Source organism: Dama dama, chromosome 11 (genome assembly GCF_033118175.1).
Source record: "Dama dama isolate Ldn47 chromosome 11, ASM3311817v1, whole genome shotgun sequence".
Lineage (NCBI taxonomy): Eukaryota > Metazoa > Chordata > Mammalia > Artiodactyla > Cervidae > Dama > Dama dama.
The window spans coordinates 26,991,539-27,135,717 of NC_083691.1; the positions used below are offsets into that span (position 1 = coordinate 26,991,539).

The following is a 144,179-nucleotide window of genomic DNA, read 5'->3' on the forward strand; positions in this document are numbered from 1 at the left end:
CTTATCTGCCATAGACTAGATCCCTTCCTGGAAGCAAGCTCTGATGAGGTTAGAGGCAGAAAATCAGGTATTTACGATGCAGAAACACAGGGCTGCAGGTTGGTTGGCTGTATGCCGTCACTACGGTCAGGTCGTGCCCTGCTACCACCTGCAGCACAGAGGTGGGGTCAAAGCCAGTGCCCCCCCTAAGCCCTCAGCCCTGAGGATGTCTCAGGAGAATTCAGGTCCCTCAGTTCAGTTCAGTTCAGTTCAGTCTCTCAGTCATGTCCGACTCTTTGCAACCCCATGAATCACAGCATTCCAGGTCTCCCTGTCCATCACCAACTCCCGGAGTTTACTCAAACCCATGTCCATCGAGCTGGTGATGCCCTCCAACCATCTCATTCTCTGTCGTCCCCTTCTCCTCCTGCCCCCAATCCCTCCCAGCATCAGGGCTTTTTCCAATGAGTCAACTGTTCGCATGAGGTGGCCAAAATACTGGAGTTTCAGCTTCAGCATCAGTCCTTCCAATGAACACCCAGGACTGATCTCCTTTAGGATGGACTGGTTGGATCTCCTTGCAGTCCAAGGGACTCTCAAGAGTCTTCTCCAACACCATAGTTCAAAAGCATCAATTTTTCGGCTCTCAGCTTTCTTCACAATCCAACTCTCATATCCATACCTGACCACTGGAAAAACCATAGCCTTGACCAGCCTATGCCCCAACCAGTAATGCTGAAGAAGCTGAAGTTGAATGGTTCAGGTCCCTAGGAGGGAACTATGGGCTTTCCTGGTGGCTCAGACGGTAAAGAATCCACCTGCAATGCTGGAGACCTGAATTCAATCCTTGGGTTGAGAAGATCCCCTGGAGAAAGGAATGGCTATCCACTCCAGTATTCTTGTTTGGAGAATTCCATGGACAGAGGAGCCTGGTAGTCTACAGTCCATGGGATTGCAAAGAGTCAGACATGACTGGGCGACTAACACACACGTACACCAGAGGGACCTATAACTTTGGGCAGATTCCCTGCTCTGCAGACGTAACTGGGTGTGGGTGTTGGCTGGACCAGGTCCTGGGAATGTGTGTGGCCCATGGAGCCCCCGCAGAGGAGGTGGCATATGACTGTGGGCCTGGGGGGTCCATGAGAAGCTGGGGAGCTTCTCTGAACCTTGCACCCCCTGTGTTTACCTGCCACATAAGAAGCCTATGACAGGTGTCCATGAAGACGATATATCCTGTAAGGCCACCTCACAAGCCAGAGGGAGGCCCCTAACATGGGGCACCCAATCTCCCAGTGGATCTTCATGTCACCTGAGCCCACCTGCAGAATTTTCCAGCCCCTCTGTGCAGTTTCTCAGTCAGGATCTCCCCCCAACTTCCAAGAAGTTTCCTCCAGCCCCACACCAGCTTCCTCATGTACAAGAACGGTCCAGAATGGGCTGCAGGTGTTTACTGACAGATGCAAGCTTTCTCCAGAGTGCCTCACGCCTTGTTTGTCTCCAGATTCTTCCTGGCAGCTGCAGAAAAGAGAACAACCTATTGGAGGAAGACTTTTACCCTGTATCCCAGAGTGAGGGAGTCATAAATGTCCTCCCTCATTGGTCAAGAGGCTGACAGGGAAGCATGTGGTATCCATACCGGAAGAGGTGAGCTCGTCAAGAACCAGAAAGGGCCAAACACGACTCCCAGTTACAGGGACAGCTTGGGGACACTGAGCAAAGACCCTAGGAACCCCAGGCCCGAGTACTTTCTAGGTTCTTGAGAAAAGATCCAGGCTGACACATACGGCTTGGTGACTTGGCATCAATGTCCAGGCCAAATCTGACAAATGGTAGCTAGTAACTCAGATGAATCCTGGCAGGATGAAGCCTGGCTTAAGTTGCATCCTCTGATTAGCCGGTTGATAGCATGTGACCTTGAACCAGTCATTTGTCCTTTTTATACCTCACTACGTTCTCCTGTAAAATAAGGGCTTGAACTATGAAGTCACTGAAGACTTTCAAAGTGATGGTAAAGCCTCTAATTCATAGACGTCCTGTTAGGGAGTCTCCACTGTTCCTCACTTCTCTTCTCACATATGTCTACACTACCTGACATGAGTCTGTCTACACTTGGACCGTAATAGGCATTGCCCAGACCAGTGTCCTGCAGAAGAGAGCAGAGAAGGTGAGCGCCAACCCCTACCAAGTTGTAGAGCAATGACCCTAACAAGTTCTGCCATGAAGAGCTTCATCTTTCCCTTCTGTTACTCAAGATGAGCTCAACCTTCTGAGAGCTGCCTCAAGTCCTGACCAGCCTACAAAGTCGCCTTTCTGTTGAGTTCTCTGAACACTTCCCTGTGAATCACAGCACCATCTCAGCTGGGCCCATTTTGCTCACTCAGCCTGAGGAAGAGGCCTTGCCTGCAGATCTGGGTGAGTTCTAAAGACTTTGGCCCAAACCACCTGGCCCTCACCCATCAAGCTTGTCTAGTGTCTGGCTATGCTAATTTTCAGGCATTTTATGAGACATTTAACAAGAGTGGTTATCCTTGTAGAGGAAGGAAGCCCTGGAAGAAAGTCCACGTGAGCCAAGAAATCTTAGTCTTCCTGCCTCAGCGACTCCCCTTCTACATGCACCTTGAACTTGGGCCAGGAAAGTATACTTAACCATATGGCCTGAGTTCAGTGACGATGGGGGTTATGTGCCTGTTAGCCAGAAAGTCGAGATCTGAGAGGGAACTTCAGAACACATTTGTCACCTGAGGGCCCTGCCCACCCTGAGACCCTGCCGTCTTCCTCCTCAGAGGACAGCACCTAAAGGTCCTGGCCACTGTCCTGACCTGCTTTCTGCTTCCTTGTCACAGTGGTGGCCACTCTGTTAGCTCTCTCCAGGACCACCTGTAGGGCATCCATAAATATCAACAGATTTCACATTTCAAACACCTTTAACCCCAGGACATGTCAGTCCTACTGCCCTGTCAGTGGTGTTCCGACTCAGGGATTTTGACCCCTTCATTAAACAGGGAGCATTCTCACGGTTCCACGGCAAAGGTCCTCCAAGCCTGTTGCTTAGAGCTTATGACACGAGGCGAATGACCTCAGCCCTGTTGTCTAGTCTCCGGTCGGCAAAGAAGAAACATTGGCAACAAGGATATTCATCGCATCTGGAGTCCTTCCATGGAGGAAGACGCTGCTCAGGAACTAAGTTCTCCACAAGGACTTTCAACAGCTCCAGTCAAACTGTCCCTACTTTTTCCACATGTCCTAACCTGTCAGGAACAGTCATGGTCTCCATAACAACATGTACAAAGCCCACTTCTTCAGGTGACAGTGTTTTCCAGTGATGACCAGGTAACCATCTTCACTCCCATAGGGATCAATATTAACTCCTCTGTGGGAGCTGACAGAACACAGTCTGGCTTTAGAGGCCATCTTGGCATGGCCCTTTCTTCCTCCACGTGTGATCTAATGGCCTCAGATGTAGGCCTAGAGTTGTGGGGCCCTTCCTGGCCAGTCCTGCAGCGGTCTCTGAGGAAGGCAGTAAGAATGTTCCCCCCAGGCCCAATTATGGAGCTTGTCTCCTTTCCAGAACATGCTGTAATGGACTAAACCCTCCACTCGGGCCAGTCTTCCCTTCCTAGCCCATGTAACAGTCTCAGGGGGGCAATGTATCTCACCATAAAAATGGGTGGTCCATCCTGTTAACCTAGCTGAACATCATGGTTTGGTTAGCTGTAAGGGCCGGGGTGGGCTGAGTGAGGTGTAGTTCTTGGCCTTGGTGATGAAGAGTTCTGGCCACAGAGTCCCTGTTGGGGCTGGACCCCTATTGGGCCTCAGAGGCTGGTTCAAAATGCTGGCTTCTCCCATTGAGGACCTGCAGCCCCTAATTCATGATCAGGATTTTAGAAACACCAAGAACATCAAAGAAAAGGAAACACAAAGTTTAAGTGCAAGTATTGGCCCACATAGGAGATGTAGTTTCGATCCCTGGGTCGGGAAGATCCCCTGGAGGAGCAAATGGCAACCAACTCCGTTATTCTTGCCTGGAAAATCCCATGGACAGAGGAGCCTGGCAGGCTACACTCCGTGGGGTCACAAAGAGTCGGACACGACTGAGCAACTGAGCACGCATAAATACACATGCGTTGGCCCACGTAAAGGAGACCCTTAAAGGGCTCCTAAGAAAACAGGATTTGCTATAACCACTGATCAAAACTTGAATGGTTTTGAAAAGCATAAGGCCCTACGTAGTGAGTATAAGCTGATGAGAACACGTATTCGGAGAAGGGACAATAGCTCTGAGGAGAGTGAGAAAGACTTCAGGAGGGGTGTAGCAACTCAGAGCCTTCTTGAAAGGGGAGGGGGCTCTGAACGTAAAGAGCAGAGGCTGTAACATGCTGGTAGGGTGGATGGTGGCCTGAGTCAAGGCAATTGCAGCTAGACTATTGAGAGGAGAAGAAAGACTATTCCCCCCAGCCCATCCAAGCCTTCTTCCATGTGGGTGGAGCTCTAATAGCAAAGACATCTCTGCCCCCTGTACCCATCCCTCCCCAGCCTGGGTTAGAGGGACTCCCCTGATACGTGGAATGAAGAACTTACACTGCGTAGCTGGACCACTTCCTCTCCTTCCTCTCTGGGAGCAGCCCAGGTTTCAGAGTCTGTGCTCCTCTGGGTTCCTCCCGGGCAGCAGCAGCACCATGCCCCCATGACGTGGCAGAGCAGCAGTGGGCAGACAAACTGTCCTCATTCTAAGTCACTCTCTGTAAGCTCCTCCTCCAACCCAGTGTTCCCGAAGACGCCCGGCCTCCCCCTAGACACGCCTGGCTGCATTACCAGTCGGTTCAAACCCCAGTGCTCTGTCCTGGGCTCCTCAGGACACCTGTGGGCTTGGACTGGGGGCAGCTGGCAGGGAGCAGTGGCTTTCCCCTCCCCACCACCACCACCCCAAGCTCAATCTTGGATCCCATGAAACTTGTATCCTTAAAATAAAGTCCATTTTGACTCAAGTTGAATCTGAATAAGTTTTTGATCCTTACACCTAAATTTGTCCCAAGAACAAATTTCCCTGCAGAATTGGCAGGGATTGGGTTCCTGGTGGCTGAGGCACTTGTTTTTCTGTTTGTCATCCTCTCAATCTGGACTGAGGTAGAAGCAGGCTATAGCCCGCCAGGCTCCTCTGTCCTTGGAATTCTCCAGGCAAGAATATTGAGTAGCCATGCCCTCATCCAGAGGATCTTCCCAACCCAGGATCGAACCCAGGTCTCCCATAGTGCAGATAGGTTTTTTTACTGTCTGAGCCTCCAGGGAAGCCCCCATTAGGGTGGTATCAGCTGAGTATCTGAGACTGTTGATATTTCTCCCTACAATCTTGACTCCAGCTTGTGATTCATCCAGAGTATGATGTACTCTGCATACAAGTTAAATAAGCAGAGTGACCATATACAGCCTTGATGTACTCCTTTCCTAATTTTAAACCAGTCCATTGTTCCATGTCCGGTTCTAACTGTTGCTTTTTGTCCTGTATACAGGTTTCTCAGGAAGCAGGTAAGGTGGTCTGGTAGTCCCATATCTTTATTTTTACTGCCCTAAAAATTCCTCTGTGCTCCCTGCATTGCAGGCGGATTCTTTACCATCTGGGTGGTTTCCCACCAGGGAAACCCATATACTAGCATACATTTGTCTAAACTCATAGGATGTTCTACCAAGAATGAGCCCTAGGATCAACTATGGGCTTTGGCTGATTGAGATGCATCAATGTAGGTTTATCCTTGGTAAAAATGTACCATTCTAGTGAGTGATAGTACTAGCTGGGGAGGCTATGCATGTGTGAGGGTAGATGATATATAGGCAATCTCTGTTACTTTCTCTCTGTTTTGTTGTAAACCTAAAACTTCTCTTTAAAAAAAAATAACATCTTTCAGGGAACTCCCTGGCGATCCAGTGGTTAGGACTCGGACTTTCACTGCTGTGGGCCCAGGTTCCATCCCTGGTCAGGGAACTAAGATCCAGAAAGCTGACTGGCATGGCCAAAAAAAAAAACAAAAAACTTTTAAATAAATAATAAACAAAGGAGATGATTTTTTCCAGCTCAAGTGTCATATGACTCCAGTGAAAATTATATGCCCATTAAGCAATTCAAAAGGAATTATGTCTAGAAATCTGAAAGCTAGCAGCCGAGCTGAGGAGGAAGAGCACTTGAGGCCACGTTCTGGAACAGTCTGCTCCCAACGGGACTGCTGGCTGTGGGGGTGATTGGTGGTGACAGGACACAGTGGTGTCTGAAAATCCTTCTCGCTGACACCACGCGCCAGAAGAGCTAGCCACTTCCACTTGCCCAGATGAGGGGCTTATTCATCCAGGGAAAGGCACACTCAGCCAGCATTGTTTTCCTTGCTCGATGGCAGTGACTTTTTCCAGGGCGGAAAACCCACATAAAACTGTTGGAAACAGGATTCTGAATCAAATCAGGCCCTGATGAGCTATTGAGTCATTATGCCAAATTCCATGACACCCACTTGGTCTCCAAATTGAGAGGAGAAGCATAAAGTCTCCCCACCCCCAACGCGAGTCCTCAGGAAACTCAGAACAATGAGAAATCTCCCTGCAGAGTCCAAAAGACTGTTCTATACATCTGTGTCTCTTTTGCTGTCTCGCATATAGGGTTATCATTACCATCTTTCTAAATTCCATATATATGTATTAGTATACTCTATTGGTTTTTTTCTTTCTGGCTTACTTCACTCTGTATAATAGGCTCCAGTTTCATCCACCTCATTAGAACTGATTCAAATGTATTCTTTTTAATGGCGAGAGGGCGAGAGTGGGATGATTTGGGAGAATGGCATTGAAACATGTACATTATCATATGTGAAACGAATCGGCAGTCCAGGTTCGATGCATGAGACAGGGTGCTCGGGGCTGGTGCACTGGGATGACCCTGAGGGATGGGATGGGGAGGGAAGTGGGAGGGGGCTTCAGGATGGGGAACACAAGTACACCCGTGGCGGGTTCATGTCAATATATGGCAAAACCACTACAAAACTGTAAAGCAATTAGCCTCCAATTAAAATAAATAAATTTATATTTAAGAAAAAGAAATCTCCCTGCATCTCCCCTTTCATCGTCTCCTCTTCTCTTCAGCCACCACGTGCTTGAATAGAGACACTGGTCGGTTACTCTGGACACCAGGCGTCCCTTACCTAGACCTGGCCTTAGAGCCAGAGAGATGTACATAAACACTTGATCCTGTTCTCAGGGTCCCCAGCTTGAAAGGGTTAGACAAACACACTGGAGATGAGATAGCATCTTTAGACGCTGCACTGAATGATACAGACAAGTGGTTTGCAAATTTGAGTGTGCATTGAGTACCCTGGAGAAGGGTAGACCCCACCCCGACTCACTCCCAGGGAGTCAGATTCAGAGGGTCTAGGGTGGATCCAAATGTTACCTTCTGACAAGTTCCTGGGTGATTCTGGTACTGCAGGTCTAGAAACCACACTCTGAGAACCAGTGATACAGGCCAGCGCTGCCCACACCCTGGTGTGTAGATGAAGCATCTCGGAAGCTCATGAAGATATAAATTCTGGGTCAGTAAGTCTAGCTTAGGGCCTGGAGTCTGCACTTCTAACAACCTCCCAGGTGATGCCCACCCTGCTGGCCTGTGGACTACATTCAATGGCGAAGGTGCTCTTTCAAGGCCACAATGGAAACATGGAGAATAATGGGATGAGTTTGGGCTGGTTTGGCAGGGGAGGGTTTGACAGTAGTTGTTGGGACTTGAAGAATAAACAGGATTTAAACAAATGCGGGAAAGAGGGCTTTCCAGGAGAGAACACCAGAGCAGAAGCAGGGAGGTGGGGTAGAGACGTGGCCCCTGGCCATTGTCACGTGGGCATCAGTGACAGATGGTGGCTTGCAGCTCCATGCGCAGACGCCTTGCTCCATTCACCCAGCCCATGCTCCACATCCAAGAGGCTGTGGCTATTCCAAGAAGTCTCCCGGCAGCTGGTCTTCATAATGGAAACGATTATTATTCTGAGGGGCCCCACAGACGGCTCCCAATCCTGCCGGCTCCGCCAACTTGGATGGCGTCTCACCTGGCTTGTTGTAATGGCTTGTTGTTTGGCAGCCTGAAGGAACTCCCACTTTTCTTTTCCATTCTCCAGCCAGTGGAGCCTCTGTTCTCCAAGAGTGAGTCTCTCGAAGGCACATGGGTAGTTGTGAACTTCTCTGCAGGCAGCCAGGGCAAACCAGCCTGTTCTGTAGGGAGCATGGTCCTGGGCCCTTTAGGGTCATGACCATACAGGAGAACAAGAGCCCTCTCTTCCCTCCCCTTCCCTGTTCTAATGAAATGCTCACCCCTCTTCACACAGAGCTGGGTTTTGAGGATGCAAGAACACGAAGGCATATGTGTAAAAGGTTTAGAAATGGAACTGGATATATACTGCGTGCTCTTCTAGTTTCCCAGGGCTACCAAGCATAACAAAGTGCCACAAACTGGGTGGCTTATAAGAAACCTTTTCTCTTACAGTTCTGGACACTAAAAATCTGAAATCTAGATGTCAGTGGGGCTTCACTCCCTCCAGAGCCTCCTGGGGAGGTCCTTCCTTGACTCGTTCAGTTCTGGTGGTCCCTGATGACCCTTGGCTTGTGGCAGCATCACTCCAGTATCTGCCTTGTCTTCACGTGGCTTTTTCCTCTGCATCTGTCTGCATCCAAATCTCCTTCTTACAAGGACACCAAACATACTGGATCTTAAAGGAAATCAACCCAGAATATCCACTGGAAGGACTGATGCTGAAGCTCCAATAGTTTGGCCACCTGATTCGAAGGGCTGATTCATTGGAAAAGCCCCCTATGCTGGGAAAGATTGAGGGCAGAAAGAGAAGGGGGTAACAGAGGATGAGATGGTTGCATGGCATCACCAACTCAATGGACATGAGTCTGAGCAAACACTGGGAGATAGTGAAGGACAGGAAAGTCTGGTGTGCTACAGTCCATGGGGTCGCAAAGAGTTGGATAAGACTTAGCGATTGATCAACAACATACTGGATTAAGGGCCTACCCCTCTCCAATATGACCTCATATTAGTAACTAATTACATCACAACAACCCCAAATAGGGCCATATTCTCAAGCACCATGCGTAAGACTTCAGCATGTCTTCTGGGGAGATACAAGTCAGCCCATAACAGGTCCCTGTTATAAAGCCCTATTAAAACAGAAAGTCCTTGCAGAATTTAACCTTGTCTTTTAGAGATCTTTCTTTCTCTAAATTAAACTAGAACCATGAGCTGTTTTAAATAAAATGAAAACAACTGTAAATCAGGCCCTTTCTCAAGATCAGTGTTGAAATAAGACATCAAACACTTGCTCACTCCACACCTAAAGTGAGGTAAGAATCGGGATTTGCTTTTTCTTCAAGATTTTTTTTTTTCTTTCTTGATGCGGACCATTTTTAAAGTCTTTATTGAATTTGTTACAATATTGTTTCTGTTTTATGATTTGGCTTTTCAGCCCCAGTGCATGTGGAATCTTTGCTCCCTGACCAGGGGTGGGACCCGCATAACTACTGGACTGCCAGAGAAGTCCTGGGGTTTGTATTTTAAATGTGGTGGTCAGAGGAGGTGATAAGGAAGCAAAGATCTGAAGGTCGTGAGGGCCTGGCCTTGGGATGAGGGTGCAGAGGAAACAGCAAATACAAGTTTCCTCAAAGGAGCTTTTGTGAGAACTCCGCTTCTTCTGTGAGTGATGAGCCAGTGCATGCTTTCAAACCCTCACATGACAAGTGTTTATTTAATTCAAGAACCAGAGAACCACCAGGATGAAAGCCTTTGAGGCACTGAGTAGTGGTCCACGAGGAAGGTCCCAGCTTTACTCGGGAATACAGTTACTGGGTTAAAATCAAACCTAGGTAATGTCCTCCAAGCCAGAAAACCATAACTTTGAGGGTTATCATGTCTACCAGACTGAAATCATTTGCATCTTCTCTGGGGGAAAAAAAAAATCTTCAAGTTACATGTAACTTGACAGGGTCTGGGTCTTAATCAAGAGTAAACAGGGGACTTCCCTGGTGGCTCAGTGGCTGAGAATCTATCTGCCAATGCAGGGGACATGGATTCAATATCTGGTCCAGAAAGATTCCACATGCCATGGGGCAAGTAAGCCCGCGAGCTGCAACTTCTGAGTCTGTGTACTCTATGGACGGTGCTCTACAAGAAGAGACACTGCAATGAGAAGCCCGCTCATGGCAACAAAGAGTAGTTCCCACTAGAGAAAGCCTATGCACAGCAACGAAGACCCAGTGCAGCCAAAAGTAAATAAACAAAAAAATTTTTTTAAAAGAGTAAATAGGAAAGAAAAGACAGACACAGCCCTGGAGAATTTAGATACTCTGTGGGTGGGTTTGTTAGACTGTGCTCAGTATGATAGTGAAAAGCTACGCAAACTTCCTTTTGCTTTCTTTGCAAATGTTGGATACTTTTTCTTAACATAAGATACAAATTTACATATTGGCAGCTGTGGCTTTCAATTTTCCAAATGGAGTTTGCTTTTAATATTAATCTGCTTTTCACCATCTTGTGTGTCTGTTTTCAATCAGGCAGGAAAATTACCAACAAGCAATTCTAGAATCATAATAATGCTATATAAAACCTAACTATATTTTAATACTGTCTTGATACCCACCTTGATGGATATTAAAACATTTTATGAGCAATTTCAATTTTGCATCGGGACCAAAAAAAAAAGAAGACCAAATCCACATTATCTGTTTTGCGCTGAAACCAGCAACAAAAAACTAATTGATACTAACAGCAGTTTTGAATTTCCTACGTGTTTGGGACACAACTTTGGGCAAGTTACTGAATTTCTTAGCCTCAATTTCCTCCTGTGAAAAATGAGAGCTTCGTCACTTCGCCGACGTGTGTGTGTTTGTGCTGACAGACACAGAGCTGGCATTATACTGTAGTGCTCTTTTCACCCTGTTAAATGCATATTCACAGGTCATAACTTCTGCTTTTGCGGCTTCGTTGTAGGCTTCTTCTTTTTCATCATGTCTTTTGCAATGTGGACGTGTCCTTCCATCTTCTTGTTACTTTAATAACAATTAGGGGTTTTTTTTATCCTACCAATTGCTTTGTTTTTCAAAAAAAAAAAAAGGTAAGGTTGTATTTCTCATCCTTCTTTATTTTCATAAAGGATGAAATGATGTAGTGGTTTTTTTTTAAGTCCCCTTAACATTAAATGTGAAATTCAATAAGTCTCAATCTCTCTAGGTCTCCTCTGTCTCTCCTCAAACTCCATTTTAAACTGGAATCCCATTCCCATAATTTAATGTCATATTTTTGAGAAATACAGAAAACACGACAATGTGCATTTATCTGGAAGCTTTTAAAATTACACACTTAGCTCATGTACCAACTGTTTCATTACCTCTTCGCTTGGCTCTTGGAAAGTAACACCATATGTTTGTCAGTAATTTGTTTTTTAAAATAACAACCTGTTCACCAAAACACATTAAATAAATATGCCATGAGAAGTGAAAGTTCAACATCACCGCTTCAGGCAGAGACATACCTCCTGGTTACTCCACACAAGTTTCTAGTCGGAGGACATCACATGAGCCAAATTGGAATCATGCTACTTATTTGGATGGAATCAGAAGAGATAGAAGTTTTTAAGACTCTTCCATCTGTTTTGTGTGTGTCCTGTTAGGTGTTTTGAAACACTCTCAATGCTTCGCCTTTAATTTGCCCAAAAGTGTTTTTCTGAGTTATAACTTCATGAAATGCAGTTTGCCTGCCAGAATACCATAAGACCCAAAAAGCTTGAAAAATGTAAGAACAGTGCAGAAACTCCAAATATACTTAAAAACCATTGAAGTGTACACTTTGTATCTCAATAAAGTGAGTTTTTTTAATGACATGGGGGCCGGTGGGGGGGGCAGGGAATGAGTAAAGGAAACATTATAGTTTCTGTAACTGTTGTAAATGTAATTGTGTAATTTCAAATTAAAACTTATATAAACTTGTCTTTACCACTCAATGGATATATTTTTCTATCTGCAAAAAGCATTTAGGTATCTGGGCTAAAATGGCATTCATAATTTTTCCAACTAAAATTAACATTTTTTTTTTCATTTCATGATTTTTCATTTAAAAGAAGTATTTTTAAGGACAAATTAAAGTTGTTAAACAAGATGTGGGTTTAATTACTTGAAACACAGAGTTAAATGTTTAAGAGGGATTAGATTTGGCAGAGCTGGAAATACTGAGTGTCAGTGTAAATGTTGGATTGATTTTCACTGCATGACAGGGTTGAAATACAGTATGTCCACTGAAACAGGCTAATGTCTGCAACATGGGAGAAGGCTAAGACTATGTATAGTATGGTGGGTGGGGCAGGGAGAGGCCAGTGAAAGAGAAAAAAACAGGAAAAATCTGGAAATGGGCAAACAGAAAATGGCTAAAAGCTGACTTCGAAATTTTGTTTGCTCATCCAGCAGGTAGGCTATGGTTTGCTATCATAAAGGAAATTCACATGCTTCATTCAGTTCCAGATTTCAGGAAAGAAATAAATAGCTCCATGTTATTTTTTTTCATATTTATCTGTTTAATTGGGTCTTAGTTGCAACATGCAGGATCTTCTTAGTTGCAGCATATGGGGTCTAGGTCCCTAGACCTAGGGATCAAACCTGGTGCCCCTGCATTGGGAGAATGGAGTCTAAACCTTTGGACCACCAGGGAAGTCCCACAGCTCCATGCTTTGAGAGTTAAAAGTAATTTCCTAAGCTCAAGAGCAATATATATCCACTTAACTTCTCTCTTACCTTACTTTGTAAAGAACAAACTATAATAATCTACAATTTTCTGCCTTGTTTTCGAGGAGAAAAACTGGAAAACAGCATAGTTTGGGTACTTTTCTGGTTAAAAGAAAAAAAAAAAAAAAAGAGCTCAACAGATACTGAAATGTGGGAAATATAAATAACAGCAAACATAAAACAGAATCTTTTTTAAAAGGCACATAACAAAGGTATTATTCACTCAATCAGAAATTTAGAATCTGAATGTGTGAGGTCTAAAGTTTTAAAGAAAATAAACAAGGAAATAAATGAGAAAAATTTAAAGAAAATAACTGGAAATCAGTAATTTCCAGTAATCTGAGGAAAATAAGTGGTTGGGTTCCAAATAAGCAAGTGCTGATTCTGAACTTCAGTGACTTTTTTTCTGATAAATGATGAAGAAATGTCAAATAATAAAACCCTACAAACCAAATCAAATTTTTAACAAGTTTTTTTTTTTTTTTCATATCTAACTCCAGTCAAGAGAAAAGAGAATATAAGCCAAGAGAAAATAGCTACTGAAGCATTTTTCTAGTATTTGATTTTCTGGGTAGACTGGCTTTAAACTCTCCCAAGGTCTGTGGACTTTGCTTTTTTTTAAAATAAGTTTTAAAATACATTTATAAAACAAGTTTTCTTGAGAGGAATTTTTCTATATTTTAATGCAATTTTATAAATTCTTTAAAAGACATTTCCAACAAATAGAAAGATAAGTCATATTGGAAAATGTGAATCCTCCCAGAAAGGGACTTTTTGTTTACTTTCTAATTTCATTTCCGTTTAATATTCATTCACCTGCAGCCCAGATTCTTCAAGTATTTGGCCAGATAGTATTTATGAACTACAAATGAGGCAATTACGTCTTCTGCTTTATGAGATCACGTAAACTCAACAAAAAAAAAACCCACAAAAGATAAAACTCTTTGAAGGCTGACAATGGTGATGGCATCTGAGAAAGTCATAGTAGTTATGACTTAGTAGTTCTGACCCTCCTCTGGGGACACTGGGCACACATACTCTTTTCTCTCAATTAGGGCCATTTCCATCCCAGAACCATTTTTCCATAGCAATAATAAACTAGTTTGGGAGATCCCCAGATGCAGGATCTGAATTTTTGAAAGCCAAAACTTCAACAATAAGACACACACACACACACACACAAATGTAGGTGAGACATGGCTGACTCTGGCTTGTTTTCCCTTCAAATTCTTCCCAGTTCATGAAAGCTTCATCACAGCCTAATCGTTCCCTGGCAGCACCCAAATAAAACAGATTTTTTAAAAGTCTTCTATTTACTAAGTGCTTTTCGTCAGTTTTTCACCTCTCTAACCACCCCCATTCCACTCAGAATTTATTATTCAGAGTTTGAACAGTGCTTGGCTTATATTGAGTATTCAGTAAATGCTGATGATGGTGAACATTACTGTCATTATCCAGAGACAGAAAACTATGCTTGATATTTAAACCTTAACTACCTTATCGATGATTACTAGAGAAAAAAAAATGTAAGTTGAATTCTTTCAAATGGCTCTCATGAAAGATGTTTATTGTTAGGCCCAAATATTATGTCTCGCTAGCCTAGCTTTATAAAATAAAAGAGCTTTACTCTCAAAGTAAATGCCATGGGGAGAAAATGAGGAGGCAACTATTGTAGATTTAAAAACACAAACAACAGAACACAGTGTTAACTTGATTGACTCCAGATCCCAGAAATAAAAATCTACACAAGACATTTTGGAAACAATTGGGGAATTCAAATATGGGCTGGGCATGGATGGTATTATAGAATTATTAGTTTTATTAGGTATTATAACGGTGTTGTGGTTATAAAGAAGGCTGTCTCTATTCTTAGACAATGCACACTGAAATATTTAAGGGTAAAGTATGGTGATATCTGCAACTTATTTTCAAACAGTTCAGCAAAAAGTTATATATTTAAATACAGAGAATAAGCAAATGTGACACAATGCCAACAACTGGTGAATCTCAGTGAAAAGTTTAACAGTGTTTATTGTACCATACTTCCAATTTTCTGCGGAGGTAAAAATTTTTAAATAAAAAGTTGGGAATAAAAAATAGCAAAACAGTTTTCCTGAAGAAAATACCACGCATTTCTTCAGATATTTTACTGTAATAAGATACAATTGTACATTCTTATTAATTATTTACACTTTATAAAAGCATACCTACTCAACATAGTTACTCAACCTAAAATCAATTACGTCAAGTACAGCATGTAACTTTCAGTGCTGACGCATGAATCTCTTTATCTTAAATATAAATCAAAATAGTTTAACACCAGCTTTCAGTTAAGAGACAAGGAGATGCCAGCCATTAGGATCATGAGTTAAAATTTTCAATAATTTCTTCTTTGCTTTTCTTCTTTGTCTAGAATAGTCTGTTTTAAGCTCAAAACAGCATCTTGAAATCCAGGATTTAAGTCTAATACTTTCTTGAAATCCTCCAAAGCATCATCAAAGTATCCTGTACAAGAACCCACGGGGATGAGAGGCGAGGAATGAAAAAGAGAAAAAAAAGCTGAGTGTTTCTATATATTATTCACAGTAAAGTTTGGATACACATACTCCTGCTTTTATATTTACAAGCTCTCAACCACTCCTACTAAAGGAATTTTTTTTCCTCTTGATAACGATATACTGATGTGTGTATCATAGTAACTTTGCACACCCTTATAGAACAATATACCTAAAATTAGTTATGGGCTACCTACGAGGATTTAACAGGTAAACACCTTAAATCAACACAAACTTTCAATAAAATATTCCCTATTTAATGCAATTACAGTAATATTAAGAAACAGGAAATGAATATTCTTTTTAACGCTTTAAATGAGAAACAGTCCTCACAGTCCCCAGAGTCGCAAAATCTAAAATCCCTTTACTACATATTGTTCTCAAGTGGGCTTCCCTGGTAGCTCAGCTGGTAAAGAATCCACCTGCAATGCAGGAGACCCTGGTTCGATTCCTGGGTCGGGAAGAGCCCCTGGAGACGGGATAGGCTACCCACTCCAGTATTCTTGGGCTTCCCTGGTGGCTCAGCTGGTAAAGAATCTGCCTGCAATGAGGGAGAAACCTGGGTTCGATCCCTGGGTTGGGAAGATCCCCTGGAGGAGGGCATGGCAACCCACTCCAGTGTTCTTGCCTGGAGAATCCGATGGACAGAGGAGCCTGGCGGGCTGCAGTCCATGGGGGTCCCAAAGAGTTGGACACAAAGAGTCGGGACACGACTGGGCAACTCAGCACAGGCGCAGCATGAGTGCCTCCAAAGCTTTTAACTCAGAAGAGCTGCAGAGTGGCTCGGGAGCATTACCCTCATTTCACAGCTGGGCACGCACAGGCACCAAGTAAGGCGATGACTCTCACTCTGGTGCCCGGGTGCAATTCCCACCCCAGTGCCCCGCTGCGGTCTCTAATACCCATTGAAAGCCTAAAATAAATTCAGGTACACTGCCTTTGCTCCTGGCTCTAAAACTAAATTTCACCTAAGTTTCACACTGGATGATGACTACATCCATTTTACAACATTTGAGAGCTCTGAATTCACAGAATCCTGTCAAGGACAAAAGAGGGAAGAAAGAAATTCTTACCCAGCCTGTACAATATCAAGCCTCTGTTGTAATACGGAACTTCAAAACTGGGTTGGACTTCTATAGCAGATGTGTAGTCGTCCATGGCTTCGTAAAAATCAACCCTGAAGTACTTGATTTGCCCCCTGTTGTTAAATGCAGTAGCCAAATCCTCAGGGCTGCATTTGCTTTAAACAAAAAGTCCACATTAAAAACACAGTGTTACCCCTCGTTTCCACTCTCACTCTCTTTTGGGTATTGTCAAACTTCACAGCCTATAACATGCAGTGTCGGCACTGCAAAACCAAGCGGAAGAAACAGTGCAAGGAAATAAGTCACGGAGTCAGTTTCTGTTTAAACCCGCTGTCTACTTCTGCGGGGTTGTTTAGCACTACAATGTCAATCTAAAAAGCGCCTTCATTTTACTGTGTGGTCAAAGCTCCTGTTCATCGTCACCTTGTTTTGCTGAATGTAATATTAAAATGACTGTTTAAAGCACATGCCAGTGGGGCAACGAAGACAACTCAGAATCAAACCGAGCAAGGGGAGAAAGCCAGCCCAAAGTCCAAGTTCGCTATGGACATGTCGTAAAATGATATCCTCAAATTTTTAAACGATCTTCAAACAGTGAGATCTGAAATCATTTCCACCAGTAAAGAAAGAGAAGTCAGCCCTGAGTGAAAATCCAAGATACTGATCCCCAGGAGTGCTGTCTGAGGATGACCTGCCCTCCCTCCAGCCTCAGCAGACATCCTCCGGAGGCCAGACCGGCTTCCTGATAGAAAGACATCACGGCTCAGGTCCGCGCCGGGACTCCTGTGCGTAGAACTGGCTCTGCATCTGAGGGTTCCGGAGGCTGCCCCAGGAGCTGTGAGCAAGCAGCCGTTCCTGTGAGGGGTTAGACATCCCGGCAGCTCTGACCAACCACCAGCTCAACAGGACACATCCCCACACAGCCCCACACACTACTTGTAGAAGGGCAAACCAACTACACAGAGAACTTCAATGGGCTCTGCAGAAAAATTCTGTTTTCCTTTCTTTTTTGCAAAGGGGACTCTCAAGTTTGAACCAAACAGGGAAGGCGCAGGCTAAATTCATGTCAGTCTTCATTAAGCTCCACAGCATAAAATCTAGGTCTCAGAAAATATTTGTGACTGCAGTCAGTGTTACGAAAAGTTACTTCTCTCAACATCTTAATCCTTGCGATTTCAGGCACTGTAACTACTGCTGCCAGGAGGGGTACTCACAGCCTAGGGGGTCTTCTTCAAGTTGAAGTTTCCTACCAGTGGAGAGCAATCACTGCAGTTTAGAAAACACATGTTTCTGTGAACTAGGACTGACAGACTGGGTACACAGACACTTCAGGATGCCACAAGCACCACTGTGAAATCCTAGAGAACAAGGGGGCACTCCAGTCACCGAGCTCTGTTATGACACTAGCTGAACTGCTGCCCAGTAAAGAGTTTTAAGTAAAATGCAGCCTCGGGACTCAGTAAGGTTTTAGTCATTAAATTTCTAAGCTTCAAAACTTTGTTATAGATGTCTTATTATCAGAGGATCATCAGATATTTGATTTAGAATTAGACCTCATTATAACAAATTCTAAAAGCCTATTCTCCATATGGAAATTGTTTCATATTTGAAGACATGGGCTAACAGTTAAAGCCAAATTTTTTTAACATTGAGATTTTTGTAATGATAGTGTTTATTTTAATGGAATATAACCAAGTTACCTAATCCAAACGTAGATTTTTTTTTTTTTTTTTGCACTTGCTAACTTTAGCAAAGAAAAAATATTTGGAAATAAAGTTGATGGCTAAGGTTGCACTTTTGGATATTAAAAGAAAATGTTATAAACCATTCAGAGCGGCAGGCATGCAAAGATTGAGAATACTGTTTCAAAATGATTCAGTGACTCATTATTTAAAAATAAACGAACTCTAAAAAATATATTTTAAGAAGAAAGTTGAAAATGATAGAATTCTGTTTATCCAGGAGCTCCTAGAAGAATTTCAAAACTATAAGAAAATTTGAAGGTTCATGCAGGCATGCTGAGCAATCTTCTTCTAAACCATTGCAGATTTTCTTTCTTATGCTGGTACATTTGCCACACAACAAATCTGTGCTCTCAGGCTGAGATGCACCAGTAACGATAACAATAGAGCAGTAACAATACTATGCTTATTGCTGATAAATCCTTTTTGAAACTTACTAGATAAGTTTAAAAAATATAGCAAACTTTTAAATATAACAAAAAAAAGAAGCAGACTCATAGAGAACAAACTAGCGGTTACCGGTGGACAGACAGAAGGGGGAAGGGAAAACAAGGAGAGGGGACTAAGAGGTATAAAACATTGGGTATAAAATAAGCTACAAAGGTATACTGTACAACACAGGAATATAGACTGTATTTTATAATAACTATAAATGAAGTATAATCTTTAAAAACTGCAAATCACTATACTGTACACCTGTAACATATTATACTGGAGAAGGAACTGGCAACCCACTCCAGTATTCTTGCCTGGAGAATCCAAAGGACAGAGGACCTGGCGGCCTACGGTCCACGGGGTTACAAAGAGTCAAACATGACTAAAGCAACTTAGCACAGTCCAGCTAACATATTGTATAGCAGCAACTATACTTCAATGAAAATTTAAAAATAAAAAAGTGTTTTAACCTACTAGATAAGTCTATTCTTCCAGCTTGAAACAAGAATAGAAAACTAAATTTTCTGTTTATTAATTTTGGGGGGAAGGTGTGGTATCATCTTATTACTTGTTCAAAACTATTAACCATTATTCTGGTGTATTATTGAAATGAAAAAGCCACTTAATTTTTCTGATTTAGTTCCATGTGAGTTTAACAAACAGGAGAAGAATCTTGAGCCTCATACACAAAATACAAGCTGGCATCTGGTCAAAAAAAATCAAATCCCTGAAGGGAGAGGTGGGTGACAGGGCAGACAACTCAAACTGTCTAGAAAAACACTGCTCATTATCCCCTTTCTGTTCTTTCTTTTCTCCTTCTGGACCACTAACAACAAGAACTGTTAACAAGAACAACAAAGGCAATCTTGGAGTACAACAAATGCTTTGCATTCAGGAGTAAATATAAGATGCTTTAGGAGAGTAGGTATTAGCAGGTGAGGTTGAGACAAGCTGAGAGCTGGGACTTAGGACCATTTGCTGCAGTGTTTGCACCTGGACAAATGTCTTCTCCAGCAACAAAACACAAAAACTCTAAGGAATTAAAAAGAATTGAGTGCATTTGCAGTTGGAGCCAGTTATGGACAAGAAGATACAAACCAAACAAAATCCCAACTGCCACTTCTTAAGTGCTGGAATAAAAGCAGGGTGCCAGGAGCAGAAACAGGGTACTTCACATGTCCCCTGCATTCAAAACCTTAGTCCAAAGAGGTGGGCAAACCACCTGAGCCACCCCACCAGCCTTCGAGATCCCTGGACACAACCCCAACTTCACCCCTTGCTCCAAACAAGCAAGGGAAACTTACTTGTTTTCACTCTGCCCTGCTGCAGCAGAGACCTCAATAAAGCTTGCCTGAATTCCTTGTCTGGCCTCTCGTCAATTTCTCTTGTTTAGGGACGGCCAGGAACCCTGGTCAGTATCAGGGTTGCTAATATCACAAAAAGAAAGACATTACATGCTCTCTGACAGAAGTACACAACACCTATAACAGTATTCTCACTGTAATTTTGGATCTGAATTCGATCAAACCTCAAGACTTAACTACCAGCTCACAAGCGATGCACAAGAGAGAGGACTCTGTTAAATGACATGGGGGCGGGGGGCGGGTGGTGAATCAAGAAGATCCAAAATATGGGAAACTCTCAGGACACAGGACTGGATATCCTTTGGTGAGGATATCCTCCTCATCAAATAAACTGCAAGGGGAGAAAATGAAGGGGAGCCTTAAAGGCTGAGAGACTTGATGTGCATCCTAACTTGAACCAACCGCGAAAACACCAACCAGCCAAACAAAACAACTTCTATTGATCAAACAGGAAAATTCCAAATAATGACATTGGAATAATGATGTTAGGAATAATGATACTGTGGTTGCATCTTTTTAAATCCTTTAACGCCTAGAAATGTATTGAGACATCCCTGGGCGAATAACCTGATCCCCTAGGTGAAGTGACAATGCTTAAGCCCAGGGATGGTCACCTGGAGGTTCATCATACTATTTCCACATATTTAAATTTCTTTTCACACGTGAAAACCCAGAGCACGGTTGGAGTTGCGACGCTGTGCGCTCACGTGGCACCCGCGCGGCACCTCGCCCTCACCAGGTCTTGTTAAAACGACAGGTGGGAAAAGCCCTATCCGCTCTAAGACTCCTGGTCAGAGTTAACATGGAGTCGGGACACCGTTCTCGGAGTTCCGGAGCAACGTGCGGAGGCCTGCGCTCCGAGCACGCTCCCTAGCCACCTTTCCGTGAAGAACAAACGTCCGCCCGCTAGGCGGGTGAGCGCCAGATGCCGAGTAAAGCGGAGCCCTTGCCGCCCACCTTCCGGAGACCCCGCTGTCCCCACTTCTCGCGATAGTTACCTCCCGCGAGCTGCTCCCTCCGAGGCTGCACAGGCGCACTGGCGAATGTAAGCGGAGTACAGCGCCTCGGCCTCCGCGTATTCACCTTTCTTGAAATGAGCCTGGGCTAGTGCTAGGGCTGCGGGACTTTCCTGCCCTTGCTGCCCGTCCATGGCGGCCGGAGTCCTAGCTTTCCCTGTGGAACCGGGGATTGATTTCTGAGCGATTAGAGGCGACAACCCACAGCCACTTCTGCACCTTGGAATTTAACTTCGTAAAAATCCTCGGCCCTAGCAGCCGGGGAATTTTGTGTCCTCCGAGGAACCGTCGTCTCGCGAGATCGGTGACGCTCTTGGCGGAAGGCTCAGGTGCTTCAGGAAAGCTTGAGCAGACGGAGCCTTGGCAAGTGCGCTTCTGCTGTAGGTGCTGGTCCCACTTGCCTGATCTCCGGAAAAGCAGTAGCTCGGTAGTCCCAAACTGGTTTCTAAGGCCGTGGTCAGATGGTGGAATGAGCTTGCCCTTCATTACAGCGAATTGGGGGGCGGGGGTGTACATACACACACACTGTACATGTCCAGAATATACAGAGACTCTCTAAACTTCAGTTTTTCCAGAGTGGGTGTACTCCTTTGCATTTCCACCAGCAATGCATTGGCCTTTCACTTACTCCGTATCTTCACCAACATTTGTCAGTTTCGATCCTAGCTATTATAGTGTGTGTGTAGTGATACCTCCGTTTTCCTCTAAATTTTACTAAAATTGTGAATAGAATAACCAAATAAATGAGTAGATAAAGTAGTAACTCTTAAGTGTTTTAATGTCTTTTAATTTTAGAGAAATCTTAAGAACGAGATTATGAAAAAAATTTACAGAACACAGTTTGTTAGTTTCACCCCCGTTTTTTCTTATTCTAAATTCAATTAAAAGATAAATTAATGCCTTTTTTTAAAAAAAGTTATTAAAACTATTTTTACTTTCTAATCTATACTCTTTATGTACTTTTGAAGTTTTCTACCATGAACATGCTAGTTTTATACTCAAAAACCATTAAGTGTTCTTTTTTTTTAATGAACTGAGAAAATGGTAAGAATAAACAGTAGGGGGCAACATAATATTGCTATTTTCAGTTTAGAAGCACAGTAGTAATACTTTGGAGCTATAACATCAAATTAGGAACTTTTGATTTTTCATTAAAGGTCTGGTAACAATTTCTCCCCCATTTCTAAATGTGGACTCTAGATGACCTCTTAAGGAGTTATTCGCTGCAACCACCAGTCATCAGACATTTGCCTAAGTTGTTTTCCTCTTGGTAGCAAAGGTGATACTGTACACCTTTCTTTGTACCTCCTGTCTCTTTCTCCCTTTATCCACTCTGGAGCCCAATGCCCATCATCCCAACCCCCACCAAAATACTTAAGTCAAAAGAAGACAAATTATCATGTTATCATAAATGACAGGTAAAACAGAATAAATACAATTTTACCTCAGCATTTATTTTTATATTTTTCACTGAATGCCACATAAAAATCTAAGATCTCAGCTCTTAGAATACAAAAAGATAAGTGCAAATTATATATTAGCAGAAACGTGTGTATATATAATTAGCATTTGGGCATGGCAGCAGGCCATAGTGCTGTTACTTACTGTATAGCTCCGTCAGTCAGGCCCATTGTCTCAGTACCGTGGCCTACCCGGCTACTCTGAAGCTTAACCTAAGGTTCAGGCCAGATTTTGTGATAAAAAGAAGCACTACCAAAAGGGAGTCAGTTTGTGTTTATTACAAAAAGAAGACATTCATTATAATGCCTCATTCTGTCTATACAAATTCCCTCCACATATTTGTTATATATGACAATTTTGCTTCTCTTTGCCCCTTTCATCAGGGGAGAGTTATCTGGAATTTTCCTTTATGTTAAATATTTAAAACCAACTGAGTCAATTCATACTGGGAGTCTTTTTCTAGCACCATTTTCAAACAGGACAAAAATCTATCTGTCCCCAAGACATTATGACAGATCACTAAAACATTCACGGATATAAATCCCAAACAGTCCTAAGCTCTTAAAATAGGTATGTCTGTCAATATATATATGAATATGAGGCATGTGGGTATATGTATGTGTATAAGTATATATAAACACATACACACATATACATATGTGATAATTATGTGTACAAGGTAGGAGAGGTTCTTTTTAAAGGTTTTGGTTTCTGTGTTAAACAGACCAAGAAGTAGTGACAATAACTCAGAATCTGTCTGAAATAACTAGTTGGAGGGAAAATTTGAGGGCTCAGGTAGCAAGGAATTAGTGGTAAATGAGAAGGCTCCAAAAGAAACTTCCCAAAAGAAATGTTAGGAAAAGTCTGAGGAATCAACAGCTGATTTGGAATTGAAGCAAATGGGAATGTAATCAACAAGTCACAGGAAGGACTGGAGAACGACAATCTAACTTAAGAGTTCTCAGCCGATCTCTGGGATGAGAAAGGGAAAAAAGAAATATTCAGGCATTTGGACCAAGGACCAAAAATCACAACTCTGAACATGCAGTCCTGAAGGAATCCTTAAACCTACATCTCTGAAAATTTCTCTCATTAATGAAGTATACTTTCATTCTTGAAAACAGAAAATCTTGTGGGAAGATGTAGTTACCTTCAACAGAAGATATATCCTCTGGGGCCAATGTCTTTGTCAGGATGCTATTTTCTTTTTTTTTAAACCTAGGGAAGATTTGCTTTTTTAAAAAATTTTATTCTATATTATAGTTGATTAGCAATGTTGTGTTAGTTTCAGTTGTACAGCAAAGTGATCGGTTATACATATTACATTTGTTCTTTTTTTTCTTTTCTCCATTTAGGGCTTCCCTTGTGGCTCAGCTGGTAAAGAATCCGCCTGCAATGCAGGAGACCTGGGTTCGATCCCTGAGTTGGGTAGATCCCCTGGAGAAGGGAAAAGCTACCCACTCCAGTATTCTGGCCTGGAGAATTCCATGGTCTGTATAGACCATGGGGTCACAAAGAGATGGACCCAACTGAGTGACTTTCACTTTCACTTTTCCCCATTTAGATATAGAATATTAAGCAAGAGTTTCCTGTGCTATACATAGGTCCTTGTTGGTTATCTGTTTTAAATATAGCAGTGTGTACATATCAATCTCAAACTTCCAATCTCTCTCTCACCTATCCCACCCTTCCCCCAGATAACCATGTTTGTTCTCTAAGTCTATGAGTCTGTTTTATAAGTAAGTTCATTTGTTTCATTTTTCTAGATTCTACATATAAGCAATATCATATGATATTTGTCCTTCTAGGATGTTATTTTCTGATTTGAGGGGAATACTATATTCTGTCATAGAAGAAAACAAATGAGATTGATGAAACACACTATGTTAAAATCAGATAAGTTAGAAACTTATGGGACATATTATACAAAGTAAATACAGCATATTTGTGTGACTATACCTAATATTGGGCTTCCCAGGTGGCTCAGATGACAAAGAATCTGCCTGCAATGCGGGAGACATGGGTTCGATCCCTGGGTTGGGAAGATCCCCTGGAGGAAGACATGGCAACCCACTCCAGTATTCTTGCCTGGAGAATCCCCATGGACAGAAGAGCCTGGCGGGTTACAGTCCATGGGGTCACAAAGAGTCAGACGTGACTGAGCGACTAAGCACAGCACAGCACACCTAATATTGATGAAGATACAAAAGGTAACCAAGGCAGTAAGTATTCATGGCACAGTGGGTATGCATGAGGCTTAGAAGATGCTCAGTATGTGTGAGGTCTTGATTCAGTTACCCACTGATGACACTTGTCCTCTACCCAGGAAATACAACTGAATCCATGACTGCTCAGCAGTCTCAGAGGCACCTACAGCTGGGACCAGGGAAACCTGCCTCCTCCTTAGAGCAAGTGTGCCTCACTGGCCTCAGGCACATTCTACTTGACTGAGTCCCCCAGTCTCAACTGTGGTCCTCTTCCTGGCCACACCATCAGGGGGAAGCTGGTGAGGAAGAGACAGAGTGAGGACATAGAACAGTACATAACTCAGCAATCGGGAACTGGAATCTGTGTGCCTGACCAGCATCCTTCACTAACAGTGTTAATCTCTCCCATCACTCTCTCCTTGTTCCTTACTGTGTACGTTAAGTTGATTCAGTAAACCATGTGACTTAAGCATCGTTTTTTGGTGTGTAATCCTTTGTGTTCCATGACCTCTGGAATGACTTGCCTGGTAATGTATTTGGAGGCTACCATTTTATCAAGGTAACTTTCCACAAGGCACAGAGACTTAAAAGACTTCTGGTCTTCTCGTTTTAACTAGGCACAGCAACCCACTATCTACATGAACTCATTTAAGCTCCAAACCTCTCCTCATAGCTCACTATTCTCTATCTGCTACAGGCCTAACTTGTCTCTAAAGGACCAAAAACATAATACATTTGGATTAACTAACCTAAGTACGGAAGCTGCAACAACAATGTTGTATATTTCTCTTTATTGCCTCTACTAAATGTCAGTCAAACTTCAGCAAATAATCTTGATAAAATAGTGCTAAAGTCTGGTTTGCAGCCACATAATAAAAAGATGTAAGTTCATGGGAAATAGAGAACATTATTAGCTATATAAAATAGATAAGAAATTATGCATGACTGATTACAGTTTTTCTTTTTAAAATTAATGACTAAATCAAAACAGGTACTTACTGAGAATCACTCCCCAAACCCAAGAGTTGTTTAGATAAAAGGTCCAGCTTGGTGACAATGTTTCAACTAAAACTATAACTACAAACTGGATGTTTTCTATAAATTTACATCATCATTAATGGAGTCAAGTGTTCTGCACAATATTATGAAGAGTACATGCCAACTGTCATCTCTTATATGAAACTAAGAAAGTGGGTAAAAAGGAACAGATAGCAAAAATAAGCTATTAGGGTTTCCCTGATGGTCCAGTGGTTAAGAATCTGTCCTGCAATGCAGGGGACACCAGTTCAATCCCTGGTCCAGGAAGATCCCACATGCTGCGGAGCAACTAAACCTGTGTACCGAGCCTGCATTCTGGAGGCCGTGAGCCACAACTACTGAGCCCACATGCAGCAACCACTGAAGCCTGCGAGCCCTAGTGCCTGCGCTCTGCAACCAAAGAAGCTGCCGCAATGAGAAGCCTGCGCACCACAACTAGAGAGTAGCCCCCACTTTCCGTAACTAGAGAAAGCTTGGATGCAGCAATGATGACCCAGCGCAGCTTTGAAAATAAAAAATAAATTTGTAAAGAGCTATCGGAAACAATTTAAATTGAAAAAAAAAGTCTTTAAATGCTTTTTTATCACTTCTGAAAGTAAAACAGAGAACACTTTCAATGCTTATTTAATTAAACACAACTAGAACTAGAGCTCATTTCAGTATTACAATTGTTTAACCTCCCTCTGGGCTTTCCAGGTGCTGCTGGTGATAAAGAATCCGCCTGCCAGTGCAGGAGACATGGGTTCGATCCCTGGGTTGGGAAGATCCCTTAGAAGAGGGCATGGCAAGCCACTCCAGTATTCGTGCCTGGAGAATCCCATGGACAGAGGAGCCTGGCAGGCTACAGTCCATGGGGTCACAAACAGCCAGGCACAGCTGAGTGACTGAGCATGCACTCCCACAACCTCCTAAGACAGGTTATGTCAATTCCCTAAACTCAACTTTGCTCCACTCTCACGCTTCCCCATCCCTCTCCATCAAAAATGTTTAATGAATTAGTAACCTTGACACTGTGAGAAATTTTTTTTCTTATTTGGAATATTTCCATAGTATCATAAAAACCACCAACCATAATATAGTCAATTTCTATATCTTTTATATGAAAATCAGCATCGTTACTTCATAGTTGTGTTTTTACACAAAATTATATATATATGTACATAACATGTCTGTGTGTAGATGTTACTGGGTTTTGTTTCTCTTCCCTTCCTGATCTCTGTCTTGTACAGAGGTCAGCTGCAGTCCTTCCAGCTTCCAGAGCATCGCCTTATAAGACTACTGCTCTTCCAGACCCCTGTCTCACTTCCCATACCATTAGGGATACTAGAGTAGACGTCTGTGGTACACCCTGCCCTTCCTCGTGGACCCTGGGATTGTTCTAGGGATGGGCACTGATCTCAGCCTGGCCATTTAGCAATTTTTTCCCCCTTCATTTCAAACTTGAACTGAGAGTGGTAGTCCCTTCCTAATGGTGGAGATAGTAAGATGCTATATTTCCTGATATATGAAGAAAGCCAGTCTGGTTTTTTCACATCTCACAGCTTCATATTTATTTTACCCTTTATGAAAATCCAAAAGAACAGCCTAGCAGAGTTGCCCCACCACATGCAGGTGACCTTCTCTTTACTCATTCTGTCTCAATTGTGGATTTCTCAACAGCTGACCCAAAGTTCAGAAGACAGCGAGGCATAAGCAGTTTCCGTCATATATATATATATATACATATTTGTATAAAAATACAACTCTGAAATGATGCTGCTTTTTACATAAACTGTATGGAATCAACCTTATTATATAAACTCTCCCGGTATATGCAGTTGGTCAGTTCTTCATCCCACTGCACTATGGCATAAGGGACAGAAGTTGTAGTTATTTATTTCCTGAGCCAGGGCACAATGCTTACACACACTGCACATCCAGAATTGATATTCAGTAATTGGGCTTCCTGTGGCAACACACGTTGGCAGTTTCCCTTCCCCTCTGTAAAAATAAGAGGAGAAAGAATTACACTTTAAAATGTCTAATCACTTAAAACCTTATTTATTACACTAAAAAAAAAAAAACCTGAAGAATGGAAAACATTTCAAGGTAAATTTCAAATAAAAACTTTTCTTGCAATGAGAAATCATTAATATACTATTAAGACTAAAGAAAATAGGCTTTGAGTATAATGTTAAGGTGGCTTGTTGTTTAGTCGCTCAGTGGTGTCAGAATCTTTGTGACCCCATGATCTGTAGTCCACCAGGTTCCTCTGTTAGTGGGATTGTCCAAGCAAGAATACTAGAGTGCGTTGCCATTTCTTTTCTCCAGGGTATCTTCCCAGCCCAGGAATTAAACCCCCATTTCCTGCACTGCAGGTGGATTCTTTACTGCTGAGCCACCAGGGAGTTAAGGTATGAGAGTTTAAAATTTAGTGATTTCATCATTATACTATACTATTTAGATATAAAAATCTATATAAAAATGACATCTACTAATTACAACTGGCCCTACCCTTCAAGAAGGCCATCCAATTCGGATTTTCTGTTATCTTTCGGAGTATGTTTGGTGAAGATTTCTAGAGCAAGATCTTCATATTGCTGCTTCTGTTCCGAACTGAGGGTCTCTAAAGATTCGAGTTTAATAAAAGCTTTTGAACAAGTACCAAAAGCTCTACTGGCACACGCACAGAGTGCTAACAGAGAGTAGATATCAACTGCAGGGATGATGTCTTCATAGTCTCTCAGGTGAAGAGCTAGGAAAGAGAAGGCAGTTTGGATTGTGTAAAGCAATCACGCCATCATGAACATGCATGGGGAAGAATGTCAGGCTGGCTCAGTTTAACCTACATGAATGTTAGCAAAGTTAATGAAAACAATGGTAGGTGATCAGAGAACTAGTAGGGGAAGTAGACTACATGACCACCAAATTCTGTAACACCAGCCAACAGCTCAGGGCCTATAAAAATTACCACCACCAAATGATGCACATGGCTGCACCACTTAGAAATATACCAAAAATTATTGGTGTCAAAATACACTGCAGATATAAATATATATAAACATATTATTATTATTATTGTATAATTATAATTTTTATATGTTTTATATTTATAAAACTTTATATGTTCCATATAAATATGTTAGAGATTTCTGTGGATTCTCAAAACAGTATCATGTTTCTTTTTGTTTAAAAAAACAAAAGCGAAGTATGAAATCATATGTTTTCTCTTTGTGTTTCTTTGAACAGATTACTGCTTTTCAGTCTGTCTTATTGAAAAAATAGAACTTTGAGAAAAAAGGAAGTGAAACTGAGTCTATAAGTTATCAGCTCAGATAATTTATTTTGATTACCACATCTTATCTTCACAGGCTGCAGGGCATGGCCAAAAGCAAAAAGTGTTACTGAAGTTAATATAAGAGTAACTTGAAGGAGTTTGCCCTTCATTTTCAATTTATGACTTTTTAGACATGTTGCGTATATGAGTTACTACACCCACCTGTCTTCAGTGCAGTGTCAACATAGCCCGCATAGAGCTGTCTTTGCGCCAGTATAAAGAAGTGATAAGCCTCAGCCCCTCTCCAAGCATTATCAGTGAAACGACTACTTGTCGACAGAACTTCTTCTTCCAGCAAACCAGCCAAAGCAGAAGTGGCCTACAAATAAAGCAGACCCACATCTGCCCTCAGCACAAACCTAACAACAGTCCTTCCAATAGAGATGATTTCTGAAACTGTTATACATTAAAATATCTAGGGAAGGAGACTTCCCTGGTGGTCCAGGGGAAAACAGCCCGTGCTCCCAATGCAGGGGGCCCAGGTTTGATCCCTGGTAGAGGAACTAAGATCTCACATACCACAACTAAGTCCACAAATCCTAACTACTGAGCCTGTGCACTGCACCACAATGAGGACCCAGCACAGCCAAAGTAAATAATAATAATAAATTAGCATATTTCATCATTACAGAACTGTCACCACAGACTTCTCTATTATAATTCATACTTTATTAAACTGACATGATCAAATTTTTTCTTCAGTTTTACTGAAGTATAATCAACAAATCAAATTGTAAGAAATTTAAAGTGTAGATTGTGGTGATTTTATATATGAATATATTGTGAAAGGATTCTCCTCCCCAAGGAATAATCAAAATTTTAAATAGAATTGATTAAACTTTATGTTAATACAACGCTCACTTACAATTTAAAAAATACACATATTTCTATGGAAGCTTTTAAAACTCACTGATTAAAAAGGATTTACCAAGAAAGGAATTAAGCAAAGATTACAGATTAGTAAAAAAAAAAAATCATTTTCAGTATTTCCAAATTGAGCTGTCTAAATCTGAGTACTAATTCCAAATCATTTCTTCTTTTTCCTAATATCATTTAAGAAAATAAATGCAAACAAATAAGTACATTAAATGGTCTATCCATAAAGAGAAGTTTGATCATTTTGGGTTTTTTTTCCCTTAAATGCTTCACATGACTTAACATTACTTAATGTTCCACCTTACCTCTGAGCTCTTTCCTTTAGCTTTGCCTCGTTGGGCATTTTTCATTTGTTCGTGGTACTGCTCTATAAGTAAAGCTGACAGCACATAGAGCTTCTTCACACGTAAAGGTTTAGTTCTTTTCTTTGCCTCTTCATCTGCAATCTTTAAATATTTAAAGAGTTGGGGGAAGATATTTCTTAATCTATGTTTGTACAAATGTTCTCATTTCTGAAATCTGATTCTCTAAAATGAGGAGGAAAGTCAGTAGGGTGGAATATAAGTACCATCCGTTTATGACAAATATTTTAAAACACATTTTCTTTTCCTTAGTACTGATAAGTAATTAGTTATTTCCTTAGTATTTAACCATTGGAATTAGAATGCAAAACAATTTTAGAAAATAACAGATGCTGATAAATAATTCAGTGAAGAACGCTTTCATTGAAAGGCTAGTATTTTATGTAACAGATTTTTAAAATAATTTTCAAGTACCTAGAGATAAGATGGCTTTACCATGGTACATCTCCAGAAATTTAAGTCTGCTTAAATGATTCAAAGGAAATTTTTTCTTTGTCATTAAATCAAATGGTAAAAGAATAGAACAGAATGTAAAATTTGCTTACGTTAATTCCGTACTAGTCATGTTCCCTCCAAATGCCTACTATGAAACGTGTAACATCTTTAAAACTTGCACACTTAAAAGGACTTGAAAATTTATTAACAGGATTTAATTTCCAGTTACAGGAACTTATACTTTATAGTAGTTGAAAATTCTCTAATTGTTAACTTCAGTATTAAGTAAATATACAGTTTTTTAGGAATCAGTAAGAGTACATCATGAGAAACGCTGGGCTGGAAGAAGCACAAGTGGGAATCAAGATTGCCGGGAGAAATATCAACCTCAGATATGCAGATGACACCACCGTTATGGCAGAAAGTAAAGAGGAACTAAAAAGCCTCTTGATGAAAGTGAAAGAGGAAAGTGAAAAAGTTGGCTTAAAGCTTAGCATTCAGAAAACTAAGATCATGGCATCTGGTCCCATCACTTCATGGCAAATAGATGGGAAAACAGTGTCAGACTTTATTTTGGGCGGCTCCAAAATCACTGCAGATGGTGATTACAGCCATGAAATTAAAAGACACTTACTCCTTGGAAGGAAAGTTATGACCAACCTAGATAGCATATTAAAAAGCAGAGACATTACTTTGCCAACAAAGGTCCGTCTAGTCAAGGCTATGGTTTTTCCAGTGGTCATGTATGGATGTGAGAGTTGGACTGTGAAGAAAGCTGAGTGCTGAAAAATTGATGCTTTTGAACTGTGGTGTTGGAGAAGACTCTTGAGAGTCCCTTGGACTGCAAGGAGATCCAACCAGTCCATCCTGAAGGAGATCAGTCCTGGGTGTTCATTGGAAGGACTGATGCTGAAGCTGAAACTCCAATACTTTGGCCACCTGATGAGAAGAGCTGACTCACTGGAAAAGACCCTGATGCTGGGAGGGATTGGGGGCAGGAGGAGAAGGGGACGACAGAGGATGAGATGGCTGGATGGTATCACCGACTCGATGGAGATGAGTTTCAGTAAACTCCCAGAGTTGGTGATGGACAGGGAGGCCTGGCGTGCTGTGATTCATGGGGCCACAAAGAGTCGGACATGACTGAGCGACTGAACTGAACTGACTGAAGGTGCTAAAATTAATAAACAGCCTTTTTAGTAAACGGTAATACTACTAAGGTAACACATAGTTATACTATGATAGTAACAAAATGAGAGGGATTTTGCTATAACAAATATTTGTTTCCAAAGAATGGAAAATGTATTCTTTAGTATATAAGAAAACATTGGTAACTAAAACAAATCAAATACTCACCAAGATTATTACATTACCTTAAACATCAGCTTGGCAGCATCATAAAAGTAATTGGCTTTCCGATAGAGTTCTATGGCATCAAGAATTTTATTCTTTTCCAATAAATGAGATGCATACTTTGCTAACAGGGAACCAATTTCTTTCATATTATGACTTTTAGCCAATTCAACAGCTTTGTTCCACTTGGGGAAAATATATACAACATACAATTACCCAAGCATTTACAGTCAGATACGTCTAAAAATACATACAATAAAGCTTTAAGTTTATAATAATAAATAACACTATATCAAAATTAAAAACTGGTATATAAATTTTTTTAAATCAGAGGAATTATAAATTTAGAAGTCAAACATGTCAGAATAATCAAATGATCTAAGACTGATGTGTTTAAGGAGAACATCTGAAAAAGAAAGCATCAAAGTTTATAGTCATATTAATCTTACAATTCTAATTTTGCACGAACTATGAGGGAGAAAAAGATACATTTGTTTATAGTAAAAAAAATGGAATTTCAGTTAAGAAAAATCCTATCAGATTTAACATTTATTTTTATAAAGCAAATGGAACTTTATAAAATACTTCAAAAAATTCTTAAAAGAATACATTGATAGTGAACAATTTCAACAATTCTGCATTTTCATTTTAGTTAATTCCAGCTCTTGAAAATATCAAATATATGTTTTCTATAAGGAAAAGAAAATAGATTTGCCAAAATAAATATTGATAAAGTAACTCAATTCCTTCCTCTTGCAATGACCATTAACTGGTCCTTCTTTGGAAACAAAACACAACCCTAATAAAATGCAAAAAATTATGAAATGACTTCCAGACAAAAACTTGCCAGACTAAAAGCACAGGGTTTTTTCAGGTTCTCATACTGAGTTAGTTATGAAGGGGTCACCCTTAATGGTAGCACTTCAAGAGGTAAGTGCAAATTCTGACAATTTCTCAGTCCTCAACCAAGTAAACAAATATCTGGCTCCTTTCACAAAATCTGTCTCAAGCTTTCCAACCCTTGTCCTGGCAACAGTCTTTATAGCATCACTCTGGTGACTCTCAGCTCCTTACTTGGTTGAGATGTACACAGGTATCCACTGCTGCCTTCGGCTGATTACATTTCAAAAATGCAGTCACTGCTTGTTCACACATTCCAACTCTCACAAACATCTGTGCTATTTCCTGTGGACAAAACATTACCATCGGGTTTCACAGAACAAGGAAATCACTTACATTTTAACTTATAAAACTCCATAGGAATATTACAATTACTGGTAGCAACAGTAACTTTTCTTTTAAATGGACATAGGGGCAGAGGCTACAAACCAAAAAGGATAACTAAGGCATCTGCTCAGAAAGATCCCCTGGAGAAGGAAATGACAACCCATTCCAGTATTCTTGCCTGGGAAATCCCATGGACAGAGGCCCCTGGAGGGCTGCAGTCCATGGGGTCGCAAAGAGTAGAACACAACTTAGTGACTGTACAGCAAACAGCATAGAATATTCATTTTAACCGGACATAGAGGCAGAGGCTACAAACGAGAAAGGATGCTAAGGCATCACCTTTTATAAAATCTGTGCTTCACTGGCTCACCGCCCAGATCTGATTTTCAACCAGGTTCTGAAGATACTGAACTCTTGTCTTCTTTCACTTCAGTAGCAACTTTACAGAAATACCAGGCCCCAAAACAAATCCCAAGCTAGTGGGTAAAACTACCTTTAAAGGATTGACGTGACACTCAGTGTTAATCATTAACTAGAGGCTTAAGGGAAATCTCACACTCACAGGGCTCTCAAATACCTCTATTAAGCAATGTCCCAGACAAGTTGGCTATTCATCAGTTCAGGAAACTAGGCCAAAAATGGAAGAGGGGAACCACAATAAAAACTCCCATTGGGCTGTACTAGCCAATTTTCAGACCGTTTGTTTTGTTTTTTTTTTCCTTTCTTAATATCTAAATGGTCAGAGTGTTTCTCTCCCCATTAAGAAGGCAATGGCAACCCACTCCAGTACTCTTGCCTGGAAAATCCCATGGACGGAGGAGCCTGGTGGGCTGCAGTCCATGGGGTCATGAAGAGTCAGACACGACTGAGCAACTTCACTTTCACTTTTCACCTTCATGCATTGGAGAAGGAAATGGCATCCCACTCCAATGTTCTTGCCTAGAGAATCCCAGGGACGACGGAGCCTGGTAGGCTGCCGTCTATGGGGTCGCACAGAATCGGACACGACTGACGCAACTTAGCAGCAGCAGCGGCAGCATTAATTATGCAACAATTAATTTAAAGAGCCCAAAGAAGAAAATTTAGAACAAAGTTACAGAGAACTCCGCCTTTAGTTTCACTCTTTTTTTAAACGTTAAATCCTTTGTTGTTAATATAGCCTACTAAAGTCGAGCTATCTTTTTAAACTTTTCTTATAGTAAATTTCAAACATACACACACACGCACTACTCCCCACACCCACCTCAAATCACTCTGAAGAGAATCTCTGACAACCTATTAATTCATCTGTAAACATTTCATGTGTTCAGCTAATTTTTAAAGCAATGTTATAAAACTGGCAAGCCCCACACAAGACTGTAATCATGTTAAAATAGTAGGAATATGATTGATTTTTTTCCTTCTCCATTTTGAAGCATTCTGTAATACTGAAAATTATTTTAATGTCTAAAGCATCATTCCACGCCTTAGAAACTGTGAAGTTATAATTATTAGTTTTCCATATTGCAAAGTACATTTCCTCACTATAATAGAAAAGCTTTATAAAGTAACCTAACAACTCCCAAAACTGAAATGTATAATATCCTACTGGAAGCAACATGTGGTTTTCTGGAAGTGAATTTGCAAGATTCTCCAATCCCACATAATCTTCTAACATATAATAACATTCAGCTAAGCGTTCCTGGTTCCGGCCTTGTACATAATATTGTATAGCATTCAACCTACAGAAAGAAAAGAAAAACTTTTAAACTAATGTGAATCTCCTGATAAATAAGCACTTTCACCAAAAAAGTTCTTTCATTAGAATGGCGGCACTAGTATATTACTCTAATCATCATCTTTAGTTATAAAATATCTTTGAAGCACATAAATTGAAAAACCAAAAAAAGACTGCATAGCATATTTAAGTTACAATATTCTTTGAATATTCTTAAGAAATACTGCTTTACTCTGATACACAGTTTCCAAACACTGACATAAATAAGTAAGCATACTGATTAAAATGATAGCTTCAGAATAAACACCAATGATTTCTGAAAATAAGCTATTATAATAAAGCAAGCAAACAAACAGCAGAAAGCCACCTGGTGCTAAAGAATACGTCTTCAGAATTTTGAAACTCCAAAGTCTTACAATGCTAACCTGACAACTGGAAGGATCCCTTGCTCCTCCATGGTAACTAGGGCTATGTGAATTCTGGGATCTGGAAGGATAGTCTTCATTTCCCTGGCATTATTTCATAAGGAAGTACTCTACACAGGCAGCTACAATTTCAAGTGTGGAATGAATGGATGGGGGGGTGGTCCAGATAGGTGACCTACCTCTTTTGCCGATCAGCAAAGTAGTCTCCGATGGCATTGTGGGCTTGCTCAAGGAGACTGTCATCTGCGTCACCTGATCCAGTTTTCAGAAGCTGGAGTACTCTAAACCAATCTCCCAACTTCAGCCGGAGGCCAATAGCCAGATCTCTAGAAAAAAAAAAAAAAGAGATATTCATTCATTCAACAAGCATTTAGCAAGTGCCTGCTATGTGCTAGGTTCAATTCTCAGATACTGAGAATACACAGCAATGAAGAGACAGATAAGGTAACTCTCTAAACATTTTAGAAATCTAGCCTGACCGAGGAAGAGGCAATGGGAAGAACCTGCAACAGGAAAAAAGAAACACTTTTCTGCCTCTTATTCTCCTAGGCTTTCAATTTACTTGGCAAAATAATCCCTTAAATAATAATCATTTCTTTTCATCAGTTTCTTAGACATGATCAGGCTTATTTCATGTTTACATGTTTGGTTTTATACTTCTTTTCAAAGCTTGAGTTGTAATAGCAATCTCCTGATAGTACAAATAATAAAAACTAGATATAATGTTCACAGCTGAAATGAAGTTCATACAGTCATTTATATAAAGAAAATTGAAATATAAAGAATAAAACTCAACCCCTAAATACCTTGGAATTTCATTTCATGCTCCTTGACAACAGAAAATTAAATAATGACCTAAACCAAAACAGAGAACCTAAATAATGAGTGGTACAATAAATGATAAAGCCCCTAGTCTCTGTAGTTACATGGGTTTTTTCCCTACCAAATGAAAAAATCTCCCATGGCCAGTCATTAACATTACGTCAAGACAGAGAAGAAAGTTGCCCCTGAATTACAAAGCATAAATTAAGGTCATGTTGAATGTCTGGGTTGGAATCCAAACTGAAGTTATTTTTTTTTTTAAAGAAATGGTGTGATATATTTAGTCTATTTTACAATCATTTGTTTAAAAAAAAAAAAAAAGTGCAGATTCTGGGAGCAGTCCAGACGCCTGCACCTTCAGTACTTACCTTCTGTCCATATCCAGATACATCCTTTCCGCCTCCTCGAACCGGCCGAAGTAGGCAGCCACCTCTGCCTGTTTCATGGGCTCGCTCTGCAGGTTGCCCAGGCGCTTCACAAACTTAATGCCCTGGTAATCTTTGCAACGCACAAACGCTTGCTCTGCAGTGTGCAAATCCAGTTTCTGAAGAGCTGCTTCAGCTAGCAGGCGCCTATATTAAAAAGAGAAACAGTAAAAGCCTATGGTGAACTATAGATAAACCAGTCTTGAATCAGAATTCAATTACTATACCTATTGCTTCTAGTGAAACAGTGGGAAGTGATTATTTTAACAAATTTATAAACGTTTTCCTTTTTTTTTTTTTGCTGCACTGGGCTGCACGCAGAACTTCCCTGACCAAGAATCAAACCCATGGCCCTTGCAGTGGAAGTGTGGAGTCTTAACCACCGGACCACCAGGGAAGTCCTAATATTATGCTTATGTTGAATAGTTCCACCTCTAAATTTCTGTATTTTAAAAAGAAGAGCAAGAATGAAAGTTATTCCCACCAGAGGTCTAGTATCAGAGTAGTGGACAATGGCTGAGATTTTACACTTGATACTTCATGAGGTTTCATTTATTTATTTTTAAATACCAAAGTCGGGGGTGTGGATTATCCTCGATGAACTGAGAAGCATTCTCTATTCCAACCTTCTCGATCACTGCTCGACTATCTCGCAGGGACCTGATCTCAAAGTTAATGATATAATCCTTGTTTGGATATTCTGGATTCTAAAAGTAAAGATGAAAAGAGAGAAATCCAAATAGTTGCCTTTAGAGTATGTATTTCTTTCTTACAGTCTAAAAAAAAAAAAAAAAAGCAAACGAACAACTGCATCATATTATGAGCAAAACTTGGAAGAAAAGAAATTCCCATGTGTGGGTCTTTTGAATTTTCTGGAAAATACCCATAATCCAGCACTACAGTTACACACACCAACTCTGAAGCTAGAGAGCCTGGAGTCAAATCATGCTTGTGCCTACTGCTAACTGGGTATCACTGGCAAGCCAGCTGATCTCTCCAGGCCTCAAATTCTTCATCTAAAAAAAATGGGATGGTAATCAAATTTACCTTCTAGCACTGTGAGGATTAAATGAGATAATACCATATCGAACACTGAGCACAACGCCCGGCTGTGTTATTCACCTTATTCAGTCTCGGAACCAACCTAACACTCACTTGTTTCAGACCTTTGAAGAAAAACACCTGTTGACTGAACCACAGCACCCTTAACCCTCTTCTACTTGCTGAATTTCTTGTCCACCTCCCCAACTTCTCTACTGGAGGCCAGGAACTGTCTTTACTTGTTCCCAAACAATATTTGCTGAATCCATGAACAGATGAACTTTAGGTAAATAATTTTATCCACCAAGAACCTTCCTGATCTAAATATCTATCAAGTACAGTTGTAACAACAAATAAACACCTCATACAAAGGTGTTGCTGCTGCTGCTAAGTCACTTCAGTTGTGTCCGACTCTGTGCGACCCCATAGACGGCAGCCCACCAGGCTCCCCCGTTCCTGGGATGCTCCAGGCAAGAACACTGGAGTGGGTTGCCATTTCCTTCTCCAATGCATGAAAGTGAAAAGTGAAAGTGAAGTCGCTCAGTCGTGTCCGACTCTTAGCAACCCCATGGACTGCAACCTACCAGGCTCCTCTGTCCATGGGATTTTCCAGGCAAGAGTACTGGAGTGGGGTGCCATTGCCTTCTCCAACAAAGGTGTTAATGCATGTTAATTCCTTACCTTTTTCTTCTGCACTCCTTCCTCCAAGAAATTTCTCATGTTATTTCTTTTTCCTATCTTATTGACATACAATTGGCCTATAACATTCTATTATTTTTAGGTGTACAACACTCATGTTATTCCTTAAAATTGTATGCTTGAAGGAATCCACAGTTCAGATAAATATTTCCTGGGTCAACGAGGCCTCAGAGGGAACTAAGATATGACAATATTCTTTTCTTTATGGCTTTGCATGAAGTAAGTCAGGCAGAGAACCTGGTTTCCCTCAGTCTAACAGCCCCTACCAGTAAACCAGGCAATAGTACTGCAGTGATTCTTCAGCCCAGTACCAGATACACACAGACTGTGCCCAGTGTGTCAAGAGTTTTACAGTACATCTAACCAGTTTAAATATGTTTTAAAAATTCTTCATAAGTATCAATATAATCATGTCAATATCATCATTTTAAGCATTCCAGAATTCAAGGCAATCAGCAACTATGAGCCTGTCTTGAAAAAAGCTGTAATGATGAGATCCAGCCAACTACAAGATTAATCAAAATTAAGAACTCATGCACAGAGAAAATATAGAAAAAGGCTGATGGCAGCTTTCATTTAAATAAATATAAGACTAAACAACTGGAAAAATAGGGTTAGAAAACAAAATGTAAACATTCTAAATCTTGACAAAGTAAAAATAACAATATACTTAATGAAAAAAGGAGAGAAAGAGGGAGAAAATGTAAGAACATCATCTTTTAGAGTGCACAATCAATAATATCAAACATTTAAGATGTAGTTTAAAAGCAGTAATTTTTTTAATTTCACTAGTTTCTTTAGTTTTTTCATAGTTTTCCTTCTTAACCCAGAAAAACAGCAACATTTGTGGTGGGAAAAAAAAATTATCTGAAGTTCTACAATTCCTTCAGATTTACTGCCGCATTGTTAAAATTAAATTGAACACTAAAAAAGTAGATTATACAATGATGCCACTTTTATAAAATTATTCCTGTTTATCTAATCCATCATATCAAATCTATCTTTCCATATATTGGTTACAGTTTGCCAGTGCAGGAGACCTAAGAGAAACGGGTTCAATCCCTGAATCAGGAAGATCCCCTGGAGGAGAGCATGGCAACCCACTCCAATATTCTTGCCTAGAGAAACCCATGAACAGAGGAGCCTGGTAGGTTACAGTCCAAAGGGTCGCAAAGAGGCGGACACAGCTGAAGCAATTTAACATGCAATCGTTAAAATATCTAGATTGCAACAGAACTTCAGACCTTCCTTTTTGATGTTTGATTGCTGAGAGCTTTTAAGCCTCACCCCCACCCCTTCCCCTTCTGCCTCACATCTGGACAAGGTGCTAAGAAAGTGTTAAGTGTTCCATCCTTTGGTGCCACAGGAGTTTCAAACCACACATAACTCTACCTACTTATGGGAACCCTCACTCTAGCCCCACCCTCTAATTACCCAAAAAACCCTAGCCTGTCTCCTTTCCTTGCTCTCAAATCAATTTTGAACCAGCTTAGGAAAGCTGTCCTTTCTCCCAAAAAAACCTCACTATGTAGGTAAGATCTTTTTACACCCTTTTGGTATGTCTGTGGTGTTAATACTCTTGACATGCAAACAAAATTTGGGGTGGGGGCCATTTCTGCTGCTTTTGTGTGGTCATCAAATACAGAAAAGACTGGATCACAATAAAAGAGTTGCAATTTACATGATCAAACTTTAGCTTGATATTTATTTTAATATGAAAACATGTTATAAAATGGAACATTTCTGGAAATTTAAAATCTACTCTCCCAATTCCAAAAAACATACATAATACATAGGAAAATAAACACTTTGGGAAAATGAAAGTAAACTTGCAATATATTCTCAGAGTAAAAAATTCTCAAAGAATTTTCAATGAAGGTCAAAGTAGAAGTTCAAAAATTATCTGGAATTTAGAAACAAGATTACTTTATAAACCTGAAAATAAAAATGGAAGGAAGGTGGACCTCCAAACAAAAAGTTACTCAAATATTCTAGAACAAGAAAAAGACTAAAGAAAATTATCAAATATTTCTTCAGCATTCTCTGTTATTAACATAAAATAATGACAACTAACTACCCTTTTTGAGCTCTTGGTCCTAGCACTCCACTAACTTGCTTTCTACTCATTATCTTACAAAGTAACAATCCTGTAAGAAAGGTACTATTACTACCCACATTTTATAGAGATAAAAACAAGCTCATAAACAGGAAAGGAAAATGAAACTTTAAAAGAGGAAGGATGCTGTCTAAAGGTTGTGTGACGGACAGAGGAGAGCTGGAACTCTGTAACCCACACTCCTAACCAGTACCCCATACTGCCCAGGACAAAAACAAATTCCAGTCAAGCCAACAACAGAAATGTAACTGTTTCTTAATAAGAATTACCTTTAATATCTCATCCAAGAGAACAGATTTAATTTCTAAATCCTCAAAGTTACATATATATCCAGAAGTCTGAATGGGTTCCTTTAAAGACAAAAACAAATGTTATGTTTAAAAGTACAAAATTTTCCTTCTTTGACTTATCATAATTTTAAATTTTATTATCAAAATTCTCAAAACAAAAAAAGTAGAGAGAATGTCATTAACATTCACATACCTATCATCTAAATATTAACAGTTTGGAGATACACTTTAGTCAATTTTTTGGCTAAAGCATTTTAAAGTAAAGTAAATCTAGAGACATCATGACATTTCACTCCTATTTCAGTACGTATCTCTAAAACATAAGGATGTTCTCTTACATAGCCACATGATGATGATCACACTTCACATAATCAGTATTAATTCCCTAATGGGATCCAGCATCAGCTTCTGAATTAATCCAAAGATGGTTTATACAGTTTGATAATTCTCATTCATTCTATGTAACAGTAGATTTAATTCTTAATGAAATCTGTATCTAAGTGTGTGTGTATATATATATATATATTTATATATATGTATGTTGTATATATGTATGTGTATATATATATATTGATATATATATATATATCAAAGAAATCTCATACCATGAAAAGTATGTCCTCTGTAACATTAGCCAGAGGGTATTGTTGATAGATTCATTTTCTATATGAGATTTAATTTGCCAACATGGAAATACATGAGCCTGCTACATGTCTCTTTCTTGTCCTGGTGTTAGACAGGCTTGTAGAAATAAAGGAGAGCAAATGCATATTATAGTGTAAAGTAGCTGTCCTAAACCCCTAGTGGAAAAAATAGGTATAAATATTATATAAAAAAGAAATAAACTCCCAATATAATTACTACCTCCAAGAACACTGCAAAAAGAATAGGATAATGTCTGATAATGAAAATAACTCAAGAAAGCAATTTTTCAAAATATGTATAAAGTCATAAAAAAAATAGAAAGTAACCTAAAATCCAAATGCAATAATGTATCAGATTTATAACTCTGAAAGTTAGTGCTTCATATATAATAGAAACTTAAAAATTATAGTAATAGGAAGACACTAAAAAGATGAAAATAAGTAAATATTGAATGATGTTTAGTCTGCACTTAATATGTCTAAGTTTAATACTGAGGCTCTTGGAGGTGTATTATATATGTTCATTAGGTTTTAAAATATATATTTTCTTTACAAAGTAGAAATTGATTAAAATTATATGAGAAAACTTTATAAAATCCCTACACTACCTCAAAAAATCATATTACATAAAGGCAAATAGTATGCTTTTATGAACAGAAAGAATCAGAACAAAATTTAACTCACAAAAAAGTACACGTGGTAAAATATTTCCTATAAATTATAGGAGCCTCTTCGAGGCTTTCTTTTGGTACTACATGTAAACCAACTGTACCTGTATAAAAAGGTTCATCACTAGAAAATTTTTTGTTTCTAGCTAGATAATTGAACAAAGCAAGACAGACAAAAGATAAAGTCATAAAAGATGACCTGTGGATAAAAAATAATACCAAAAACAAAGAGGAAATGAGAAATAGAAAGGTAAGGTGAGTGATCAGACAGGATCAAGACGGCATAGGAAGACCCTCTGTCCCTTTAGGACAGAATACGATGTCCTAAAGGAGTTCAAGTCAGTCCAGTTTTGAAGAGTTATGTCCTCATGTGCTAGAGGCATGGCAAGCAGGGTAACTGACCAAACAGGGACCACAGCCAGACAGTGTTCTCATCTGAATGAAAAAAACAGCTTAGCATGGTTTATAAAGAAATTCAGTCAGTGGTTAAGTTTTTAAGAAATTCACCTACCTCTAAATCTAACAGAAAACTGAAGTACTTGCCAAGCCAGACAACAAACTCCAAAAATAAATAAATAAAAGGTTGTTCTTTTGAAACTACTTAAGAAACACTCTCTACTAAGCAAAGATTTGCCCTGGTCCTGGACTCCCCATGTGTGCTGCACACACATTACAAACAGCCAGGCACAATCCTCTCACTTCTCCAGGCACCTGATTTCAAAATCAGTGTGAGTAGAGCCAACAACGGATAATGGACCCTCACATTCAAAAAGTATTTCACTTCCATCCTCAAGTTTATCCCATGATTACCTGCCAAATTTTCACACTTGGTTCTTTGGAAAGGTCAAGTTTTCTTTAAACCTTTGAAAGAAAGCTGTGCTTATACAGTTAAAGGCAACACCCTGAATGCCCTTCCTTTGAGCCACTGGTGGTGGGAGCTGCTCAGCTGTGTCCGAGTCTTCATGAGCCTGCCTGGCTCCTCTGTCCTTGGAATTCTCCAGGCAAGAATACTGGAGTGGGTTGCCATTCCCTTCTCCAGGGATCTTCTGCACTCAGGGACTGAACCTGGGTCTCCTGCACTGCAGGCAATTCTTTACCGTCTGAGCCACCAGGGAAGCCCTTTGAGCGATTACTCAGGGTCTAAAAATACAAAGATCCACAAGACACCTGGCTTCCCTGGTGGCTCAGACGGTAAAGCATCTGCCTGCAATGTGGAAGACTCAGGTTCGATCCCTGGGTTGTGAAGATCCCCTGGAGAAGGAAACGGCAACCCACTCCAGTACTCTTGCCTGGAAAATCCCATGGACAGAGGAGGCTGGTAGGCTACAGTCCATGGGGTTGCAAAAAGTCGGTCATGACCGAGTGACTTCATAAGAAACCTAAAAGCTTTAACAAAGCCTTTGAGAGCAATTTACATCAGGTCACTGGCCAACCCAAAGGTCCTTAGTATATAATTTAGGATTAAAACTGAAAATAGTTTAAGATATTAAAAGGGCAAATAGTTTACCACTAAATAATTACAGAAGAACTTCAGTAGCACAGGGGCCCCAGCATGTAATTTTTTCCCAAGAAGGAAACTACAGGTCCAAACAAACATTAGTTACTGCCATAAAGCACGTTATCAAGTCACCTCTTATTATTTCCTCTAGTGGAGTACAATAGGAGTATTGAAAATTCCAAATTGAAAATCCACAGGTAATTCAAAAATTGTTTAAAAAGATTTATCTTCTTAATTATGTTTTGATTAGGCTACCACTCAAATTTTGAATTCCCAAACACAAAAGCTAAGAGTTACAGAGCAGACTGACAGGAAAGTTCAACATCTAAAAATCAGTTGATGTGAGTCACAAGTAGAAAATAGAAAATATAACTTTAAAAATCAAGTGAGAAAGGAGCATTCTGACACACCAGAGAGAGTAGATTATTAGTCATAGTCCACAAGATTATCAGGATGAGAAAGAACATGGATTACTGGCTGATAAAGTTCATGTAAATATAAATGAGACAAAGGTAAGCACAGACAGGCAAAATAAAATGAAAGGCCAAGGGAATTTCAAAACCACTTTTTGGTTAGGTTGCCTTAAAGAGCAACTTTGGTAAATAAGACTACAGATTCTCTTTTTTTAAAACTTTGACAAGGGAAGAAATAAAGACTCTACAGTTAGTGACCATGGTTCCATCTTTTAAACAGAACAGATAAATGCTTAGAAAGTACCTTTCAGTGAAAGGAGAGAATATTTAAAAGATAAATATTAACCCCACTTAAGACCAAATATTTTTGAGTTCCACAGAAATGTTCCTATTTATTTTCAGAATTCATGCAGCCAACACCAACAAATTTCTTAAAGAAACAAAAGAGAAATGGCCAGGTTTTGGTTTTTGGCTCATTATTTATGTACCATTAATGTTCATTTCTTGGTTTTACCTCAGGATCCAAGTTTCTGAAAACATACATTCTTGTCTTCTCCATGACTGCAAACAAATCAGGATTATCTTTGGCCCATTTCATATCCCAGACATCTCTTCGCTCCAATTTTAACAACTCGCCAATGACTTGCTGTCCTGTGCTGTCTGTCACTCGAGCATCCAAGTCAAAGAAGGTTAGAACTCCTAAGATGTCGATGACAGCGAGGCGGCTACAAGTAATGAAATTGGAGGAGGGGAAGAAACAGTACTCTAGCATTCATGAATATAATTACCTATCACCATTCTTCAAAATAAGTTCATCAGGACCCAGGAAGAAGGTAGAAATGGCTTTAAATAATTAACTTTAAGCAAACATTTATAAATTTGATAGAAGACATGGGGTGCTTTCCATTTTGCTTCCTTGAGAGAAAAAAGTATCCAAGGGACTAAAGCAACTGGTATGCAAATAACCTAAAATATTACAGTACAATTTCTATATTTTGCCCAATTAAAGAAAAACATCTTTGCCCAATTAGAGAAAAACATCTATATATATGTGTGTGTGTGTGTGTGTATATTCCTAATAAATATAATATTTAAATACAAATATAGTATAGTAAAACTACACTCAACTAGACAAGTTGAAAACAAACACACATCTTTGCATTTGTTACATAAATACAACAATCCCAGTGGATGACAGTCTACCTGTGGAAAGTTTTCAGACTTACCTAGAGTTGCAATTCAAGGATAATTGGTAGGCTTGACAATTAAGGGAGTATTTTTGAATCAAACCAACGTTAGGAAGACTGTATCTCTGAAAGGTGCCAGATTCACGACTCTACAGAAAATATTTTTGATTACTAAAGCCTATTTACCATAATAACATTAAATTACAACTACAGGTCTCTCTATATGTTCATACATTTGCTCCAAATCCAAAGTGGTAGTGTCACAGTGAATTCTCAATTCTGATACTCATAATGTTCTGAGTACATATTTGCCTCCTAACTTAATTAAAACCTTTTTTAAGTGGCTGAAGATGATCTAATTTTTTTCATGCAATATCCAAGGAAAAAAAGTCAGAAACCTAGAAAACTAGAAACCTAATTCTTTTTAATACACAAAGTCTTATATCACATGGAAGACATATCTAGGGTTATTTACAATTGTCTAGGTTAATATTCAGGGTACAATGAAAGCTAACATATACAGCACCTACTGAACTAAATTTCATATACATGAAAAATAAATATAAGACCACCATAGGAATACAGTTGTCACTGAAAGTCTATGTTGTCATCTTGCAGCCATCTCTTATGATAACAGTTTGTGGCAAAGGGCGAAGATCAGAAAGCAGTGGTACAGTGAGTACTATTTCAATGTGTTTAAACACAGAACAGAAGGTAAGTTTCCATGCAACTCTGTGCAAGCCTTAAGGCTGACAAATCAACAGAGCAACAGACAGCGAAATCCTGCTGTGCCTGGGGCCATGGCAATGGGAAAAAACAGGAGGCTACCCTCAGCCCACCATTCCCTCTCCCTTTCTACCAGGGGCAGCTCTCTCCTCTGAGCATGCTTCTGCAGAGGGCCTGTCAGGAAGACTAGGGAGGGCAAGGGACTGGTAACGAGGGCGGATATTTTTTTAATGTACAAAAGACAGGTACAGGCTTTAAAAGATTTAATATACTGAAGTATGCAATCAGATTTTGTTTTTGAAAAAGTAGGTCCTATGACTTTGAGTTTGAAAATGTCATGGTTTTAAAAGCTGTTTATATTTCAACAGTGGAAAGTTTTCAATGCATAAGGTATCTTTACCATTAAAATTTTTGCTAGTATTAAAACTGTCTGAGTGTTTCTTATAGGGAGACTCTCTCATTTAGGAATTAAGACCATTGTATGGTTGATCTAATTTGCATTTTCTTTTTATTTTTTCCTGCAAATGTCAGAAAAACAACTAATACAACCGAAAAATGTGCTGTGTAACAAAGAATATAAAAAGAAAAGACTCTCCACAGAGCTGATTGTAAGACAAACTGCTTAAAACATACACCAAATTCATTTGGTGAGAAAAATGAATACTAAGTTCTTAAGATTTTCCCCCATAAACTTAGCTAATGTCTAAAGAATGTAACTAGAACTGGAAATATACACACTCAAGGATCTATTTACATAATTCAAATTTAATGACTCTACCAGCTTTACTATATTCAGCATTTATTTCTAAAATCACTATTTTCAAATATCAGAGCTCAAGAAGAGACACTATAACATTGATACACTGATTTTATTTGAAAAATTCAGCAAAAATTTGCCACGGACTTCTTTATTTTCTTGGCTAGCAAACACACTACCTCTTCAGTCTAAGTCTTACGAAAACAGCTGAGCCAAAGCACTTTCTCCAGTATAAAACAAAGCAGGCTGCATAGAGAGGAAACTTTCCAAGACCTACTGCCACTGTCCAATCTATTCCACACGGGCCAATCTTTACAGGGCTCATTCAACCCAGTGACAGACTCTCCCCACCTGGCCATGAGTCTACTACTTTCACAGTTAGTTTTTGCAAATGATTAACAAATTATGAGGCAACCTTTAAAACTTTATTTCTTTTGTTGGACCTAGTAAAACTTGAGGTGCCCATAAGATGAGATTCAAATCCAAAATATATTCCTTTGCCCTATTTTCACCACGTAAAAGATTACTGTTCACAGAATAAGTTCTTTTTTTAACCACTTACCACAATCAAGGTCTTATCAGATGCAGTTATGGCACAAATCGGATCCCTTGTGCCCTAAAATAAATCAATGTTACTCTTTATCAAACATTTATTGAATGACTGATCTGGTATAAGGTGGTATGCAATTCACTAAGCAGTATACTTCAGCTATATATTTATTAACTTAACCACTATTTACTTACTGAGCACCTACTATGTGACAGACATTGAAGTGCTGGGGATTCTCGGATATAATCTTTGCCCTCAGGGATTACTCAAAAGTCTAGTGGGGAAGACAGTGGACCCGGCGCCTCACAACAGTACAGTGTGATCAGAGTAGAGGTAAACACAAGAGTTACAAGAACGCAGAGGGAGAAGCCTGAACTTACACCGAAATGGGAAGAGGGGCAAACCCGTGAGCTTGGTTGTAAAAGATGAACATTTAGCAAGAGGGCCAGATATGCCAAAATAAAGAAGGGGCAAATGGTATGGCACTGTTACAACCTGGGTGGATCTTTAAAAAGAAAAAAAAAGAAAAAGCCATTCTCAAAAGGTGACATGCTATATGATTCTCTTCGTAAGACATTCTCAGAGTGACAAAATTATAGAGATGGAAACAGATTAGTGATTGCCAGGGGACAAGGATAGGGGTGGAGAGTGAGTATAAAAATGAAGAAGTTGCATGAGGCAAGTTCCTTTATGGTGATAAAGTTACATAAAACTACATGTAAAAACTAGTGAAAACCGAATAAGGAATTGAGTTGTCGTCTAGTTCACAGAATCATTACCAATGTCAGTTTCCTGATTTTGATATTATACTACCATTACATAAGATGTCACCATGTGGGAAGCTGGGTAAAGCGGTTTTACGTGCTATTTTTGCAACTTCCTATGAGCCTAAGATTGTGTCAAAATAAAAAAAAAATTTTAAATCAAAAGAAGAAAACAGAGCAGATCTAGAACAAGTTGAATCAGAATAGAAATTTTTAAAAGAATTACTAGAATAATATGCTATTCACTGGAAACAAATTTTTTCATGTCTCAAAATAAAATTACAGTATTTCCAAATCTATGGATATTAACATATGCTGGCACTAATAAAATCACCTACTTGAATGGCTTTACTATAATCAAGCACACCATCCAATGATCCAGAAGGAGTATCATCAACATGATAAATTCTGGAAAAAAAAATTCAAATTTCAATGACAGTGTAAGTAAGGTTTATACTATTTCATGATCTCTGGAACAATTAAAGGACTGGATGACACCAATGAATACTGTTATTTAATATTAATGTCCTGATTATTTTAAAGAGTTTTTGACACAGCTCAACCTTATAAAAGCAGAAACTACCTACCACATGTTTACTAGGTATGCAAGTGCCATGTTCCTGAAAGCTGGGCCAAAACTATATCTGGACATTGAATCACAGATTTCCAATGAATTTCAATAAGCCACTAAAGATATTTCCCCTTACTCTCCCAATGAACATTGGGAGGAACAACTTCTAAAGCACCAAGTGTCTCTGTTATTTCTCCATAATTTCCTTTCTATTGATATGCTTAATAAAAGTAAAACTTATTAAGTGTAGTTGGGAAGCTCTAGTTAATGGGATTTTTGTTCTGAAGTAAAGAACCTTCCCCTAAGCTTCTGTGATAGAAAGAGGCACCACTTCAGGTGTACTGTCTCTCAGATACCTTTACTGTAACACTTATTCACACCACAATATCGCTGCGAGTTGACTTGCTTTTCCCCCTAGGCGGTGATTTTCCTAGAGGCAAAGACTACATCTTTAGTGCCTGCCACACACTGTCAGGCACTCTATAATGTCTGCTGAAAAAAACATTAAAATGAATGGAGGAACAGAGAAGACTCATCATTGAGTAGCTCTGAGGCCCTGTGCAAGTTACTTTTCTGAGCCTCAATTTGTTTATCTGTAAAAGAAGGCTAACAATTCGCCCTTTGCAGGACTTTTGAGAGGCGTAAATTAAATAATGTTTGTAAAGCACACATGTACAGAGCTTTTGAGACACTGTAGCTGTAATATAATCATAGGAAATTAAGCCATTTTCTACTTTTAAAATATCATTAAATTTTATCATTGTTAAATTGAAGTCACATTTGTATTTTCATCAATATAAGGAGATCGAATGTTAAATAAATACAGGTGACAGAACTGTATGAAACATAGAAAGGTATACCAATTTAGAGATAACCATATTTCTACTTAATACATTTCCATTAAGTACATACAGTTAATAATTCTACTTAGTTTTCACAAAGTAGAAGTCAAATATTAGAATAGGAGGTCTCTCAAGAGATCACCTGACCCAAATCCCTTTATTAAAACAAGTAGGGTGCTACGAGAAAGGCCAATCTTGAGTCAAGGGGCTCAGAGCTAGATAAACCTGGCAGTATGTCCCACCTCTGCTTACCAGCTGGGCACCTCTGTGTCTGTTTCCTGTGAAACAGGAATAATATGAGTACTGACGAGATGCACCAGTATCTGGCACGCAAGAAGTAATAAGAAGTACTCAATCAGTGCTGGCTCTTATCACCATCGCCGGCTGTGTTTTACAGATGACGAAACTGAAGTTCAGAGACAACCGGCCCAAAGTCATTAAAACCAGCAATTATATTCCAGACAGAAATATACGGAAATGATGCCTTCTTTATTTAAACAAAAACCGGAATCGCTTTAGCTCGTTCACGGGGGACACTCACTCCATGGAGAGGCTAGACTTTTCTTCCCCAACCTTGTCCTAAGATCTACCTTCTCCCCACAAACTCCAGGTCTCTTGTTATTACTGCTATGACTGCCACATGCTCTCTTCAAAGAGGCCAGAAGTTATTTGCACTGAATCTTTCACGAGTACCGAGAAGACAACATAGACTCTCTTTCAACTGTTAGACTCTCTTTCAACTGTTTTTTTTTTGCCTGCTTCCATATGAATTCATATATCCAAAATACTTTTACTGGGGTTATATCGCCTACCTTAGTACACAAGTGAGGCATAAAAGGAAGGGAAGACTGCATTAAGACCTCAAATATGTTTGAAGGGAAACGATTTGAAAAAGGCAACCTGAGATTTCTGAAAAGCCTGCTTGCTGCCCACAACCACCAACACAGGCCTGTGCCCTCATTAAGAATGATCAGGTTAAAATTACTCAACCAAATGCTTTGCTTAAAGGCTCAGGATAACAACAAAAGAGCAAGAAACATGGAATATCACTAACAGAGACAACATAACTTACAAAACACAGTAAGTGCACTGCAATACTTACTACAAAGAATCCCTCCATCAGGGCTCCTAATTTCTCCATGTAGTAGAGTCATCTTTACCCCCACTTATAAGAAATAGTTCCAACCCCCAAAGCCCCTGGAATCCAAGGCAAGAGAAAGAAGGTGAGGGACCAGTTCTGCCCACCTACAGACTTTCTCCATATCTGTGTCTAAGAACCTGCCTCTCCTGTGATGATTATGACAACAGAATCACCCCACTTTCATAGAAAAACCTCTACCACTAACCCATAGGAATGAAGTTTTGTTAGACATTTCGATTTCAATTGAATAATCACATTTCAGTGTAGCATTACAACTGTAACATGGCGAGAGCAGATGAGTGAGAACGGCCATTCCTTATAAAAACAGAGGCTTCCGGTCTTTATCGCTAAAGGCTTTTTTTATTATACCACATGCTACTTCTCTTTAAACACACAGGGCTTCCCTGGTGGTCCGTGGTTAAGAATCCACCTGCCAGTGCAGGGGACACTGGTTTGATCCCTGTTCCAGGAAGATCCCACATACCACGGGGCAACTAAGCCCGTGAGCCACAACTCCTGAGTCCGCACATCCTAGAGCCTGTGCTCCACAATGAGAGAAGCCACTGCAATGAGAAACCCATGCACTGCAATTAGAGAGTAGCCCCTGTTTGCCGCAAATAGAGAAAGCCCAAGTATAGCAACAAAGACCCAGTACAGCCAAACGTAAAACTAATTTAAAAAATTTAAACACACAAATCTGAAAGATATTCAAATTAATGGAAAAATATTATTTCTAATAATCAAAAGTATTTACGGTTCTCAAGCATGTCAATTTATAAATAGCTATGTCTGATTTAAATGTGATATGGTTGAGCCACTAAAATATGTGCATTAAAAGATATACCTTTCTCTCCCTTCTTTTCGAGGCCGGGTGATCTGATTAATTTCCAATGCTGTAAGCTTCTTTGCCACACGATATTGCCAGATATAAAATGCTTCTTTCGAAGCTGCTATCACATGGGTTTTGGTCATTGTAACAAATAATGGCACTATTAAAAAGAACAGAAAGACAATTTGGTTACAATTAGAATCACAAAAGGTTTGTGCCACAAAAGACTTCAGTGATCATGAGTCTAACCCCTTATTTTACAGATGGAATATTCCAAACACAGTCTAAGAAATCAGAAGAATCAAAAGCCTGTAGGACCATACAAAAATATCAACTCAAAAGGGATCAAAGACCTAACTACAAAACTCTTAGAAGAAAACTTATGTGTAAATCTTGGTGACATTGGATTAGGCAATGATTTCTTAAATATGTACCAAAAATGAAAGCAATAAAAGAAAAAAAGGAGATAAACCAGAGTTCATCAAAATTAAAACATCTGTTTGCTCCAAAGGACACCATCTAAAAAGTGAAAGACAATCCACAAAAGGAAGAAAATATTTGAAAATCAAATATACGATAGGGAATTAGATCTAGAATGTCCAAATAACACTTATAACAATAATATATCACAATAAATTGGATAATTTATTATTATCCAATTAAAAATTGAGCAAAACATCTGAATAGACATTTCTCCAATGAAGATATACAAATGGCCGCTAAGCAAATGAAAAGAGGCTCAACATCATTAGCCATGAGGCAAATGCAAATCAAAATCACAATAATACTTCACATCTACTAGCATGGCTAGAATCCAGATGTCAGACAATAATGAGTATTTGCAAAAATGTGAAGAAAAGGTAGGAATGTAAAATGGTGCATCCACTTTGAGAAACTGCTTGGTAGTTCTTCAGAATGGTAAATATAGAATTATCATATGCCCTAGCAATTCCACTCCTAGGTATATACCCATCATTAATTTAGAAAAAGATATTCTTCAAAGTTCCTTCTCACTAAGAATATATTATCTTAAACATCTTTTCATCTGTTCCATTTCCTAGTGAATAATTAAATTTCCACTGTGTACCCTTTGATGAAATAGACAGTGTCATCAAATCCATCGTAAACAGATAAAGAAACAGAGAATTAAAGATATAAAATAACTTGCCCAAGGTTATCCAGGCAAAAATAAACAAAATAAACAATATAAAACTAAATACATTCACAAAAAACACAGAAAAACAAAAAACTCATAAAAGATCATTTTAGTACCTAATTTCTAAATTCACAGTTAAAATGGTACAAAATACATTTTTCAATTCACAAATGCTATACAAAGTAATCATTAATAAAGTCAGGATAATAGGAAAGTGTTAATAACAGCTACCATTTATGGAGTTCTTATGCTGTGTACTAGTTTGGTCACTCAGTTGTGTCCAACTCTTTGTGACCCCATGGACTGCAGCCCACCAGGCTCCTCTGTACATCAGGGATTCTCCAGGCAAGAATACTGGAGAGGGTTGCCATGCCCTTCTCTAAGGGATCAAACCCATGTCTCCCACATTGCAGGCAGATTCTTCACTGTCTGCGCCACCAGGGAATTCTTGCCACAGTCCAAATAAAGGACATTTAAGGCAGTAAGAGAATAGGAACTGAACAAAAAATTAGAAACTAGACTGATGGTATTGTGTTAATTGAATAGATAAACAAGTTGAGATTCAAAAGCAAGAATTTTTATATGCTAAATACCTCAGTAAGTTGAATTATATTAAAAAAAATTTTTTTTTCATTACAATTGTCATTTCTCTATTCAAAATGTGTACCAACTGCTACCAAACTCTAGAGGGAGCAAGAAGCCTTCCTATAAAGAACAGCTGGTTGGAAGGCAGTCCTGAGGATGGTGGCAGAGCCCCAATTCAGGGGGAGCCCTGAGTGAGACGAAGGAGCAGACCAGGCCTAGGTTTTGCTCAGCTTTCGCTGATCCCGTCTGCACTAAATCATAAGATATCTGCTAAATATTCAGTAAATTCTACCATGGATACTCTGACACAAATAACTATTATGTCTTTAGTGTGATATGAAGTTCACAAACTTTAACTGCTTTCTAATAAAATACAGTGTTTCCTAAGCATATAAAAGCATTTTTAACCAGTGCTTTAGCTACAATTAAAAACTATAGTCATGTTTCCTTCTTTTGATACACCCTAAATAATCGCAAGTTTATTATTAGCTGAATTCAAAATTTAAATGTTAGTGGCTCACACAAGTCAAAATTTGGATTCAAATCACAGGCACCTGCTATAAGTTTGTGTACATGGTCAATCGCTCAGTCATGTCTGACTCTGCGACCCCATGGAGGCCTTAGATAAATTACTTATTCCAGCTGAACCTTGGTCTGTTTACTGTAAATTGAAGATAATAATATTACCAACCTTATAGAGCTACTTGAAGGATTAAGAGATAAATATAAGCATAATATAGTGTCTGGTATAGAATACATAATTAATAATTTTAAATGCCAGTATTTACTGAATTTTTAAAAATTATGTCAGGTATGTTATGTAATTACATTAGTATATAATTAATGTATCACATACATAATTCATACTTACCCTGTAAGGTGGGCACTATCATTATCCCCACTTAGCAGATGAAGAAACTGAAGGATGGAATGGTTAAATAACTCGCTGAAGTCACACGACTAGAAAAACAGTAGAAGCTAGGACACGAACACAGCCAATCTGGTTCCAGAGTCTGTGTTCTTAACCACTATGGCAGACTGCTTCTCCTTAAGGGTTAATAACTGTTCGATGTTGTTGCTATTATTTTCACTTTTTATAATAAAACTATATAAATTCACTAGTCAATACAACAAAAAACAAAAATATATATGAAATGTGTTCTTTGGAATCATTATGGCAGTAATTTTGGCAAATTCATATGCATAGATAATCCTATCTACATAAATTATGCTAGATCTTTATTTATTATCTATCTCATCCAGGTGGTTTAGTTCTTAAGTTTCCTGCAACTAAGCCTCTAGGAAAAAGTTAGAAGACCATATTATAATAGATAGAATATTTTAGGAAAAAAACACAGCCAGGATAAAAGCAGTCCATGTCCTTCTCAACTATTCAGTATCTCGAAAAAAAAAATTTGAAATCTCTGTAAAGATTACTAGAAAAAAATGTTAAAGAAAGTAATTCCGCTTCCATTAATTGAAACTTGTAACCCTAATAGGTAGTAGTTACTAGCCAAGCAACGATGTAAAATAAAACAATCTAGGAATTCACATATAAGTAAAACCTGCTTGTAACATTATATTTTAATGCCGAGACCTGAAATAAATGTCTGCATCGTAATGTTCCCCCACTTTCCTACCTATTCATTTCTCAGCCTTTTAAAGAGCTGGTAAAGTGAACCTGCACTGAACGACTTCCATCGTTACCTCTCGCTGGCACATACAGGAGACTTAGTGCATGAGCTGCAGGCCAAGATTAGAAAGCTCTTATGTGCTCTCCCCACTACGGCTGCAGCACAGGCAACTGGTACTTTTCAGGCACTTTTCATGCCTTCATTCCTCTGAAAATGCTGTTTCTTCTTCTTTACATGTCACTCGAAGAAATATCCATCCTTCAGAACTCAGCTCAAATGAAAGCTTCTCTCAGTAGAGAAGGTGTCCCTAATGTCCTTATGCACAGATATCCACTCAGCCAGCACCTTGCACAGTATCAAGGGCGCAGCAGGGAAGAGTCACTGCTCAATAGATGAGCTATATTTTAACTCTCTGTTTAGACATCCCACAGGAAATGTGAGAATTAACTTCTCATCACTCCTCGTACCCAGTACAGTACCTGAGACAGTATATGCTCATTGGCCGTTTGCTAAATAAATAGATTCTCTTTTAAATACGTTTATACATTCAATAAACATTTGTTACTGGGCAAGCACAGTTGGTAGGCAGTGGGGATACAGAAATGAAACAATGTAGACAGATCTTTAGGAAGCTCAAAATCTTGTAGGGAAAAGAGACAAGAAAATCAATAATCACAGTGCAGAGTAAGTACTTTAGACAGAAGCACACAGAAGGAATTGAGGGCTCAAAAGAAGAGGTCCCCCAAATGGTATCTGGCTCTTATATGTACAGTACAACAGAACTAAACTTTATATAATATATAATAATATACAACGTTCTTCTTCAAAGTTTCTACAGAGGCTTTCAGGAAGAATAGATGACAAAAATTATACTTTCTAGGACAATATCAGTTAAATACTTTTTTTTGCTTCAGCCTCCAGTCCTCAGGAAAATTTGGCATAAAAACTTTAAAAAGGAATTTTACAGGATATGTATGAAACAAAAATGTTGAGTCTTTGGCTGGGTTTACTGCAGACCAGTGAAAGAACTGCTTGTTAAAATTTCAGCCAGCAAGACCACAAGATAAAAAAGTTTCAAGACTCAAAAATACAAATAATCATGCCCTCAAGCATTTGCCATTTTTTGAAGGTAAAGGATTTACATCTGGCTCTATTAAAACACAGACTGCCTGTGATTAAAATTATTTTGAAGCTAACCCTATCATCCTTATAATTCTATATTAAAAAGAAAAAACATATAATCTGAAGATTGACATAATTTATCCTTTACATGTAAGACTCATATTTTTAATAAATAGAAGATATTCATGTGGTAGGAGTCTGCAACAATTTTAAGCTAAAGAATACTAACATTTACAAAGAATATTACCGTTAATGTACATATATAAATATAGAGAAACATATAAACAAACCTAACAGTGAACATAAGAAGTTGAAAGGTTTCAATGCTTAAAAATGAGCTACCAAGACCCTAAACATAGAGTATAAAATCTTTGAGACCAGCTAAGTATTTTTCACTGGTGGCTCAGTAAGTAAAGAATCCGCTTGCAATGCAGGAGACCCCAGTTCAATCCCTGGATCAGGAAGATCTTCTGGAAAAGGAAATGACAACCCACTCCAGTATTCTTGCCTGGAAAATTCCATGGACAGAGAACCCGGTGGGCTACAGTCCATGGGGTCACAAGAGTCGGACACGACTTAGCAACAAAACCACCAAGTATTTTTTACATTTGCTTGTATCACTCAAAGTCCTTAGCAAAATACTTAGAAGGCAGAGTTTAACATTTGATTGTTAAGGCTCAATGTGAAATCTAAAAAAAAAAAAAGACTAGTTCTCAGATTGAGAAAATAATTCAATAATTCAATGAGTTTTCAATTTTTGAAACCTACTATTTTTTTCTAACACCATATCCAATAAACTAGCATACTCTTAAAAAACATCATTTTGGAAGTTATAGTGAAACAGCAACAAAATATTTGTTAACCACTTTTGACAAAATACTAAGAATAAGATTTGGAAACTTTTATGGTTACTTTCAGAGCTATTAGAGGGAATGACAGATCTAAAGCAATAAATGTCTTAAAAAGTCAGGAATATTTTTTATGTTGTTCCTATTAATATACTGATTTCATCAGAAAAATCTGGACAGGGAAAACTCTCTTCCACAAGCAGCTAAAGTGTTCTTTATGGAAGAGAGGTATTTACAAGCAGTTTATTGGTAATAAGAGTGGTTTCATGGGCAAAATTCTTTCTATAATCCTCAGCTTATTACATACTAATCATCACATTGGATACCAATCCTCATACAATTATATTTCCCATTAAAAGAAAATAATGGCAGTATAGCAGTCATGAGATTATTGTGAATTCTAGAGTAAACTTATAATTATTGTACTAAGCAGGATCCTTCTGAGAGTGAAACTGGACATTACTAATGATTTTACTACAACAGGCATAGACTGGTACCGAACCTGAACCTGAACCGAGCACACCAGGAAGTATGCTCATCCTTGTTTTAGAGAATAACATCCTAGTTAATAATACCACTGTTACATTTTAAAATTCGTTTACAAATAAGACTTGAATAAAGATGGAGTAAATATTAACATTTCCTTACCAAGATCAATGTATTTGGGATCCATAGGTGTGCCAATAGAATTACACAGAACTAGCACAAACTGTGAACAAATAAAATAGAAAGTATCAAAACCCCTGCTTATGCACAATAAAAGAAATAATGCTTAACAAACCATGTTGATCTCTTTTTCAAGTATCACTAACATAGAAAGAATTGATAAAAATAAAATACAAAGAATAGCAAAGATAATCTATAGCACAAAAATAAAGAAATATAAACTAAAATTAAACAAAGGCTGATTTCTACATATAGTGGAACACTGATTTTTAAGAGACCATTTAAGAAACACAAGTACACTGACTACATTTCATTATTTGTATTTCTAAAATTGCTGATCAGCTATATTCAAAACTCATTTTTATCCTATAACCAGCTATATAAAGGCTAACTTAATTTGTTACCATTGCACCAAATGTTTCCATCTCGTTCTCCTCCTTTGAAGCAATATATAAATGACATGAGAAATTCAGAAAAATTCAGTTAATTCAGGAAAAAAAACATAATCCAACCCACTGAAAATAACTTAAAATGCTAATGATTAATATATACACAAATAATCATCAATGATTCCTATTAGGAAAAATAATCAAGCATAATGTATAATTTATATAAGATAATTCTAATGATAATTTCATTTTTTGCTGTTAGTCATCTTCTCCATATCTAGTACTAAGAATACTATTTTATACAGATGTTTTTCAGATTAGAATATTTTCAAACAAGCCCATTCTCAATGTTCTATTTATGCACAGATGTTTTCTTTTCTCAGTGTCTCAAAACTTGTTTAATTTCATAAACATAAACTAAACGGTAAAAATTATACTAAAATATTATGATTTACTCTTCTACTGCTTAAACTTATTTACTGCCACAAAATACAAGTATTTTACAAGCTTATCATTCACATGCTCAGCTCATAGTTTAAATAACCAAATAAGACTTCTTACAAAATGCCCCCAACTTCCCATTTCTTGCTCCAAAGAGTAATTACTGTCAGCTCCTGTAATTCATTCTTTCGATATTTACCTCCACAAGTGTAAGTGACGTGTTTACAGTGCTGCTTCTTGCTTCATTTTGTTTCAACTTGAGACATCATGCACCGCTACCCACTGAGAAAGCCAAGCACACGACCCTCTTTCACCCTTCTTGCCCAGCCTCCATCTCACATTCTCACCCCTCCATCTTTCCACTATAATTTTGTTATATCAGAACTTAAGGCTTACACTGGTATTATAGTTCAATTTTTAAATAACTTTAATTTTTTTTTAAATAACTTGAATTTTTAAAAAATTCAGTGACTACATTATTTTGACTCCAGAAATGCTGTTCACAGCTGAGTCAGGTACAACATGATTTATTTTCCTCTCAAGCATATTTTGCTTTTCCTGTTGTGGATAATTGCCTTTATTTTTTTTCTCTTTGCTTAGTTTTCTCTGTATTTAATACTAACTCAAGTCCCCCATTATCTCCCAGTCACATATGTCTCCCCTCAGGAGCTCAATCACATTAAATATTGTATTAATTTCATTTTGAGTTTCTTCTGGAGCCACGTGGCCTGCTCTCCTTTGGTGATCCACTCTCTCAGCACATGCAGAACTGTCACCTGGAACCACTCCTCCCCATGGTCATCAGGTGATCTTGTTTCTTCCTCTTTCCTGGTTTTTCATTTTGGTGAACCATATCCTGAAGTCCCTTCCAAAGTTAAGGAAGCTCAGAAGGTAAATTTTTGGTGATCTCATACATCTAAAAATGTCTTTATTCCACCCTCATATTTAATGAATTGTTTACCTAAGGTATGGAATTCAAGGTGGGAAAACATTTTCCTTCAGAATTTTGAAAGCAATTCTCCAAAGTATTTTAAGCTGACAAGTCAAATGCTAGTATGATTCCTGATCCCATGAAATCTGTTCTGGAACCAAGTGGGAACAGAAGATTGGGGTAGCATTCATTTAACTGCCCTGTTTTCAGCAAGAGTCCCTCTACCCTTCCCTATGCTTAGCGCCCCTCAATGCAGAGACTCTTTGTATCCTCTCTGGAGGGCAAACTAGTCTCCCTGGGAGTGAGAAGCGCAGCTGTTCAGGGGCTCAGAGAGGGAGGGAATCTAGAAATCTGCTTCTTTATACACCCTTTTTATTTTCCCCCAAAGTACTCTCCTGCGTACTCTCTTTCTCCTACCAGGTACCACCATCAAGTCCCATGTCTCTGGGATTCTGTGATACAAACTGGTTGCTTTTTTCCTTTCTCCACTGATGAAGACAGAATTCCACTTTCCTGGGTCTGCTAAGGTAATTACCACTAATCCCCCTACTCTCTAAACTCCAAAATTATGTTGCTGTTTCCTCATCCTTTCTGGACCCTATAGGCTTGTGGCTTTTTAAAAAATACCTTTTCCTTTGTTTCAGTGAGTTTCAAGAGAGAACAGAGCCAAGTGTGACTGTTCAAATGGCTGCCTTCAACTAAAAATTCTATGCTTTTTAGTGGGATACAATAATTTATCAAAGACACTGGTAGCCCTTTTTTGAAAAATTTGCATACTTCTGCAAATATTTAAACGACTAGCAGACTTTTTTTAAGGGCATTATTTATATTATTAATTTTTTGTTATGAGACATTAACTTTTAAAGCAATATAACTCCACATGAAAGTACATTTCTAAATGTTGAAACTACTCAAATTGTTACAAATGGCCATTGTTACATAATTTCTTGAGCCTTTGTACTAGACATCTGATTTTTCATTTTTACTTATGGAATTTTAAATTGGAAAAGGACTGTGGTATTTTAAATATATTTCAGAGACAAAAAGCTTCAGTACCAGTCAGTATAAACTGCCAATGGATTAACTGATTAGAGAAAAAAATCAGGGGACAGAGAACCGATGGAGTCATAGAACTCTCCAAACAGAGGCCTAGACAGACCTGGACAATAGACCCAATACTTTCTGTACCTGCCAGTAGAAAGGCTATGCTTGAGAAGATAGATAACTAGAGCCCAATTCAGCCAAGTAGTTAAACCCATCTAAGTTTTAAGATATCAAGGAACACCTACCTGAGGGTGATTTTCATCAGCTTTTGTTGCCAAAATGCAGAAGTCGCCACAGGTAGTAATAGAAATGAGACTCTTCACATACTTAACATACTTGTCATTGTTTTTTGTATCCCAAAAGGTAACACAGTACTCTGGACGATCAGGTCTGGTATAAGCATAAACTACGGTGTTTGAGCAATAACCCCACTAGGAAGAAGGGAAGGAAGAAAGGGAGGGAACAGAAGGAGGGAAGTTGGGAGGGAAGAGAAAGGATGAGAGAAATAGCAATTAACATTGGGAAAGTCACATCATTATATTTTTTTCCTCTAGAAATATTGCAGGTATGTGGTTTATCAGTGCTGACAAAAGTAATCCTTTAGAAATAGAAAAGAGAGGGACTGAATATTCAGCTTCATATCTCTTCTCAATAAAATAACAAGTCTAAAAGTAATAAAAAAAAAAAAAAAAAGCACTGCAAAAACAAATTGGGCTTAACTTTCCTCATTTTAATTTGTAAGATTTAAGCTTCAGTGGTGAAAATTTCAGATTTTTCAATAGTTAATAATAGCCGTGTGGGGGACAACAGCAAGAGTGATCCCTTCTGAAGTTCAATTCCAAATCCTGAAGCCAAAATTCAAAGACAGTTGCTTTGCCTTTTTTCTCTCATCCACACTTTTTATATTTGTTTTTTATCAGAGTAGCATATGCACATAGTTTATAGTCAAATAATTCTACATGGTTTATTTAACACAAAAACAAAATGCAGGACCCCCTCTGCCTAATTTCCTCCTCGGGGTAGCCATTTACAACTCTTTTAGCTGTAAACTGTCTTGGTTTTGCTTTCCATATCATTTATGTGTATTGACTACAGAACTTAGAGCTTTCCCTCTCCCAACAAATTTATACATAATTTTTGATAAATTGATATTCAGTGCCAACATTATTAACTTTGTCTTTACTATTGTTTTGAGGAGCACACGGCACACTTACCACGCTTGGTACTCTTTATATATAGTATTCCGGAAAAGTTTACTAGTTTACTAATTCTATGGTGTTCACACTGAAAAGCCTCCTTTCAGCTGCTTTCTAAAACAAAGTGGCTATGAATATATACAAAATACAGAGACTATACTTTCAACTATAATAAAATTATATAAGAAAAAACATCTTTTTTTTACAACTGCTCTTAATACTCACCTTATAATCAGGTCGAATATTTGCAAAATATATAAAAGAATCAACAGTCAGTGCAATTTTCAGTCCACCTCCTTCCCAAGATAGTGCAGACATGTGCTTTCCAGGAACCTTCAAAGTACCCAGATGCTGAAAAAAAAAATTATATTTAACCTAAAGTATCACAATTAAATAAAATACCACCTATCACTTCACAGAGATCAAAAGCAGTACAAAAATTATTTTATGAAAGGTTGTTACATACTTCAAATCATTTTCCTTCCATTTTTGTAATGAAAAACAAATGTATGATAGGAGAAATTAACAAACTATAGCCAAAGAATTCAGTATCAAATTTCATCAAATCTAAGATGCCAGAGATTTAAATATGCATCTTTATTTTTATGTCCAACTTAGAGGAAAGAAAAACACATTGCTGCAAGTTAAAATAGGACAACTTTGATTTTAACATGCATTCCAATTTAGGGTTGGAAAGAATTGTGCATCTTAGATTCAATGAAATACTGGAGTAGTAAACTCGGTCCTTAGGTCCTGCCTCTTATTCAGCCCCCACCCACCCTCAACAGCCAACCAGATGCCCAGCCTTTTGCTTTCGCTCCTTTCCTTCATCATAACTGCCTTCTTTCTTGACTGAACTAGCTAGTAGCCTCCTAACTACAAGTTTTACCTTTTATTTCTTTCCCACCCTTCCAATTCAATCCCTGCTACCATGATTATCATTCTGGAACACCAATCCAATTATATCCTAGTCTACTTTTAAAAATGTTTAATACTTTTTCAAAATCAGTAGCTACCCACCATCATGTTGTCTGGAATCGTATACAATGCCTTCCCCCCATTTGCCCAAAACTCTGTGGCTCAGTACCCTACAAGTTAACCATAGTTACCGTGTTCTCCTCACGAGGGAACTACTCTGCCTCCATTCCTTTGGCCCATATAATCTCTCTTCTGCCTGAAATCCTTTCCCCCAAGTCTCCCCCACCCAACTATTCCTTGTCCTCCTAGAGTGCTCCTATTCACCCTTTAAGATACATCTTAAATATTACTTCCTGCCTTCTTGCCGCCCTCTGTGGTTCCAGAGAATTTAGACAGTGAGCTACTTGACAACACTAACTTGCTCATATTCACTTTTATTTCCCTATCCCTTAATAGATTCTTTGGTAAACAAGTACAAAAAAAAAATCTATCAAGTAAATAAATGTATAATGTAATCAAATGAATTTCTTTGTATACTGACAGTATATTTAAAGGTTAAGTTAAAAAATGGAATAGATCAATACAAAGATCTTTTTAATGTGGCCATAGAAAGAAAACATTTTTAATCTATGTGTATTTCACAAAACAGTATACTCCCCAGAATTTTAATAAATTATACTGGTATCCCTTATTCTTACGCAGATATGCTCTAAAATCAAATTTAATATATTAAACTCCATTTTGCCATGGCATGCAATGGGGGGCAGGGGGGGAGTTTTAACCTAGGAGGGTGCACTCCATCTGTCCTGCTGCCTGTATGAAGCCAGAGGAAACAAACAGGCTCTCACAACAGGACTCCTGGCCCTGACACCCACGCTATGAGAAGAAGGCTGCCATCTCACTCTGCCAACATGGCAGGCGGTGGCAGCAGCAAGGACAACTGGCTTTTAGGGAGCACTCACTGAGCCCTGCGGTGGGCGTTTTCCCGCCGCTACCTCCTTTAGTGTTTACAGCAGAGTCTCGAGGAAGTAAGAAAGCTGAGTCTTAGAGGTTAACTGACTTCTCTGAGGGGAACAGCTCTGTAGAAACAGAGTTCAAAGCCAAAGCCAGGCCAGACTAAAAACCCCACGCTCTGTTAGCCCCTCCCATAGCTAAGTAAGACCACACTGAAAAGACCAGAAGAGCCTAGCCCTCAGAATCAAAAGTGAATTCTTCCCTGAGGTTTTCCTTAAGTTGACATCTCTAGTTAAGTTCCTTCCAAGTTCTTCCTAATAACATAGATCCAAAAATAAATACCTCATATATTCACTTATTCAAAAAATATTAAGTGACCAAATACCCCGAGGACTAGGCTAGATATTTTTAATTACAACTATACCAAAAGCCACTTACAGTTTTCAGTTTAACACATAACATGGTGATTTGCAAGATAAAGCATATGGGCCTTTGAATGCATGTTATCATACCTAGAGAAGACTGAACTAACAAAAATAAGCTGATAAAATACAGTGATAAATAAGCCAATGGCGACAGATAGAAATAACCAACAAAGAACGTGAATTTAAAAGAAAGCTATAAACACTGAGATAACTAGAACTCAGATTTTTAATTATTTAGGAACCTTGAGAACTGTGCTTCTGTTTTTCCTTAGCTTTTAGCATCTACCAGAAATATTATTAGCTGATAATGAACAGAGACCACCTACTCTCCAGAGAACATTCTACTAGGTAACTTTCAGCATCATCTGACACCACTGTTTACCCCAACAGAAGTTATTAAAATACAGGAAAAAAAAAAAAAACTAACATAGTAAAAACAACTGGTACAGACTTTGGTAAGCCAAAAATAGAAATTATTGAAGTTTGTGGTGAATTTATAAAAACCAACAGGATATCCAAAAGAAACTGAATATAGTCTAAGTTTAGAAAATAAAATACGTAAAAACTTATTAATATTAGTTACTAAGTTCTCACTTTCGAAATTATTTAAAGTGTATAACATATTAATTCTCCTAGTTGACATTTACTACTGCTTTAAGAAACCTCTCTTTGAAAATTAAATTAATAATAATACTGAGAAGGATAGTATTTATTTTTTAAAATATATTTATTTTTAATGTAGTAACACCTAAGATTCATTCTTAAGATAGATTTTCTTAAAATAAGCAATTATTTCACAACAAATTGAAACAGAAGTTTGGAAGAAGGACAGACTGATATGTATATTTAATACCTATTCACATTTAATATATCATATTAAAACCCCCTAAAATTAATCTGAAACTACTAAATTACACTAAAAACAACTCAAAAACCACCTGTGAAAAAGATGCATATGCATATTACAGAGAAAATATTCTCAATAACTATTCCCCAGTGATTTTACATGAAACATGTGGTTTTCTAAATGTAAAGACTATAAAATAAATTCCACGATAAAATGAAGGCTTATGATATGAGGATATTAATCAAAGAAATACACCTGATAGTTGATCATTTTTATTTAAAATGTCCGCTTCAAAAAAAAGTGACAAGTGTATACCCCTTCCTCCATTCTTTTTTTCCCCTATCTTATTCACTGCATATTTAAACGGAAAGAAAGAAAGACAAAATCGTTAATGAGACATTTACCTCACCAAATGGAGTATAAAATTGCACAATGTTTATATCTTTATCCTGAGTGATGACCTTCTGGGAGCCTGCCACTGCTAAGACGCTGCCAGTGTGGTTCCACTGGATACTTACTACATACATGCCAGTATCAATTAAAACAGGATCTAGTCCAAAAAAAAGGAATTAATGGTAAAATATTTAGCCAAGAGAACTTTTTACAATCTTAAGCACAATTTTTTAAAATATTTTTTTAATTCTGCACATTGAAAAAAAAAAGAGAAATTACATACTTTGGTCATTCTCATGTCTCATTATTTGGCATCTCCCATTGTCAAAGCAGATGGCAAGGCAGGGGCAATCTGGCTCCACGTAACCCTCTGCACCATGGTACCAATGAATCCCAGCAATGCTGACGGCTCCAGTGACATTCACTAAACAGTTCAGCTTCATTTTCATCTAAATAAAATCAGTGCGCTAGTATTTTATATTTGAAAACAGTAGTATCATTAGTGTGAATAGAGTATTATTATAGAAGGAACACTGAAATGTGAAAATCTGGTTTTGAATGCAAGCTCCATCACTTACTGATGCACCAACCATGGACGAATCACTTCACCTGAGTTTCAGTTTTCGTAATTTGTAAAATGAGGATTTAAAAAAAAAAAAAGTAAAAAAAAGTTCACAGAGTTTTGTGAGACTCAAATGATCAAAGGTATACAAAAGTGCTTTGAAAATAGCAAAGTGTCATGTAGATATTGGTTATTATCACTTCCACTGACTGGATTCATGTGATGTCTTGACCCTGACTAAAAACAAGTCGCTCCATAAGAAAGGTCAGAGATCTGCCATAGCTAGATCTCACAAAGCCAGAGCTTTCCTTGAGATTCTATCCTAGCCTATTCTATTTTGCCTTCCTTCCAGGACCTGATTTTTGTCCTTTACTGTATAAGCCTGCCATCCTTTTCACAAGCTTTAATACCTTGCTACAAAAAATATCTCATTGTAAACTTCAGCTTTGGGTATTAGAAGACACAAAGGTTAACTTCACATCATCCTACCCATCATTCCTCAGTTTCAACACACTGCAGTTTTATCCTTCCAGCTACCAGAAAATCAGAACTAAAAGCACTAATTTACCTTGAAGCAACACAATGTTTTCTTAATAAAACAAACTAAGGGGAAAAAAAACCTGAATTAAAGACTATCTTGATTACACAAATTATCATAATAAATAAATGTGTGTAAACATATAAAAATGATATATAAAATAAGCATACAAAGTTGTAAAAATAAAAGTATATATACACTTACAATAAAATTTCCTTGATTATCATAAATGTGTATCTCTCCATTAGCCATTCCAAAAAGTAAGACTTTACTATCTGCGGACCATGCTACATGGCATAACTGCACACCCTTCAGGTCTTTTCCCCAAATGCGATTCCCTAAAACAAACATAAAACATAATTATTTCGTTAAAATGTCAAGGTCACGATTCTCTAACAACTGCTCTAGAAATCTTTGTTTCCCTAAAGGGCTCTCACATTCTTCACAGCATTCAGTTGTTTAATTTATTCAGTCATTAGATACTCACTGAGCACCTACTATGTGCCAAACACTCTACTAAGCATTTGAAATAGCAGCTGTTTCCAACTCTCTCCCTTCTCTTCTAAATTCTGACTCAGGACCTTACTCCCAATTAGCAGAAGAATTCACCTTTTACTTTGGAAAGAAAATAAAAGCTTTCAAAAAAAAATCCCCCACCCGCACTTTCAAACATTCAGAAAATAAGTGAATCCACACTTATTCTTTCTGCTTTGCCCCCTAATACAAAGGAAGAGGTATGTCCCCAACCAGACACCAATCTAAAGTGAATCCCTCTACCTATTCTCTGATCTAGTCCCTCTGACGACCAATGCAGAAGACACAGGTTCAGTACCTGGGTCAGGAAGATCCCCTGGAGAAGGAAATGGCAACCCACTCCAGTGTTCTTGCCTGGGAAATCCCATGGACAAAGGAGCCTGGTGAGCTACAGTCCATGGAGTCACAAAAGAGACAGACACGACTCACTGACTAAACAATAAGACTTAAGTGATTCTTAAATGTCATCATATTGTACAGCAATTATTTTCTCTTTTCGTATTTATTTTTCTGTCAGAATGCTAATATATGATAACATTTAAACCTCTAAATATCAAAACTTCAGCTAAATCTTGACCTTAGCTCCAGGTACAAAATGCATTACCATCCACTGAACCAACGATCACAGCCCCATCCTCATATACAATGCAGATCTTCTGTCCATCAGCATTCCAGCTCATGCTTCGAACCACTGACTTATTTCTGTTGTTGATCATCTCCTCATACCAAGAGCCTGTATTCACAAAGGAAAACAAATGGCAAGTCAAAACTTTCACATCTGATAAATTGTACTTCAGAGTTGGAAACTTTCCATAAAACAGACTATGGGACAAATAACTGCAAAGTTTTCCACAACCTAAGACATTAAACTACAAAATTTTCAAATCCAACAGAACAAGATGAAAAAAATAACTCATGCCTTGACTAAAAATTGCTTCTGTGATAATTCACAGAAAACACAATAAATGCCTATCCTTTCTCTCTTTTTTCTATCAATTAAAAAATAAAACTTCATTTGCTTCCAAAGGGCCAAAATGAGTGATTTTTCTCAAAGACTGATTTTTCCCACTCTTGAGTGCACCTCACATAATAACCAAGAAAAAACAGAATAACCACAATTACTTCATACGTATGCCTAAACTCTCCAATGATTAATTGTAGGCATGTTAAATGTAAGCATATTGTGTAAAAACTAGAAGACTGAAAAAAATTTTAAGTTCACATCACATTAGTGATATAACATCACTAAACCTGAGTGACAAAACTGTTCTTGTATTTATCTACATAGGGTTGAGGTGAGATGTGACTTGTCTCAAGGTATAATCAAATGTAAGGCATATCACAAGGCTATTTTGTTTTCTTTTTGTTCTTTAAAAGGCTTTATTACATTCCCATACACACAATTCTGGCCTAAAGCCAAGCAAGTAATTAAGTAACATGGAAAAACTAGTCAGAACAGGGTATTACCCATCAAGACTGAGGCTCAGAGAAGACCTACTCTAATCTCGTGTACTTTCACGTTCTACTCCCCACACATATATACACAGACATAAACTTTAAAAATAAATAGATGAGTTTGTGTACTACAGCATATTTTAATTAAGAATTTTTTAAAGGTATATACCCTAAGCATTTTTAAAACCACACACGAGCTTTTCATTCAAAGATAATGCCTACAGGCCTCAAGAGAACATGTATTATGAGTTATTTTTCTGGTAACAGTGATACACCTAAATTAATCTTTCTCTGACTCTTTCAACTCTGGACAAAAGGCACAAATGGGGAGCCAGCAGTCAGAGCTGAGATAAAAATCTATATCCATGAAGGAAAAGGAAGCTAACTGACTCATTAAAGGAAATGAATTATTGCTTTTGACTTCATAAATGTTTTTATCTACTAAACTAACTCCAGTCACTGACCACAGAGAAACGAATTCTTATCGGAAACTTGAAAAAGAGAGCTATCTCAAGCAGAAACTATTCTGCCAAGAGTCTAAGCTCAGTTTGAAGATAACCAACAGTCACATAATTCACTTTCTTAATGCATGGTCACAGTTCAAAAGAAATAAGGTTAAAGGTAAAAGTAGGAATCCATAAATCTGGAAATATCACCCCCATGAACTCCTACTGCTAGGTAAAAAGGATCTATTTCAAAGATGTTATTTCTCTGTTCAACTACTGTAATCCAAACTCCAATCTGTGGAAGATTAAATAAGCTGTCCTAATATACCTTTATATAACATCCAAACAATAATAAGCCCATTTTCGTCACTGGTAGTCAACTTCTGATATTGTTCATTCCATATTACGACTTGAACAGAACCTAAAAATGTATAAAAACAGTTTAGAAACTAAAAAAAACAAAAAGAAGCTACAATTAATTTCAAATTTATATTTTTATAATACCAAGAGTATGTTAAAATCAGTACCGTTTCTGGGCAACTAACCAGTCTAATATTACTCAAAAATGTTCACAGAACACAGTTACTATTATCATCTGTTTCTACAACAATGCCTAATACTAATTTTCATGTTTATTCCTATTTTATGCCAGCTAAGGGACCAATTCAGTTCAGTTCAGTTCAGTTGCTCAGTCGTGTCCGACTCTTTGCAACCCCATGAATCACAGCACGCCAGGCCTCCCTGTCCATCACCAACTCCCGGAGTTTACTCAAACTCAAGTTCATCAAGTCGGTGATGCCATCCAGCCATCTCATCCTCTGTCGTCCCCTTCTCCTCCTGCCCCCAATCCCTCCCAGCATCAGGGTCTTTTCCAATGAGTCAACTCTTCACATGAGATGGCCAAAGTATTGGAGTTTCAGTTTCAGCATCAGTCCTTCCAATGAACACCCAGGAAGGATCTCCTTCACGATGGACTGGTTAGATCTCCTTGCAGTCCAAGGGACTCTCAAGAGTCTTCTCCAACACCACAGTTCAAAAGCATCAATTTTTCGGTGCTCAGCTTTCTTCACAGTCCAACTCTCACATCCATACATGACCACTGGAAAAACCATAGCCTTGACTAGACGGACCTTTGTTGGCAAAGTAATGTCTCTGCTTTTTAATATGCTATCTAGGTTGGTCATAACTTTCCTTCCAAGGGGCCAATTAGGATCAGCTATAAGAGCTGCCATAGATCTGGTGACAGAAACAAATATAAGTAAGATTTACCCAATTTGCCTGACTCCCAAGGACTATAATGCCCAAAGGACATCATACTAAGTACTTGTTTTTTTTTCTTTTGAGGGGGTGGTATTTGTCAAAGAGATGTCTCTGAATCTCTCCCCCTGCGCCTCACCTTGTTTTCTATTCTATTAGTAACACACTCTTGAGCATATCTTAAACCTCTGGGTTATATGAACAAATTTTTTTTTTTTTTTTTAGTTTTTTCATCCCTGAATACTTTATTGTATATTTCCTAAGAACAAGGGCATTCTCTTTCAAAACTGTTTTACAAATTAGAAATTTTAACACATACACTATTATCTCCAACCCACAGTCCACTTTTAAGTTTTATCAAATGTCCAAATAATGTCCTTGATAGATAGCTGTTTTTCTCATTTCAAGATCCAGTCTAGCATCATCCAGTACATTCAGGTGTCATGTCTCTTCAGTCTATATTAATCTGAGACCATAAAACAGACTCTTAAAAAGGAGGATATCATATCCATAGACAGATAGTATTTTTAATATATAAAATAATAGCTACTTTTTTCATACCTATTGAAGATGCTATTTAATCATGTGAAAGTTGTTGAATGACTCTAGGCCATGTAAATTATGACTAAACAGAAATGATTACTTTAAATAAGACCATTGTTTAAAACAATGACATTTTTGCATAATTATGGCTAAACAGAAATGATTATTTTAAATAAGACCATCATTTAAACAATGACATTTTTGCATTAAGTAAGTCATTTCTTGGAGAAGGGCATGGCAACCCACTCTAGTATTCTTGCCTGGAGAATCCCATGGACAGAGGAGCCTGGTGGGCTACAGTCCATGGGGTTGCAAAGAGTCGGACATGACTAAAGCGACTTAGCACGCATGCACAAGTCATTTCTAAGGCTTCCCCAATGGCTCAGTGGGTAAAGAAACCACCTGCAATGTGGATTGGACCCCTTGGCTCCAGGAGACTCTGGCTGGATCCCGAGGTCAGGAAGATTCCCTGGTGAAAAAAATGGCACCACTCTAGTATTCCTGCCTAAAAAATCACATGGACAGAGGAACCTGACAGGCTCCAATCCATGGGGCCACAAAGAGTCAGACACGGCTGAGCAACTAAGCATACACACACAAGTGGTTCTAAATACCTAAAAATACTATTCAAATATGATTTAAAAATTTACATGACTCACCACTATGACCTTCGAGAGTCTGATTCATAGAAAGGTTACTAGGGGCTGCAAGACCCCTCAATTTTGTATCATCTGAAAAAACAAAAACAAAACATACTATGGCAAATATACAAAAGTGACAGATTATAAGATTTTGACATTTCTTGCTTTTTTTCCTATTCCTAAATAATATGAGAATAATTTTTTAAAGAATGCCTTATTGTGACCTATTTTTCTCATGGGGGAAACATGGACAAACACGTACCACCTTGCAAGATATTATTCTGGTGAAATAAAGCAAAATGTATAAAAGAACACTTTACTTAGCATATTAAATATAATTAGTAATTATTATTGCTACTTATTCCTTCCCAAAAGACAACAAAAAAGGAGTATTTATAATTTTAGATTGAAAACTCTAAAAGCATAAGAGAGATCAAAAAGCAAAGATTTAGCATCAAAACATGTATATTGTCTATGGTGAAACAGATCACCAGCCCAGGTTGGATGCATGAGACAAGTGCTCGGGCCTGGTGCACTGGGAAGACCCAGAGGAATCGGGTGGAGAGGGAGGTGGGAGGGGGGATTGGGATGGGGAATACATGTAAATCCATGGCTGATTCATGTCAATGTATGACAAAAACCACTACAATATTGTAAAGTAATTAGCCTCCAACTAATAAAAATAAGTGAAAAAAAAAAACAAAAAAAAAAGCAAAGATTTGGGAAACTAGTTTTTATTCGACTTTGCAGAATCTTATATTCATTCATTCATTCACTCAACAAACATTTATTGAATGTCTACACTCTATGCACTGTGGAAGGTTCTGAATACAAAATGATGAAAAAAAGGCCTCTCCCCCTAGAAACCTTATAGTCTGCTGCTGCTGCTGCTGCTAAGTCACTTCAGTCGTGTTCGACTCTGTGTGACCCCATAGACGTCAGACCACCAGGCTCCGCCGTCCCTGGGATTCTCCAGGCAAGAACACTGGAGCAGGTTGCCATTTCCTTCTCCAATGCAGGGTAAGTGAAAAGTGAAAGTGAAGTCGCTTAGTCGAGTCTGACTCTTAGCGACCCCATGGACTGCAGCCCACCAGGCCTCTCCATCCACGGGATTTTCCAGGCAAGAGTACTGGAGTGGGGTGCCATTGCCTTCTCCATATAGTCTACTGAGGGGACAGATATTAAATAGACACTCACACACCCACATAAATATATATGCATATATATAAAATTGTGCTTCCTTTGTAGCTCAGTTGGTAAAGAATCTGCCTACAATGCAGGAGACTGAGGTTCGATTCCTGGGTCAGGAAGATCCCCTGGAGAAGGAAATGGCAACCCACTTCTGTATTCTTGCCTTGAGAATCCCATGGACAGAGGAGCTGGCAAGTTACAGTCCATAGGTTCGCAAGAGTCAGACACGATTTAGCAACTAAACCACCATCATATATAAAATAATAAACTGGGAAAAGTAAAAGCATAATAAGAGATAGGAAACAGAGGGGGAGTTAACTTAGATCGGAGGGAGGGAGAACCAGGGAAGGAGCTCTGAAGAAATGGTATCTAAACTGAGACCAAGGGATAAACTGGAAAAAGCCAAGCCAGTTACGGAAAGGGGGAAAGTATTTCAGGCTAGGATGTAGCAAATGCAATAGCCCCTGGGTAGAATTTTAGAGCCTTTAGCAAACTGAAAGAAGGCCTATATGGTTGAATAAGGGGAGAATGGCATAAGATGAGGCAGAAGTAATAGGCACAGGAAAAAATTTGAAGTCTTTGCATGAAGCAATGAAAAGTTTTTATGTTATCCAAAGTGCAATGTAAGCCTTTAAAGGCTGTTTATTATTTGAAGTGACTTTTTCTCTTGGATTATTAATCATAGTACAGAGAAGAATATAGTAATATAAAATGTCTTCTCAGTAAAATGAATCTTAGAAAATGTGATGTGTGTGTGTGTGTGTTTGTGTGTGTGTGTTAGTTGCTTAGTCGTGTCCGACTCTTTGCAACCCCATAGAGTGTAGCCCACCAGGCTCCTCCGTCCATGGAATTCTCCAGGCAAGAACACTGGAGTGGATTGCCATTTCCTCTTCCAAAAGGAACTATACAAAGAAAGAAAGCGAAGTTGCTCAGTCATGTCCGACTTGGCAACCCCATGGACTGTAGCCAACCAGGCTCCTCCATCCATGGAATTTTCCAAGCAAGAGTACTGGAGTGGGTTGCCATTTCCTTCTCCCAGAAAATCTGACAGTCACATGTAAAATACCCCATTTGAAACATTCATTTAAAAATACTAATTTATGAAAATCTATTGATTAGTATGAAAATACTAATTTATGAAAAAGAATTTGTAAGAGTGGGAATTTTTATAAGTTGATGCTGAAGAAAATTCTACTTTCAGATAACATGTATCTTAAAATTACTATGAACTATATTCTTTATTCTGAAAACAATCTCAGAGGGAAAAAATATCTGAGTTCCTCTAAAACCATTGGTTCTAACTATCTAACTATCTAGACAGTTCTAACTGTATTGGTAACATGAAGAAGAATACACATATATAACTTCACAATCATCTCTCAAACAATTAGGATAGAATAAATGTTGTTGACGTAAACATTAGGTTGAACCTTGTTTTTTTAACAGTGGGTTCTCTCACTCGTTGAATCTCTTTAAAAACGTACTACCCACTTAAGCCTTATTCTAGTTCTAAAAACATTTCATAAAAACATATTTCTTAACTTAAAGCACTGAAAATCCATTCTAATGCGTATAGTCACAGTCACTACAATCAAGTAAAATTAGTGATACATGAGTCTAAGGGTTTGCAGGACCCAACACATTTGAAAGTTTGATGAAGTAGTTCCATCCTTCCATTGGCTTATATGGTCTGAATTCAAAATTCTGCATAGCACACATGTTTTCTATTTGTTAAACCATGAAGTGTAGACTCTTCACAAAACATATTCTGACACACGAGAACAAGTTTTTTTAAATTCTCCTTTACACAGTGAACAAACAGCTTCCACATCTGAATACTGTCTTTTGCTAGCAGTAACTCCAGAACTTTATTATGCAGAAAATATTCACAAAATCTATCTGAAAGCTCAGATATCCAAAAGAAAAAAACTCAAAAGTTTTCAGTGAGGTCAAGTAAAGCCACCAAGATTTCAAGACTCCACTGAGTTACATAACTAAACTCCCCACAGCCAATAAACAAACCAAACTGGCAATGGGAACAAGCATCTGGTAATACTGACAGAATTCTTCTCAAAGCATCAATAACCCTTGGATTTGAAAAGCATGATGAAAGGAGGCATCAATAAAAGAAGGCATTTGAAACCCATGAAGGGAAATTTCGGAATGAAATCAGCAATTCCAACCATCCAAAGTATCTCCCACAAGCTCAAAAGATCCAAAGGATTTACAAAGATTAATGGTAATAAAGTCACTGAGAATGAGAGAGAGAACAGAGGAAAACAGAAGACCCTGCTCAGAACACGAGGAACCGAGCCCAGTAAGTCTCTGAGCACTTTCATCTTGGCAAAACCCAGCTGACGTTCATAAACATCAGTTTTTGCATGTTGCATTCATAAAAGTGGTCAGCAGCCCAACTGCAAGAGAAATTCGCGTTACATGTTACACAGTGAGTTTGACAAGCAGGATCGAAATGTGAAGGAGACGTTTTTGCAACGGCCGAAGAGATGGTGGGATTCCGAGAAAGAGTTGCTATAGGCTCTACAGACTCCCGGGCAGAATCACTCAGCTGCCTGGCTTCTCTGCATGACTGGCTACAAGTGACCGTGCACACATCCATGGGTGCAGCTATGGGTCCCCGCCCTGCTGTTTCTGGAACCTGGGTTCACAGCACATTCTTTAGGTATGGAGTTGGTCTGGATTATGAACACCCCCAGAACAAAGGCAGGAAGCTTCGCGTGTCAATCTCACTGCATGGGCACATGAAAAAGCTGATACTCACACCGCCTGCAGCTGAAGGGCTGTGCAGACGGCTACACAGGTGGTTTGGATGGTCTTGGAACACTTCTTCTCTGACCCAAATGCCTGCTTTCCGGCAATATTTCCTCTTGTGAAGATGAGTAGACTGTGCCGTCTGCAGCAGTGGCAGGAAAAGCAAGAGATGCCATCTCCAGTCAGGGCCCTTCTCCTCAAATTCCACCATAAGCAACTCTGGCCCAGGCTGGCGTCCCTTTAAAGATCATTAGAAAGGAAACGACATGACCTGGTTCTTTTTGGTTTGTTTTTTTTTTTTAGATCACACGAGAAAGAGGCAAGAAACCATGAAGCTGATTCTCAGCCAGTCAAGGTGAGAGATGCTAGTGGCTGGGACTAGAGCGGTGGAAGGGGACAAACGGGAAGGATGGATTCAATACTCTGGAGACAGAAGCAAAGGGTTGTTGAGGAAGGTGATGTGAAGGGGGGAAGAAATGGGCTTCTAGCTTGAGCAAATGGGTGAAATTTAAGATATTTACTGAAACAGAGACAAGCAAGAGAAGATATACAGGAGAAGGTCAAGAGTTCAGTATGAGATGCCTGTGGAAAGATTCTTGAGGAGATGTCCAAGTCTGATAAATCAGAACTGGGCTGGAGAGATATATTTAGGAATCGTCATTCCACAGAGGGCATTTAAAGCCATGGGAATGAAAGAATAAGTCTAAAGAGAATGTAAAATGAAAAGAGCCCAGAAGCAAGTTCTCAGGAATTCCAACAGTTAGAGGAGAATCTGGTAAAAGAGACTGAGAATGTATAAGTAAATAAAGGAGGGGATAGCAATATGTATAAATATAACAATAATTTAAAACATTGCAATTCTCTTTTTGTCTTGAAAAAATAACAGTTCAAGAACCAGTCAAATGTGCATAAGGACAAAAAAAAAAAAAGCTGCCCATTAGATTTGTAACATGAAACTGGCTGGCAAGGAAGAGAAAAGATGGGGAAAGGAGACTGATACTCAAAGGAGAGAGAGAGAGAGAGAATAAAAAAGAATAAGGGCCCTGAGGAGGTGAGAGGAGGTGGGCTCCAGCAAAACCTGTGGAAGGCAGTCTGTGAGAAAAGACTACCCACCTCCCCATCTTAACCTGAGGTGAAAAGCTGGGGGCAAACACTGGTTCTATCAGTTCTAATAGTTCCTTTCCTTCTAAAGTAAGAGAGTGAAAACTGGGAATACCATTACAGGGAATGCAAAGCAATGCAAGCTTTCTAGAAGGTAAACTGGCTAAACATGTGAATGACCTTTATAAATCTACATGAACTTTGATCCAGTAAATTCCACCTCTAGAACTGTATACTAGAAAGTAACTAAAGGTTCATGCAAAGAAACATCTTTAGCAAATATCTTTAGATATGAAGATACTGTTGGAAACAACCTATGTGGATACATCTAAACATCCCACACTGGAATTGGATACATAAACCATTATATATATCAACAAAATGGAATACTAAACAGCCATTAAAATAATGCTATAGTAGGTATTCTACTGATGTAGAGGACTGTTATACTATATGGAAGAATGATAATAATTTAGCTATCCTGTAACTAAACACCAAAATGGCACTCACAAAGCCACATCTTTAGCATATCACAGTGCTTTAAATGTACTCAGCAATCAATATCTGGTGATGATTACTGGAGTAATAGTAACTTTATTACTATCGTATTTAACAATAATAGTTGTGATACAATAGATTGACCTTTTAAGACTCATCCAGCCATATTTCTCATATTTCTCTCTTTCAACATGATTTATACTCATTATTAAATTTTAAAACAAATAATTAACTCCATATTTCAATCATTCAAGAATCTATTTTTCATATTTCTCACACATTTCAAAGAAAATTCTAACCACATTTCATCACAAGTGTAAAAAAGGAAAAGAAATAATTTTTCTTGACAAACTTTCAATATCAAGCATAATAAATCCATTTATTAATGTAACTAAAACTTCCTACATATTTTAGGCAAAATAAAAATATGTATAGGTACATGCACATATGTGCATATACTTATAAGTATTTGAGAAATGTAAGAGACAAAAGTTATTTTCCTTTAAGACAGTTAAGAAAGCTAAAGCATTGAGAGATTAAATCACTAAGCAACAGAAGACAAATTCAAATTGGTACATAAGTCTCTACCTTCCAAATCTGCTTTTTATTTCATATAATTAATCTAGCACATCAAAACAACTATTCTCTCTTTGCTTAGGCCATTAAAAATGAGGCTTGAAATTGAGACAAACTAAGTTTTGACAGAAGAAATTTTCACATACTGCAGTATGGGAAAGTCAAAATGGTTTATATATTATTTAACTTAAACTTCATGCTAACTAGAACAGTCTGTTTTTTAGGCTATCAAACTTATCTTGTATATCTGCTTTAACCATCAAAGAAAAGTATGCATTGTCCAGAAGTAAAGAATGTCCACTCTAAAGACAGAGATCCATGTCACCCTTCCTGGGACATCAATGCTGGTACTCCTTCAACGATGAGGCTCCCTTCCCAGGAGCCAAAGTCACACTGACTCACTGCGTAGGAAGCAAATAAATTCCTCAAAAGAAGGCACCCTCCCTGTTATGTTTGAGATTCTTTGCTCGGACAAGAGATAAAACCCTGCTAAAAACCATCTTCTTTGGAATAGTTTCTCAGAAACATCTGAGAGACTGCCTCCCCGGCTACAGTTCTCCATTTGGCTGAAGTAAAATTCTTTTCTATTCCTTTTATTAAAATCTCAGCTGTGTCGTTTGTTTCCCATGTGAGCTTGGGCAGGTTATTCATTGATCAGCACCTCAGTTGTCTCATCTGAAATATCTACCTCGCAAGATTACTGTGAGGTCAAATTAGACAGTGAAGTTTAAACACCCCAGACACAGAAAGTGCTCAATAATATTTACAACTATCACTTCAAAGCTGTAAAACAGTGTTACTCTAAGTGTGGTCTGAGAACCAGCAATACCAGTATCACTACAAATGCAAATTCTCAGACCCCATTCCAGTTCTACTCTAGGGCTAAGTCCAGAAATCCATTTTAACAACCTCTGCAGGTGATTCCTATACCTGGTAAAGCTTGAGAAGCAATGCTGGTAAGAAATCCAAAATGTTACTTAGTTCAACCCCTCATTTTACAAAAGACTGGTCTAAAATCAAAGATATTCAGAAACTTGCTGAAATATATTCAGAAGTCTTACAGCAGAGCCAAGGTTCCGATTCCAATCTCCTTATCCAGATATCCTATTTGGATCAGGGATTATCTAGCTCTCCAACTGAGAGCAACACTAGATAACAAAGAAATGTGAAACTGTGTGCTATGATTCCACAGAACTAGAAAAAGAGAAATCAAGCTGTAACACACAAGAGACTTCTTAATAAAACAACTTTTTTAAATCCCATGTTCTGTTCTTGAGAACTAGGTGCATAATTATTAACATCTGAAAAGCAGAAAGGACAACACAGGCCTGTAAATAAGCTGCCAAAATGTGAGATTTTTGTGACCTTACTGAAAAGGTGATTCATGTCATTTTTATTAGACTCTTAATAATACAGGACAATCAACACACATAGCACAAGACAATATAATGACTTAGTTTTCATTCTTCATTCATTTTCATTTGCCATTGATAATTTCAGCAAAAGCCACCTGAGGTTTACATTCGATATTTTCTGAACTTCCTTACAGAAATATTCTACAACACCCCAAAATGTTGGGGTTTTTTTTCCTTTTGAAAGAATTAGAATTGCATACTGACAAACACCATAAGCAAATCTCTCTGAAGAAATGATTTTTGCTTATGTTCAAACATCTGGGCTTGCATTCATTTACCTGTCTGTGTCTCCAATTTCAAAACTTTCAGTAATCCATCGTCACCACCACATGCTATGAATCCTTGGTCCTTGTTCCAAGATACACATTTCAGCTTCACGTTATTGGGTACGGCAACCTGAAAAGCAACCACTGCCACTCACAACTTTTCACGAAGGGGTTGGTAGTGAGTCTACGGGAGATGAAGGCAGCAGAAGAAACGGTCTTGCACAAATGTGAACCGTTACGAAAATGATTATAGTCCCTTGAACTGCCCGGGGCAGATTTGGGAAAGAGACAAAGAACTGCCCACAGAAGGGCAGTGACTGAAAAAAAAAAAAAAAATGAGGGTGACCCGATGGATTTTTAAAAGGCAGGGCAGGTAACGGAGGTATAAATCTCTACCTCCAATCCTTATTCCCTTTCCACACACACTTTGTCTACCTTTTTATTACTTTTCTCCTGCCCAGCAGCCCGTGATGATCCAAAGAGTTTAAATCATCTGATAAGCAACAGGTGAAGTAGGGAAAGAGGAATGCACACAGTGATCTGCCCTGCGGGCCTCCGCCAAAGGACCTAACCAGGGGCAGGAATGGGAAAATCTTGCGAGAGAGGGGCTGCCTCCGCCAAGGACTGTGTAGGCTCAGGGACCCGCAAGAGGAAGTCCCAGGCTGGACCGCGCCGGAAGGTGGAAGAAGGGATGGAGAAGCCTGGATCACTACGCATAGCCTCTCAGGCAGAATGCCGGAATCGCCTGCAGATTGAGAAACCGGAGGAGAACCGAGGGCGAACCCTGGGAAACTCACTTTCTTGCTCAAGTAAAAGAACATCCTGAAAACCCCGAGAGGACGAACCAGCAGTCAAAGCCCGTCACGGGAAACTTCTTCTAAGCTGACGATCGCGAGTACCAGCGGCTCTTGGAAGCTCTCGTCGCCCTGGCAACCGCCGCCTCCCGGTCGCATCCGGGGCGCCGAAGGGACACTTCCGGCGTCGCCCTCGCATCGCCGGGCGTCGTACGCCTGCGCGGACGTCGGGGTTGCTGGTAGAGCTGTTGTCGCGGGCCCTAACCTGGGTGGGACCTGGTGGATTTGCTTCTGGGCTTTCCTTCCCAGGGACCCAGCCGGCGCCGCGACTGTCAGTTCCTTGCCTCGTAGCCTCAGGTGTCCTCGGTCCGGACCGGTTCCGAGGACCGGCCACGACCTTGGACCGTCGCGGTGGAACTCGACCGAGGTTTCAGTACCAGCTCATTAAGGGCGCCCATTCAAATGAGGTCGTAAGGATGGGGTGTTGTGTAAGCCCCAAAGTCCCAACATTGTGAAAAGGAAAAGTACTTTACAGGATTTGGTAGGCTGGCGCCCGTTGGTCAAACGAAGGTACCGACAAATTTTTCAGACCTTGCAAACCTTCCTTTGTGCCTTTGGGGTTTGGAGACCCCTGGAGCAATTTCAGGGTAGGAGAGATTTTGTTAATTCTGTTTGTTTTAGAACTTTAAAACAACTCATTTAAGCGGTTTGCGACCCCATGGACTGTAGCCTGCCAGGCTCCTCTTTCCATGGAATTCTCCAGGTAAGAATACTGGAGTGGATAACTTTTCCCTTCTCCAGGGGATCTTCCCAACTCGGGGATCAAACCCAGGTCTCCCGCATTGCAGACGAATTCTTTACCGTAAGAGGCACCAGGGAAGCCCATTTAAGCTGTAATTGCAGCCTAAAGGTACTGATAAAAATAATATGTGTACACTTGAAACTAACACAACACTGTGAATTGCTATACTTCAATTAAAAAAAAAAAGAATTTGTGTGAGCTTTGGCTATTACAGCATAGAATCACCATTGAGTCATAGCCTCCCATTTTTGAGTAATTGAGGTGGTGTTATTTTCTTGCTAAGGGTCAACTGTTCTGTATTCTTTTTCTACCCTAATTCTTTCTTCAATTCTTGTCCTTTCTGAATGTTTGAAGAGTTACAGAACCACCACAATTTTAGACATAGGGCAGAAACTGCCATGGAATTACTTAGTCTTATCTATTTTTTATCTCTGGTTTTACCTTTTACCATATATGCAGAAACCACTGTTGATTTGTATAATATAGTGTGTACTTTTTACTTTGGGGCTTCCAGGTAGCCCAGTGCTAAAGAATCCGCCTGCCAGTGAAGAAGATGCAAGAGCCTCAGTTCAGTCCCTCCACTGGGAAGATACCCTGGAGTAGCAAATGGCAACCTGCTTCAGTATTCTTGCCTGGAACAAAACTCCATGGACAGAGGAACCTGGTGGGCTACAGTCCATGGGGTTGCAAAGTGGGCCCCAACTGAGCACACACACACACTGTGTACTTTCAGTTCAGTTCAATCACTCAGTCATATCCAAGTCTCTGCGACCCCATGGACTGCAGAACACCAAGCTTCCCTGTCCATCACCAACTCCCAGAGCTTGCTCAAACTCATGTCCATCAAGTCAGGATGCCATCCAGCCATCTCATCCTCTGTCATCCCCTTCTCTTGCCTCCAATCTTTCCCAGCATCAGGATCTTTTCCAGTGAGTCAGTTCTTCACACCAACTGGCCAAAGTATTGGAGCTTCAGCTTCAGCATCAGTCCTTCCAATTTATCTAATTTCCCCACCTGAATTCTTTCCCCATCCCCAGCAAATAATGTTCAGATCCTTTGACCTGAGTCTGTTGTCTCACTCAGCATACTGGGAAATTGACAATAAATCCTAGTACCTTTCCTGTCAGATCTAAACTGGAGCTAAAATCAGATCTTCTTTCAGTCTTAAATTGTTTTCCTTTGGTACCCACACTTTAAGCAAGCCAATATGCTTTTTCCATTCCAACATTCCTGTCTGCTTCCAAGGCCATTTTTATATATCCTGTGATGTTCCTTTTGGCCAATTGTGCCCAGCCAAATGCACAAAACAGGTCTCCCTGAGAAATCCTTATTAAACTTAATATATTTGGATAATACATACTTGTTTTCAAATGTATGTGTTATCTTTTTCAGCACCAGATAACATCCCTATATGTTTTCGGGCACCTGATCACAGGCTCCCTATACTGGACTCAGGAAACAAAAATCAGTTTTCTAAGCGGGGGAATTCTAATCAACTGGTTAAGTTTAAGGCATGTTTAGTTGAAGCTACTGATGGTGATATCCTTAAAAATTTGTGTCTAAATACCTTTCCATAGTTCTTGTACATGAGCTCTCATTTATTCCCCCGTAATACCATTTCTTTGTGATATATTAATATAACTGATTGTGTGCTCAAAGAAGTTTGGAAAATAGCACTTGCTGTATGTCAGGTCCTTTCAAAAATGTTGAGAAGTTATATGTTTCATATAATATTTATTGCCTTTGATGTGTTCGTTTTTCATTTCTTCCCTTGACAGTTCAGTTGTTTTTAATTGTTTCTGGGTTTCTTTTCAGGTGTTTATTTTAATGTACCCTCATCATTATTTAATCTGAATTTATGTAATTCTGTTTTATTCCCTCTCCCACAATATTCTTGATCAAAGCCTTTCTATTTAACCTGAACTTAAAATTTTAACTTTGAGAGCATGAGATTAAATTATAGGATGAGTCATAACACTGTTTTGACTGACACTGTTTCATTGACAAGAAAATGTTTCATTTTCAAAATAATTGTAATTCAGCTTAATTTAAGAAAATACATGAACAGACAAAGTTGATATAAGTCAAAAAAAATCATGACAATAATATATAGATATTGATGTTTTTATTATAGTAAAGACAACATAAACGAAAAAAGAATGAATCATCTATAATTTAAAGAACTACTTTCTTCTAAAAGTTATAAGCGTTAAAGCTGAAAAAAAATTTTTTTATCAAATATGTAAGTGGAAAAAACAGGCTTATCATGAACATTTTCAAAAATATTAGGTTATGTTGTTATAGCAATATTTATAAATATATAATTTTATTGACTGAATTCTAAAGTAAAGTAAATTTAGAATTTTTTGTTCTTGGTAAATAGTTTAACATTTAACTCACAGCTAAAGTCTGTAGTTGTGTGTCTCTAACATCAGAATGAATTAAAAATGGCATGTAACAACTCACTTAATCTGTGTTAACTATATTTAGATATATGTATTACAATCCCCTGATCACAGCTTCAACAATACCCTGGCAAAAATGAGAAAAAACAAAAAAAGTTAGTGATATAGTTCTAAATTATATTCATCTCAATTTAACTATATGAACTTTTATGTGTAAATACCCTCTACAAGTTACACTCTAAAGTAACAAGACTGGTTTATACTATATCAAGAAAAAAAAAAATAGATCAAAAGTTTCCATTTTAAGTATGATTATCTTACTAATACAAACATTTAAAAATTAAATGGCTCAATTAGTAAAGAAGTAAAAAAATTATGAAACCTTTCCTTCTATTTCCTACCAACTATTTCACAGTCATAGCTTAAAGACACTAAAATTTGCACTTAATCAGGGACATTTATTTCCTTAGAAAAACGATACTGGTTCACCAGAAGATCCAGTAGCATTCAAGCATTTGTAATGGCAGATTACTAGCAGGAACATTCGAGTATGCTGAAGTATTTACTACACCAAATGCTCGTTATTTCCAGGTAAAACATTTGAGTAGTTTAACGATGTACTTGTCCATATTCATTTGCTTGCAACTTCTCCAAAATGTCATCAAGTGACTAGCTGTTAAGGCCAAAACCACATATTTTTAAACATTAGAAAATGTAAACACACTTTCAGACACTTCAGTACAAGGTAAAAGAAAAATGTAAGTTCTCATTGGAACAGAAAGAGTGAAATTTTCTCACCAAAAATCTAATCTGACTAAAACTCAGATATTCTGTCCTTTAGAGAGCAGGATATAAAGTGGCGGTCTTCAAGCATTTTTGTTCATATGTCCCCTAAAATAATTTTGACAAGTAATACCTTGTGCATATTTAAATTATATGAAAATTTTCATAACTTTTATGTAACAAAGTATGCAATTTTGCTGTACTATAAATATTGATGCTTTAAAATAAAATTTAAACCAGTCTTTTAAATGTATCCTATGTAATATTAATAACATACTGAATTATTACTATTGTTCTTCTAAAATAAAATATCTCCTTAAATTTGTATTTCCTTTCTGCTGCTTCCACAGAATTTTATTCTACTTGAATCTTGAAAATCTGTTCTTAATCACTCTATTACACTTTCTGACGTAAACTTCATACAGACAACAAGCACATACACGTTTACATCTAGATTACCTTTGAATTAATTTTCTTTGACCAAAGGCTCTAAATTTTTTTAATCACCTTGGTTGAGTTATCATTACAACTATGATGGGCACACAGTTGATCCAAACAAGAAGTCAATCACAAATTTTGAGATAAAATCATTAAAAAAATAAAAGGTAAATTTTAATTAGAAAGCTATCTCTTAATGGAATGAATTGGGAGAGATGTGTTTATGAAACCTTAATTTAAAAAACTGTTGAGGGACTTCCCTGCTGGTACAGTGGTTGAGAATCCACCGCCAATGCAGGGGACATGGGTTTTGATCCCCAGTCTGGGCAGATTCCACATGCCGCAGAGCAACTAAGCCTGCCCACCACAACTACTGAGCCCGAACTCTAGATCCCCCCAGCCACAACTACTGAAGCCTGTGCACCGTAAAGCCCAGGCTCCCCAACAAGAGATGACACCGCAACGAGATGCCCGTGCACCACAAAGAAGAACAGCCCCCTCTCAATGCAACTAGAGAGCCTGTGCGCAGCAACAAAGACCCAGCATGGCCAAAAGTAAATAACTTCAAAAAAGAATTGTCCTTTTATTTGACTCTGGAGATTTTGCCTTTCCAAGAAATTCACCTTATTAAAATTCAAGGTAAGCAAGAGATATCCCTTTCTTATGTAAAGTTAGGAGATTGGTGGCACTGAAATGAGAGATGGGAAAAGAGACTGCCAACTGACCCCAAGTTGCATTGTAAGCAGATCAATTTAAGGAAGTGAAGGATTTGGAAACATTCCTTTAAAATGTTCTGTGTCCCCTCATATCCCTTGAATGTCTCTGCAAGCTCCGAGGTAAGCTCCTACTGAAACAAGAGCTGAACCCTAAGGTCCTTGCCCCCTTACCATGTCCTCTGCTTGCCTTTTGTCTGTGGAAAACTTTACTCAAAGAATAAGCTTAATCAGAGAAGTGAGAAATTTGGAAACAATCAAAGACTAAATAATATAGTCATCACGCATAGTCAGGGACCTTCAGTTTTTTCTCAAGAGCTATAGATAATATTCTGAGCCATATCCTGTGAACTGTCTCATCAATACTAAAATACTAGGTGGAAGAAGTTAGCTACCTAATGACCAGACTGTAGGCAAGACAGAAGCTGCCACAGTTCAGAGAACTGCCGCAAAGAAAAGAACAAATGAACCTCGGAAGAGAAGATTAAGTACACCTAAAACAACCAAGATGATGATGCTGGTCAAACCACTGAGGACCAATCTGAAGATGACTGTTCTGTTTCTGCATGTAGTCCTCCGCCCCCCGTCTATAAAAACTCTCACCCCTGACCATCCCCAGATGCCGGCATCTGAAATAAAGTAGTTGAGAATCCACCGCCAATGCAGGGGACATGGGTTTTGATCCCTAGTCTGGGAAGATTCCACATGCCGCAGAGCAACTAAGCCTGCCCACCACAACTACTGAGCCCGAACTCTAGATCCCCCCAGCCACAACTGTTGCCCACCACATCTGAAATAAAGCAAACTTTACTTTCCACCAACCTGGCCTGTTTACTGACCTTTGAGCAGCGAGCACACTCTTTCGGTAACTATCACAGTTTGTATACTCCTCGAAGATCCCTGGGAACAGTGTTGTTAACTTCAGCTGGGCTAAGAAAAAGTACTCTTCCTGAATAACTCCTTTGGCTAAAGAACTGCTTTTGAAAGTTTCTGAGGTGGTACCATGTTACATTTTGAAACCTGCTCTCTGACCACCTGGCTAAACAAAGTTATCATACTCCATTCATCAGCTGACTTGTCTGAGTAAAAAAGTCCTATTAAGGAATCAGGATGATAGCCCTGGTTAAATAGAGCTCAATTAGGAGCTTATACTGCTGTGGAAAAGCACTAGAAAAATAATTACACCGCTTTCACATGCAAATAAAAATGGGTGTAACAGTCTCCTAAAATTTTAAAAAGAACTCTTAAAAAATTAAGGCTGTGTGTTTCTACTGTTCATCTTAAAACTTAATGAATAAGGCCCTTATCCTGTGAAGTGTCCTCAAATGTCCATTGTAAGACCTAGGTTGGCTTCAAGCAGAAGCAGAAATCCTTCCAAAAAGGATATGTTTCGAGTTCAGTCTCTGCAGATATGAGTTGACCTTATCCTGGAATGCCAGTGTGGCTTCACACGCACAAGCATCTTCTGTGGAGATGAGTCTTCGTGCTTCTTCAATGGCTGGAGGCAATGACAGTACACAAAACGTTACAGCTAATCAGAAATCATAGGAAATCGGGAAATCGACGATTCAATACTTCTACTTTTAAGACTTAAGCTACATGCATTTTCGAGGAGATAAAAGGAAGTAAGAGCCACAGATAGAGGAGAAAATACTGTGGGATGTGTCAAAGAAGAAACAGAGATGTTGAGGAAAAGTTTACAATTGTCAAAGCTAGGTGATGGTTACATGAGAGTTCTACTGTTAATGCTTTTGTGATGATCAGAAATTCTCCATGATACAAAGTTAAAATGTTTTAACAGGATGTAGGGAGAAGCCAAGAATGCAGAGATAAAGACCATCTCCTTGTGATACTGTGTCTTCGTTAAGAAATGAAAATGTTCACTACGGAGAACAGGGTGGAGGTTCCTTTAAAAACCAATGGCGGGAAGGATGCCTGGTGGAAAAATAGAAACATTCCATCCTGAAGACATCTGGAAACCACTGGAGGATTCCGATGGTAAGAGGCAAGACTCAAAACTGTACTTCAGACTTGAAGACAGGAAAGCTCACTCCTGTCCAAGTGCACGGATGAGGCTTAAAGGGACCATCGTTACCTGAACATGTCTTCTTGTCTTCATTCAAAGTGTAGCCAGTGTCACAGTCGCAGTGATAAGAGGCATTGCCGTCATACACACAGATGTGTTGGCAACCATGAGAGCCCAGGGCACACTGGTTAAGAACTGGCCAGGATTGGGGCAGGAGAGAGAATATTCACAAATTACAATCGGAAGCAACACCGATTTCTGGGAGAAAGAAGCTTTGGTTTGGTCCCAACTTGGGCACATATGAATCCTTCAGTCATCAGTCTCCCATGTTTCAGAAGGAGGGAGCCTCTTCCTGATTCCTCCCCCACAGCCCTTTCCCTGCAATTTATTGCAAATATTTTGGGTTCTGCCTCTCTTTTTTTCACTGTCCACAGTCCTGGAGGGCTGTACTGCATCTTAATTCTATTCCAGAACTTACCTCTGGCCTTTCCCTAACACCTCCAAGCTCTCCAGCTATATATAGATCATCTTCACCATTACCAAAAATAAATTATTAGGGACCTACTCACACACGGAGTTAAATTTGATGCTGCACAAAAAAGACCGTATTGACATGTATTTTTTATCTGTCACAAATACATTACAAGGAGCAAAGGCTTCCTGGGGGACATAGGTCCTTCTCGGCCATTATAGGAGTCAAACTGTTTGTTCCCCTCTAAATCTCCTCTTAAGTGTCATTCCATGCTTCCAAGCTTTCCATGGCTCACTATTGTTGTTCAGTCACTCAGCTGTGTCTGACTCTTTCCAACTCCATGGACTGCAGCATACCAGGCTTTCCTCTTCTTCACCATCTCCCAAAGCTTGCTCAAACTCTTGTCCATTGAATCAGTGATGCCATCCAACCATCTCATCCTCTGTCGTCCCCTTTTCCTCCAGACTTGAGTCTTTCCCGGCATCAGGGTCTTTTCCAATGAGTCAGTTCTTTGCATCAGGTGGCCAAAGTACTGGAGCTTCAGCCTCGGCATCAATCCTTCCAATGTATATTTGGGGTTGATTTTCTTAAAGTCTGAATATTTTATCACTGTTTCCATTGTTTCCTTATCTATTTTCCATAAAGTGATGGGTCCAGATGCCATGATCTAAGCTTTTTGAATGTCGAGTTTAAGCCAGCTTTTTCACTCTCCTCTTTCACCTTCATCTGTAGCTCACTACTGCCTAGAAAAGAGCTTTTCATGGCACACAAGGCCCTAGATAATCTAACCACAACGTCTTTCCAACTTTCACACTGATATTCCCTTCACTACTACAATTCAGATGTTTCCAGTAAAATGCCTACTAGCAGAGCATTTCTTTTTCCCCTCAGCCCAGCTTAGCAGCGACTCCAGAGATAACAAGCAGACATGCCTCCAGCCCCCAGCCCCTGATCTGGGGCCCCACGGTTAATTTACTAGCTTTCCCACTGCCCAGTGAGGGGAAGGCAGGCCAGTAGAGGGGATCTGCCCCACGTTGTGTACCCCAGTTTTAGCATGGCATCCATTATTGCTGTAAAATATATAAATACTTATTTCCCACCATCGCATCTTTCTTTTTCGATCTCCTTTCGTTGTCATGTGCTTTGCACCATGAGCCAGTGTAGCTCAGTGTTTGAGAACATACGAACCACACAGATCAAGTGCCTGGGTTCAAATCCTGGCTCTGCTACTCACTAGCAAGTGACCACTTACTCAGTTGCTATGAGTAAATTTGCTGTGAGCAGTAAATGTGTGGCTGTCGCTAAAATGCCTGGAACAGCGCATGGCACCCAGCAGCCACTGAAGAATGTGGGTGAACTGTTACCCGGAAGTGCTGCCTTAACTGAAGTCTGTCTTAACTGAAAATCTCCTTTGATTTCTTCTTTTTAATAAAGTGGTTCATTTTATTCCATAATATCTGTTAGTTTACATGCAATTGCACTTTGTTTCCTTTTCGCAGGTCTTCAGTTTAAAGGACCCACTTAGAGTATCAACAGGGATACTAACCGTTTGAGAAGAGCAGCCTTGAATCCTCTCCACCAAGGGGACTTAGCCCCACCTTGTGACCTAGTCCCACCCACCTCAACAAATGGACACAAGCCCCTCCACTTGCCCGTGCCCCCTCCACTCCTCCAGTCCCAGCCCTCCGGCCACCCCCAGCCTCTCCTTAGTTATGGACTCTCGCTACCAGTGGCTGCTTTCTTAAGGTACTGGTTCGGGAGTAATCAAAACCGTAGCATTGGCATATATACCCCACCATGTGTAAAACATAGCTAGTGGGGAGCTGCTATATAATACAGGGAGCCCAGATCAGTGCTCTGTGATGACTTAAAGGGGGGGGGGGGGGATGGAGGTGAGTGGGAGGGAGGCTCAAGAGGGAGGTGATATATGTATCCTTATGGCCGATTCACATTGTCGTACAACAGAAAGTAACACAACATTGTAAAGCCATTATCCTCCAGTGTTTTTAAAAAAAAAAAAAAAATGACACTTTTTCGGTTTGCACCCCACCTGTCATAACTCAGAGGCAGAAGCTGATGCTTCCTTACATGCCCACACGGCTAAGCACAGTCCTGGGAACAAAATAGGGGCTCAGTACTATTTTATTGATCTCATTTTGTTTTTTAAAGGGCAAATTCGTGATGTGCCACTTCCTTTAATCTCTCTTGAAAAGGTCACATATTACACCTCCTCAAGAAGAGGAGAGTATACATAAAATCTAAAAAAAAAAAAAAAAAATACTGAATATGCCAAAATTAAACACCACCTTGAGAGCTAGGAATTTCTCAGAGGACTGCTTTTACATTATAAATGCCACTCTGTTCTCCCAGTGAGTTTAAATCAAATTAATGAGGATTAGCAGTTCTGGCACGGGCTCCCTCACCAAGTCATAAGCCTCAGATTCACCCAAGATTGATCATCTAGAAACTGTCAGTGAAGGACTTGCTTCAAACTTACTGGAAGATCTGTGTGGGTCTAATTCAGTCATTTACAAAGTCTCCTTTACTAAAAATGATCCAGCTTTAAGTTGAGCACTACAGAAAAGTTCCAGGCCTAGTTTTAATTGGAAAAAGATCAGTTCAGCCTATCACACCAAATAGTTACTGTCCCACGGACTTCCTCCAAAGTTTCCTATTTGCTTTTCAGAGATATAAAATTTTCCTGGACCGTACATCCAATTAGCTTTTCTTATATTCCCCCACTCCCTGCCCATTACCAGTAATTTTCTGAAGTGAGCTATGTCTGCAAAACCTAGTGAGCAAATTGTCCCCCTAGCAGTGTGTGCCTTGGCCTGAAAGCATGGTAGAACGTCTGAAGTCCAATTGCTTACCTTACCTTTAAGAATCTCCCTCATGGTGAATTGAAACTTGGTTTCACTGCAGTAGATAAGGTCCCGTATGAAAGAATTTACTGAGCGGACCTTACCTGAACACGTTTTTTTATCTTCATTCAGAGCGTAACCCTCGTAGCACTCACAGTGGTGGGACCCAGCTCTGTCATTCACACAAATGTGCTGACAGCCATGCGTGCCCAAAGCACACTGATCTTGAGCTGCCAAGCGGAAGTCCAGAAGAAAAGAAATTAAATGTGGAGAGGTCTTTTATTACCCATATGTAGAAATCTTCTTATTTGCAGCTAGCAATGCAAAAAAGGAGAATTTACTAGAAACCACTCAAAGCCATCAGTAATATTTACTCTTACTAGAAATTAGCTGAGTAAAACAAACCCGTACACACATAATACTTAGTCTTCTATCTTCCCCTACTCCTTTTCATAATCTATGCTGAGTTTATATTGTTGGTCTTTTCTTTCTTTCTTTTTTTTTTTTTTTTTGGTTTGTTTCTTTGTCTGGCCTCACCATGTGGCATATGGGGTCTTAGCTTCCTGACCAGGGATTGAACCCACAGCCACTGCATTGGAAGTATGGGGTCTTAACCACTGGACTGCCAGGGAAGTCCCCTATACTGAGCTTTTATCATCTAAGTATCTCACAAATGCTTTCTAAAGCATTCCTTTTAGATTTGCTGGGGTTTTTTTTTGCTGAATCAGAGGGATTCCAACCGTTGTGGAACTAATTATACTAGATTCAGAAAGACACAGAATCCGCATTTGAAGAAACTGTAGCTCGGTCCTCTCCTGTAATAAATGAGGAAACCAAGTCCAAAGGAGATCAACTGACTCAGAACAGCATCAGAACTCAAGACCCAAACTGCACTTTTGTACACTTCTCTCTCTACTGACATATTTTTAAACTATTGTTTATCTTTGTGAACTTTTCATCTTGAAAAGTCCTACACTTCATGCCATTTCCCCAAATGTAAACATCCTATACAAGCACAGTGTGATGACCAAAACCAGGAAACTAACCATGATACAATGCCCTTAACTAACCAAAGACCTTATTCAAAGTCTGCCAGTGTTTCTACCACGAATGCCCTTTTTGTGGCCCAGGATCCAATCCAGGCTCACACATTGCTTTAAGCTGTCACATCTCCTGAGTTTCCTCCAATCTGGGACATTTCCTCAGTCTTTCTTTGTCTTTCATGACTGTGACACTTTTGAAAATTACTGAAAAATTAGTTCATGGAATGTCTCTCATTTTGGAATGTCTCTCAGTTTGGGTTTGTCTGAGGTTTCCTCATGATCCTAAACTTTTAGCAAGAAAACCACAGAAGTGCTGTTGTGCCCTGAGAACATGACGACAGAAGAAGTATGACATCACTGTGTGTCACGTGATGACAGAAGAAGCATGATGTCACTGTGTCACTGCCAGTGACATCAACTCCGATGACTTAGTGGAAGTGGCGTCTGCCAGGTCTCTCCGCTGCAGAGTTACTGCTTTTCTTTTTTTAAGTAACAAGTGTCTGATGGGTTGTTATTTGATTTTAACTAAATTGTCTTCAGCATCTGGAGAGGACAATTAAGGCTGGGGACAGAGAAGGAAATGAACAACACACTCACACAGGTAAGTCATGAGACAACATACTGCCATTTTTAACTTTTCTCATAAGAAATGGGAAAAGCCCAAGATGGCAACAGACAAAAAGATATCAAGTTCCCCGTTGAGATGACCTCCCCAACACTGGCTTGGGGAGGTAGGTAGACAGAGAGGCAATAGTAAAGCCCCTGCCCCCACTTACCTGAACACGTTTTCCTGTCTTCATTTAAGGTGTAACCTTCGTAGCACTCACAATGGTAAGAGCCAGTTCTGTCATTCACACAGATGTGTTCACAGCCATGAGTGTTAAGAGCACACTTATCAATAGCTATCAAAAGACGACCAGGACAAATGTCAACACATGGAAAACATGGTAAGCAAATAACTATGGGCCATACCAGACACATCCACGCACACATACACACATATACATACACACACATACACAATGCTAATGAAATGGGTCAGTCTGACACAAGAGGATGCCTACTGGACGGGAGGGTTGGAACTCGCTTCCTGATCTTGGTTCTTTCACTAACAGATCCCATGACATGGGTAAGTCTTCTCCCTTCTTGGGGCAGTGGGGACGGATCTCAATTTCATTTTCTAGAAAATGATCAGGTTGAGTTAAATGATCTCTTAAGTTTTCTTCCTCTCAACAACTATTTTCTAGGATCTAACAAAATGGACCTAATTTGTACCCTTCATTGACAGTATGTGAGTATTCATACAGCAGACGAGTGAGAACCTCCCTAAGTTTTCTTCCACTTCTAGATTCCATGAGCACCTAGGGTAACAGAGAGGTAAAAGTAGCTTGTATTAAATTAAATAATATCCAGGAAAAATTCCAAAATCTCAAAAGACCAAGAGTTTTGTCCTTTTCCTCTACTAACCCTTCTCTCTAAAACAAGCCATAACTACTGTAATAGGCTGTTTTAGGTATTATCTCACTTTCCTCCTCATGTTCCTTTTCAAGGAAAGTTGTTGATAACAGTAAATCTGCCACAAGGCAGTTAGGAGAAAAGCATAAGGCCAGTCCAAAGTCTTGGGGAGTGAGTCCCCAAATATGTCCCTGTCAGCCAGTCCCTTAAGCAGGCCTCACCTGAACACGTCTTCTTATCAGCGTTCAAGGAATATCCTTGGCTGCATTCACAGTGGTGCCTGCCATCTCCATCACTGATACACACATGCTGGCACTGATGTGTGCCCAATGCACACAGATCCAGAGCTGTGCAAAGAAAATTTACATCAGTCAGTGTCAACACGTAAGAAGCATTTCAGATACTTCCTCTCTTGTCAAAAAAAAAAACAAAAAAATCACTCTGCACATTCCTCTCCAATTCCATCTTTCAGTTCAGTTCAGTTCAGTCGCTCAGTCATGTCCGACTCTTTGTGACCCCATGAATCGTAGCAGGCCAGGCCTCCCTGTCCAACACCAACTCTCGGAGTTTACTCAAACTCACGTCCATCGAGTCGGTGATGCCATCCAGCCATCTCATCCTCTGTCGTCCCCTTCTCCTCCTGCCCCTAATCCCTCCCAGATCAGGGTCTTTTCCAATGAGTCAACTCTTCGCATGAGGTGGCCAAAGTATTCCATCTTTAGTTCACTCTAAAAATTGACTATTTGTTTTCTGCCCCTGGCTTATTTCTGCCCCTTAGTAATGTTTAAATTAGTAACTAGGAATGTTACTAATTTAAAATCATAGATCTTGTGGTTGAGTTTCTCAAAGGAGAAAGGGATTTTTGAATTTGGAGCTGAAACCAAACAGTTACATGAATCAGGCAATTCAGTGTTTTATCCAGTGTATCTACCTGGACAGAGAAAAAGACTTTTGTTCTCCAACAGCAAGAGGAGAACAATATTGTACTTCCTGAAGTTCTACAAGCTAGTTGTCCCACTGCAACCAGAAGCCAGTTTTCAAGGGTTTTATGGTGTGAGTCTAAACAGAATTCATCCCCAGGCATTGCACTAGGCCTGAAACCCACTCACTCTTTGGGCAGCAATACATGTTTGAACATGCAAATGGTGGAGGGCAATGCAGGTAACTGCCTTTTAAATATATGGTACGGGTTCCTGAGCTCAAATGTATCTGCACGTGACTCTCATATCTGCAAGGAGTCTAAACTCACATGTTGTATGAAAAGTGAAAAAGAAAGTGACAGTGTTAGTCACTCAGTCATGTCTGACTCTTTGCGACCCCATGGACTATAGCCCGCCAGGCTCCTCTGTCCATGGGATTCTCCAGGCAAGAATACTGGAGTGGGTGTCCATTCTCTTCTCCAGGGGATCTTCCCAAACCAGGGATCAAACCCAGGTTTCCTGCACCGCAGGCAGATTCTTTACCATCTGTGCCACCAGGGAAGCCCCATCTGCTATATACGAATCAGTAAAAGAAAAAGAACACAACACATTAGCTAAATGGCATCCTCATCTTTTTGCTCCTGGAGCCATTTTTATGTCAGACTTTTTTCCCAAGTGACATGTTTTGATAAAAGAATCATATATTTGGTCATTTCTGAGAAACCAAGGAGGCCTGTAGGAGCAGGCTGGCACCCCTGTGGCAGTTCACCCAGCCCCCACAGTTCTGGCAACAGGACAAGGCTAATATTTTTCCAAGAAGGGCCTTTTCATGGAATAATCTTTCCAGTCGGTTGACTACAACAGCTGCCCCTCAGTCTTATTTCCAAAGACAGGACGTTTTTCCCCCAGAACAAGAAGGTCTCTTGTACCAGGATGAAAAGGTGGCCACTCACCACTTGTTACTTTATGTCCTTCAAGCCCAACCCCAGGTGCTAGCTTTGAGGCCCAACCTTGCCACAGAACAGCATCTTCATGGAAAAGTTCTCACCCACAAATACAGGGGGGGTTTCCTGGGAGAAAGAAAGCTATTTTCTTTTGGGAAACCAATGACTGCCGAGTTAATGCCACTAAAGCCAAGGACAGCTTGAGAAGACCCAGTGTCCTAAGGCAGGAAACACAAGAGGGCCCCTGCCAGGTCTGGCTGAGATGAGGTCAGAATTTGCTCCAGACCGAGACTTCATCTCCCATTTCCTGACAAACTGTTGATTACTGAGTTTCACTTTCATTTATGTATAAAGTCTTCTTGAAATTGACAACTGTAATTATTGGTTCACTTGCTTGTCTCAGGTCCAGCCCTAGACTTTTGCTTGATGGTAGGCAGGGATTACCTTTATCTTTGTATCATCAGTGATCAATAAACACATATTGAGAAAACAAATGCAGAATAAATTATACGGCAACAGTTATCTACACTTTAAAATTCACCTGAACTAGAAATTTGTCCACACCTGCTTGGATAATTCTACAGAGTTTTGAAAGATTATCTCCAGATGATTTTTAAAAAAATGAATATAGGTAGAAAGAGACAAAGGAAGATAGAGTTTTTTTAAAGAAAAACAAAAAATAAATTTAAAAGTAAAAATTAAAAAGTTTGAGTCCCACAAATTCATAATTTTGATCAGTGACTAAAGATAAACCTGAGCCTTGAATGGATTCATATTCATGGGTTTGGCTGATTCATGCTAAAAATTCTAATTAAATCAGCATGTTCAGATTTAAACTCCATCCTAAAGGAAGAAAGGAGAGGGAGGACAGTAGCAGAACAACTAAAAACTTAAAACATTAAAATAAAGAACCAAAAAATAGCCTACATCTTGCTATCTCAAAAGTGAGATGAAATCCTAGTCTCCCTGGTTCTTAATCTTGTCCCTCCACAAGGAATAATCAGAGAATGAGCTGAATCTGAAAACTAGAGTATTGCTAAGTATACACTCTGATGGACAGTTATGCTGGACAAGAAGCCAGCCAATCTTTCTAGGGACAGATGCAGTCCCTGTCTTCTGAGAAAAAAACAAGCAGAGTTCTGTTAAATCTAGAGATGGTAAAACTAAAGAAAATATCTGGAAAAAATGCGGTGGGCAGAGGGGAGAAGAGAGGTGTCTGGTTTTTTATTTGTATTTTTTTCTGACCCCATCAGGGAACAGCAGGATCATTTACCCTGGATATTTCCAGAACTTCACATTTCTAATGCAAACAGGAAGATTTTATGAGCAAACCAACTTATATATAAGGCAGCTCTATATTCCTAAGCCAACAAAGCATGCTTAAGTTTAGAAAAAAAAAAAATCACATACCAAAAAAAAAAAAAACGTTGCTTATATTTAAGTTTTCCATAAAATTTCCACCGAAAAAAAAAGAATAAATCTCTTTTTCTTCAGACACACGATGTCTGACTATAACATCTTTTCTAACTAGAAGCAAAGACTTACCACAAAAGGTCTCCTGGAATCTAGAGGAAAGTTTCTCAATGACCCCATAGGTCTCCACATAGAAAACGTGCTCATCCAGGGGTTCGCTGGCCATCATCTTGAGGGACTCCATGTCGGCCCGGTCCACGCCCACAGCGTACAGCTCAATACCGGACGCCCGGGCCCGCGCCGCCACCTCGTTCACCTGGTCCTGGGGCCGCCCGTCGGTCACGATGATCGCCACCTTGGGGATGTTGGAAGAGGGCCCTCGAGCTCCTGCCTCCACTGTGAAGGCTTCGTCCATCGCCGTCTGGATGGCCAGACCTGACATGGTGCCCGTAGACAAGGGCGTGATCCGCGCCACGGCTCGTTTCAGGGACTGCTTATCCGAGTGGGTCTGGAGATGGAACTCGATCTTCACGGTGCTGGCGTAGTTCACCACTGCCACCCGCGTGTCCGCCGGCCCGATGTCCAGAGTGTCAATTATTTTCGAGACAAACGTTTTCACTTTGGTGAACTCCAGGGGCCGTACACTACGAGAACTATCGATGATGAACACCAGGTCCAAGGGCCTGCTCTTGCAAACACCTGCAAAGAAGGGCATGGGCAACAGTACATGGCTAATCAGTGAGCGGACCACAGTCAGAAGGGGAATGTTGTGACCAGCATCCTTGGCCCCAGATACCCGACTCTGCTGTCTTCCTCAAGACCACCCTCCCTTTGGACATTGAAAGCACTGAGGCCTTTCAGGATTCCCCAGTGAGAATTCACACAGTGGTGTGACATTTCCTCAAAGAGCTCCCCTCTTTGAATGTCCTGAACTTTTCACCTGGAAAGTTTCATCCTTCTGCTTAAAGTTTTGTTCAAAGGTTCCTCTTTGATGCACAGGAATGGACTTCAGGCCTCTCTTGGGCACCTTGGCCATCCCTGAACCCTGTCTGAACTGAACTCAGGGCAGCCTCAATGCCCCCTCCATGGCCTGCTCAAGCCTCACAGCCCCTCAGACAACGGCAGAGTGTGAGGCGAGGCACGCAGGTGCTCTCCTGGTGACTTCCTTCTTTTTCTCCACTTTCAAGGTGGTGAAAACTGCTCCAGAGCAGCCCTAAATTCTCCCTCCATCTGGTCATTCACTCATGTTTAGTGAACTCTGAAGTCCAAATAGCCCTGAGTTTAAACCTCAAAAAGTGGAAAGAAGGGTAACCACTTCATCTAGTCCACGTTGAGGTCCGTCTTTGTCAGCATGTCTTGTTTCAAGAAGCAGAGAGTTTGACCTGGTATCTATCCCTACTGCCCCCACCAAATTCTTAGTCACCTCTCTTTCATTTTTTCATCCTCCAAATTTTATTTTTTACAGTAAAGCGTCTGCCTGCAATGCGGGAGACCCGGGTTCGAACCCTGGGTTGGGAAGATCCCCTGGAGAAGGAAATGGCAACCCACTCCAGTACTCTTGCCTGGAAAATTCCATGGACTGAGAAGCCTGATAGGCTACAGTCCATGAAGTCACAAAGAGTCAGACACAACTGAGCAACTTCACTTTCACCATGTATTAAGCCAAGGGGCTACAAAAATAATAATAATAATAAGCCAGATTACCTGCCCTCAAGGAACATGTATCATTCCCAAACAAAAGGACTTGGCACATTGTAGAGACACAATACAGTTTTGTTTTCAGCACATCCTTCTTATCCTTTCCGCCTCTAATCTCATTCTATACTCCTCCCTCTCCTAGCCACCCAAATCAAATCCAAGAGAGAAGCCATTCCTCCTTCTTTCCCAAAACACACATACACACACACACCCCCAAGCCCTGAATCAAAATGATATCCTTTGGCATGAAATGTCACTCAGGGTTCTTTCCTTTCCTAATAGGAGGCTGGCTGGAAATTGATAAAACTCTAAGAGAGCAATTTACTCAGTGTGTAAGGAGAAAAGGTGTAGGTATTTTATTTATTCAAAATTAAATTCCTAGCTAAGCAGTTGATGACAGAAAAAGCCCTGTCTGCAATAGGAATTATGCCTCTGTATAGGTAAAAAACAAACAAACAAACAACAACAACAAAAAAAAAAAACTGGTAAGTATCCTCTTGCTTTTAGCCTGATTCCTAGAGGTATTAATTAAGACAATAAATAAATTCTACCTTCAATAACACTTTAGATTATCACAGGATTTCAACCCAACAACCTTGTGAAGTTAGAGATGCAATCAGAGATGCAAGTTAGAGTTGCTTTTATACCCTTATACAGGTGAGGTACCTGAGACTCAGGGAGGTGTAGAGCTAGAAAGTGGTAGAATATAGATAGGGCTCCAGGTTTCCAGACTCCCAGCCCAGGCATGATTGCCTCTCTGAGGCAACATTTTCTGCCACCAAAATTAACATTATCTCAAGTACTTAGTAAACATCTTGCTTGGTGACTCTGAGCCATCAGTCTGAATATGCTGTACGTCATGTATTTAGCTAAGTCAAAAGGAATTAATTCTTTAAAAAAAAAATAAATAACTCCAGAATTTCATTTCATCCCTGATTACCATGCACTGAGAGCAAAGAAGAAGAAAATCTTTCCAGGAGATGGATCTGGCTGTGTTTGCATAATTTAAGTAAGAGGAAAACTACATATGATATGAACCCCATATCTGACAGTGTTGTCTCTAACACCCGAATGGTGTCCTTACTCATGTTGAGGTTATGTTCTTGCAAGTAAACGTGCAAGATTCATTTCCTTCTTCACTTGATTTTTCACAGGGAATCATCTATGGGAGGTTACAGGGGTGTAGTGGGCAGGATAAGATAATGCCCTCCCCTCATATGTCCATGACCTAATTCCCAGAACCTGTAAGTATGTTTATTTACAAGGTAAATGAGACTCTGCAAGTGTGATTAAGTTGAAGATTTGAGATGGGGCAGTTATCCTGGTGGATCCAATATAATTACAAAGACTCCTAAAAGTTGAATAGGGAGGCAGAAGAGGAGATCTGGGAGATGACATGTGAGGAATCATCCTGCCTTTGGTGGCTTTGAAAATGGAGGGAAAATGTCATGAGCCAAGGAATGAGGGTCACCTCTATATGGTGAAAAAGGTAGAGAAATGGATTCTCCTCTAAGATCTTTCCAAAAGGAAAGCAACCCTGCTGATACCTTAATTTTAGTTCAGGGAGACCAGTGTCAGACTTCTGATCTACAGAACTCTTAGACAGTAAATGTGTGCTGTTTTAAGCCACTAAATTCATGGTAATTTATTACAGCAGGAATAGAAAATTCAGGGGGCTTAGCAGGATGTTCTGTGAGCATCTGCTTACTTCCTGATTCAGACCCCCTTTACATTCATTGTTTTTGAATCTCACTTCCCTTTTCTAGATAACAACACTTTGATTCTTAGAAATCAAGAAAATGAGAATCTGAATTTCCGAAAATGTTTCCTTACTCACAATAATTGTCAATTTCTGAGATCTCCGCTAGAAATAAAAGTCCATAGCAAAGCCTAGCAATTTCTGGATGCAAAAAGGAGAGAATTTGAAAAAGAGTGGAATGCAGTGCTTATTAAAGAATTATCATTTAATGTTGGTTTTGATTTCAAGTAATAAAGGACCAGTGCTGCTCAGGGAACATTGACTACCCCATGAGAAATCCTTCCTTCTCTTTCTAGTCCCTTCTCCAAGGAATGTGGGTCAGGACCAGAGGTAAAATAACCTCTGGGAGAAAGACTTCTTCCCTATCCTCATTCTTGACCTGAAGCAACCCACTGGTTGGGCTGTATATAACCACTGTGAACCCTGGCACTCCCTGTCTCAATGACCGTGCTCTTGCCATAGCAAATCCAGTCCACTGGAGCTGATGCAGGAAAGAATCCTTTGTGTTTTTCCTCAACTTTACTCAAAAGGTGCAGTAGAGGTGGACAACACAAATCAACCTGGCGCGTAAAGCATCACTGGCCGGATGAGACTAGACATCCAGAAAATGGTTTGGTGCCGCCTCTCTTTAAAGCCAGACTTTAACAACTTCTGATGCTGGACTTTTTGGTAATGAAGATAAAAATGTTATGTAAACCATACTAAGAGCTTGGTAGCTTGAAGCAGTGGAAAGACCCGCGCTTGGGATATCCGAGCCCTGAGCTTTATTCCTGGCTCTGACCCTGATTTGCTGGATTCTCTCACCTTGACAAGGTTCAGCTCCCCTGTATGTGCTGTCAGGGGCTGTGCTGGATCACCTTCCAACTCTGCTCTCTAGGAGGTTTCCTCTGCCCCAAGAACCAACTACTGACCCAAAAGTGAATTGCTATTGTTCACCAAAGACCAAAAGTGTCCTGGGTGTTTGAGCATGTCAGAGAGCACAGGTTGGGGATGGGGCACAGTCAGCCAGAGAACTGAAAGCAGAATTTCGGGGAAAGTTTACTGAGCTGAGCAAGAGGTGGGGTCTGAGACAGAGAGCTGTGAGAAGCCCCCAGCTGTTCCCACAACTGCCCCATCCTCTCTGCCCAAGTCTCAGGCGGCAGTTGATGGAGTCTGAGCTTCAGGAGAAGGGAAGTCTAGCCCTGGCTAGGAGGGACCCTGGGCATCTCTCTTCCCTTCTCTGGACCTCAGTTTCCCCACAGGATTTGTCCCGCAGGGGAGGGGATCTTTCTCCTGCACCACATCTGGCTTGAGCTGGGGTGAAGGGAATACTTGGTGGGTGACCAAGGAGTTTCCTTTTTTGACTCCAGATTCGCCTGCCCACCCATCCAGCCCGCCAGGCCCTGGTCCAGGAGCTCCCTCGCTCCATGCGGGTGTACTTCCCTGGGACCCTCTCCTGTCCCTCTCGGTCTGGGATCCCTCTCCCGTTCCCGCCCAGGCCGTGTACCTGCGCCGCGGGCCCCGCCGGGCTGGCCGGCCCCGGAGTAGGGCACGCTGGCGGGGGCAGCCGGAGCGGGGCGCCGTCCGGGGCTGCCCCCTGGGCCGCGGGTCCCCAACCTGCGTAAGCCCGGGCGGGCCATGGGGCTGGGGGCGGCGGGGGGCGGTGGCAACAGCAGCAGCGGCCAGAGCAGGAGAAGCAGTCCCGGGAGGTGGCGCGGCATGGTGGGCTCCGCGCTGCTGCCCGTGTCCGTCGGCTGGTCGTCGCTCAGTGGCTGGGTCAGTGGCGGGCGGGTGCCGGGTTCCCGGGCGGCCAATTTAAAGGTCCCGCGGCCGCGGGCCCCGCCCCTGCAGCCTGGGGTCCCGCCCCTCGGCTTTAGGCCCCACCCCTCGGCCTAGGCCCCGCCCGCGAACCCGTCCAGGGCAGCGGGCCGCCGGGTCCAGTGCATTCCCGCAGCGGACCTGGAATGTGTGACGCCCGTCGGCCAGCGGCGCGGTGCCCGACCCCGGCCCGCCGCCGCTCCGGTCTCGTCTGGGTGGGCTCGGCCCTCTGCCTCCTGGCCGGGTTCTACCCCTCTCGAAATTTCTGCCTGGCCGTACACCTGGGGCCTGGTCGACCCCCAACTCGCCCTCCTGACCCCCAGGCTCCCAGTTCAGGAGGCCCAGGCTTTACGGTCCAGCTCCATCCAGGTTTGCCCACCTCAGAGTTTCCCCTCGCTCCTCACAACTACATTTTTTTCCCCAGCCAGGGAACCCAAGTTTTGCTGTGGGCTCTCCTAAAAAAAAACAAAGAAAACCCACCTCACAGATTCTAGCAGCGTGAATAGAAATACTTTCATCCTAACTTCAAACATCCTAAACATTTGAACTTAAATTACCAGGAATAGAAAGTCAAACATACGTTTCCCCAGAGAGCCCTCTGTGAGCTGGAAGGACAGCCTGTACCACAGGCTTCAAAGGCTCTCCCTCCATCCCACTTCCTCCCCCAGGGGTGATGGTGGTGGCAGTGCAGGGCTGGAGCCCACCCAGGGGACCCTCCAGGAACTCGTAGCCCATGGGTAGAGAGAGAAGCATCAATGGTGTACCTGTCTAAGGAAATATACTGAGGTCAAGGAGAGATTGGCTCTGCCTGCGGAAACCAGGAAGGCTTCCAAAAGCAGGTCACAGCTGAGCTGGATGGTGAAACACGGCAATGAACGTAAGTCCCAACAGAGCCTGTGTGGTCTTCCTACTTTCAGACTATTGCCTTTTAAATATCTACACTCCATATAGTAACCTTAAGATCACTTCTTAAACCCTGCAACTTTACTTCCAGTAAACTCCAAACTCCTTTGCGTGGCCACCTCCTCTGCCACACTGACCACATCTGAAACTGTACTCTTCTCTCCATGCATCAACCACACTAGGCTTTCCCCTTGTCCTGGAGGACGCCAAGCTTGTTCCCACCTTGTGGCCTTGGCACTGGGACATCCCTATATCTTAGTTTTTTCAAACTTATTTTTACCACTATCCACTGTGTTGGTGGTGGTTTAGTCACCACATTGTGTCTCACTCTTGCGACCCCATGGACTGCGGGTTGCCATTTCCTTCTCCAGAGGATCTTCCTGACCCAAGGGTCGAACCCCAGTCTCCTGCATTGCAGGAGGATTCTTTACCAACTGAGCCACCAGGGAAGCCCAGCTATCCACTGTAACAGCTACATTTTATATCATAAACTGAGAGCGACATAAATATCTAGTAGGGTTGTGTTCAACAGAAAATAGCAGTTTCCTGAAATAGTATTTACCCTTACCACATGTGACACACTCTAATTAATCTGCTTTATTCATGTTCATTCAGTTCTGTTTCATTTTTTTAAAAAAAGATCTGGTCATAAAACATTTAAACAGAGTTCATGATTCACTATTTCCCAGTCAGCAGTTTGAAAAACTGTTTTAATTAGATTCTTTCCTACTCTTTCTTCCTTTCCAATTTATTATGGTATCAATACCTGTGTTTCATGTATATATACATATATAAGTATCAATATCTGTGTGTTTCACATATATATAAAGTGTACTATATATATATGTACATGCTGCTGCTGTTGCTGCTAAGTCACTTCAGTCGTGTCCGACCCTGTGTGACCCCATAGACAGCAGCTCGCCAGGCTCCTCTGTCCCTGGGATTCTCCAAGCAAGAATACTGGAGTGGGTTGCCATGTCCTTCTCCAATGCATGAGAGTGAAAAGTGAAAGTGAAGTCACTCAGTCATGTCCGACTCTTAGCGACCCCATGGACTGTAGCCTTCCAGGCTCCTCTGTCCATGGGATTTTCCAGGCAAGAGGACTGGAGTGGGTTGCCATTTCCTTCTCCAATATATGTATATATATATTGTATTTATTTCTTTACCCCACTCAACTGTAGGCTCCAGGAGCATAGAGCTGATGCCTGCATTGTTCACTGCTGAATTTCTGTAAATTCTCCCTCACCGTGTGCAGGTTTACAGTCTACAGTGGGACCAGGATTTCAGGAAATATTAATCAAAGTTCACGAACAGAGCTGATATTTAGCCCTACCTTGGCACGATAGTAAATAGGCATGATAGATTATTTGTCAGAGAAGAAATAACCTGGCATTACTTTTTCCAAGAGTCGAAGGATGCTGAGGAAATGGCTTCGCTCCGTTTCACTCCACTGCCTGACAAGAGCCGCTCTGTGCTGGGCAAGGGCTCTGCAGACAGGCCCTTCCTCTGGCCTCCTCTAGCGGGGGAGTTGGTGTTCCTCCACCACAGGCTCCTTCTCTCAAGAAATGCAGGGGGAGAAGCAACATGAACTGTAATGGTCTGTTTCAGCACATTTGCAGGTAGGCATATGTAGAGAGTAAATCTATTTGGTTAGGTTAGGGAGTAAATTATGGGTAGCTTCCTTTAAAAACTCACTTTACTACTGCTCTCTTATTTTTACAGTTTTAAGAAACTGTTTCTTTATCACTCCACTCTAGCTCGGTTATGCTCTGGTAACAAATGACTCCAAAATTTCAGGGTCTTCTAGCAACAAAAATACTTCTTGCTCTGTTACGTGTCTTTCATAGATCTACATCTGCATTCAGGCACTCAGACTAAAGGGGCAGCCTAAATCTGGAATATGCTGGTCTTGAGAAAAAGGGGAAAAAGGAGAGATGGAAGAGCCAGATGACAGATCTGTGATGATTTATTGCTCTTTCCCTAGAATAAACTTCTGGGGTGGAAAGTCTGAATGAACAGGGCTTCTTTGGTTGTGTACCATCTATGTCAGAAATTTCGTCTGATGTGGTTTCAGCTACCACTCCTCTGGTGCTGTGCTTAGTCGTTCAGTCCTGTCCAACTCCTTGCGACTCCGTGGACTGTAGCCCGCCAGGCTCTTCTGTCCATTGGGATTCTCCAGGCAAGAATACTGGAATGAGTAGCCATGCCCTCCTCCAGGAGATCTTCCCAACCCAGAGATCGAACCCAGGTCTCCCAAATTTCAGGCAGATTCTTTACCATCTGAGCCACCAGGGAAGTTCCAAAATCTGGGTCTCTTGTCCTAATCCTGCTCCTGGGAAGTAGAACTCCATCAACTACCCTTCCTGTGGCACTCTATTCACAGATCACAAAAGTACCCCAAGGTCAAGCATTTCCAAGAGTGAACATATCCTCTCCTCTTCAATGAACTTCCTCTCCTTTATTCTCCTCATTTCTGCCAGTGACACTGCAATCCTTCCAGCCATACAGACATGAAGGTTTGGTGTCCACTTCCCCCTCTTGAGCTTTTGGTATTAAATAAGTTATCAAGTCATCTACCCCACATCTTCACCTGTTCATATCTGTCCAATTCTCAAGGCTTATCTCAAATCACATCACTATAGGAAGTCTATTCTTATCTTTCCAACCAGATATGATCCTCAAAGGAGAGGGAGGGGAAGACAAGAAGAAATATGTGAAGAAATAATGGCTGAAAAACTTTCCAAACTTGATGAAACCTATAAACCTACAGATCCAAGGTCAATGAACCCTAACCACAAGAAACACACACAAGGGATAGTTAGGGATTTGGAAAGGTCATGTATACACTGCTGTATTTAGAATGGATAACCAACAAAGACCTATTGTATAGCACATGGAATTCTGCTCAATGTTATGTGTCAGCTTGGATGGGAGTGGAGTTCAGGGGAGAATGGATACATGTATATCTATGTATATGTATTGCTGAGTCCCTTCACTGTTCACCTGAAACTACCACAACATTGCTGATTACCTATACTTCAATACAAAATAAAAAGTTAAAAAAAAAAAAAACACACACACAACATAAAAAATGTACATAATGTAAAAGAAAATGTACAATTGAGGAACATCATAAACAAATTGCTCAAAATCAGTGATAGAGAAAAACTTCTAATTACCTGAAGAAAAAAAAAAAGAGAGGCTTTCCATACAGAAGAACAAAGTTAAGGAAGACAACAATTTTCTCAGTGGAAACTATGTGTCCAGAAAGATAATGCAGCCACATCTTTAAAGTCCCAAGTGAAAAAAAACCTGACAACCTAGAATTCCATACCCTGGGAAAATAGCTTTTGAAAACATAAGTAAATCAAAGACATTTTTAGACATGCAAAAGCCAAAAGAATTCAGCAGCAGCAGAACCATGCTGGGGGAAAAAAAAAAAACACAGAAAAAAGTAATACATGTCCTCTGGCTGAAGAATGATAACAGATGAAAATGTGTACCTATGAATGGAATGAAGAGCACTAGAAATGATAACTGAATGGGTATATATCAAAGTTTTAAAATTATTTTTCTCTTTAAAAGATAATTAACTGTTTAACCAAAAAAAAAAAAAAAAAGAGTCATAGAAGATCAGAGGAAGAAGGAATCTGGGTAGTCACTTGTTTGCAGAGTTATTTACTAATTTCATTCAGCTGATGGGAGGGCCAGGAATATAAATCAGCTTTCCTGATGCCTTATTCAGATTTTGAGCTACCTAACTGAATGATGACAGATACAGAACTCCTTTCTAACAGACCAGAAAACAGTTACTCTTTTTCTGGTTTCCAGGTCAAATACTTCCTCATCAGGCCTTCCTTTACCCATTCCTTGCTCAACACAGCTCCTCATGATAATATTTGCACAGTGCTTTATAACTGCCAACCTTTCCATGTCTGTTACCTCATTTGATCCTAAGAACAACTCCAAGAAGCCCATAGGCCAGGAATTTGCATTTTCTTGATTTTACAGATGCAGAAACTGAAGCTCAGATCGCAGTTAAATTTCCCAAGATGAGAGAGTAATAGCTTGGTGACACGAGGAATTGAATTTCATCCTTCTGACTCCAGATCCCGTGCTCATTCCACCATTCTGCCTCTCACGTATCCTTATTCCATTAGGTGGCAACATTCTCTTGCTTGTAAATTATTTTCTCACACTTAAAAGTCGTGACTTTACTAAGGAAAAAAAAACAAAGCAACCTCAGAAAAGCAAAATTACAACTTTTTCTTTCAGTCAACCCTTGGGCTTATTTATAACATATTCCTCCTCTCAGCAAAAGGAGACCTGAAAATGGCACACTTAGCATTTGCCTACAAGGAACATTGGAACGAGTCCATGATGACCGAACAAATTAGTCACAGATTGGAAAACAGGGTGATTGGTACACCATCAAACAGAAGGAATAAAATGTACAGTTTATCAATGGGAAATTTCTTGGTCTCATTTTTAAGACCCTTTAAATGTAGGCATAGGGGCTTCCTTGGTGGTTCAGTGGTTAAGAATCTGCCTTGCAATGCAGGGAACAGGGGTTCAATCCCTGGTCAGAGAAGATCCACATGCCTTGGAACAGCTAAGCCCATGCGCCACAACTACTGAGCTCCAAGCTCTAGAGCATGCAAGTCGCAGCTGCTAGGCCTGTGGGCTGCAACTACTAAAGCCCTAGAGCCAGTGCTCTGCAAGAGAAGCCACTGCAATGAGAAACTTGAACACCAAAATGAAGAGTAGTCCCAGCTTGCCGAAACAAGAGAAAGCCTGTGGGCAGCAACAAAGACCCACCACAGCCCAAAATAAATAATCTTTTTAAAAAATTAACTAAATGTAAGTGTGGTGTGGCCCACATTTAGATACCAAATTTATAGCCATGAAATTAAAAGATGCTTGCTTCCTGGAAGAAAAGTTATGACCAACCTAGACAGCATATTAAAAATCAGAGACATTACTTTGCCAACAAAGGTCCATCTAGTCAAGGCTATGGTTTTTCCAGTGGTCATGTATGGATGTGAGAGTTGGACTATAAAGAAAGTTAAGCGCCAAAGAATTGGTACTTTTGAACTGTGGTGTTGGAGAAGACTCTTGAGAGTCACTTGGACTGCAAGGAGATCCAACCAGTCCATCCTAAAGGAAATTAGTCCTGGGTGTTCATTGGAAGGAATGATGCTGAAGCTGAAACTCCAATACTCTGGCCACCTGATGCGAAGAACTGACTCATTTGAAAAGACCCTGATGCTGGGAAAGATTGGAAGGTGGGAGGAGAAGGGGACAACAGAGGATGAGATGGTTGGATGGCATCACTGACTCAATGGACATGTGTTTGAGTATACTCCGGGAGTTGGTGATGGATAGGGAGGCCTGGCGTGCTGCAGTCCCCGGGGTCGCAAAGAGTTGGACACAACTGAGCAACTGAACTGACTGAAATTTATACTAAAAATAATCTATTACGAGTGAAAATTTTGTGGAGACAAATTGTTTCATTCAGTGAACATCCCGCTGCACCCCACCCTCCACACCTCCAGTTTGTGTAGGTCACTGAACTAAGTGTTATGCTGCTGCTGCTGATAAGTCGCTTAAGTCGTGTCTGACTCTGTGCAATCCCATAGACGGCAGCCCACCAGACTCCGTCATCCCTGGGATTCTCCAGGCAAGAACACTGGAGTGGGTTGCCGTTTTCTTCTCCAATGCATGAAAGTGAAAAGTGAAAGTGAAGTCGCTCAGTCGTGTCCGACTCTTAGCGACTCCATGGACTGCAGCCTACCAGGCTCCTTGGTCCATGGGATTTTCCAGGCAAGAGAACTGGATTGGGGTGCCATTGCCTTCGCTGAACTAAGTGCTATAGATGGAACAAAAAAAGAAAAGGCCTTATTGCCAAGTTGTTCACTAAGAGACTCAGATACACTTAACATGAGCTGTAATGGAGGTAAGTACTCCAGGAAAGGAGGCAGGCCAACTCAACAAGTCATTCTCCAAAGCCAGTTCACCGGAAGTTCATTTGTCAGACGATCAGAGAGAATGGGAGAAGGCCATGGCAACCCACTACAGTACTCTTGCCTGGAAAATCCCATGGACGGAGGAGCCTGGTAGGCTGCAGTTCATGGGGTCGCTAAGAGTCGGACACGACTGAGCAACTTCACTTTCACTTCTCACTTTCATGCACTGGAGAAGGAAATGGCAACCCACTCCAGTGTTCTTGCCTGGAGAATCCCAGGGACGGGGGAGCCTGGTAGGCTACAGTCCATGGGGTCACAAAGAGTCGGACACGACTGAGCGACTTCACTTTCTTTTAAAAATTTATTCAGTTTCCTTCTCTAGCTGTCTATATCTGCATTCCTCCATGCCACTGTTGTGGTTTTTGGCCATCTTGCTTCACTCTTCCAGTTTATCACTGTGAGTGTAGCTGCAAAAGCTCTGTGAAGTTTCAAGTGTTTCCAAGGTCTGTGAACTCGAGTCCTGTGAGATCCTTGTTCCAAAAATTGAGCTCACCGAACATACATTCTCTGTGCATTGTAAGCACATTTGCTGTAATGAAAAAGCATGGACTGTAGCACACCAGGCTCCTCTGCCCATGGAATTCTCTAGGCACTCCACTGGAGTGGATAGTCATTACCTTCTCCGAGGGGTCTTCCCAACCCAGGGATTGAACCCTGGTCTCCCGCATTGCAGGCAGATCCTTTACCATCTGAAAGAAGGTAAAGAAGCCCAGGGAAGCCCAGGCAAGGGTACTGGAGTGGGTTCCTATTTCCTTCTCCCCCACCCAGGAATCGAACCCGAGTTTCCCGAATTGCAGGCAGGCACTTTACCCTCTGAGACACCAAGTGAAGTCACTCAGTCGTGTCTGACTCTTTGTGACCCCATGGACTGTAGCCTACCAGGCTCCTCCATCCATGAGATTTTCCAGGCAAGAGTACTGGAGTGGGTTGCCATTTCCTTCTCCAAAAAAAAACAATACTGGAGTGGGTTGCCATTTCCTTCTCCAGGAGACCTTCCCAACCCAGGGATTGAACCCGGGTCTCCCGCACTATAGGCAGACGCTTTACCGTCTGAGCCACCAAGGTAGCCCTTAAAAAGGTAAGACAAACCTTAATAAAATATTTTGAAGGTCAAACAGAAGACAGACTTTGAAGGTTCAGTAGTTGATAACGCTCAATGATAAAAAACAAAAACTGAAGTTAGGATAATAGAACTCTGTCAATTAGGAGGGCATCAGTATCTCATGAGACATTCTTATGGGAACGAGAATGGAGTGTCAAACTTAGGGGTCAAAATGATGAAATGTATGAATTACTCACAATGAAAGTGCTTCATTTTTTTTTACTCTTTGTATTTTGGTTGCTTTGGGCCTTAGCTGCAGCTCTCAGATCTTCACTGTGGCATGCAGACCCTTACTTGTAGCTTGCATGCAGGACCTAAGTTCCCCAGGACCTTGATTCCCATGGATCAAACCTGGACACCCTGCACTGGGAGCTCAAGAGTCTTATCCTCTGGACTACCAAGGAAGTCCCAAAGTTGCTTCATATTTTAAAAGACAGGGCTAAACATTTATCTTTCAGTGTTATCTCTATCTGAATTTTACAATCAAACATACTATGTAACCTACTAAAATTTTTCTCTAGCACTAGCAGAGGGGGAAAAAGAATTAACTTTTAAAGGCAAATAGTTTTGGCATATTTACTAGGATATTTAACATTAGGTAACAATAGATTTCCCTCTACTGGAAAATGACCACTTAACAGTTTTCCCTTTCCTGGGGGCAATAATTAGGATTAACATTATGACTGTTCTCTACATAAAGTCTAAGGCCTGTCCTTTCCCAAAAGACAAATGTGCCTTGAATGAAGTAGTGATCACAGGCCATAATGGCCCACCATTCCCATTCCAAGGAGAAAAACAATGCCAGGTTGGGTCCACCAAGCTTGGTTATGGCTGTACTCAAAAGTGCCAAAAATCTGTGGCAGTCTGAGTTGCTTATAATGGAAAATGTTGGGTTTCAACAAAAAAGGGTAATAGATTAAAAACAACAATAAATATTTAAGAGATTTATTAAAGCATCTTATCTCAAAGATGGAAACACATACAAATTAGAAACATGCAACCATCATTTTCCACAGTCAAGTTAAAATGTTATATATTTTTCCTATTTTCATAGCTGAAAACTTCAGATCTTAAACTGAACTCATTCACCCTGAATATTTAATTCATTCTTCCTGAAAGTATCCAGGGCAGCGAATAACCAAAATGCAAACTATTATATAAAGAAAGTGCAAAGTTAAAAAAGAATACGTGTAGAGAATGCCCCCTTCCCACCCACCCCCAACCAAAGGCAAACAATGGCACTTTGCTCTTGCTTAACCTAGATTGTCTTCAAAAACTACTAAAATGTAACATACTTAACAACAACAACAAAATCTGACTTTTAATACATATCCAAAAAGCTTGTTAGTGTTTGAAAATAAATGCTTAAACAAAGGAAAATGTACTTTGTATCAAACAAGTATGATAAGCCCTGTGTTGCAGCATTCTGTAAAATGAACAAGACAAAAAGCTGGTATAGGGTTTATTGACAAAGGCAGAATTTCTTCAGGCAGGTATGTACGGAGGTGGTGGTTCTTTCTCAGGCATCTTCACTGCCATTTCATAGGTTGGCAAAACATACTGAAAAGAGACAAGAAAAAATTATATTGGATTTAATTCTCCTTTAAATTTCTATCTTAATAACTCAGTTTTCAGATTTAATATCTTAAATAGGGGTATACCAACCCACAGAGGAGAGCTAAAGAAACTGTTAGCTAAGTACACCTGACTCTTCAGGATACCTGACCCCTGAGCAACGAGAGCGTTAGGCGTGCCAACACTGCACACAGTCAGCCCTCCGTATCTGTGGTTCCACATCTATGGACTCAATGCAGACTGGGTAGTATTGTAGTATTTCCTACTGAGAAACATCTACATATTAGTGGATTCTCTAGTTAAAACCCGTGGTGTCCAAGGGTCAACTATAGTTCTTGGGAGTAGAGATAACTAATAACTTGGAGCTTTACATGCAGGGGATATGTCTGATCCAAGATCACTAGAGAGGATAACAGAAGAGGAAGGTAAGAAGGGAAGGCAGAAACAATTTTGCTTCTGAACAGACCCTGAGGTCACCAGGACACCCTGAGAGGCAGCATGTAGTGCCCTCCCCTCACTCCACTGTGACTGATAAAGCAGCCAGGCCAAGTCACCTCAGGAATGGAGGGTCTCGGCGAAGGGCCCACTGAACCCTGCTACAGGAACACTCCAGTACAAGGCTGTATTTTATCACAATCTGTAGTCAAAGCATCAAGCACTTGTATCGCCTGCTCTAAGGTGAAAGGCATACCTAGATAAAAAGTGGCATTTTTAAGCTAAGTGACTCCAATGTGACAGGCTGATGCTACATGGGCCATATATACTCTACATGCTGGAAGGCTGGAAGGCAGTAGAGCAGCAACTAGAGGGTCTGAGAAGGAGGCCTCCCAACAGACTCTTGGAACCTACTGCATTCTTCTCCCTATAGGAAAGTCGGCTTCCCCTTTGGATCCTATGGATGTTTTTGGAAAACACCACAAGCTTCAGCTGATGGTATCGTATCCTCAGAAGTTCCAGAAGCCAAGGGCCTGGCATCACTCATACTGCTGTTCACTGACTGGTCTCCCCCTCAAAATGCAATACTTGGAGACTGATCATGAGTCAAAACCATTGGCCGGATGGAATGAGATGAGCAGTGCAGGGTGTTTCTAGCCCACATACCCGGGATTCCAACTGGGAAATGCTGAAACTTGTAGATTTAAGCTATTCGTGCCCTAAACCATACTTAACAGCATTGAAGAGAAAGTCAAGGTTTAGATTCTTCTTTTGGGAATTCTCAATAATGGCTAGTGAAGCTTTAATATCATAAAAGATCATTCACCTGTGGAGGTGCCTCAAAGGCCGGGTACACAGCAATCTCTGGCATGTTTCTGTTGTTGATGTATTTATAACAGTTCCAAACACAGTTAATCAGATAAGCCTAAAGGAATACAAACAAAATTTACATATACTCGGAACTCAACTGTATGTAAAATTATACAGTTTTAATGTGGCTGCACCGTGAAGCCACTGGCGGCAACTGCCTCTTCCTTCTTTTAGGGCTTCCCAGGTGGCTCTACTGGTATAGCATCCGCCTGCCTGTGCAGGAGATGTAAGAGATGCAGGTTTGATCCCTGGGTTGGGACGATCCCCTGGAGAAAGAAATGGCAACCCACTCCAGTATTCCTGTCTGTAAAATTCCATGGACAGAGGAGCCTGGTGGGCTATAATCCACAGGTTGAACAGAGTCAGACACAACTGAGCAACTAACTTTATTTTTTAATTTATAAATTTAATTTTAATTTACCTGCTCTAAAATTAAGGAGTCTTATAATGCTCTCCCCACATTTTCTCCATAGAGAAGGGAACCGGCATCCACTTGGACCAAGTACAGGCCAGCTTTCCCTCTATGCCCTCACTTAAATGTCACAAGCTTTATTACCACTGTTTTACAGAGAAACCCAAGTCTGGGAGTCCAATTCACGTGTGACAACCACTATGCTGCAGAAGGAATTCTATTTCTGAACTTTGGGAGTTTTAAGAGATTTTCAATCCCAACCATGAACCATGTCCAAAAACATAATGATGTTCCTAGACAGGAAGAATCCTGGTTATCTCCAACCACTGTCTGAAAAGGACAGAAGACATTCCCTGGGAGCGATCTCTACCACATTAGAATAAGGAGAGCTATGAGAAGACACGGCAACAAGAAGGTCTGGAAGGACACTCTCACAGTCCAAATGCCCCCCTCCCCACCAAATACTTATTCAGCAACTCACTTTAAAAATGATGAACAAGGCAAAGAACACAAGAACAATGAACAGGAGGCAGCTGGAGTCCAATGCCAGGAGGTCATCTTTATAGGGAAAATCAGGCTATAAAAAAAACAAAGGCAGGGATGAATAGGCAGAGCAGAAAAGGGGTTCTAGAGTCCTCAAGCAGAGTGCCTTGCACATAGGAAGCAATCAATAAATGTTTTTTTGAATGAACGAAGAAGCTTGCAGTATGAAAGATGGACTCTCTAAAGTAGGTTGCAATAAAATACCTAAAAGACGCGTTTTTGAAACTAATTTTCATTTATCTGGATCCTACACCTCTGTCCACCAGACCTTATTTCAGGCCACAGTGTTCCCTGCCCCTCCATCCCACAGCATTAACCTTCGCTCACTTCCTGCTGTCATGGGACAGCCCTAGTTTATTATTACAAATAAGATCTTCATGTCTTGACTCCCCAAATACATGGTTTACTCCTTGAAGAAAAGGATGTTATATTTATACACCATACACCAACAGTTTGCCTAGGATAGAGTGAAGAATACAGGAGGCACTCACATATTTGCTATAGATGCTTGCAAAGACAGACGGTACTGTCTTTGACAGTACCATTGAGTGCCAATGAGTACAACTCCAAAGAGTGCCAAACACAGTCCAATTATTTATTTACTTTTCATACACTCAAAAGTGGAACTACTCCTTAAGTTCTATGATATCCATCTTTAAGGACTTTTAATATTTAATTATCCACATGTAAGAAGATATTCTATTTTCATCTTTTTGATTTCAATATGGTCAGTAACAGTAGTAATGATAATTACTTTAAAACACTTTTAAAAAATAGTAGATTAAATAAAAATAGTACCCAAAAGCTTTGATTTTCAACAAATGAAAAAAAGTTTTAAAGTTTTATTAGCATACACACTTACTAACTGATCCAGATATTCTTTGATTCTTGGCAAATAAGTCAGCGAACTGATAGCAACCAGGCAGCTGAGAACAAAGTCAAAAAGCCGGTAACAGAAGAACGGAATCAGCCAACCCACTTGATACTGAAGGAAAAAATAATAACCACAACATCACATCACATATATGGAATGACTAAGTACCATGCAGTAAAAGTCAAAACTCTAAAAGAAAAGTACAGAATACTTACAGAAATTGCTCCGTATACCAGCATTGAACTGATTATAAACATAAGAACAGAGACAGCAAAAAGAACACAGGCATTATCTATGAAAACAGAAGCAAAAATCTAATTAAGCTACTTATATAACAAAAAGCATAACTCTTTATGACAAAATGTTATTAAGTAACGAAGCTTAAGAAATTCAAGCCTTTGCTCTTTCTTATTTGTTAAACTGCTACGATTCATGGCCACTGATTTAGGACAGCACATGATCCTGGTACTCTGCCAGAGACAGCTCTCTGCCCAGAGTCTTACGCTTTGAATATGGGCAAACAGATAATTATAATGCAATGTGGCAAGTGCTACAACAGAAGCAAAAAACAATTAGTTTTGCCTTTAGCATCAGGGAAAAAACATAAATGAAATAACACAAGTTGAGTCTTGTGAGATAAACAGGGTTCAACCGGAGCAAAAGGCTGGTATTTGTTTAAACATCGAATTGTACAGACGCCCCCTCTTGTCTAAGATAAACTAAATCACCTGAAAGTCAAAGTTATCCCTCAATCCCCCTTTTCCACCTCAACACCGAAACTCCCTGCTCCGCATCCCTTCACCATGGCTTCTCGGCTACATCCAGGTCTATTTTCTTCTTTGTTCCTCAATCCTTCCTCGGGTTGCTGCCTTTCTCTACATTAATCCACGTCCACTCAACTTTTTCACAAAGTGCTCATGTAATCTCAAGCAAAACAAACCGAAAAGCACCCACACTTGACCTGATAAGCTTCTTAGCACTGTAAGAGTCTAAAGTTGATTCTCTGGCTCTGGCTAGATATCAAAACCTGAAAGGCACTAATAACGATGAATGATTAGACTACCTGCTCAGTGTTCACACTAGTGGCTAAGTGTTACGTATCACTGTGTCACTTGGAAATACAAACAGCATCAGTATCTGGCACTGAACTATGAAGACCTCTCTCTAAATTTTCCTAGAGGATATAGGACAACTAAAAGTTAAAGATTTAAAGAACTTCCCTGCTGCAGCACACAATGGCTCTCAAAGGGAAGAATTCAGATATAAACAAACTTGAAAGCAAAATGTGTAATTCAAACAATTAGCTTTCAAAAATCCGTTACTGGAAGACTACAAGTTGATTTAGACTTCTTAAAATACTGAAATAATTAAAGTGAAGCTCAAAGTCTTCCACTGGAGCAACAAATAGCAAAACAGAGGAGAGATGGGGTGGTGGGTGCAAAACACATTTAATGCCTGAACAAGGGATACTCCAGCAGGTGCCAATCAATAAAGCAAGCAAAACATGAGGGCTCAATGCCCAGAGAAGATCCTCAGATTTGCACCATATTCAGAACCTCCTCTGGGAGGTCCCAAGTGTTTACCCATCTCCCAGGTGAGTATAACTAACAATAAATTCCTATCTGAAAAACAGCTTGCATATGCTGCAGAAGTATTTCATATAAACTGAGTGTTATAGCCTGTTTGGCTGATTAAAAATAATTAATCACAAACTTCATTTTTTTAAAAATTGGTTATCAGGCCAGTGATCAGAAATTAACTTACCTTTGCAACACCAGGTCTGTAGGAAGGTCAAATTTTACCTTCCAAAGAAATACCAACTACTGTATTACCAAGAACTATGTATTTTTATATTTGCTTACATTCATTGGAAGGACTGATGCTGAAGCTGAAACTCCAATACTTTGGCCACCTGATACGAAGAACTGACTTATCTGAAAGACCCTGATGTTGGGAAAGATTGAAGGCAGGAGGAGAAGGGGACTACAGAGAATGAGATGGTTGGATGGCATCACCGACTTGATGGACATGAGTTTGAGTAAGCTCTGGAGGTGATGGACAGGGAAGCCTGGCGTGCTGCAGTCCAGAGGGTCTCAAAGAGTCGAACACAATGGAGGGACTGAACTGAGCTGAACTGAGGACTTCAGTAGAATATGATCAACAAAAATATAATGAGTGTGATTTTCTCTGCAGCGGCAACAACAGTCACGCAACACACAATAAACTTGTGACTTAAGAGCCAGGTGCACAGACCTACGAGAATATCAGTAACCATAAATCTTTTCTACACCTCAATTTTAAGAGCAACATACATGATACAGGAAAATGCTGACATTAGCAGATTCAGTAAAATTTTACAGCCTAGAGTTAAAGTTTATAAATGCCAAAAAAAATATCATTATCAGAAGCTAAAGTTTCATTTCTATTCTGATTTTTAATTAAAAACAGATTTATTCAGAAAAAAAAAAAAAATCAAATGCCAGAAGGAATGTTTCCATATATTCTTGGTATCTCTGTATGAATTTGACAACATAATTAAAAGATTATATATGTTTGAAGGTAAAACTAGGATTCTCATGTAAAAACAAAACAAAAACACTAAAAAAAACACATTATGAACAACTGTTAGTGTCATCATAGTATAACGTATTATTAATGGCCACAAAACTCTACCTGCTCTAGAGAAATAGGTTAGGCCTGAGGACAATAATTATTTGAATTAACAAGCAAATTAAAAAAAAAAAAAAAAAACTTCACTAACGGATCAGAGAGGATCATAATGTAAAAATGTGCAGAGTTTATGACAAAAGCTAATCTAAAAATATGATAATTAAGATCCTACAATATTATAAATATAAAACACATGTGAACTGGGAACATTTTTCTGAAGAAACTGTTCACACTAAAAGTCTGAAGCATAATTTTCTGTTCAAATATTAAATTTTTAACATGATTTTTAACATAAAATTAAAACTGCATTTTAGAGAAAAATAATAGAAATACTATTGGGAATAAATAATTTTAAAAAGTAATTTCCATGAATGTTCTAGGAACACTCTATTTTTAAGTCCAATGTCAAATCTTCATCTAAACAATAAAAATATATTAAGAATTGAGACCCTGAGCCAAAGATACCACCAAATATTCAAATAATTCGTATTCTATGTTTTACTGTAGGATTGTGCTCCATGAGCAAACCTCCCATCCTCTACTACACTTACCAGCTGACCCTCAAAGACTCAGTCTTCTAATTTCTTCTCCCCTCCTCTTTCCACAGTATTTCAATGCAGACAATGCACATTTCTCAGAAATCTCCTAGCAGTCCAGTAGTTCTTCTGACTACAAATACTCAACTCTGAGTATTTTTGAAAAGCCTACAAACTCATTTTGTGCCTCAGCAAGTATAACAATCAATCCTCTACCTAACAAGTGTGTGTGTGTGTGTGTGTGTGTGTGTGTGTGATTAGCAGGCGAAAGTTTCAACTAAAAACATACCAGCCATTCTCTCAGACGAATAGTAATTGCCAATGACTTCATACTGAATGTTGACAGCTGGCATTGAGTTTGGGTGTGTTACCTCCACAGTCAGCAGAATTGCCATCAACAGGTTGACCACCTATGAAAGATAACATTTTATCAACTATATTATTAATCAGGAAGCAGTCCCCAACACAATCTTTAGATGTCCTCTATTTAACTATCATCTTCCCTGAAGTAACAAAGACATAAAATGGGGACCACCTGTGAGATAAAATACACAATACGACTTTAAAAATACTTTAAATATTTCATAAAGTATAAACTTAGTCGTTTCAGAGAAAAGATGTTGGACTGATCCTATATTAATAAAACAGAATAAAAAGGCACAACAATGTAAGACGCGAGATCACAGATTGCTCATTTGAGTCACATATTTATTCATCTTCCTATCTCAGAATTTCTGGATTTGAAGAAGCTGATCAGATAAATATAATTTCCATGTCTAGGTATGTAATGATCCATCACAGGTTAAGTCTAAGGCCTCTCCACAGTATCTCCTGTACAGTGGTAAGGAATTATTTCCTCTTGAGCTACACTCAAATGCTTAAAAAGACTTTGACTACATCACTTAAGTTCCGCCTGCTGGTCTTAATTCTATGGTTTGAGATAATTTGTTATCCCGTCTGAATAAGTGCTCCTCTAACACCTCAGTTCAGTCGCTCAGTGTGTCTGACTCTTTGCAACCCCATGGACTGCGGCACGCCAGGCTTCCCTGTCCATCACGAAATCCCAAAGTTTGCTCAAACTCACATCTATCGAGTCAGCGATGCCATCCAACCATCTTGTCCTCTGTCGTCCCCTTCCCCTCCTGCCTTCAATCTTTCCCAGCATCAGGTCTTTGCCAATGAGTCAGTTCTTCAAATCAGGTGGCCTAAGTACTGGAGTTGCAGCTTCAGCATCAGTCCTTCCAATGAATATTCAGGACTGATTTCCTTTAGGATGAACTGGTTGGATCTCCCTGCAGTCCAAGGGATTCTCAAGAGTCTTCTCCAACACCACAATTCAAAAGCATCAATTCTTCGGCGCTCAGCTTTCTTTATAGTCCAACTCTTACATCATACATGACTACTGGAAAAACCATAGCTTTGACTAGATGAACCTTTGTCAGCAAAGTAATGTCCCTGCTTTTTTTTTAATATGCTGTCTACAAGGTTGGTCATAGCTTTTCTTCCAAGGAACAAGAGTCTTTTAATTTCATGATTGCAGTCACCATCTGCAGTGATTTTGGAGCCCCCCAAAATAAAGCCTCTCAGTGTTTCCATTGTTTCCCCATCTATTTGCCATGAAGTGATGGGACTGGATGCCCTGGTCTTAGTTTTCTGAATGTTGAGTTTTAAGCCAACTTTGCTCAACAAACTAGTAAAATGAGAGATCAATCTGATCACAGCACATCAGGATCTCAGATCCCACATCCTAACTAACAAATTTCAATCAACATGTCTGAAACAAATTTCAATTAACACAGTCTGGTTCTTTTATGCACTGGCTGCATAAATCTTTTAAGTGTCACATGAGTGACTCCCTAAAACTCCCAATTCTTTTTCACACTTGATCCTGCTAAGCTACCACCTATATCTACCTGTAGAGTTGGATTCAGAGACCCAAGCATAAGCCCTTATACATTATCTGCAATCAAATTTCATCTTATAACATTCTTGCCTATCAATATTTTCTCCATCTGAATTCTGACACTCTATGGATAGATTTTTGCTCTCCCAGCTTCCTGCATTTGAAAATATTATCATGTAATGAGATTCTCCACCTAAGTCACTAGCAAGAGAACAGGGCTGAGGACAAGCTGCCAGATAGAGGCTCTTCTCTTCCCATTGGTCAGCAGCTTTTGAATAAAGTCTACATCTGATCCAAAGTAACATCTAGAGACTTTTGTCAAACATCCTGCTGAAATCCTATCACCGGTATCTGGTGAATTTTCCTAGTTTACCAGGGTGTAACTCCAATTCAAAAAGGAAATTCTTTACGCCTCTAGTTGTTAGTGAATTACACAGTTATCCCAAGAGGCACCACTTCCTTTAAGTGCTCAAAACAACCCTGCTAATGATTTAAGAACTGGAGTAGGCTTCCCTATCTAAAGTCCACAGCATCTGCCCTCCTTCCCTTTGTGAACATGGGATACTTTCAAGGGACATCTGAGCTTCTTTATCAATAGTGTTTTAAACAATCTCTATCATGGAGCTCTCTTCTGTCCACCCTGAATGATAAATAAGCTTATCAGCTAAAGGCATTTCACATTCTCCAAGACAAGCAGCCCAAGTTTTTTAAATAAGATAAACGTCACAATACCTAATTTGAAATCAATTGATATGTCTGAAGATACACTATAAATCAAGTAAATTTACATATATTATTTGACTATTCTTCACAAAAACCTTGTGAAGAAAGTATGACTTATGCTCATTTGCTGACAGTTAAACTAAGGCTCAGCGAAGTGAAATACCAAGTGTTAAGCTCGCTGAGGTGATAACAGGACAGAGCTAGGAGATCAATCTGGTTCTTTTAAAAACATCTTCCTTCTTACTACTACAGGATCACTTATAACCATTCCTAAGCAACTCTTCTTTTGAGATCTTTCCAAAATAAACCATTATCTAAGGCTACAAAATGTTTGCTACTCTCTAAATACATTCAGGTACATGCCTTTTCCTTGCACTGCTCAAAAGCAAGGTATTTCATCCTTCAACACTTGAATGATCTTACAAGAGACAATCATATTTTCAAGGTGACTCCCCAGTTGATGGCTGATTTTTAACTGCCCATTTTTATTGCAGTGGGTTTTGAACAGGGTAGGTAGTTTATGAGCTAATACAATTAAGTAAATTAACTATTGAACAGTTATCTCTACTAAGACACTGTATATTCTGTGTACGGAAATCAGTTCAAGATCAATTCAGCAAACCCTTCTTTACTAAGCACAATACTGTCATAGTTTAAAAGCTCTGTATGGGAAAGAAAAATATTTATGTGAAGAATAACATGCAAACTCAATTACAAAATGAAGGAAATGACACATCAAAAATATTTAGGAGTTTATTTTTCCTTTCTTAAATATTTGCATCACACGTAGGATTTATAAAAATCTTTTCTTCTCTTTCATGGGTACGTCACAGACTCACCCACTATTATCTTCTAGTATTAGTGACACTTCAAGTTTCTTTTCATTGTGAGTCATTCTCCTGAATATTAAACAAAATAAATCATAGGTCTAATCAAAAGAAGCAAGAAATGATAAATTTCAGCACTATTTCATTACAAGCTCAAAAGGATTTTTCAACTTTTCACTGATTAATTATATTTCATTAGCACCTCAACGTAACATTTTAAAGCACTCATCTGGAAAACTCATCCTGTGAGCTTATCTTCACCCCTGAGTACCTATCCTATGCTCATAGACTCTGTTCTATTTACTTTTGATTACCATTGGTATTTCTAAGTTCCATGCAGCATTTTTCAAAACACAAATAAGATTAACTTTGTGATCTTATAATATAAAATCTGAAGAGAGCAACTACATACAAACAACTCCAGCATATTTATTCCTGATTCATTTTTCCCTTTTACTGCATTCAAGAAAGAAAATTAGCAAAAAATGTAATTAAAATAATGATTGACTTCTATAGATTGACTTCTATAGATTCTATTGACTTCTTTAAATTGACTTCTAAATCTAGTCACACGGAGAGGTACAGAATGCCGCAAATATGCATGTATGTCAACAGCCTGGGCAATGATCACATCCATGCTGAAGGGGTACTGCATTTACTGGGGTAAACAATATGGTTTGTGTTATAAGCCTTTTGCACACTTTATATAAGTAAACAAACAATAACAAAGAACAGATGTGTCACATTTCACTTGTTTCAAAGGAACAGGATCAGATCTTTGGAAGCACTCAGCCTCGGGAGAATAATTCCTCTTTGCTTCTCATTTCGTAGCCACACCCATCCTAGAATATTCCTGAGGACTGGTTTTCGTTTATTTTTTTTTTTAATCCTTATTCTTTAGTTTTCCCATAGCATATTCTGCCACAACCCAACTTCTGCTCAGACTATAATTAGAACAATGTCTTAGGGCATCGTGATAAGGGTCTCAGGCAAGTCAGCAGACAGCTGTCATCAGATAAAGACCAAAACTGACTGTCTTTAAAAATGCTGTTAAATGTGTATGTAGTTAAATGTACGCATAACAGCTGTTTACCCTTTTGTGCAGTTACAATTGAGATATTCCTACTATTTTTGGAGGAGACAATTCATTTAACAATAGTCTAATGGATACTTCAAATGCTCTAATAAGTTACTGTTACACACACATTTTATAGAGAAAGGCCTAGCATCTTTCTCCCTCAAAGAGGATATCCTGTTGTAGGGAGAAAAAAGTCAAATCTGTAATTAGCGTTTTTAATAAGTACACACAAGAGGTATGCGGTAGTTCTTCCAGATAAACAGTAAGGAAACCAGTTGCTTCTGGATTGGAAGCAAGGAAGCTTCACCAAGAAAACAACTGAACTATTACAAAACTAACAGGAATTGGCAAAATGGCTGTTAGTAGTTGAAACTGTATAAATAAATGAAAGGCTTTTATACTATTTCACTCTTTTTGTAATTTGAGATTTTTGTCAATGAAGTTTTTAAAAAGTGTTTGGGTAAACACACTGACTCTCAAATATGAATACGCCATACTGATTTTTAAAGAGTCAGGAGTGAGGACTGGGAAGGAATACAGCTTGAGGAGCCTGTCTTCACTTTTTCCCTAGCTACCTCACTTTTAGACTGTTTATGGTGAATATACTCATAAAAAATTAGCTATATATTATTACACCTTTCCAAGACCTACAATTTTAACCAGTGCTCTAAATGCCTTCTTGTAGTACACCATCAACCATGAAGGAGGACACTGCTGCTGTAGACTTTAAAGCTCATTTTCAACCATTCAATAAACATCTGAACTTATATCTCCTTAGATTGCCAGGATCCCAAAGCCACACTTTTAAACAGCATCAACAATACTATAATCAACAAAACCAATGGCTTTTTCCAACCTAAGAAAATGTTTAAAAATCATCTGGCTTCAAATTTTTCACTAAATGATAGAAAAAACAAATTTATGAACGTCAGAGTTTAATCTGGAACTGATTCTGAAATTCCCTATTATTTAAACTGGGTATTAAGCCAGACATGCTTCTTCAAATCTAAATGCCAAAAGCTAGCACTTCAGGGCTGGCACATATAGTAACTGGTTCTGGCTTCTCAGTGTCTTCTGCACTATTTACTACCATATAATTAACCCTTTGGTACACAGTGCACAATCACCTAACATGACCTCAGCAGAAGCAAATGCTAGAAAGCAGTCACACTGTATCCAACAGAAAGTTACTGCTACAGCATCTGCAACCAGCAGGGGCAAGGACTGCACCCCCGGCTGGTTCCAAGCAGCACTGGGCAACCTCAAAGAGAATCATAAACATTCTCCCACCTGGAATACAGGAAGAAGAGTATCCTGACAAGGTACTTGGACTTCACCCACTCCCCTATCATATCTCTTAGTAAAGAAGCTTCTGGCAAAAAGAAAAAAGAAAAGTGCTCTGTTTGGACAAGTCCTCTTTGTGTCTTGGTGGGTCTTGGTTTTTAAATGTTGTCTCCCCAACTAGGCAGAAATTATGTCTTTACGTTGCCAGGATCCCGAAGCCACAGTTTTGAATGTCACCAGCAATACTATAATCAACAAAACCAATGGCCTTTTCCAATCCTTAACCTAATTTGAATCTGTTATTACTTATTATCTTCTCGTTCCTTGACACTGTGCTTTCAGATCTTTGCTCCAAACTTCATTGCAATGCCATCAGTATCGTAAGGGCAGATGCCACGGTCAAGACAAGAAAACACTTCAGAGCCTCTGTGTGGCAGCTGATAGGAAGACAAAAGATGAATAACACATGTCCCTGTAACTTCTTTTCGTATGTGCACCGCGGCCATTTGCACTGTAGCTGAGCAATAGATCTCTTAAAGCAGATGAACTGATGTAAGCAGCGTATTATATTCCATGAACTAGAAAAATCCACGTAAAGAAAGAATAGTTTATGGCATCTTTTTATGAAACTAAAGCATGGAAAAACGGAGCTATGCAAAATGTCTTCACATCAAGTCCTTAGAGTGGGAAACAGATGTAAAACTCCCTGTTCTCTATTTTGAAAGAATAAATGCCCTTACTAAAATTCTTCTCTCTGTATGTTGAGTTTCATGGTTTGTAACTCCCACTTTTGCTTGCTATTCCTTTCTTTTTTATGAACTGAGTCCATAGCAGCAAAAAAAAAATCTGCCTTGGAAAGAAACACAGCCAATTACATTCAGATGGCTGAAACTGAGATGGTGCTTATTTTCTTTTCGAGGAGTTAGAGATCCTTTGTTCTGTGAATGGAGGGAAGGATCTGAGAAGAAACGGGAAGATTAAGTTTGCATGGAAGAGTCCCAGGTTGCTGGACTCTTTCTCAACTAAGTAAAAGGGAAGGTCATCTTCCAGGGATGAGGGAAACAAGGTTGAATAATAAAGGCTTCAGGACCTTAAAGATTTGAATTATTCATTTAGGGAAGGCAGAGCTAAGAACAAACAAAAGAAACATAAGACCCAGTCCTTTAAAAAAATGAAGAACAAAATTAGAAATATAATGCATGTCCAGTATTACAAATCAGTTAAAATACAAAATGGGTGAGGGTCTTTGCGGGGAAAGGTGATATAATTATAGCAATATGTTTCTGAAGATGAAAGTAGAGGAAATAATAAGCTTAGAAACAAGAAAATAAGCCTACCCATTCAAGTTTCGTTTTTAATGTAAATTAATGAAGCAAGATGGTAAAAAAAAAAAAAAAAATGTAAATAAGGAATAACGTGGAGTTCAGGTCCCCTGTGCATGGGTATGAAACTGTATCTGCCTAACTGAAGATGATTCTCATCTTGTGTTTACCTAACAGTAGTAATTTTGATGGAACCTCTGGGTTGGGAATAAATGAGAGCAGAGAAAGGCGAAAGGCAAAACACACACACACACACAAAACTGTAATAAAGCTCTTCCCTTTTTGCAGTTCACAGTTATCAGAAACTGCATTATCACTAATGCCACAACCTCTCAAAACAAAAACAAATAAAAATTTTAAAAATCACAAAGTCATTAGCGAAGATGATCGAACCGACAATATGAGAAGTTTGTCAAAACTTCTGTGAAGTCATCATAACCCCAGACTACCTAAACGGAATCACATATTTACAAATCACAAATGAGCTTCAATGAAAACAGATACTAGTGAAGATGGTGCTAAGAAATCACAAAGGCATTACTAGTGAACCACCTATCAGTAACACTGTCAACCTGGTTACGACAGAGAATTACACAAATCCTGCCGCTGCCCCTCCCCCCCTCCCCCGGGAACATTAGCACGTTACCAAAACACAGCAGGTTCTAGACAAAGGTCTCAAAAACCTGAATGGTTCTCTGGTGAAAAGCGTCTCACGAGCGGGCAGGAGAAAGCCTACTGCATTAGGAAAAAGGCAGATAGTAAGTAAATCCTGGCCAAAGGTATTAACTCCAAGCGAATTTACAGACTCACAACAGAGACGTGTCTGCCTACATCCCAAACACACTGTAACAAATAAGCTCCAGAAACAAGAGAACACTGTTCTCAAACTGGATCTCTTGCCTTCCCTTCAGGTAAGACAATAATGTTTAAAACTAGGCTGCATCTCTGAAGGTGCGCTAATTCTTTCCTTGGGGGGGGGGGGGTGGTAAAAAAAAATTCCAGGAAGCACTTGACGGGGTGGGGGGGGTGGGGGTTGGCGGGGGTAAGTTCCTTTAGATCACGGAAGCACACAAAAAGATCCCGCAGCCTGGTCATTTCCAGAACTGACCAGACCAAAATCGAGCTCTCTCCTCCCGCAGCCCCCCTCCACCCCAGGCCGCAACGCCTGTGCCTTCCCCAACACCCTTTTCTCTTCTTATTCTTGCCAAAAAAAAAAATTAAACAATTTCCCTGTTCCCTCCCACCCCCACTCCGATTCCCAGTCACAAATCTCCCCCCCTCCAAAGTTAAGAGGCCACTAAAAAGACAGTCTCCGAGGCCTCCCCGCCCCATCCCCTCCCAGTGGATCCTCCCGTTCGAATACGAGCTCTCTCCCGCTTCCCGCTCCGGCGTATCCTCCCCCCACCATGGCCCCTTTCCTCCCTCCTCGCCCGCTCTTACCATGTACCAGGTCCCCAGGATGATCGTCCCGGTGCGGACATGGCAACAGCCGCAGCACCGGGTGCTGTAGAACCGGTCGCTGCGGCTCCGCTTGAAAGTCATGGACACCATCGGGAACCTCGAGGGCCTCTTTCTTGGTGGGGCCCCTAACAAACGCCTTCCGCCCAGCGGTTGAAGACGGAGAGCTCCGTCACTGAGGCCAAACCAAACGACGCGTCTTCAAGCCCGGCCCCCTGCCCCGGCCCCCAAACCAAGAGGCTTCGCACCTGCGCACTGAGGGCAGAGCGCTGTTCCCGCGAGAGCTCTGTTTACCCTTTTCCTCAGCCTTCCCCGCACTCAGGCCAATGGAAGAGCGGGAAGCTAGGCGGAAGCGGGTTTTGATTGGAAAAGCCTAGAGATTGACAGGATCTCACACCCAATCAGAGCCGCAACTCTTCTCGGCGCTAATGGATTCCCCTCCTCTTACTAGACGGCTGGGGCTGGCTCATGGGCCTAGGATAGTTCGGGTTGGAGAGGGAGTCTGGTAGATCACCTTCCCCGAGGTGAAAACGGGGAGGTGAGAGGCATTTAACGGGAAAAAAGAAAGTCTAGATGCAGTAGGTGGCAGAAACCGGGCACGGAGGACTTGTCTGAGTGAATCTGCCACGTACTGCTCGAACGCATCACGGGACCGCGGCTGCTCACGTGACCTTTGCGTCATAGCTCAATTATGGGGCTGGCCAGGGGCGGTGCCCGTGGAGAAGGGGGCGGGGCTAACCCCTGCTCTGGGGCCCTCCTGGCTGCTTAAATGGCAGACTTTTTAGAGGGATCAGATGTTAGCGTTTCCCTGTCACTCTGATACCTCTTTGTTGGGAGCGAAGAAATACCATGCTACTCTGCCAGAGAAGAAAAGAATTGAGGAAAACATAGGGCAGAACTGTTTAGTTTCTGGGTGTTTACAGATTGAGTGACTTTTATAAGGAAAAATTGTGAAACATAATGAAATGGACTGAGGTTCTTGGGTGTCTTCCATGAAAAACGGGCCATAGTCCGGCTCACCTTTCTGGGTATTCTGAATCTAGGGGAGCGCTCCATTTTTGTGCAGTTAAGTGTGACCAGAGAGCGTAACCTGTCATTTAAGTAAACAGAGGCTATTGTGGTGGTCAGCTGTGGCCCTCAAACCAAATGTGGCCTTTGCAACCACAACCAGGGATGCGGGATTCAGGATGAAGAAAAATAGGCTACTGGGCCTAAATGCAAGGGAGTAGTTTAGACTTATTAAAATAAGTCTAGACTCTTGCGTCTTCCCATACATGGAAAAACATCATTGGCCTGGGCTAGCTGGTCTATCTCTAACTAGCAGTAATCTTTTGGTGTTCTGCTATCTGTGATTCCGCCCCTCCTCCCCCCAAAACTCCTGTGTATCTTGGCTTCTCCGTTTGCATCTTTGGAAAAGGCCCTCATAGCTATCTGAATGTCTCCTAGGCTTAAATCCTCAGTTAAGTCCAACAAATAAAAGATAATTCTCAGCTTTTAGGTTTCCGCTTGTTTTTTTCAAGCAACACCTGTTCAACTCTAAATGTAGTTAACTGATAGCAAGAGGAAATAGTCTTGTCCTTTAAACTTCATATTGAATCCTCCTCCTTGGAAAAAGCCATTTTGCAGATATTTGTAAATTCATTTCCCAATCCTGATTTGAATGATATAAATGGGTACTTTACATTGTCCTTTAAACCAACTCTATAAGATTTCACTGGTCCCCTCGTTAATGAGTAAATAAAAATTTTTACACTGTTTATTTTGTATCTGTGTGAGACTTATGGATTATCTGTTTATGAAAAGATGTTGTTTTATTCTTTGGAAAGTACACTTCCTTTTTAGGAAACAGAAGTGCCTTCCCCTCTGCCTTTCTTAGCTGAAAACCACAGTGAATTTAGTGTAAAGTTTATTACATTGGCAAGGTTTCAATGAACACTGTCTGACATTTACTGATTTGTTTATTTATTTCCCTCACTAAAATATAAATTCTAGAAGAACAGAGGCTTGTTTACTTCCGAAACACTGAAAGAATTGTCTGCAGGCATTATCCTAGTTTGGATAATACTCTCAAACTCTCTGGAAGGCCATAGTTAAGCCAAGCTACAGTGAAGAATGGAATGCAGCGGTAGCAATTTAACTCAGAATGAATTATGACATTTCTCCACTTACTAGGGAGTAGATTAATAATAATTCCACATGCTCCAAAAGAAAAAAAAAATTCCATAACTCTAACTGTGTTCTATGCATGGATTTAATCACTTTGTTTTCCATCGTTTCATCCTTAAAACCAGTGGTCCTCAACCTTTTTGGCACCAGGGACTGGTTTTGTGAAGGAAATATTTCCACAGACCAATAATGCAGAGATGAGGGGGTGATTTGGGGATGATGCAAGCGCATATTTATTGTGCACTTTGCTTCTATTATTGTTGTATTGTGATATATAATGAAATAACTATACAACTCACCATAATTCAGAATCAGTGGGAGCCCTGAGTTTCTTTTCCGGCAACTGGATGCTCGCATCTGGGGATAACGGGAGTCAGTGACACCCAAAGTGTGTTGCTCAAGTCCAGTCTACTCCATAATCTTGTTCTGGTTGCTGTCACTGCAGATAACTTGGGCTCAGAAAGATGCATGCATGCATACTAAGTCATTTCAGTCATGCCCAACTCTGTGTGACTCTATGGACTGTAGCCCACCAGGTTCCTCTGTCCCTGGAATTCTCCAGGCAAGAATACTCAAGTGGGTTGCCATGCCCTTCTGCAGGTTCAGAAAAACAGAACGTTGGAAATGAAATCAAGTTTTCAGTGCTTTTGTGGCAGTCTCAGGATATTCCACCTTGACTTTAATCCAGAATGTCTGGAGATTTGAAGTTGTCTTGAACATACTTTTAAGGCCACTGTCATTTGCAATTTCACACAGCTGATCCTCTTCTAGCACAGACAAAGTCGATTCACCTGACATTCACAAATCGTTTACAGACCCATTGCTTCCCAGTTCAGGGGTCTGTTGAGGCTGAAAAGTAAAGCTTCAATTCTTTGGAATGCTGTGATAGGTGATCATGCACCAGCTGGGACAAAGAGGGCCCTGGCTCAGTGTCTTCCAAAAATCTCTGCTAATGTTTGAAACATGTCAAAAATCCCAATGCTCACTCATCACCCCCATAATTCCAGCTTGACTTTGAATGCAGCCACTTTATCTGCCAGTTTGAACTCGGTTGTTGCTCTTCCCTGAAGTGACAGAATGAGTTTCTTGAGCAGGGTGAATATGTCACACAAGGGAGCAAGTTTTGCAACCCATTCTGTGTCACTGAAATGTGCTGCCCGTGGTGACTGTTTTTCTAAAAGAAGTCTCTGGATTAGCCTTTGTCACTCAAAAACTCTGGCCAGTGATCTACCTTTAGAAAGCTCTGTCAGTTCTCTGTATCAGAGAAGACTTGTGTACTCTGCGTCCATCTCCTCATAGAGTTGCATAAACAGACATGAGTTAAGGGTGTGTACTTTTTATTATTTTATTTGTTTACTTTTGGCCATGCTGGGTCTTTGTTGCTGTGCAGGATTTTCTCTAGTTGCAGGAAGCCTGGGCTACTCTAGTTTTGGTGCTCCAGCTTTTCATTGTAGTGGCTTCTCTTGTTGTGGAGCACAGACTCTAGGGCATGTTGGCTTCTGTAGTTGTGATTCCCAGCCTCTAGAGCACAGGCTCAATAGTTGTGGTGCACAGGCTTAGTCACTCCATGGCATGTGGTATCCTTCCGGACCAGGGATCGAAACTGTGTCTCCTACATTGGCAGGCAGATTCTTTACCACTGAGGCACAAGGGAAGCCCAAGGGCATATACTTTAATGTGGTTGATAATATTAACCACATCCTGCAAAAAGTTAGGTTCAGATGACATTTTCTGGCTAGCCAGCATTTCTCTGTGAATGACACAGTGTGTACACTCACATTCAGAAGTGACCTCTTGGAAGCACGTAGTGAAACCAGAAAGCCGTCCAGTCATGGGCAGCGCTCCATCTGCTCCAACACAAAATGACCAGTGCAGTTTTCCTGATAGGTAATCATGCAAAGACTTGAATAGTTCTGCAGCTGTAGGGTTGGGTGGCAACAAAAGCCCACATAACATATCTTCATGCACATTCTCTTAAAAAATATGTCACACAAAGACAAGTATTGTTGCCTTCTTACCAACACCTATAGACTCATTAACCTGGATTCCATACCACGGTGACTCGTTAATCCCAACAATTGTGCCTCAATGTTCTCTGCTATTTCATCAATTCATCTAGCTATGTGTGCACGCTCAGTCATGCCCCATTCTCTGCAACCCCATGGACTGTAGCTTGCCAGGCTCCTTTGTTCATGGGATTCTCCAGGCAAGAATACTAGAGTGGATTGCCATTCCCTTCTCCAGGGGATCTTCCCTACCCAGGGATCAAACCCAGCTCTCCTGCATTGCAGGCAGATTCTTTACCGTCTGAGCCACCAGGAAAGCTCTGGTGCTAGCCGAAAGAGGAGCACGTGCACATGTCACCTTTTGAACTGCAGTCTCTCCCAGAAGTTCACAACAAATGTCCTTAGCAGCAGGCAGGATTAGCTTTTCACCCAATAGTAAAGGGCTTCTTAGTTTTAGCCATATGGTTCGCCGCTAAGAATGATGCTCTCCATACAAACACATCTGATGAAGTGGTGTGTGTGTGTGTGTGTGTGTCTATGTGTGTGTGTCTGTGTGAGTCGCTCAGTCCTGTTCAACTCTTTGCAACCCCACTGACTGTAGCCCGCCAGGCTCCTCTGTCCATGGGATTCTCCAGGCAAGAATACTGGAGTGGATTGCCATTCCCTTCTCCAGAGGATCTTCACGACCCAGATTTTGAGCCCTGGTCTCCTGCATTGCAGGTAGATTCTTTACCGTGGTGGCCTTCAATAATTGCTTCTGTTCTTCATGTTCACCTTTTTTTTTTTTTTTTCCTTTTTCTTTTGAAAATCTCTGAAGGCTTGTCTTCTAATACAGCGTGCTTGGTCTTTAAAGTAGTTGTGAAGATTTCATAGCTTTGTTGGATAGCCAGTCACCACATATTGTATAAAGTAGGCTTGGAGAATGTGAATCACCTGTTGCAATGAAATCGTAATTTAAGTAAGACTCTTGGTATTTTCTTTTAAACTGCAGTTTTCTCTTTGTTGGCAGTCTTAGGCTCTTCTGCTGTCTCATCATTGGGTCTTTCCCCCTTTTCAAAGAACCTCTCCACCAATGTTTGTCTTTTACTCATTTTGGCTAGGGTTAGCTTATGGGCTTACAAAAACTGACTGAGACAAGTACACAGTACTGGAAAGAGGCATGGATGGAAGTGGTAAATAAACTAATGGGTGGGCCACACGTCGACTAAAATAAGTGTTGGATTCTTACTTAAAGCCTGCCACCAGATGCAGCTTAAATGTCACTTGCCACTCCCTAATAGGATTGTGATATGAGTCTGCAAGCATCTGATTTATTATAGTCTCTGTGCAGTCAAACCTCTTTGCTAACGGTAATCTGTATTTGCAGTCACTTAGTGCTTCCCTGGTGGCTCAGAGGTTAAAACGTCTGCCTGCAGAGCAGGAGACCCAGGTTCAATCCCTGAGTCAGGAAGATCCCCTGAAGAAGGAAATGGCAACCCACTCTTGCCTGGAGAATCCCATGGAGGGAGGAGCCTGGTAGGCTACAGTCCAAGGGGTCGCAAAGAGTCAGACACGACCGAGCGACTTCACTTCACTTCACTTCACAGTGCTAGCATCACCGTCTCAGCTCCACCTCAGATCATCAGGCTTTAGATTCTCATAAGGAACGTGCAACCTAGATCCCTGACACGTGCAGTTCATGGTAGGATTTGCTCCCATGAGACTCTAATGCCACTGCTGATCTGACAGGAGGCGGAGCTCAGGCAGTGTTGTGAGATGAAGCTTCGCTCGCTGACTTGTGTGCCCCTCACCTCCTGTTGTGAGTCCCTGTTCTAACAGTCCACAGACTGATACTGGTCCGTGGCCCAGGGGTTTGGGGACACAACCCTGCCCTCGACTATGAAATGGAGAAGATAATAATACTTTTCTAGTGGAATATCACGAGGATTTCACAACTTTATTCACGTTAAGCCTTTCAACGGGGCCTAGGGTCAGCCATCAGTGAATATTATCTATAGTGGTGGTGGTGTAGTTGCCAAGTCAAGTCCGATTCTTGCAACCCCATGAACTGTAATGTAGCCCACCAGGCTCTTCTGTCCATGGGATTCTCCAGGCAAGAATACTGGAGTGGGTTGCCATTTCCTTCTCCAGGGGATCTTCCTCAACCAGGAATTGATCCGGTGTCTCCTGCATTGCCGGTGGATTCTTTACTGCTGAGCCACCAGGGAAGCCCAAGCACTAGCTATAATTGGTTAGAAATTTATTTGTAAAGTAGTATGAGATAAAGAGCTAATTATATATTTTCATTTTTAAAAACAAACCCCAATTTATTTTATTATTATTGTTTTTGTTTTTTGGCTCCATCATGCAACATTCGGGATCTGAGTTTCCCAGACCAGGGATGGAACCCTTGCCCCCCTGCACTGGAACTGCAGAATCTAAACCACTGGACCACCAGGGAAGTCACACTAATTATATTTTTAATAGATGCTGTTTAAATTATATTAATTCCCTGGAAAGGATTTTCTACATCTGCTCTAAGCTTCCCTGGAGATTTTATAAGCCTATTTCTACTTCATCCCTACTCCCACCCCAACTGATACTATTTCATTACGTGATATTTTAATTTGACCTTTCACATCACAATTTCTGGTTAAAATGTGCTCTTCTATGTTATGCTTTTTTTAAATCAACTTTGATCTTAGCACTATTGAAGGGAATAATTTTTAAAGACTTCTACCAAGAAAAATCTGACTGTAAATAAAAGCATTCATAGCAGATGAATGAATCAGTAATATGATATATTCATTACATCCCAGAAATAAAAGGATTAGTGAAATGTCAATTCAAATCCCTACTAGTCTCCTCATTAGACTGTCTTATCAGTTGTGAGACATCTGAAAAATATGGATAGAATATTCAGATTTGTCTGTCCCCGCACCCCCTTCATGGGCAAAAATTTTTGGCTGGAAGCACTCCTTAATAAAATAGAACCCAGCTGCTTTCCTTTAATATTCTCTTGAAATATTGCAAAAAGAACTTCATTTGTTCAAAAGACTCCCATAACCATCCCTTCAAATGGTTTTTTCTTATAAATTCTGGATAGCATTCAAGTCTTTAAAAAGTCCCACATGGCACATTTAGTGGTTTTGTTGAAATGTTTGGCTTTTTATCACACAGGACGGAGTCTTTAAAAAAAACACGACTACTTTAAAGAAATAGAACTGCCCAAAGACTGCAGTTCAATAGAATTGTTATTCCCTTGTATGTTAATCTGTGTACTACTTAAGGAATTTATTATATACCTGCAAGAACAAATCTGGAAATTTGAATTCTGCTTCATAGACTAGTTTATAAGTAAAAGTCAGTAGAACATTTAAGCTATGTGATGAATCAGTTTCATTTCCCCTCCACCCAAACAAAACTGAGCTTTGGAATAAGTAATAGTTGCAAAGAAGTTGAATAAACTAAGGGCAAATTGAGTGATAAATAGTGATATTTATAGATATCATTAGAAAATAATATATAGAAAATTGAACAATATCTTTGCTATCTAAATATATCAGAGAAATACATAAGTAAATATAAAGCATGCCACTCTTCTTGCTATTTCTTTTTAATTTTGGAAAATATAGTTATTTTTCATGAAATTATTTTGTCTATGTTGTTAATATCTTATGGATTTATTATTGTTATTTTAAAATCAATTTATAAATATTTTAAATTTTTCTCAATTTTATTTCCAATATGGTAACTATCAGTAGCTATAACCAGATAAATAAAAGCTCTTTGGGGTCCCCTATAATTTTTAGGAGCATAAAGGGATCTGGAACCAATAAGTTTGAGAACCACTGACCTAAACCTTTTAACCAGCACAGTGGACAATGGTTACTGGTATTTGGAATGATGCCTTTGAGGTACCAAGTGCTGCTATCAGCAATTTTTTTTTTTCAATAGAGAAGGAAAGTAGATTTAAGAATTTTCAAAACTGCTAATACTCTGAGTTTATACAGTTCTCACATTAATTTCAGTATAGATTATTGGCTAATCAGTGTTTGCCTGGACAAGAACCTTCTTGTCAGAATCTGTTTTTCACCTGTAAAAGAGAAATAAAATTTGCTTCCTAATGAAGCTTTAACTTCTTCACTCTCATAAAAACAAAAGGCAAATCAGGTCTTGAAATATTTATACCACAATTTAATTATTCGCTTCCATCCCTCAAGTATTTCTTGTCTCCTAATATTGGTAATTATCTCATTTAGGCAAATAAAAATGTGTTATTTTTATTCTGAATTGCTCCAACGTATTAGAAGGAGTCATTGTTAAGTGGTGCCCAAGTGCCGGGAAGATGAGAAGTGCTATGTAATTATCACCGTGGGAAAATGACTTTCCATGTGCTTGGCTGAACTCACTACTTGGGCTTGTGGAGTTAAACCTGAAGCTTCAGGACTTCTGGGATGAACATGGTGACATAGGTTTAGCAACTGGCTGTTTTTCCTCCTTTGAGTCATACAAGAGCATCAGGGATGACCAAATCAATGAACTTGACATTCAGCAAAATTGGGAGCAGATCCACAGCCTCCAAAATATGAATCAGGCCTGCTCAGTTCCGTTCAGTCGCTCAGTCGTGTCCGACTCTTTGCGACCCCATGGACTGCAGCATGCCAGGCTTCCCTGTCCATCACCATCTCCCAGAGCTTGCTCAAACTCATGTCCATCGAGTCAGTGATGCCATCCAACCATCTTGTCCTCTGTCATCACCTTCTCCTCCTGCCTTCAATCTTTCCCAGAAACAGGGTCTTTTCCAATGAGTCAGCTCTTTGCATCAGGTGGCCAAAGTATCAGAGCTTCAGCCTCAGCATCAGTCCTTCCAATGAATATTCAGGATTGATTTCCTTTAGGATTGACTGGTTTGATTTCCTTGCAGTCCCAGGGACTCTCAAGAGTCCTCTTCAACACCTCAGTTCAAAAGCATCAATCATCAAAGGAGGTGCTTGAAAAGCTAGAATTACTTTGGTTCCTCACACCACATAGTTGTTTGGAGAAATGGAAAGTGGTGAGAGGCCTCACTGAGCATGATGGAGAGTTGGCCCTGGTAAGCCCGCTGGTAGGCATTTGCCAAAGGGCCAGCCGGTCATGATAGGACAATGCAGTGAAGAGCCCAAGGAAATCTGCATGAATGTGGAGGTGGCTTGCCTGTCACGCGGGTGCCCTTCTTAAGGTGCTTCACCAGGCCTATCACCAGGCTTCCTACCCTCTGTGATTGTCAGTGACTGCCAGCAAGAGAGAGGAAGAGGAGGGATGTGGGCAATGATCAGCCACCCTCCCGGACTGGCCCAGACCACTGGGATCTTCTCCTCTGGGCTCCCCCATCTTGACCACAGTGGCCACAACTGCACAATTCCAAAGGGCTCCACTGATGTCATACCCAGTCTGGTTTTGTCCAGTATCCGTGTACGACTTTGTCTTACCACCTCAGCTAGACAGCTCCTGGCAGGCCAGGACAGATTTGTAAATCTTTTTATATGCCAAACCACCTAGCGTTAAGCCTAGCCTGGTAAACGTTTGCTGATGGATGGGCAATCCAGCAACGGGGTCATCGACCCTGAATTACAGATAAGTGGACTGTTTAGTCTTGTAAGAGCATCTGTTTTGAAGCTCTGCAAACCTGATTCTGCCCAACTTTGGCATCTGGTATGAGTATGAGTCGTCCAGAACTGTGAACTTTCATGACACAGGGTGTCTCTGAGCAGGAGTGTGGCTTGACCCATAGCGGCTTTCTGCTCCCGCTAAGGTCAGTTTCCACTTCCCTAAAAGGGTTCAGTTCTAAGCAGGGATTTCACAAGCCGCAAGGAGAGCTGACGCAGTCTACAAAGCCCTGTGTGGGGTTCAGATTAGTCATGGTCATAACCACCGTTTATGCAGCCTCAGAGCAGGCCCAGGCTCACATTTCTCCCAGAGGCCCACGGTATTTTTCTCTGTGATTTTTTTTTTTTTTTTTAAGCATGAGACCTCAAAACCGTACTAGAATACTTCTCCTGTAATGTAAGAGTTTGAGCAGCTAAATGATTCCTTATTGGGCCCTCTCAAGCCTGCATACCTTCCATCTGGCAACTAACATGCAGTAAAAAACGCTTTCACAGCATTGTCTGTGTGCTGGACTGCCCTGCTGGAATCAATTGCAAGTGGATGAAAAGCAATGTGGAAAAAAAAATGCAAAGATGCCGAAATGAGAGTGAAAGGAGTGGTGTTTTGTTCAGTAACTTGTAGCTGCTTCTTCAGTCCCTCACTTATATTTGTACTTGATCGAGTACTTGATCTTGGGATTGTCTGCACGTTTTATTCACCTGATGTTGCGTTTAATGGTAGATTAAATTCAGATTCTAAACATATCTTACTGAAAATGAAATGTTTGGCCACCTTTACCACTCAATTTAACAGCTATTCTTGAACATCTACAATGAAGACAAATAACCAAACATAGTCAAGCATGTGGGCTTTCCTGGTGGCTCAGGGGTAAAGAATCTACCTGCCAGCGCAGGAGACTTGAGTTCTATTCCTGGGTCAGGAAGATCCTCTGGAGACAGAAATGGCATTCCTCTCCAGTATTCTTGCCTGGAGAATCCCATGGACAGAGGAAACTGGTGGGCTATAGTCCATGGGGTCACAAAGAGTCAGACAGAACTGAAGCGACTTTAGCATGCACGTATTCACCAGTATTCTTGCCTGGGAAATCCCACGGACAGAGCAGCCTGGCGGGCTACAGTCAATGGAGTCTCAAAGAGTCCGACACGACTTAGTGACTAAACAGCAACAACCAGCCAAGCAGGTGAGGCTCCAGGGAACACAAGGATCCTGGGTCTGTGAGCTAAAACAATCCTGCAAATCAAGAGAATCTATGAAATATATGGAGTTTCCTCATAGATCAGTTGGTAAAGAATCTGCCTGCAATGTGGGAGACCCAGGTTAGATTCCTGGGTCGGGAAGGTCACCTGGAGAAGGAAAAGGCAATCCACTCCAGTATTCTTGCCTGGAAAATCCCATGGACAGAGGTGCCTGGCAGGCTACAGTCCATGGGGCCGCAAGAGTCGGACACGACTTAGCGACTAAACTACCACCTCCATGGAATCAGGGATTGGAAAGGGGTCTTAGGCAAATGAAACTAAAGAACGCAGAGTCCTTTGCCTTTTTATTTTCAAGATCTGAGATTATAAGCATCTCTCTCTTTATCCAAATAAATATAAACTTGCCAAATACCTGTACTGTAATTTTAAAGAGTAGCCAACAATTGCAGATTCCATTAATGTTTGTCCCTCTTGGGTGAGCAGGACAGGTCAGCTTTTTTTGTACAGTTTATGAAACGGATAATATTGTCCTCGGAAATCCAGGAGAAACATGGTGAACCCAGCAGATTCTTCTGTTAGAGAATGAGGGGCTAGGAGTGAGCCAGGAAATGGAGTGAGGGGTCCCTGTACCAACAGCAAATGTCAGTGAAAATTACATAGAAGGCAAGCTAAGTTTCCCAGCATCTTCTTCTGCTCTCGGACAATCCCAGGCCATGGGGGCATGGCCTTACTGAGCTACAGTGAGCAGAAGACTTTGAAAAAGCTCCTGGCCCTCTCTGGTGTGGGTCTCCCCTGGTGGCTCAGACGGTAAAGAATCTGCCTGCAACTCAAGAGACCTGGGCTCGATCCCTGGGTTGGGGAGAGCCCCTGGAGATGGAAATGGCAACCCACTCCAATATTCTTGCCTGAAGAATCCATGGACAGAGGAGCCTGGCGGGCTACAGTCCACGGGGTTGCAAAGAGTCAGACATGACTGAACGACTAACACTTTCCTCTCCGGTGTGCTGCCTCGAAGGTGAACCTGCTGCTCCTCCTTCATTCGGAGCATCTCTTTGCTTCTTGCTTCTGGCTGTGCTGACTTGCAGGAGGGATCAGCTGCTTCGCAAGAGCAGCTTCTGGTTGCTCAGCCGGCACCCAGCCCTGTACCGGGGCAGCTGCTGGGGGCCTGTCTGGGCCAGGCAGGAGGGCACCCGCACCAGCTGCCAAGCATGAGGCATGCCCCGGCCACTCAACTGGCCGCTTCTTGCAGCTTGCACTGGGACGCTGACTCATGGGTCTCCTCCCACATCTTGCAGCCAGGCAAGGAGAACTCAGCTTGGAGTAAGGAGGGGCCACAGCCCCTTGGGCATCCTTTCTGCCCTCTCAGCTGGCAATGAGCTCCTGCTCTGGAGATTCTGCAGCTGGTCTCAGATTTGCTGGCTCGACAGCTCACAGTGACCACAGCTAGTGCATCTGGGGAGCTGAAGGTTCAGGGTGGTGTGGCTCACCCAGACTTTTAGGTCTCTTGGGAAATGAGCAGGGTGTGGGTGGGGGGCTTATGCACAATATAAACATGGAACTCACTGGGCATGATCATTTGGAAACACCTTCATGTGTTTTTCCTTTTGCCTTTCTGAGCATGTAACATTTTCTAGTTTCCCTGAGGGAAACTAGAGGCATTCATTTACATGAGAGAGAAGAAGTTCTAGAAGGAATACGGAAAGGAAGGAAACATTACTATTTACCTTTTGACACTCCAGATTTTTATAGCTTTGTTAAAATAGAATTGAAATACAAAAACTATACATATTGTACATATTCAAAGTATACAGTTTGATGAGTTTTGACCTTTGTATACATCTGTGAAACAGTCATCACAATCAAGATAGTGAACTTGGAATTTCCCTCGTGGTCCAGTGGCTAAGACTCTGACCTCCCAATGCAAGGGTCCCTGGATTTGATCCCTGGTCAGGGAACTAGGTCCTACATGCCACAGTGAAGACCCAACGTTGCTGGAGGAAAAGGAAAAGACGGCAAACTTATTCATAACTTCCAGAAGTTTCCTTACTTCCCCTCCAGGTCCCAGACAACCAGCGATTTCTTTCTGTCAGTATAGATTAATTGGCATTTTCTAGAAATTTATATACATGGGGTAATTGTACTTAGACATGTTTTGTCTGTTTTCTTTCACTCTTCATAATTTTCACTCTTCATCCCTGTTGTTGTATAAATCAGTAGGTCATTCTTTTTTATTGCTCAGTAATATCCATTGTGTGGCTATCCCACAATATGTTTATTTACCCACTGATGAACATTTGATTGTTTCCAATGTGTAGCTATTACAAATAGAGTTCCTGCAAACATTTGTGTATAAGTCTTTGTGTAGGTATATTCTTGCTTATCTCTTGGGAAAATTCCTAGGAATGGAATAGCTGGGTCATATAATCAGTGTATTTTTATCCTTTTAAGAAACTACTAAACTATTTTACCAAGCAGTTGTAAATTTTTTCTGTTCTTACCGACAGGGTATGAGAGGTCCAGTGCTTCACATTCTCACCAACACCTACTCTGGTCAGTCTTTATAATTTTAACCATTCTAGTCAGTATAAGGGAGTATTTAATTACGCTTGAATTTGCACTTCCCTAGTGACTAATGATATTCAAAATAAGATTTTTAGTGAGATATTATTCCAGCTGGCCCGGCTATTGCTTGGGGAAGATTTTCTAAATTCCTTTATACTGAAACAAAATACCACAGTGATTAAAACATAGGTGTGGCATGTGCATAATGTCATACATACAAGGATATTCATTGCAGCATTCTTTGTAATAGCAGAACAATGAAAAACTAAATGTACAGTAATAGTTATACATTAATAGAGGCCTGGTTAAATAGATTATAGTGTCATATTAGTCAGATCTTCCAGAGAAGCAGAACCATAGGATATGGATATATATAAAAAGAGATTTAAATTTTAAGGAATCAGCTCATATGATTGTGGAGGTTTGATGAGTCCAGAATTTGATGAAGAAGGCTGGCAAGCCTGAAAATTTGGTTGCAACTGGAAAGTTGCAGCTCAAGTCCAAAGGCGGTCAGGCTGGAGACCCAGGAAGGAGCTGATGTTGCAGTTCAAGTTCCAAAGCAGTCTGCTGGTAGATTCTTTCTTGCTCAAGAGAGGTCAGTTTTTTGTTCTTTTCAGACCTTCAACTGATTGCACGAGGCCCACCCACATTATAGAAGGCAATCTGCTTTCTCAAAGTATACCAATTTAAATATAAATCCCATCCAAAACCACCCTCAAAGAAACATCCTGAATAATGTTTGAACAAATATGAGGTCACCCCATAGGCCACACAAGTTGACACATAAAGTTAACCATCAGAGGTATGAATGGAATACTATGAAGCCATTAAATGAAAACACAGATCTATATGTACTAAAATGAATATATCTCCAAGATACATTAATAAGTGGGAAAAATAAAAACAGCTACAGACAGTAAATATGCTACTATTATAAAACAATTTAAAAATAATGTATGTAGTTATGAGTATAGATATGTAATATATATCTTAAAGGACACACAAGACATTATTATGGGGGAGAAGGCGGTTGCCTCCAAAGAGAAGAACTGAGTGGTTATGGAGTAGGAAAGAACTAGACCAATTTTTAAATTTAACTCTGCATCTTTCATATTTTGAAATTTTATGGTGTGTACAGAGTCTTTGCTTTAAAGTCCAGCTCCATGGATTAGACATGTGTCCCAGCCTTCCCTCCTGCGGGCACAGGGGCAGACACTTTAAAGCAAAAGTGATGACAAGGTGGGGATGCGTGGGGATGGAGACCAGAGTATGCTCCAGAGTAGCGTGGCCAGGATCCAACAGGGCTGCTCACCCATTGGCTGCTGTGGGGTGGACAGCCCAGGCCAGGGACTGGGGGAGATGGGGCTGGAGCTTGGAGCAGAAAAGGACATGGCCCTGCGAGAGCCAAGATGAGGTTCTCCAACCAGGGATTGAACCCTGGGCCTCCTGCAGTGGAAGCACAATATCTTAACCACTGGACCACCAGGGAATTCCTCACCCTGATATTTTGGGTTTACACATCTGTATAAAGAGACTCTCCCTCCTGACAGGGGCCCTGCAGAGGAAATCCTTGTGCAGGGAAGACTGATAACACCCCTCTGTTTTGCCAGTGCTTTGAAGTTTGGACTCCACAATAATAAGGCTTCTCTGGGGGAAAAAAAAAAAGCCAGCCTCCAGCCTGTGCTGCAAGCTGATGGTCTGCATATGGTAGTGATTAATGCATGCTATCATGTGCTGTGAGATTCTAGACTCCTCCAGCCCTCTTCCCACTTTCCCATGCTCCTCCCTCCATATTCCCTTCCCCCAAGTCCTCTATTTTCCCCCAAACCCTTGGCTGACTTAATTCCCTACTTCCCCATCTCGCTCTGACGACCCCAAGCCCAACTCTGTGGGATGTTCTCCAAGCAATGACCAGAATCGCAGCCCCATGGCCATGGACACATTTTAAAACAGGGCTTTGGTTTTTCTGTTGTTTAGTTTTGTTGAAGTTTCTTCAGGGAGGAGGGGGGAAAGGAATTCTTTAATAGATTTTTTTGTTTCCTTCTTTTCCTTTCCCTTCTTTCCAGAAAACCAGCATTTCATGGCTCAGGACTCAGTAAAGAACCAATGGCTAAGTCCTATTAAAATCAGAAGGAAAAAAATTACAAAAGAATTCCCACTGTTCTGTCTTTTAAAATGAAAGTTTCTTTTTGTTGTTGTAATGTGTAATTAAAATCTTGTTTATATCCTGAATGCTTTGAAGAGATCTGAGTGCATTTGGTGTGTTTCTGAGAAAAGTACAGCTTGTATCTTCACTATCTTGCATCATGTGTCCGGCACACATTCCAGAAGACAAATATAACCAAGGCCTCTTAGAGCTTCCAAGCTAAAAAATTGCCCATGGCGGCTCACTCGCTTGGCTGTAACAGCCCCCCTCGTGTGACAGAGCCGTCCCTTGGACTTCCCAGTTTCCCACACCCTGTCACAGCTTTCCCACTTGTGGCAGAAATACGGGACCTCCTCTCCACTCTTGTCTGGCATGTGGTCACGTGCCCCGAGTCTCCAAATCGGAAGTGACTGATACCAAATGCTCAAACCAAAAGGATTACTAAAGCTATGATCCTTAAGTCCTTCTGTCCCCTCAGCTTCCATCTCCATTAGTTTGTATCGTTGGTCCTATCATCAAAATATGTTTTGTAAGGGTCCCTTACAAGGGTCCCCAACTGCAGTGCCATCAGTCTAACCCAAGCTACCATGTTCTGTCGCCTGGAACACGCAATAACTTCCTAACTTTCTCTGTTTTCACGCGTGGCAGAAAATTTTACCGATAAGTTTTCTATGTTTCCCTTCTTGGCTTCACTCCCCTGCCTCGCATATCATTTTTCAAGCTGGTAGATAGAATTTATAATCCCATGGTCCTGGAATTAAAGGAAAGCTGTAAAGCAGCCTGACAATGTCTGTATTTGTGGGAGCCTGAATCACAGATGCTTCTTTGCTGGAGGCTCTGGAGGCTAGAGAGTATGTCTGGATCCCGTAGCAGAGCCAGAGATGAGATTTTTCCAGACTGGGAAGTGAAAGACAGCTTGGTGGCAGCTGAGAGCAGTGAGCAGTCCAGACAAGACTCCAGGGAAGGGGGGTCACCAGATCAGATAACTTGGGGGCCTGAGATGCCAAGGGGGACTTTTTGGGGGGCAGAGTCATGGAAGGAACTATCCTTGTCTTGAACGTGCTGTAACCAGGCCAACTGGAGGCCCACGCCCAGTTTTCTGAGTGCCTAATAAGGATTCCCTCATGGTCCTGAAAAAGGAAGACACCTCAATAATGACCTGTTAGGAAGGAAGGGCCTTAAGGCAGAATCAGACTGGGCAACTAAAGACAATAATTCTTGAAGATCTGAATGTGAACCCAGATTGACATCTACTGTATACTTAACGTGACCAGTCTTCGCAGTTCTCTCTGTCCTGACAGAGTTCCTAGTCCTAAAAGTCAGCCTAGGATGAGTTGTTCACCCTGTTCAAAACTCCTTCTACAGAATGGTAAACTTTTTAAAGATCAGGTCATGTTACATCTCTTGTTCAAATCCAGGTTCCTCACCATGGCCTCTGAGCCCTCTGTGAGCTGAAACCACCTCCCTCCCAAGTCATCTCGTCATCTCCTCGTGCTCCTAGACTACTCCTGGCCTCACTCCTTCTCATCAGCCAGCCTGCCTCTGTTCTGTCTTCAACAGCCCAAGCTTATTTTTGTGTCTCAACCTGTGACCTATTGTTCCTACTGCCTAGACCACCTTCACCTTTTCCTCCTGACCTTATCAAGGCTCCCTCCTCCCTTCCTGCATATCTCAGCCCAGAGAAACTGTTTCGCATCATCCCCTTTCAAGAAGATTCCCCACCCTGGTCCCAGTCCCTCTCACTAAATCACTGTCTTCAATTTACTCATATGGGCTTCCCAGGTAAAGAATCCACCGGCCAATGCAAGAAACACTAGAGATGTGGGTTTGGTCCCTGGGTTGGAAGATCCTCAGGAGGAGGAAATGGCAACCCACCCTAATATTCTTGCCTGGAAAATTGCATGGACAGAGGAGCCTGGCAGGCTACTGTCCATTGGAGCCTGAAAGAATCAAACACAGTTGAGCATACACACTTTCTTGAATCTATTCATGGTGCTGATCACATGTGGAAACAAGCAGGTCTGCGCCCTTATCTATTATCTATCTCCCCCTCAGCACCACAGCTCCCAAACTGGCTCAGAGCGTTACATATAGCCAGGGCTCAATGAATAGGTGTGGCCTGGCTGACTGCAATTTTTTGCAATTTTTATTTTTTTCCCTTTTTATTATTTTATTAAAGAAGAGCAGTAAATAAGCAGATTCAGTTTGTTGCAACTAACGTTTATTTTGGTGGATCAGATGAAAACCAGTCATTCATCCTGCTTAGTGTTGAAGTTTATTAGAATAACCATTGTTTTCTCTGGCAAACATTGTAAGCTATTTTGTTACTTCAATACTCCTTTGGAATTTTTTTTCTATTCTCTATAATGTATATAAAGAAGCCGTCAAAAGTAACATGGTTGAGTTCAGTTCAGTTGCTCAGTCGTGTCCAGCTCTTTGTGACTCCATGGACTGCAGCACGCCAGGCTTCCCTGTCCATCACCAACTCCCAGAGTTTACCCAAACTCATGTCCATCGAGTCGGTAATGCCATCCAGCCATCTCATCCTCTGTTGTCCCCTTCTCCTCCTGCCCCCAATCCCTCCCAGCATCAGGGCCTTTTCCAATGAGTCAGTTCTTTGTATCAGGTGGCCAAAGTATTGGAGTTTTAGCTTCGGCATCAATCCTTCCAGTGAATATTCAGGACTGATCTGCTTTAGGATGGACTGGTTTGATCTCCTTGCAGTCCAAGGGACTCTCAAGAGTCTTCTCCAACACCGCAGTTCAAAAGCATCAATTCTTTGGTGCTCAGCTTTCTTTGTAGTCCAACTCTCACACCCGTACATGACCACTGGAAAAACCATAGCCTTGACCAGACGGACCTTTGTTGGCAAAGTAATGTCTCTGTTTTTCAA

General features: G+C 40.3%; 4 protein-coding genes, 1 long non-coding RNA gene and 1 pseudogene across 10 annotated transcripts; 1 reads left to right on the forward strand and 5 right to left on the reverse strand.

The window, feature by feature from the left end:
* Window positions 1–14,362: 14,362 nt before the first annotated feature.
* Window positions 14,363–21,234, reverse strand: TTC32 (tetratricopeptide repeat domain 32). The gene is made up of 3 exons (XM_061154860.1): window positions 20,960–21,234; window positions 16,409–16,575; window positions 14,363–15,285 (listed from the first exon to the last, which is right to left on the reverse strand). Exons 1-3 carry the CDS (start codon window positions 21,109–21,111, stop codon window positions 15,158–15,160), a joined length of 447 nt encoding a protein of 148 aa, XP_061010843.1. The 5' UTR covers window positions 21,112–21,234; the 3' UTR covers window positions 14,363–15,157.
* Window positions 21,219–25,726, forward strand: LOC133064580 (uncharacterized). Of its 3 annotated transcripts, none has more exons than XR_009694653.1 (3): window positions 21,219–21,404; window positions 24,417–24,660; window positions 24,765–25,726. It is a non-coding gene; the product is annotated as an uncharacterized LOC133064580 (long non-coding RNA). The 3 variants fall into 3 exon arrangements; XR_009694652.1 differs by having other exon boundaries at window positions 21,219–21,361; XR_009694654.1 differs by having other exon boundaries at window positions 21,219–21,357.
* Window positions 25,727–26,291: 565 nt separating this feature from the next.
* WDR35 (WD repeat domain 35) lies at window positions 26,292–79,658 on the reverse strand. Of its 4 annotated transcripts, XM_061154855.1 has the most exons (27): window positions 79,516–79,658; window positions 78,731–78,848; window positions 70,921–70,992; window positions 68,790–68,882; window positions 67,165–67,293; window positions 66,231–66,364; window positions 65,210–65,375; window positions 64,938–65,083; window positions 61,615–61,740; window positions 60,439–60,624; window positions 57,371–57,431; window positions 51,393–51,537; window positions 48,333–48,402; window positions 47,243–47,296; window positions 45,237–45,346; window positions 44,525–44,735; window positions 40,767–40,847; window positions 37,212–37,348; window positions 36,585–36,788; window positions 35,574–35,720; window positions 34,841–34,973; window positions 33,100–33,210; window positions 32,046–32,210; window positions 30,181–30,321; window positions 29,162–29,318; window positions 28,177–28,417; window positions 26,292–27,663 (listed from the first exon to the last, which is right to left on the reverse strand). In XM_061154855.1, the coding sequence occupies exons 1-27, from the start codon at window positions 79,537–79,539 to the stop codon at window positions 27,513–27,515; spliced, it is 3,513 nt and encodes a 1,170-aa protein (XP_061010838.1). In that variant the 5' UTR covers window positions 79,540–79,658; the 3' UTR covers window positions 26,292–27,512. The 4 variants fall into 4 exon arrangements, with proteins under 4 accessions (XP_061010838.1, XP_061010839.1, XP_061010841.1 ...); XM_061154856.1 differs by lacking the exon at window positions 70,921–70,992; XM_061154858.1 differs by lacking the exon at window positions 78,731–78,848 and having other exon boundaries at window positions 79,516–79,630.
* Window positions 72,545–76,483, reverse strand: LOC133064215 (E3 ubiquitin-protein ligase RNFT1-like; annotated as a pseudogene).
* Window positions 79,659–82,320: 2,662 nt separating the features above from the next.
* Window positions 82,321–100,944, reverse strand: MATN3 (matrilin 3). The gene is made up of 8 exons (XM_061156097.1): window positions 100,731–100,944; window positions 95,920–96,486; window positions 92,732–92,857; window positions 91,832–91,957; window positions 90,117–90,242; window positions 86,749–86,874; window positions 86,041–86,151; window positions 82,321–83,384 (listed from the first exon to the last, which is right to left on the reverse strand). The coding sequence occupies exons 1-8, from the start codon at window positions 100,942–100,944 to the stop codon at window positions 83,329–83,331; spliced, it is 1,452 nt and encodes a 483-aa protein (XP_061012080.1). The 3' UTR covers window positions 82,321–83,328.
* Window positions 100,945–110,003: 9,059 nt separating this feature from the next.
* On the reverse strand, window positions 110,004–125,828 carry LAPTM4A (lysosomal protein transmembrane 4 alpha). Its single transcript, XM_061154861.1, has 7 exons — window positions 125,565–125,828; window positions 117,277–117,397; window positions 113,997–114,073; window positions 113,770–113,892; window positions 112,846–112,941; window positions 111,909–112,007; window positions 110,004–110,632 (listed from the first exon to the last, which is right to left on the reverse strand). The coding sequence occupies exons 1-7, from the start codon at window positions 125,673–125,675 to the stop codon at window positions 110,558–110,560; spliced, it is 702 nt and encodes a 233-aa protein (XP_061010844.1). The 5' UTR covers window positions 125,676–125,828; the 3' UTR covers window positions 110,004–110,557.
* Between the last annotated feature and the right edge of the window lie 18,351 nt (window positions 125,829–144,179).

Bases quoted from the DNA above. Each gene is read 5' to 3' on its own strand.
- TTC32 (XM_061154860.1), bottom strand. From the start codon at position 21,111: ATGGACGGGCAGCAAGGGCAGGAAAGTCCCGCAGCCCTAGCACTAGCC. The intron at 16,576-20,959 runs GTAACTATCGCG...TTTTGTTTAAAG, and splicing joins GAGGGAGCAGCTCGCGGGAG to CAAATGCAGCCCTGAGGATT. The intron at 15,286-16,408 runs GTAAGAATTTCT...GTTCTTGTACAG, and splicing joins CTTGATATTGTACAGGCTGG to GATACTTTGATGATGCTTTG.
- WDR35 (XM_061154855.1), bottom strand. From the start codon at position 79,539: ATGTTCTTTTACTTGAGCAAGAAA. The intron at 51,538-57,370 runs GTAAGGAAATGT...TCTTTTTAATAG, and splicing joins TCCCAAATACATTGATCTTG to TGCCATTATTTGTTACAATG. The intron at 36,789-37,211 runs GTATTTAAAAAT...TTTTTAATATAG, and splicing joins AATCCACACCCCCGACTTTG to GCGCCTGCTAGCTGAAGCAG.
- MATN3 (XM_061156097.1), bottom strand. From the start codon at position 100,944: ATGCCGCGCCACCTCCCGGGACTGCTTCTCCTGCTCTGGCCGCTGCTG. The intron at 91,958-92,731 runs GTGAGGCCTGCT...GTCTTTTGATAG, and splicing joins TGATAAGAAGACGTGTTCAG to CTATTGATAAGTGTGCTCTT. The intron at 83,385-86,040 runs ATATCCTTTTTG...ACAGCTAGTCAC, and splicing joins GCAGAGACTGAACTCGAAAC to TTGATGACATTTTGGAGAAG.
- LAPTM4A (XM_061154861.1), bottom strand. From the start codon at position 125,675: ATGGTGTCCATGACTTTCAAGCGGAGCCGCAGCGACCGGTTCTACAGC. The intron at 117,398-125,564 runs GTAAGAGCGGGC...TATCTTTCATAG, and splicing joins TCCTGGGGACCTGGTACATG to GTGGTCAACCTGTTGATGGC. The intron at 110,633-111,908 runs GTGAATGATCTT...GTCTCTTTTCAG, and splicing joins CCTTTGAGGCACCTCCACAG to TATGTTTTGCCAACCTATGA.